The sequence below is a fragment of the Eutrigla gurnardus genome (assembly GCF_963514095.1).
Source record: "Eutrigla gurnardus genome assembly, chromosome: 11".
Taxonomy (NCBI): Eukaryota; Metazoa; Chordata; class Actinopteri; order Perciformes; family Triglidae; genus Eutrigla; species Eutrigla gurnardus.
The window spans coordinates 3,243,670-3,387,848 of NC_139925.1; the positions used below are offsets into that span (position 1 = coordinate 3,243,670).

The 144,179-nt window shown below is 43.5% G+C and overlaps 4 protein-coding genes across 10 annotated transcripts; 2 read left to right on the forward strand and 2 right to left on the reverse strand.

Moving 5' to 3' along the window:
• Positions 1–28,669: 28,669 nt before the first annotated feature.
• On the reverse strand, positions 28,670–96,315 carry dntt (deoxynucleotidyltransferase, terminal). Its single transcript, XM_084020581.1, has 11 exons — positions 96,067–96,315; positions 90,942–91,116; positions 87,325–87,435; positions 75,185–75,355; positions 71,983–72,054; positions 71,648–71,771; positions 69,106–69,238; positions 62,799–62,901; positions 54,309–54,557; positions 53,800–53,883; positions 28,670–28,948 (listed from the first exon to the last, which is right to left on the reverse strand). The coding sequence occupies exons 1-11, from the start codon at positions 96,258–96,260 to the stop codon at positions 28,862–28,864; spliced, it is 1,503 nt and encodes a 500-aa protein (XP_083876707.1). The 5' UTR covers positions 96,261–96,315; the 3' UTR covers positions 28,670–28,861.
• Positions 96,316–106,668: 10,353 nt separating this feature from the next.
• blnk (B cell linker) lies at positions 106,669–127,206 on the forward strand. Of its 5 annotated transcripts, none has more exons than XM_084021802.1 (24): positions 106,669–106,859; positions 107,047–107,109; positions 114,176–114,222; positions 117,738–117,803; positions 120,415–120,461; positions 121,317–121,354; positions 121,427–121,535; positions 121,703–121,809; positions 121,909–121,981; positions 122,086–122,169; positions 123,079–123,104; positions 123,193–123,221; positions 123,308–123,364; positions 123,450–123,477; positions 123,559–123,610; positions 123,715–123,775; positions 124,026–124,050; positions 124,202–124,232; positions 124,606–124,681; positions 124,799–124,827; positions 125,748–125,803; positions 125,888–125,965; positions 126,049–126,204; positions 126,917–127,206. In XM_084021802.1, the coding sequence occupies exons 1-24, from the start codon at positions 106,791–106,793 to the stop codon at positions 127,031–127,033; spliced, it is 1,524 nt and encodes a 507-aa protein (XP_083877928.1). In that variant the 5' UTR covers positions 106,669–106,790; the 3' UTR covers positions 127,034–127,206. The 5 variants fall into 5 exon arrangements, with proteins under 5 accessions (XP_083877928.1, XP_083877927.1, XP_083877931.1 ...); XM_084021801.1 differs by having other exon boundaries at positions 106,670–106,859; positions 124,023–124,050; XM_084021805.1 differs by lacking the exons at positions 106,669–106,859; positions 107,047–107,109; positions 114,176–114,222 and adding an exon at positions 114,334–114,350 and having other exon boundaries at positions 124,023–124,050.
• Positions 127,207–128,122: 916 nt separating this feature from the next.
• Positions 128,123–133,776, reverse strand: znf518a (zinc finger protein 518A). 2 transcript variants are annotated; one of them, XM_084021799.1, is made up of 3 exons: positions 133,508–133,776; positions 129,792–131,913; positions 128,123–129,426 (listed from the first exon to the last, which is right to left on the reverse strand). In XM_084021799.1, exons 2-3 carry the CDS (start codon positions 131,896–131,898, stop codon positions 128,801–128,803), a joined length of 2,733 nt encoding a protein of 910 aa, XP_083877925.1. In that variant the 5' UTR covers positions 131,899–131,913; positions 133,508–133,776; the 3' UTR covers positions 128,123–128,800. The 2 variants fall into 2 exon arrangements, with proteins under 2 accessions (XP_083877925.1, XP_083877926.1); XM_084021800.1 differs by lacking the exon at positions 133,508–133,776 and adding an exon at positions 132,982–133,158.
• Positions 133,777–137,286: 3,510 nt separating this feature from the next.
• ccnj (cyclin J) lies at positions 137,287–142,197 on the forward strand. 2 transcript variants are annotated; one of them, XM_084021163.1, is made up of 6 exons: positions 137,287–137,921; positions 138,081–138,179; positions 138,836–139,046; positions 139,131–139,430; positions 140,305–140,464; positions 141,238–142,197. In XM_084021163.1, the coding sequence occupies exons 2-6, from the start codon at positions 138,111–138,113 to the stop codon at positions 141,599–141,601; spliced, it is 1,104 nt and encodes a 367-aa protein (XP_083877289.1). In that variant the 5' UTR covers positions 137,287–137,921; positions 138,081–138,110; the 3' UTR covers positions 141,602–142,197. The 2 variants fall into 2 exon arrangements, with proteins under 2 accessions (XP_083877289.1, XP_083877288.1); XM_084021162.1 differs by lacking the exon at positions 137,287–137,921 and having other exon boundaries at positions 137,960–138,179.
• Positions 142,198–144,179: the final 1,982 nt, after the last annotated feature.

Consider the following 144,179-nt stretch of genomic DNA (forward strand, 5'->3'; position numbering starts at 1 on the left):
GGCGCTGAAAAGGCCTGATTGTGAGGATTGAGGGAGGATTCTTGTGCCGGCTCCCAGAGGAGATGTGTAGTTCACTGGAACAGTGTAAAAATATCTGATTGATAACGCTGACATTATACACAGCTCTTCTTCGACCAATCAAGTATGTATGGATTACTAACTGGGACCTATAGGGCCACACTGAGGGGCTCAGACTGACTCAGAGACACTCAAGTACTACTAAGAGACACAAAAACTACAAATACACATAAAACAACTACAAAGAGACAAAAACTACAAATACACATAAAACAACTACAAAGAGACAAAAACTACAAATACACATAAAACAACTACTAAGAGACACAAAAAAACAACAACAAAGACACATAAAACAACTACAAAGAGCCAAAAACTACAACTACACATAAAACAACTACAAAGAGACAAAAACTACAAATACACATAAAACAACTACAAAGAGACAAAAACTACAAATACACATAAAACAACTACGAAGATACACAAAAACTACAAAGTCACATAAAACAACTACAAAGAGACAAAAACCTACAAAGACACATAAGAGACAGCATGATAAGAGACACACAGCAGCTACAAAGACATACAAAAATACATTGAAACCAAATACCTACAAAGGAAATACAAACCAACTACAAAGACACACAAAATGACTACAAAGATACAAATAAAAACCTACAAAAACCTACAAAACAACAAGAAAGAGACATAAAGAAAGACATCAACAAGAATATGCACAAGTGAAATACAGACACGACAACAAAGACATGCAAGAAAGACAAAATGGGGCCATGTTTGTAGTCTTTTTGCGTCCCTTTCAGTCTGGGTGTCTAGCTCCTCTGCAGCAGGATGGGGGGCCGTTTGCAGGTCCATTGTTTTCTCATAACCCATCCATGCAAATGAGCTTTCTAAGGAAGTATGACTGCATGAAGCAATACTTGCTTTGTAATCTAATATATTAGCATACTGTAATGGAAGCGTAGGCTCCAAGGTTGGCAGCCACCCGGACAATACATCTATTTTTAAATGTGTTTTTTTTTCTATATTTGTATGTAAACACATGCTGTTAAAGTTATCTACTAACTATATAATATAATACCAGTAGCCGAGGTCTGAACCAGCACGTCTGTAGGTTATGAATACCCACAACTCAATGGTTTTTATTGGGAAACATCAAAAGAGCCGCCTGGCATTCATTCAGTTACATGAACATCTATGGAGCCTAATGGATCCGCCGTTTCACATGTGCTGATATTCAAGGCTAAGGCTTCATTGTAAAGGAGGAAAACATACACAAACAACATTATTCTTAACAATATCTACATTTCTTTGGACTAAATTCTTTCTCCGGGTCTCGACTAGCTTGTTGTTGTTAGAGAAGCTTCTTTGTTCAGGTTCAGAGTCGACTCCCGTCCTGTTGAGTTCAATCCCCGTAACAGTGACTCCCACAGATTATAATCCACTAAACGATTACACTGAAGGCCAAACATTCTGAAGTCTGTACAGATCGACCACATGCGTCCTCACTGGAATCCGTCTGGTTTTCTTTACAGTCTTGCTTCTTGTGCTCGAGCAATTTTTCCCACATGAGCAAAAAAAATCCATATTTTAAAATACCTTTACCTGATTGAAATGTTATCAGTGGAAAAGATGTGTGTGTATATACATATATAAACTTCCCCAAACTCATAATGTAATTTATTGACAGGGAAGCAGTAATAGAGTTTGAGAAACACATCATTAGTGCCTTCGTACATTTATCGCCATTAAGATTCCTTTGATTTAAACACTGCGTGCGTTGTCACGCGTCAGGCCAAGGAGGGATTAAATCATTTGTTCGTGTTCGTGAAACGCCAAATGTGTCAAAACACAGGAGAAGAGGCCGAGGTGCAACGACAGACAGGTCCTCACTTATGCCAATTATTATTCCTTTTAAAAGAACACATTTGTTAAAGCCCCATTAAAGCACACAGCCAGGACATCAAACGGGAGGATGGCAACATATTTAAAGCTCAGTGTTCTTCAGGCTCCTGATTAATATGAAAGAAGAGTAAAATTACATAAATGTTCCACTTATTTCCTTCTTAAACATGTTAATGAGAATCTACCACAGGAGAAGGGATGGTGAAAACAAATAACACGACAGGAGAAATGAAAAGAAACCATTCAGTCCATCTGGTGTTTTTGGAGCTCAGATCACAAAAAAATCCATTTGGGCTTCTGCCTGAAGCAGAAACCTGGTTGTAGCCTTGACTCCTGCTGGACGGTTTGATCAATGCACGGAGCAACATTTAAAATTCTACGTCCACGGCTTCAACTTCTTAAGAATTGATTCAGGAGGAGAGAAGAGGAGTCTGATGTGGAGCAAACGGTGAACAGAGAGGCCGAAAACCGGGAGAGAAAGCTGGATTATACGTTTATTCAGAAGAATTGCACTAAATGTTTGGGGAAAACAAACAACATACTGAGTTTTTTTAAGGTGCAAGAAGGCAGCTGGTGGCATTTATCGGATTGTTACTGTAAATAATAAAGTGATTGAACACGTTTTAACTCATAACTGCCTGGTTTTCCTTCCCAGTCTGCCTTTTGAAAATTCACATGAAAGTGAAAAAACCTTCAGGGTGAAGTTGGGTTTGTGCTTCAGAAACAAACGGCTGATTACGGTGATATTTTATACACGCGTGCAAGGTCGTCTTCTTTGAAAACGTTCGATTCAGTGTATTTACGATTCGTCGACACATTTTAAAACCAGATGTTTTTATAAGCAACGCACTATTTGAGCACTGAATGTTCTCGTCCTGGACAATGAATGCACATTCCTTTGGCTGAAACTTAATTTGCAGTTTTGCGTTCAGTCTGTTATCTGTGAGTTTTTTTTAAAGCTGACCCAGGTTCAAAATCTCCACGGGATCATCCCGGCTAATTAAAAGGTTAAACACAAATATGTAAAATTGAATTTTTAAAAAATCCACTGTGAATTCCTCATGCGGGAATGGCGGACCCGCCACGTACAGCACCATCTGTGATTCTGTAATTACAGAATGTATATATATTGCTGAACATTTTAATTTAATTATTAAGGACTCAACAACACTTTAGCATCTTTAATTCAACAGTATAAAAGCTCGTGTGTCTGTGCCTTTAAGAAATGCTCCTTCTTTTAGTCTGAAAGTAAAGTAATACGCTGGTGAATACATATTTTTCTTCTTTTAAACTAATCAAACAAAAGCAACAAAACCCTGAACTGCTCCTCAGTCAGATCCCCTTTAACAGGTCTGTGGGGGGTTTCAGAGTCCACCTGTGTGGAGCAGCGAGGTCGTGAACTCTCCGTGACACTGACAAGCCAACGCACCTCCGCATCCATCCCTGAATAATGTGTGTGTGTGTGTGTGTGTGTGTGTGTGTGTGTGTGCGTGTGGGGGTGTGGGGTGAACCGGTCTAAATGGTCTCCGAGCCCTTCGGAGGAGCACTCTGCTCTGCAATCTCAGCTGCTCCGCGTTTCATGCATCGCTGTGATGAAAGACTCGAACACAACGCGTTTCACAAGCATGTACGTGCTTAATAAATGATACGCCGCTCCACGGAGGTTCTCCCAGCGTGCAGCGTGCTCCACAAGTTTGGAAATACCAGCATTCGGGAATATTCCAGGTATCATCGCTACATGTAATATCTCTGTCATGGAAAGAGACGTAAGCTCTCCAGAGATTTCATACGGGAAGCTCTTAAATGTTGTCATGGTTGAGTGCCACAGGGTTTATCTATACGTTTTTATTTTCCTGAATCAAACCCTGCAGCTCCTCGAGACCCACGTTTGACTGCGGGGTGAAGTGAAGGTTGTTAGCATCGACTTCAGGCCTGAAGGCAAAAACAGAGTCTCCCCTGTTCCTCGACCACGAGAGCAGAAATACATCACAGCAGTAAATCATTTCTCTCCGTTGATGAAAAAAAAAACTGCAGTTCCTTAAATGGCCACTCGAGGGTGGCTCCATCGGGGAGTCAATCTCTATAGACCTCCATGTTAATGTGTCCAGTTTAACAGCCTGGTTTTTATACAACTCACCTGTTTAATTCATATTCAGGTTTAAAGTTAGTCATACTTGAAGGCTTGGCTACTTTGAGTGACAGCTAGGTGGCGTACCAACGTATTATTATTATCCATCCATCCATCCATTTTCTACCGCTTATCCTGTATTCAGGGTCGTGGGGGGGCTGGAGCCGATCCCAGCTATCGTTGGGCAAACGCAGGGTACACCTGGACAGGTCACTTTATTATTATTATTATTACTACTATTGTTTTTGTCCAAAGATGTAGGTGTCTGATGAGATCCTTGCTGGACTATAATCCCAGTCGGGAAAAAACAGCCGCTTTCCCCACTTTCTGACTCGTAACACATTCGTCGAGATTACCGACGCACGCTTAACCGAGCGGGAACAAAAGGGGGGATATCAATTAGAAGAGGGGGGCTCGCCCACCTGTCTGGGAGCCGGATCGGCCTGGACCATCTGCAGGCTTAAAGCACTTCTCACACATGGATCTTCTCAATGAGCCAAAGCTTTTGGGGGAAAAACGTTGAATTCACACCCCATTTAGCCGAATATTAACATAAATCATTCCTGGGGATAAACACTTCTACTAGCCAGCACAGCACTGGAGCTCAGCAGTCTATGTGTTCCCCACTTTACTACTTCCATATGTTTCACTTCCCCTTATTAATGATGCTTTTTTTTCCTAATCACCAGTTATCAGGTGTGAAATACCTACTTATAAGCTAATGCAGCACTTCTCGTGTCCTTTAAGGTGAATCTGAATATCCCGGCTGCTCCTTATTACACACTGAAGCTTGAAGAAGAATTTAATTGCCCATAAACATTCATAACGAACGCATTTGGCAAAAAGTGAAAAGAGATGTTGCTCATCTTTTATTTAACAAACAGGCATGTCAAGCCGACAACACATGGTATATTCTGCACCTTCAGGCTCCTATTTATCAAACCCAACGCTGCGTCTGACCTCCAGGAACGTTGCAGATAAACAAGCCATACATGATGCATATACTATAATATGACAGTACATATGTATTACAGAAGATGGACTCTATTATACATTTATTTATGCTGCACTGATCATATTTAGTCCTATCTTCATTTATAGATAAAATACTCAGTCTGACATAAAGTCCCACGTTATCTGTGCTGTTTTTTGAGATGTAGACATTAATGTTCACTCAAGTCTTTAATTATTCATGTCAAAAAAGGTCTAAATGACAAAGTCGTCTCTAAAAGCATGTATGCATGTATTGGTTTTCCCCGGAAGCAAGAACAGCCAAGGACAAACAGGTTTAAGGGCCGTTTGGGGCGGCTCGAGTCTCGGCTGTAGCGGCTACAATGACACAGGAAAAAAAGGCTTTATCATTAGCAGCCGCGCCGGCGACGCCGGTAATGTTCTCAGGCTGCGAGTCTTTGTGTGTGAATGTGGTCCTTGAGACACTTTACTGTTCTGGGAGCCAGCCCAGAAGAGGGTTTGAGTACTGTGTCCTCGTGAACCATTACGGTTGAGATCAGGACTAAGGCTGTTCCCTGGTGGTGGAGTTGTACAGATCACTTGTTACGCGATCAGGCACTTCGGTGCAACATCAGTCCATCCATCCATCCGTCCGTCCATCTATCCTCTATTCTCAAGGGTACTACCCTTAGGAGAGCGTTCCAGAACTCCCTCTCCCCAGCGAGGCTTACCAGCTCCTCCTGGGGGACCTCGAGGTATCCCAGGTTAAACGGGCTGTATAACCCCTCCAGAATCTTCTGGGTCTACCCCGGTGGCCTTTTCCCAGTTGGACGTGCCTTTTCTAAAAGAGAGACATCTGGGAGGATCCTGATCAACTTGACCCCTTTTCATCCGAGTTCCCTCCGGATGTCCTCACCCTCTTTCTGTCTCTCTCTCTAAGGATTCGTCACCTGACGAAGGAAGCCCATTTTGTCTTTTCTTGTATCTGTAATCTCATTCTTTCGGTGAGGGTCAGAACATGGTGGACTGGTCAATCCAGAGCTTTGCCTTCCAACAGAAACCGCAATCTCTCCCCCTGGCCGCCGATTGGCATCGCAGTTTGCGTGACCCTGCTGCAAGATTGTCACCTTTCCTCTGCAATCACAGAAGTGATTTCTGTTTCAGGAAATCCTGTTGTGATTGTGATGGAGAGAAATAAAGGTATGAATGTTTTCTTGTGTTGGGGGAGTTTTCTCGATGAGAGACGAGTGTAACTTCACTTTAAAACACTTCTGAAAAAGGACACACGGTTACATGGGTCAATATTTGTCGTCTTATAACACGCGGTTGCACAACGAAATGCACGTGTTGTTAAAGTGATTTACTTTTTGTGGCTTCATGGCGGACATGGCAGGACATCTCCTTTAATTCTTGTTTTGTTATTCATCACTTGGCATAAACGCAGTTGGAATGAATGAAAATGAGTGTTGAGTGCGGTCCAGATTTCCACTGTGGTTGAACCTCTTTTGCAAAAGGTCGAGAAGAATTTTCCCCGACCACTTAAAAGTGGCTCTTTTGCAATGTTCCCTACCTATTATATTTTCTTTGTGTATAAGAGATTGTGATTGGCATAACGTTTTTTTATATTACTATATGTCAGCTGTAGTAGAGTTATGAACAAGAAAGAAATGTATGCATGTAAAAAATATATCCCATTAACACACGACAGGAATCGAGCTGTGGCCGGTGTGGTTTTATGAAAAATAAAATATATGATATCAGACTGTGCTGTGTTGAAAGTGTAGCAACTACTCACACTTATTGTCTGAAAGTCACAAACAAAGTCACAGCTATGGGCATCAGAGTTTTACCGGATGCTTCTGTCGGCAGGGAATTAAATAGATTTATTGTTATAAACCTGAAAATGACCTCAGCGCTCCGCTGTAACAACACATTTAGTTTAATTCAAGACTTTGGCTGTTTTCACGTCTGCAGTCAGAGTTACAGCCTTTATCACAACCTCATCGATACACACACACACACACACACACACACACACACACACACACACAGTTGTTAAACTCTCGGAGCTTTTCAATCACGCTGGACGAAACACCGTTATTGTAAAACATAACGCAGCTCATCACATATTTCCTCATATCTGTGCCTGTCCTGCTCCTATAAACAAAACGGTGTACAATGCATTCAGCTTCTGCATAAACACTTTGCTTATTGCTCGACGCCGGAGAAAATCTAATCCCACCGCTAATTTATTCATATCTTTCAATTTCTCTGCGGCCTGGCAGAGAAAACCGAGGAGAAGGGAGGACAGGAAGAAGCTGTTTTTATTTTGCTTTTGAAGGCCTTCCATTAAAAATAAATGCTCCTCTGATTCGGGTAAAAAGGCGGCTGGGTTGGGGATCGTCTCCCAGACGGAGAACGGGTTTGAGTTAAATATCTATTTCTCTCCATTTCATTCTATTTCAGGTGTTTGTGGAAAAGAGCAAACGACCTCTACAAACCTTCCTGGTTTAAACTTTTTAAAAACATCGTTGCTTAGAGACGAGCGGCTCGCTTTCATTTCGATGATGAAATCTTTCGCCAGCAAAGTCAACTTAATGCCGTTCATATTAAAATTTGATTTTAATTTGGTTTTGCTCCAAGAGTTTTCACTCCATCCAAACACTTTTTTACAGTACAGGTCTAATAATCACACACTAAAACCTGGAGAACATCAACACCGGGGCCAAATAGTGCAATATTAAAGCATTCCGGGAGCAGGAGGGCTGGAAAATAACTACTACCTAAACTCATAAGACTTGGCGTTGGCATCTGCAGGTGAAGGATTCAGTGTATTTTCTTCCATGAGTCCAAATGAAATGGCAAAATATGTAACAACCAAATAACATTAACAATGATAACAGATCATTGACTTCCCAATGATTAAATCACTTCTTGTGTGTCGATTTGTCTTTTTCCCCATTTATTGTAGAGAAAAGAACACATCAACAACTTTCAGTAACTTCCTATTCTCATTTTAACATGGAATTCATTCTCAATAGATCTTAATTGACTTTTGACTCTTAGTTCTTCTGATTAATTTGTAGGTAAATTTGACCTTATTGTTGTTTAAAGGGTTAGGGTTAGGTTGGAGTGACGGTGTTGAGGTCTAGGGGCCGGTATTCTGCCCCAGAAGTACTTGTTGGACCTTCAGAAACTTTCCCTACACCTTTCCAATATGGTGTCTGATCATTTCTGGTACTTTTCAGAACTCACCGATGTGCCATTTACATCCATTTAACTCTGTGCTGGAGTTCATGGTTTAGTGAAAGGAGTCAGGGTTTGAACTTCTCTCTGGCTCCTTTTTCCCCCCATTTGTTACACAACTGACTTTTACGTACCATGAATAAATAACACGTATGTTTCAGGTCAGAACCTTAACGTTCATTTGTATGCAGATGATTCGATGTTTATGCCCGAGGTTCCACTTCCACCCAGACTTCCACTCAGACATCTGACGTTTTCCAGGAGTCACTTATTAACTGTCGACTTTACCCCCCCCCCCCCCCCACACAGATGAGACAAAGTACATTCTCTACATCAATGGTAAGAGCCCAGACTACTGTTGCTAGGAGACGCCATGCGAACCGCCGTGTCTTATGTCCAAGTCAGACCTTTTTTATGTCCAAGCCTCCACGCTGACCTCCTCTCTAAAACGTTTCAACAACATGCTTATTCCAGCTTCGCTCCTGAGAAAGAGAGAGCAGTTATTTGTTTGCACACAAATATTAAAGAATGGCCCTGGAAACCTATTTCCTCTATCGGCTTCTTTATAGCTGCAACATGAAGACAGAAATAATCCACCAAAGTTAGAACAGTTATTTAATATGCGAGATCTCTGTGTTTGTGTTTTTGTCTGTGCTCAGCACTTTCTTACGCTGCCAAGTGAAATGTGCTTAAACTACACGCCATCCTGACGGAGCAGATTGGCTGTGCTTTTGAGTGTTTCAATATTAATATATAATATGTAAAGTTGTTGTTTTGCCCAGATCTTTAACCTTGATTGCAGATTATTTAGTCATGAATATGCAATGGTGTTTTGTGTTCTTTTTGGAGTGGACAGTCTCAGCATGGTATTCTGCACCACATGCATTCAAATCCATGAGTGAAAATAAAAAACAACCTCTATTATTGTGAATGCATAAACACAGACGGCATATATAGATGTGCATAATAATGACTTGCAGTTATGAGGCATATTTGAAGCTGTAAATAATTAATCTATTTTGAAGGTTTAATGAAGTGGTCTTCATGGTGAACGGAGTTAGTCCTGGTCAGTCAAGGTCCCGGGTCCTGCCGGCATCAGGACTGCAGCAGAATGCCTAACCAGACTGGATCCCAGTGGTTTTTAGGAGTGTGTGTGTTTGTTTGTGTGTCTGTGTGTTGTGTGTTGTGTGTTGCGGAGTGGCGCTAAGATCACAGGGCAAAGGGCTGCGAGTAAAATGCATCTTTAATTCTGATGTTTATCTCTGTGCATAAGTCTGTATGAAGTAGAAAAACCTTGGTGATAAAAACACTCGACTTCACTCAAAACAAGGAGACGACTCGGCGTTAAAACCTGGAAACAATATTCAACCTTCATTGGAGAGTGTTTACATCAAAGCGGCGTCTGTAATTTCTTACAGGTTAACTCGTGTTTTTCTCACGTAAAGAGATCACAGAGAAGAACATCACGTCAAAGAGTTTGATGTTTTATACCGTTCTTCATCTGTTTGTCTAACGCTGTCTTTCCGGGAACTTCGGCTCTTTGCTTTAAATGCTGCTCCCTGTTCAGTGTGGAGCGAAAGATGGAAGGCATCTTTCGCTGGATTTACTTTACATCTGCATGAGACTTTTCCACACTACATTAGGCAGAGTGGAGATAGAGTTAATAACGCGAGCCCCTCCTTTTACGACGGTGATGAGATGAGTTCAGCCATTACCCTTGAGAAATATCTTCCTTTGTTACCTTTAGGGAGAGTTTGCTGAGCCGGCATGCCCTTTCTCCCTTCCTGCCACAGGAGTCAAAACACTCTGAGTCCTGGCAACTAACCAGCTGCTCCTGAGAAGTGAAGCCAAACCTGAAGTGCCTTAAAGCTGCAATCTCTCTACTGGCCACCAGGGGGCGACTCCTCTCTGGTTGTATAGAAGTCTATGAGAAAATGGTCCTACTTCTCTCTGCTGGCCACCAGGGGGCGACTCCTCTCTGGTTGTATAGAAGTCTATGAGAAAATGGTCCTACTTCTCTCTGCTGGCCACCAGGGGGCGACTCCTCTCTGCTTGTATAGAAGTCTATGAGAAAATGGTCCTACTTCTCTCTTGATGTATTATCTCAGTAAACATTGTAAACATGAGTTTATGGTCTCAATCTCTAGTTTCAAGTCTTCTTCAATCCAGCATGATGTTCATTTAGTACATTATGGTCCATTTAGAGTCGCTTTAGGGGGCGGGGCTTACCTGCTGATTGACAGGTCACTACCATGCTACCAATGCTAGTTAGCTACTAAGATGACTTTAACACTTAGCTGTAAAGTTGAACCTTGAATCATGAAGCTAATTTCGTTAGCAGCTTCAACACCAGAATCCACATGGATCCAGATCGAAATATGATCACTTCCAGTTCAGTGGTTGCAAAAAAACGAGATGGCGACGGCCATAATGTCAAACTCGTTGCTTCAAATGCTAACACACATGCTAACACATGTGAGGATGCTTTTGTGTCTAAAATTCACCCTTTGAACTTCATTGGCTCCAAAATAATGGCGGCAGCGTATCACCTGACAGACAGACTGCGTGATGATCTTTAGTCATCGACCTCGTTCACCCTTCGCTCCGTTCTTTCTGCTCACGTGATCCTTGTTCTCGCCGGTCGCCGCCGCTCCGATCAATGCTACTTCTTTTCAAAACAGACTTTTGCTCGACATGAAATCGACAGATTGAGCTAATCTCAAGCGCTGATTGAATATAATGGAAACTAATGAGATCCAGCGACGTGCTTATCTTTATGCGACGCGTGTAATCTTAACTTAATGTTTAATAATTGCATCATTACATGCCATCTGTTATTGCTAATAGAAATCATTTCTTTTATTATTCTTAGCTGAAATCATTCACAGTATAAACTAACTACCATGTAATTCCCCTCAGAAGCCCCTTCAGTCCACGCAGCGCTTCATTAGGATTGGTTGAGCAGGTGGAGGTGATGTCATCGTTACCGGAGCGTTGCTACAATCTCACTCACCTCTGGATCTCATCTTTATGGACCGCTCACACCCACGCCTGTTAAAACGTCCGGCCCCCTCTTTTTTTTTTACCTTCATCACCGTATCCGGTGGAAATAACCCGAGTCCAGCGCCGACGTCTCTGAGATTTATTGCCAGATATCGGCTCATTTAATTTGGGACGGTGCTCCTTGTGGTGCGCCGCTGGAACATTTACTTTAATTGCAATTAATAGCAGAGAGAGAGAGAGAGAGAGAGAGAGAGAGAGACCCAAAGGTGCATCTCAAGTCTCTTGAATCGACTTTCCTTCACTTGTGTCTTTTCCTTGCATTTTAGTCCCATCGGGGGCGGATGGAGAGACGCCAGGAAACCATGCGCTGAGAGGAAACGAGGAAATATTTGGTTTTAGAGAAATCAGCTGTCTGTATATATTTGCACTGCACTATTAATAATAAAGGCGTGATCATTCTCAGTGTCCACTCTGTGGTTCCTGTTTAACAAACATCTGCACATGAATAACAACCTGCCTTCTGGATTTCTACGTTTATGTTCTTTATTCAGAATTTCCGTCTGTATTTATTGATATTCTAAATTGCTAATTCAATATTTGATAACCAAGAATATGATCACAGAGTCTTTTGAATGCTTGAATTTATTCATTCGCGTTAATGTTTTGGGGAAACTTTAAATAACGCAACTCATATCGAAGCAGACGCTCAGGAACTTTAATTATGTCTATTTTAAAAGTTAACGGGGGAGCAGTTCATGTCAAGAGGAAACTTTCTCATAATTATAAAGATATTTTTGGTTGTTCGACAGTGAATCAGAAAACAAATCCAATATTAAACTTGTAGAGGTTCACTGGAGTCTCATCAGTTATCTCTCTTCACTCCGGTATGAAACTCCAGCGATGCTGAGATCCATCAGAAGCTCCGTTCATGTCTCCTCGGAGATCTCCCCTCATGTCTCCTCGAATATCTCCCCTCATGTCTCCTGGAATATCTGCCCTCATGTCTCCTCGGAGATCTCCCCTCATGTCTCCTCGGAGATCTCTCCTCATGTCTCCTCAGAGATCTCCCCTCATTTCTCCTCAGAGATGTCTCCTCGGAGATCTCTCCTCATGTCTCCTCAGAGATCTCCCCTCATTTCTCCTCAGAGATGTCTCCTCGGAGAGCTCCCCTCATGTCTCCTCGGAGATCTCCCCTCATGTCTCCTCTGAGATCTCCCCTCATGTCTCCTCGGAGATCTCCCCTCATATCTCCTCGGAGATCTCCCCTCATGTCTCCTCGGAGATCTCTCCTCATGTCTCCTGGAATATCTCCCCTCATGTCTCCTCGGAGATCTCTCCTCATGTCTCCTGGAATATCTCCCCTCATGTCTCCTCGGAGATCTCTCCTCATGTCTCCTGGAATATCTCCCCTCATGTCTCCTCTGAGATCTCCCCTCATGTCTCCTCGTAGATCTCTCCTCGGAGATCTCCCCTCATGTCTCCTCAGAGATGTCTCCTCGGAGATCTCCCCTCATGTCTCCTCGCTCCTCGGAGCAGAAATACGAGCTGTGGGACGGCCTCCTCGATGGCCATCCAGAGCGACTTCGGTTCAAGCGAGGAAATTATAAAACGAGAGACTTGGGAAGAACCAACGGTCTCGACTTCTTCTCTGCAAAGTGGATCACATTAGTGTCCAGACTATGAAACCCTTTAACAGCTGATAAAACCACGTATGTGTGCATATGTGACAAAGCAAATACAAAAGGATGGATTTAATGTGAGATAATAATTGCTTTTTTTAACGTGTGCCTTTCATGCTCCACGTTTGCCTGTCTTGCTCTCAGAAGAAGTTACTTTGGAGATGTTTAATGACTCCAGACAGCAATTTGATCGACATGAATTCAAAGCAAACGGGCGACTTTTACGATGTTTGAAGCCATTTAATGTCACAATGCTTTGCTGCACTACAAACTGAACATTCAGAACTGGAATGTGCTCGTCATTAAAAAATAAATATCATCTTGTACCGGCGAGAACTTCAGCTGCCAAGCAGAGACCCGGACTCATGGTGGTGGACGTTTTAATGCTGTCAGATTGAGGGACGAAGATGTAATTATTCCACTTACGTAGCAAACTGCTGTCATTATAATTGAAGTGGTAATAGAGCGACTGTCGGCCTTCCTGCATTAGGATCCACTAAATACAGTGAGCAGCTTTTAAGAGGTTGCCGTCAGTCTACGGTATCTCTTCTGGGAGTGATTCTGCTTATTTCTGTCCATTAAGTGTTCAGGATTATCAGAATACAACATGTACAGTTATTAATTTTCCTGTCATGTATGTATCTAAAGTAATAGTTGGGGATGCTTGCTGCCAATAAACAGACTCCATACAGCAATATAAATATCATTTCTTGTTTCCGAGCACCAGATTCCCTTTAGAGAACCTTTCATTTTACTGCAGCAAGGTCTGACAGTCTGTCCATTGTGAGTGAGTGAGTGAGTGAGTGAGTGAGTGAGTGAGTGAGTGAGTGAGTGAGTGAGTGAGTCTGTCTGTCCACGGCTGATCTCGCATTGTGCTGCAGCAAACTGCATAACATTTTGGGTGGCCCCTTCTGGCTGCATACTGGAGGACCTCTAGTGGTCGCAGTGACTCACGCTGTCTGTAAACAGCTTTAGAGCTAACCGCTAACGTGGCTAACCACACAGCTGTCGCGTTGCAGAGAACAGTCGCTGATCATAGGGCAGATATCTCGTTGAGTTTAATTTTGTTTTTGGTACGATTATTTGATGTGTCTTTAATATCAAACCAATTATCACATGACATTTTGGACCACAACGTAAATATAGTTTCACCTTCAAATCAGTTCTGACAGTTTTGGATTGCTCCTGTGACTTCATACCCATTTTTGTGTAATTTCCTTATACAAGTTTAATTAGTGAGCACTACAGCAGCAAAGCTACGCAGCTTTTAGACGGCAGAAAGATGTCGACTGGATCCCCACTGAGCCGTACTTTAATAGATATCACAGATATTAGGGGTGGGAATGCAGTTATTCCACAGTGATATTCCGTCCTGTGTTTTGTGCGTGGATTATTTTAAGACCCGGTTATGAAGTGACCTTTGTGTTATTAAACTTTATCCACGGCTCTCCCCGGTAATGAGGCCTTATACCTCCGGAGCAGTGTGCACACCGGGAGGTGTTCAGGGTAAATATTTGACTTTCTGAGTTTACACCGTTTGTGGAGGATTATGAGTCGTAGATGAGTGAGGTTCTGTCCGTCCGGCCCGGCTCCTCTCAGCTGACTCTGCTCAGCTCATAAACAAAGTAAACACATCATATTCACTGACTGTGTGTGTGTGTGTGTGTGTGTGTGTGTGTGTGTGTGTGTGTGTGTGTCTGCTGGACGTAATTTGAGTTTCACACTGTTGAAAATACTACGACTTTTAAACCCAAAAAGGTGCAATTCATTCAGAATTATTATCCTGAAAGTTTTCCTCAGCAGGACGTTTGAAAGGAAACCTCATATCTCTTGCTATGGATGTGCAGATATAAGATATTAAATGAGATCATTTTAGACTCTGAAGTCAAACTGTTTTTTCTCCTCATGCACCACTGAGCAACCGTCAAGGGAAGGAATGGAGGCCGTCACCTCCAACACTATTAATATTTATATAAGTTTATGTACTTATTTATTAATATAAGTTATTTCCTCTCCGTCTGTATTTGCAGCCGTGATGTAAAGTAAGTTGCAGTTACAAGCTACCTAAGTGACCCGAAGAGGTCAGGAGTTGCATGCATGTGTGAATATTAATAATTAATAATAATAATTCTCCTAATTACTGAGGCATTCCTGGACTCTCTCGCCCTCACTGCCCATTAACTTCTGACCCAAGTCGCAGGTCATTCATTTATTATGGAAGATTTGAAAAGTTGGAGTCTTTTTAAAAAGAAAAAAATCCTCAAAATTAAGGTAATTGGTGTCTGGTAACCCTGAAGGTTGCAACATTTGCAAAAGCAGCAGCGATGGATATATTGACTGTATTTGTGTGATGAGGACCGGAGCAGCTGGACATGAGGAACGTTGGAGATAAATGATTAATAAGTTTGATTGAGGGTTCGATGCAGCAACACAGAATGAAACCAGACTGAACGGGAAAACCAGGACTTTAGTGTGAACTGGCCTGATGAGCGGACGAGGTGCAGGTGTGGAGATCATACTGGGTGATTGGGCGGGACAAAATGCAGGGAGCTGATTGGCTGGGAGGGACTAACGAGGTTGAATCACAACAGGATGTGTAGCTGGACGGAGCTGCAGGAGCATGAAGCACTAACGAGGCCGATCCGGAGCCCTTTGGGAGGGAAACCGGCCGAACAGGAAGAAAAACACGGCGGAGACGAGTTAAAAGACAGAAAAGTCGACGACTCCGAGGGCGTCTGGACTCTGTCACAGTTAGCAAAGAGAAAACCCTCGAGGATTCACACAACGCTGCACACAAACATGTTTCCCTGCTTTTTTACTGCTTTTTGTAGCTCACAACTTTGCTGTTCTGGTTCAGTCTCACTTTTCTTATATAAACATCATAAACCAGTTTACAGCTTGTTATGCACCAATAAAAAACATGTCTTTAATATGTCAAATATGATTTGTTGTATACATCGATTAATACATGAATACTTTGTGGATTTCCAGTTAGACCTGGTGAAACGTTGATTGAAAACTCATTAGAGGCTGGAAGGAGATAAATGTTCCTTAAATGTTACGTTTTCTACGTTAAAAACCTGCGTAGCTAATGTTTATTAGCATTAGCACACATTTTTAATCGTAGAGAATAAAGACATCGTCATCTCTGAAATTGCTTTTTTTTTTAAATGTATTTCTTAAGGGAGTGCAGTTAGTGACCGTGTGGGCTCCATGATCGTTTAACAGGATCATTTTAGATCAGGAGAGTCAATTTAACCTGAAAATAAATCTAAAATATTGTATCACACATATTTCAGCATGAACGCCATTAAATAGATGCTTATTCATTTTAAACCGTTTGGCGATCTGTGTGTCTCCGCTGCCATCGCTGGATCCACTACAGGTTTTATTTAACACGGCGTTGGCAGAGGGACTGACCATTTGATAGAATGTGTTTTGCTTTTATAGTATTTATTTAACAGCGTTACAAGCATCAGATGGGAATAAACGAATAAAGTTGCCAAGAAACATAAAAACTTCAGCTCAGCTCAAAAAGTAATCGTAGAAAACCTGATGAAATGTTTGTTCCTCTCCACCTCTGATCAAATGTTCCTGATCTGAACATCTTGATAAAAAAGGAGGGCAAACTGCTTTTCTCTGCAGGAAACGGTCATAAAGAAACAACCATTTTTCATTGGATGTTGGGTATCGACTGTCTTCACACATGATCAATAGCGAACCATAATCTCTGCTCTTAATAATGAGCCTCAAACGGCCAAAATCCCGTTTTTTTTTGTTTGGCTTGGGAAGAAACAGCGAGGTTGTTAATTACAAAGGTTCCATTGATTAATATCCCTTCTGGCCCATCAATGGGCGAGTAATTCTGGGTAATGGAACATGCTCTGCTCCCTGAATCGATCGGGGTTCATGGAAGTGATGGGGAAAAAAATATATACGGTTGATATCGCAGAAATGAATTAGAGGACAATCACGAGGAGGGTAACGAGCTGCTGCCTTTTCCAGACATCTTAACTTGATGGAGTAGAAACGGAGATAACAGGAAGAGGGGAAAATGTTGCATCAACAGTTAGTATGTTTTTTTTTTTCTGTCTGCGGCTGAAAGCCCTCAGGAGACTCTTGACGTGCAGAACTCTACTGTATGTGGCAGCTTGCTTCCTGCCCACATCCTGCTTGTGGACACATTTTTAATGACTCATTTTTGATTTGTAGCCGGAGGTGATCATACATATGGCAGCTGTGTACTTTCAGATAAAAACCCTCGGCCACGCGTGCAAAAGTGAGGCATCATAATTTTTTGCATATTCAAAGGAGAAATTTTCCACTTTGGTGTTATTTTTAACAGCTAAAAAAAACAAAAGACATATGTTGATTTTTTTGATTCCATGTGGCTCCCGTCATCTAATCGCCCCTCTCGTCCTGCCTATCTGTGACGGAGGCTGACACCGGCGGAGGACCAGATGGTGCGTGTTACACTTGTTTTACTGTTATTTATACGCCACAGAGGCGGCGGCGGCGGCGGCTGGGACCCCTAGACCAAAGCTTTTCTTTTGGAGCTTGAAGAGGAGACACAAAACAAATGTCTCTATTAGATTATCACCGCGGCCCCAGTGGAAGGACTCTCGGTCCTGCTGGCGGCGTGGTATACGCCCCCCTTAACCCCCCAGAGCCAGAAAACAGCGGTCTGATATCTCAATATCACTGGTATTAGCACGGGAAAGAGGCCATGGATCATTTTAATGCCACCTCGTGTACAGGAAGCCCAGAGTCGTGGATCGATGATACATGTCCCCAAGCCACCCATGACACGTACCGGCCTCGCACACAAACTTCCCTCAGCCACACACTCACACACACACACACACACACACACACACACACACACACACTCACTATACTGTGAGAAAAAGCAATATCTCTCTTGAAGGCAGAGGAATATGATTAAAGCTTCCGCGCCGCCGTTATCATCCCACGAGCCGTTAGCAGCGGCAAAATGAGGCAAAGTGAATTACCTCCAGCTGTCAGCCTGTAGCCTGCAGACCTGGAGTCAAGGCCCCGTAATGTTCCAAGTATTGTTGAAGCTTATAATGAGAGGTGGGAGTCAAGAAAACTCACATTGTGCCATTAGTTTAAAAAAAAGGAGCGTTTTTCGTGGTGAGAAGTTTGCAGTGAAATAAAACAACTGCACGTTGTAATTCGTCAAACACTGGTTAGTGTTTCCATCCACCAAATCATTTCCAATCACTGTTTTGTCTTTTTTTGAGCGACTGTCAATACAACTCTTACCAATGTTTCAGATTAAAAGCCTTCCAGCTGCTCAAATGGCTCAGTCTCTCCGATTCTTGGTAAGCTTTTAATTTGAAGGTTACATCATGGAAAGCAAGGTAGTCTAGACGTCCTTCTCTCCAGCAACGTTTTTCTCCTGGTGGATCTAGAGGCGTTCCCCAGCCAGATGGGATATGAAGTCTCTCCGGCGGGTTCCCAGGAAGGTGCCAGGAGGCTTTCCAATCAGATACCTGAACCACCTCAATCAGCTTCTTTGGACGCAAAGGAGGAGTGGATCTATTCTGAGCTCCGTCAGGATCTCTGAGCTTCCTGAACCTTCTGGATCTCTGAGCCGCTGAACCTCCTGGATCTCTGAGCTCCCTGAACCTCCTGGATCTCTGTGCCCCCTGAACCTCCTGGATCTCTGAGCTCCCTGAACCTCCTGGATCTCTGTGCCCCCTGAACCTCCTGGATCTCTGAGCTCCCTGAACCTCCTGGATCTCTGTGCCCCCTGAACCTCCTGGATCTCTGAGCCCCCTGAACCTCCTGGATCTCTGAGCTCCCTGAACCTCCTTGACCTCTGAGCTCCCTGAACCTCCTGGATCTCTGAGCCCCCTGAACCTCCTGGATCTCTGAGCTCCCTGAACCTCCTTGACCTCTGAGCTCCCTGAACCTCCTGGATCTCTGAGCCCCCTGACCTCCTGGATCTCTGAGCCCCTGAACCTGATCTAAAAAACAGTTTGGGAAGATAAAGGTCTTGCCTTGGCAAGCCCAACACCTAGACCTGTTGGGGGTGGACCCTCAGGGCCCCATCTAGTTATTTTGGGCTGTGCCAGCCCCAATTGGCCAACGCCACTAAATATGGCAACATTTCTTAATTAAAACTGCGTCCCACTGACCTCATATACAACAAAATCTGACAGACAAAACCAGAGTCTTTTTTGTTTGACCATCTATTATTATCTGTCTATTCTAGTGCCGTTTTGCCAGGAAGAGTTTTAAACCACAGTGATTTTTCATCCCCTTTGCCTGACTGATCGTCGTCTTCCCGGGTATGGGGATAACAATAGTGTACAACAGCAGGAGGACGGATGGTGTAAATTATTATTCCTGTCATCACACTGAGGTATCTGTCTCTCTTCCTCCTGCGGTGTGTTGAGTTGTTAAAATCCAGGAGGAAGGGAAAACATTTGGCCTTTTTCAAACGTGTCATTTACTCTGTTAATCCCATCCCATCTCACTTCTATGTGGCGGGGGAGGGGGGTAATAAACACTGTCATCAGAAAATGTTCACTCTGTCCTCTTGAAAAGCCGAAAAAGGATTTTGCAATCCTTCAAAGATAACATTACGGCTCACCATCAAATGAAATCTCATCAGCTCTGGCTGCTACGCTAATCGCTACCAGCAAGGGGATGAGAGGAAGAGAACGAGATCGGAGGAACGGGAGGAGTAAAGTGTGAGCAGCAGACTGATTGCAGACTGTCTGATCCCCGTCGGCGAGCCTCAAACCTGCTTCTTTTTTTCCTCTTTTTAAGTCAACGGACAACATAATGGTTTGTTCCGTGATCCGTACTGAAATGTAGCAGGTTTTCTTGTCAAACCTCAGGAAGCATTAGCATTAAAAAAGTAACGCGTAGGCAGAAACCAAGACAGCGGTTATCACAGCGACTCCCGTGTGAATGGAAGAAATGATAAATTACGTCAAATAAATTAGGACAGGGACTCATTTTCATGCCAGACGAACAATCAAAGATGCCTCGGGACTCACCCAGTGATGACACCCATCTCCTCGTTTTACACCCATTAAACAGGAGCAATCATCCAGATTGACACAATGAGTGCTTATAAAAAAAACAACAACAGATTTATAGGACATCATTATCACTTGTTTGTGTTTCTCAATAGAAATGCCATAGGATTAACAAAAAGTATTCCCAACAGTAATTCTGAGCAGGATTTGACTAGTGATGTGTTTACAACAATTACAGATAAACTCAGATCTAGGAAAGATGATTATGTCTTGCAATAGCTTAAAAAGTAGTTAAGAAAAGATTCTTACTGGATCTGGATCCATGTGGATTCTGGTGTGAAGCTGCTAACAAAGTTAGTTTCTATAATTCAAGGTCAACTTTACAGATAAGTGTTAAAGTCATCTTAGTAGCTAACTAGCATTGGTAGCGTGGTAGCGACCTGTCAATCAGCAGGTAAGCCCCGCCCCCTAAAGCATCCCCTGCTTTCTGGTCTGGTGGACTCTAAATGGACCATAATGTACTAAATGAACATCATGCTGGATTGAAGAAGACTTGAAACTAGAGATTGAGACCATAAACTCATGTTTACAATGTTTACTGAGATAATACATCAAGAGAGAAGTAGGACCATTTTCTCATAGACTTCTATACAACCAGAGAGGAGTCGCCCCCTGGTGGCCAGCAGAGAGAAGTAGGACCATTTTCTCATAGACTTCTATACAACCAGAGAGGAGTCGCCTCCTGGTGGCCAGCAGAGAGAAGTAGGACCATTTTCTCATAGACTTCTATACAACCAGAGAGGAGTCGCCCCCTGGTGGCCAGCAGAGAGAAAGTTTATGGCACTTCAGTATTAGCTTTCAGAACCGCAGGTTGCCTCCTGAGTGTGTGTAACCATGACTTCTGTACAAATGGTTTAACAAAAAACATTTTATTTCCCATAAATCTTCACAGTAAACTTCCCCCATTATTTTTGTTGCTTTCTCCTCCTCCCTACAGTGTTTGTGGATTTGTTGTTATTGAAGAATAACTGCTTACAAAGCTCGACTAATTTGGTGATAAAAAAGTAACTCCTCCACAGCTCAAAGCCTTACACAGTCAAGCAGATATCTGAAGGTGCAAAGAGCGACGCAGGAGAGAAACTCAAACTTCAAACCACAGAGATTCAGTCAGAAGCTCCAACAGTACAGAGAGCTGAACACACACAGAGTCTCTCTTTAAAAGTCTCTTTAGAAACTCTTTAAAGGTTTCTCCCAGTGTTTTTCCTCCCTGGTCTCCTGCACAGACATGTTTGAGGGGAAAAAAGGAGGTCCGGCACAACCCTGGAGGCGTATCAGTGTTGGATGGTTTGACCAAAGGTCCAGTGGAGAAGCTTTATAGGAATACTGGTCTCGGCTGTGGGGGGATACAGGACCTACATCTTGTCCACACCTTGAATAGGATCAGTGCGAGCCAGGCCACCTCAGCATGTGGTCTTGCTGTTGGATCAGATCCAAGTGTAACGTTAGTACTACTAGACTGAAGCTGTCTGATATTTATGTGAATGATGTGACGAAGCCACCGAGGATCATCAATCAAAAGAGTCCTGCAGGAACGAGTCCTAAAAACCCACAAGTGAGTCAGCGTTTTTGCACTTCTGGTTCCCTTTGCCTCGAAGTCAGTGTGTATTTTTTTATTTGTAGGTGCCTGAAATGAATAAAATGTGACTAAATAATCCTCTGGTGAATTTTTAAAGCGTCTTTAAAATAAGGAGTTGCTAACAACAAAATGCCGTCAAGCTGCCTTTATGGTGATGTTTGATTCTTTTATTTCTGCAGATTCTTTTAAATTATTAAAGTGCATTATCTTACTGAACAAAATCTGTAGGATTAGTATTGTAAAGGCAATGTTAATTTTCTGCAAAAATCCAATGGAATTCCAGACAAAAATCACCCCTGCACTCTAGAGTTTAGTAGTATAGGTTCACTCTCACGGCTCTCATCAGCTCTGCTGTACTTTGTTTTTTCATGACTAATCTCCGAAGACACGCTGCTCCAGCCGTCTAGCACCAAGAAAGAGGGTTAACACTGCTGTGTGAAGGCCTTAGCATGTTTAGAAGAAACCGATGCTTACAGTTGGTGATGTATCAACCAACAGTAGTACAAAAATACACTGTGTTAAAGTGTTTTTACATACTGTTTTCCTTGGGTCTGGTGAGGACTCAACATTCGTTATGAAGAGGAGATGGAGCTCACACAGCGTTTCATAATGATCAATATGCAATTTTAAGCTTATGTAAAGTCGAAATGATGCAATTATAAAAGTGGAAATGAAACAGAGTTTTACGTTAAATTGAAAATCAAAGCGCTTGTAAGTCTTACAGCAGATTTCACACCTATACGTATTAAAGTGTTAAATGAAACTGCCTATCAGCTTTTTATTTACACGCCAGAGACGCCACATAGTAACGCCAGCGGTCATGTGACCGTCAGAAACGTGTGTGCTCGTTCAAAAAGGCCGAAGGCAACACGTCACTGTTCTCCTGTCTACCCAGCGATTTACATTTCCTTTTTTTTTTTGCTCAAGCTATCGGGGATGACATGTGACTCGTTCCTCGAGGGCGGCCAGACGTCGGTGTTTATTCAGCATGAAATGAGGTGAAGCCTAAAAATACAAAGGGGTCAAGAGGAGCGCTGGGCGGGGTTAAATGGTTAACCCCCCCCCCCCCCCCCCCATCAATTCAAAGGACCACAGAACGAACAGTGCTGCCTCATTAGCAGCCTGATATGGAAGAAGGTCCGTCTGGAATAACTGGAGGAAGAGAGAAAAAGAAATAGCAGACTGACTGCAGGACAGACAGACGGATGCATACACACACACACACACACACACACACACACTCAACACACACACACACACACACACACACACACACACACACACACACACACACACACACACACACACACACACACTCACACACACACACACACACACACACTCACACACACAGCAGACAAAGGAGGAGATATCGAGAAGCAAAGCACGCAGATGATTACCGTTAAAGTCAAAGTCATACAAAAGACAAACACACACAAGAGAGAGACGGAGAGAGAGAGAGAGAGAGAGAGAGAGACCATCTCTCACAGACAGACAGACTTTTAAATAGTCACTTTCCAAATTTGAACAACTTAATAACAACTTAAAATATCCTTAACTTGTGTTGTTGGGGAAGGTAACGGGGTTTCTGGTGGAACGGGACAGATGTGTTTGTGTTTCAATGAATATGAATAATAATAACTTAAATTTCTAGAAACCCAAGGATGCTTTACACAAATAGAAAACAAACAGACAAACTGGGACGGTGACAGGGTGAGGGTGGGTTGAAGGCTGTGGTGAATAGATGATGTAGGGAGGAGTTTTTTGAATGCATTCATATTTTAAATGCCCAGAGGATGCTGGAGTAAATAGTGTCTTTGCAGTATGTATGAGTGTTACTGAGTGGTCATGGTTGCACCAGTCTCTGCATGTAGACTGTAAAGCACCTTATAAAGTCGAAAAGACTAGAACAACGCTATAGGAATAAATTAAAGTCCATCAGAAAAACAAAGTAAACGTCTCTTATTGTGGAAGGTTTGGATGCCTCGTAACCCAAGCAATGTAACCTCCAGTTCACAGAAGTGAAGCCAAATCTGAAGTGCCTTAACCTATCATTGTCTTTGCTGGCCACCAGGGGGCGCCTCCTCTCTGGTTGTATAGAAGTCTATGAGAAAATGGTCCTACTTCTCTCTGCTGGCCACCAGGGGGCGACTCCTCTCTGGTTGTATAGAAGTCTATGAGAAAATGGTCCTACTCCTCTCTGCTGGCCACCAGGGGGCGACTCCTCTCTGGTTGTATAGAAGACTATGAGAAAATGGTCCTACTTCTCTCTGCTGGCCACCAGGGGGCGACTCCTCTCTGGTTGTATAGAAGTCTATGAGAAAATGGTCCTACTTCTCTCTGCTGGCCACCAGGGGGCGACTCCTCTCTGGTTGTATAGAAGTCTATGAGAAAATGGTCCTACTTCTCTCTTGATGTATTATCTCAGTAAACATTGTAAACATGAGTTTATGGTCTCAATCTCTAGTTTCAAGTCTTCTTCAATCCAGCATGATGTTCATTTAGTACATTATGGTCCATTTAGAGTCCACCAGACCAGAAAGCAGGGGATGCTTTAGGGGGCGGGGCTTACCTGCTGATTGACAGGTCACTACCTGCCAATGCTAGTTAGCTACTAAGATGATGTTAACACTCAAGTTGACCTGTAATTATGAAGCTAACGTTGTTAGCAACTTCACACCAGAATGCACATGGATCCAGATCCAGTAAGTGTTGCTGCCAGACGTTCGTCAGATCCACCCGTCGCTCCTCCACAGTTCAAATATGGTCACTTCCTTCACTGGTTGCAAAAAATACAAGTTGTCAAAGTCAAGGCTTAAAAACCGCCGTCAAACCAACGGGTGACGTCACCATGACAACCACATCTTGTGTACCGTCTGTTTGTTCATGGAGATCAGAGAGAGAGAACAAAGGTCAGGTGAAAGTGAAGAGAAAGAGGATGCTTGATTTTTGTTTGGAGGCATTATGATTCTGATTAATTGGGTCTCCTCAGACTCAGACTTGCAGATAAAGTACAACGAGGGTCTTTACCGAGTCGAACCAAAGCAACAGATCTGATCCTCTGCCTGTTTGCTACGAAGCAGAGAGCTGAGGGAGGAGTGGAGTGGTGGTGACACGTTACAGCAGATGGCTCATCTCCTCCTCCTCCTCCTCCTCCTCCTCCTCCTCCCTCTGACACCTGTGGAGGAGGACGCATGCTCTTCCAAACTGTCCGCCCCTCCCCCGAAACCAAGGACGCAGGTCGTTTATCACGAAGGGAGCGGGTCACCTCTGATTCAAGTTTGTTGTGCGATGGTTCCTGGTGGGCGTCGCTCCGTCCTCGTCAGAGTCTGAAAGTCACGGCGACACCGGCGGGAGTTTCATCTCCGAGATCAATTTGAAACATCTGCGCCCATCGCACAGATCTCAGGCTAATTAAAAATGGAAGAAACTCACACTGATATTTATTCACCATGGACGTGTTTGTCTTTTTTCGTCTGTTGGCTTTGAGAACGTGGTGACAGGGTCACGATGAATCCTCTCTTCCTGCTCACTCAATGCAAACACATCACAGCAGCGTCTCCTCTGTGTTTCAGCCCGGCGTCTCCTCCCCGGCTGAGTTGACGTGGTGACAGGCGTTGAGAGGCGAGGATACGCCGCGTCCTTATTCTGTCACCTTCCACCGGCGGCTCCGACCGGCCCCCAACGCCTGCCTTCGAGCCCCCCCACAGCACAGCCAATAAATCACTGTCTGCCCATACAATACGAAGGGAAAGTTTACGAAGGCGCTCCAACGTTATCAGAGTTCTGATCTATTTTCAGTGGGCCTTCTCCTTTTTCAGGCGCTGAATATTTGACATGAAAGGCGAGACATTCCGGCGGATCACACTGTGATGATAACTGTGATGTTCTGCTCTGCATTAATGGTTTCGGATGATAATCACGCCGATGCGTCAGCTTCCTTCCAGGCGTTTAATTCGCAGACGCTCGCTCGGGAAAAGCCTCCGCACAATTATTCACGTTACGCAGTTAGTCGCTCATTGTTCGCCGTGACCTTTTGTCACGTAACTTTGAGAGGAAAAAGTGCACTTCATATTCTATCTTCAGACCATCTCTGGAGAGGCATTATGGCTGATGCATGTTCCCCCGGGTACATGTGTCCTCCTCAAACAGCCGCCCATTAATCTCTGAGCACTTCCTATCAATGCAGAGCGTCCTCATATCATCGGCTCTCTCCATCAACCTCATAATATCCGCTGTGATGAATCGACAGAGCTGCGGGATGACCTTACGCCATTTTACATCACTATGTATCCATGGGTGAATGATGGAAGAAGTCTCTGGGAGTCTCTTCCTGGTAGTTTTCTATCTCTTTGTAGCCATTTTGCATCTCTTTGTAGCCATTTTGCATCTCTTTGCAGTTGTTTTGCATCTCTGTAGTTTTACATCTCTTTGTAGTTGTTTTGCATCTCTTTATGTCATTTTGCATCTCTTTGTAGCCGTTTTGCATCTCTGCAGATGTTTTGCATCTATTGGTAGTTGTTTTGCATCTCTTTGTAGTAGTTTTGCATCCCATTGCAGTCGTTTTGCATGTATTGTAGTTGTTTTGCATCTCTTTGCGGTCATTTTACATCCGTTTGTAGTCATTTTGCATCCCTTTTTAGTCCATTTGCATCTTTTTGCGGCCGTAGCTTCTCTGTCGTCGTAGCTTTCTGGTTAATTTTGTTTCTTTGTAGTCATTTTGTGGTTTATTTTGCATTTTTTTCAATTATAAATATCAATTCATATCTCTTGTGTGGTCAATTGTGTCTCTTTGCGGTCATGTTTGCATCTCTTCGTAAACATCTCTTGTCTTCGTGGTCATTTTTAGTCGGCTGGTGGACAAAAGAAATGTGGGAACAATTGTTAATCAGTTTAAAGCAGTCCTGGTCCGGGGCGTCCTTGCCCCTCCTCGGCCCCCCTGAGCCGGTGGCAGCAGGTGATCCATCCGTGACTGTATCCCGGTGCACATGCTTGTTAAAAGGTCAGCAGGGAGGCTGCGATGTTGCAGACACTGAATGAATGAGACCTTGCTGCCGTTCACCATCACGGTGTCGATAAAAGCTCCGGAGCCGTGATGGATCTGGCCGGGGTAAAAGAACGCCTGTCAGACTGCAGTGATGGACGGCTTCAGGTGCCGGGACGTCACGGAGAGAAAACCGGCGGACTGGAAATGATTGCATAGGTAAAAAAAAATACAAAATGAAAACTGATTGGACGGCCAAATAAAAACATTTTGTCAGCAAATCAAGTACTTTTATGCAAATTCCTGCAAAGCAATTTTTACATACATTCACACATCTGTCATCTGAGTCAGACCTCAGACATCAAACATGCAAAAAAAAGAAAAAAGAAAGCGCCAGTCTGCGAGGAGCCGACGGCGGTGATTTGCATAGAAAAAAAGGCCACACGTGATTGGCTGAAAGTGATGAATAAACAAGTGAGTTAGAAAACTATTTCTCAGAGTGACATTGGACTTTGGACAGTAGTGAGTTAATAGTATTTGTCAAGTAATTTCTCCCCCAAATATTTAGTCTGAGTACAGCAAAGTAGCACAGTGATGACTTGATGTTTGTGTGTCTGTTTGTTTGAAACATATCATAATAAAAGTCAATGGGCTGTTTTACTGGGAGAGAATAAAAATAGAGGAGGCGCTTTGCTGCGAGGGTGAAGGTTTGGTTTTAACTTTACACACACACACAATATATATATATGTGACGCTGAAAAGGAACCATTTCTCATTTCTATACGACAAATACATGCTCTAAAAGTAGGCAGCAGGAGCTGAAATACTCCAGAATGATGGGTTCGATCTCCTCCTGCTCCCTCAGATAAAGTTGCTTCCACTTAATAAAGCGTGATCTCATGCAAACGTATGCTCGGCGGGGGAACGAGGCTCGGCAGCAGCTTTGTTTTTACAGCTTAAACAGTTTAAGACTCTCTAAGACCTAAAACAACAACGTGTGAACTCTTAAATTGAGTGCGACAACCTTTTAATCCCCGTTGCTCTGGTGAATATTTAATGTGGAAGGAGGGGAAAAGATCCCATCCGTGCTTGAAAAACAATTAAAGGGGAAACGAGAGCAGGACAAATGTGAAATTATTGAGGTCAGTTTTTTTTGTTACTCTGGAGAGATTTCCCATTTTGTGGTAAGAATTCAACCGCGTCTATAAAGTGAAAACATTAGAATAACTCGGGAGACCGAGCTCGTTCCATCTGCTCGAAAAACCGCAACCGAGGTTTTGTTTTTGCGTCGGGAGAGAAAGAAAGCCAGAGCGGGAGGAGGACCGGGTCGAGTCCTCAAAGCGCCGGACTGTTCTACTTAAAGATCTTTAAATAGGGTGATTCACTAGAATGCCTGGCTCTCATCTGTCTCTGCTCTTGTTGAGGCACCGTGGGATAAAAGCAAGGGGCATTATGGGAAAGTGGGTTTAGGGGGGGTTGCAGACAGTACAGGGCAGATTTATCCAAATTGCCTACAGGGATCAATAAAGTTCCTTCATTAGTAGAATGGTTGTCCTACGGAGCCACCGAACGGGGAAAAAAAAGAAAATAAGGACACAAATCCTAATAAGCTGGCATCATACATAAAACATAAGCAATAAGATAATGGATGTTTTATGCACCGGAGTCCAACGCCAAGACCATCCGAGTGGTTAGCGGCCTCATTTACCTTCCGTCTGAATTCCTCAGGATTTCCCCGTGTGGCCGATTGCCTCTAATTTCAAGCCCAGCATCCGGTGGGGGGGGTTAGAGGCGGGGACCGCGGGTCCTCTGGATTGGCCGCCGAGCGCCAGCTAAATGATCTCCAGTGGACGCGAGGCTTTAAACGGAGGCTAAACGCCGTCGACGAACACTCCCTCTGTCTGAAGCTCATTACTCGCCTCGGCGTCCCCCAGGGACCCGGCTCAGCTTCACGCCGAGCACTTCCCTGCCAGGAGGAGGGTGATTACAACATTCTGCTCGACAAAAGCCCCCCCTCCCTCTTCGTCCTCGTCTCATCGTTTCCTGTCTTCTCCCTCCCTCTCTCCTACACCCTGGGCGAGTCACACTTCTCCTATAGGAGACCGATCACTTCTCCAACAGACCAGAATGAATAAGCAGAATTATCAACAACACAAATGTATGGAAAATCACAGGGATAGAGAGAGAGAGAGAGAGCGAGCAGATGGGACAAACAGTGAGGTACGCATCATCATTATCATCATCATCATCAGCCTAAACGGGAGGGGCGCCGGCCTACGCGTTCCTCTGCCAGGGCTCGATGTACTCGAGACCCAGATGGGCGAAGATGTCCTGCTCGGTCGTCGCTGCCAGGAAGTCTTTCTAGAAAGGGAGGACAAACAAACAGGAAGTCAGCGGATTCTGGACTCGCTTCTCTCGCTGCAAGCTGTCAATCAACGTAGCTGGAACAAGCCCCGCCTCCCCCGTCCACAGCCGTAAACACTCCACAACGTTGCTTTCTGCAGATGAGTATTCCTGGCTGGCAAACACGGCCGACGCCACGTGACGAGGGCCTGACTCACCTTGAGAGTGAGACAGCCCGGAGAGAGAGACAGGGATAGAGGGAGAGAGAGGGCTGTGATTCTGACACATCCTGCCTCCGAGTGTTAAACTGGACCTGACACGCTGGCGAGAAGACGAGGCAGAGAAACACGGAGCTGTCGTCTCCGGCTGGCAGCCGAGAGGCCGACGTGGCAGAGAGCGAGGAGTCGGCAGCCAGGAGAGCGAGACAGAGAGACAGAGAGAGAGAGGCTTGTCTCCCAACTTGCCGGCTTGTTATTCATAATGCAAATGACAGGTTAGCTGTGCGGCGGCGGCGGCGGCGAGGGTTCGGATGCACGCCACATTAAGCTCTGCACGTGTCACACATCTGCTTAACCGCCTTATTTGGAAGGAGAAGCGAGAAGACCAGGAGACAGTGAACTAACGAGGTGTGATGAGTCTACGTTGGACCGGAGAGCCGGGTCTAGAGTCCACGACACAAAGGGCCGGGCTCTAAGGCCACGTGGGTTTCTGAATGCATGCTAAATGCTAAAAGGGGCTAGCGTTCACGTAGCGACCAATCAAAGTGCATGAATGTACGTGTGACAACGCCTCGTTAAGGTCCTTAGGGTGATGATGTTGATGCTTATTGTTGCTTTTATTTATATGAGGACAAACTGTCATCTTATGGGTAAACTGGATCAATAAACATTGATCTGGGCGGTAGTTTCCACTTGTTGTCATAGCAACGGCAGTGTTAGCAGACCAAGCAACTTGTTGATAGTGGCTATATTTATAAAGTTGCAAATTCCCAACTTTTTTTCTCTGAATATTGCCCTCCTCTCACGGCTCCGTGATGTGTGTGTGTGTGTATATATATATATATATATATATATATATATACCGTCGTAATACAGTGACACAACATGAGGTCATTTTTATTGTTAACAATTTTGGACAAAAAAGCCCAATTTTTAGGTTTTATTCCGATAGAAATCTGAGAGACCAGAATCTCTGGAAAGAGTGAGTTTCATCCTCCAGGTGTGTTTATGCCAGGTTTGATGCAAATTGCCAAAATCAGGGTGATTCAGGGTACGTCTTTGTATTTTCACCCATCGGAGTCGTGATCCCTCGAGGATGATAGAAATCGTGACTGAAAAAAATAAATAAATGAAAACTGCAAAATAAGACCTCAGTTGTAATCATATCCTTTAAGGTGGACTTGTGAGAACGCGTGGACTCGGAGGTTAGCTCTGGTTTCTCATTTCCTCCGCACACAGGAACATTTCATCAGCGCTGTCCAGAGGAATATTATCACAAGCGTGGTATTGTTAAGAAACAGTGTTATGTTTGAGCATCCCGAGGCCCATTATTTGCTGTCTGTGTTTTTCTGTTTTCTCATAACCCTGAACCCATTTATTGCACTCGCCACTCAAAACACACATCGCTGCAATTCATGATGTTCGAGCTGCACTGCACCGACCTCACAGGCAATAAAAACAAAGAAGAAGAAGACAAAAGGAAGGAGGTGTTTTGGAGTAAATCCACATCTCCAGCAAACATTTCCCGGCTTACAGACGAGATCCAACTAAAGCAGGAACACGATGAGATTCTCAACGTTTACCGATGTGGCCGTTGTCCTGGATCAGCGGTAAAGCCACCTCCACGCCTCCGTGTCCACGCCGCTCACTTCCTGTGATCCTGACGGGCCCTCGGGGAGACGCTGCTTTATTTACTGAGCACAACAGAGTTGGCTCTCCGAGAGAGAAACACACCGGCATTATGAACCTGAGTTCTGCCTGCAAGGGAACGGCAGAAAGCTGCTTCCATGGCACCGATACCATGATGTACGATATGAGTATAATAATACCACTATAGCTTGAACAATAACTTTCAAAAACATTATTTTTTGTTGTAATGTATAGACGATTTTGTATTAGTATGAATATAATAAATATATATAATATAATAGACCAGAAAAGCATAGTACTTCTTCCTCTTCATTTATCTACAAATTGATGTTGTTTATTTATTTTCCGTTATTATGTGCTATCTTGTTTTTGTTGTTTTTAAATCTATCTTATTGATTATATATTTGATTTAAAAGTTTATTCTATTCCATTGTTTCCCTGATACAGAGTATGCAGTAGTTAATAATTAACCGTTAAATAAAACAGAGAACTCGAAGCTTCCCCACAAACCAATGGACGATATCACCATGACAACGCCCTCTTCTTTAAACAGTCTATGGGGGAAAACCTCCTTTAATTTAATCATCAGCTGGCTGACAACCAGACACGGGAACTATAGCCGTCAAATTAACTGTACCCACAATGCACTGCTGCATTCACAGCCGGCATGTTAGCGCTGACAGAACCACTGGTATCGGTGCATCCCTACTTTTTTATTTAGTACATCAAAGGGAGCTCAGAGTTCAAGACCCAGGCGGGGGCTAATTAGACGGGGAGGGCTATCGGCCTCGGCCTCGGAGCTTCTCTGTGACTGGCACGCCGTCAGCACCGGCGAGCCAGCCTGGGACGCCACGCGGCGTTTGTGTTACAGCGAGCCAGCGTCCTTGACTTAATAAGCCGTTAATCAGCTGCATGTTTCTCTGCCGGCCGTGGTAATGACATCCCTCGTGGAAGTGAACACATATCAGTTCCTGCAGAAACATCTGCCCCTCCTTTGCTGCCCATCAGCCTCGCTCGCTCGCTCGCCGCTCGGCGGATGATGGAGGCGGCGGACGTGGCCGCCAGCCCGGATCTGGCCCAACCGACAAAGAGACGGAGGGGAAAAAAGCCTGGATGTGAGCATGTGAAGGACAGAAGCTCAATATCAACCCAAACGAGCAGAACCACGGAAATTAGACCAGGAAAAAATCAGCTCATCTCTGGTCATTAGCTTGACATTGTTTTGCACTTATTGCTGCTTCTGATATGAAGTCTTGAGATGATGTCATTGAATGTCGTACTGAGTGAACATATTACCTTATTTCCCATGAATATCGGAGAACATTCACCTCAAACTCAATTTAGAAAAAAACTTTCCTTTCCTTTCCTCCTTTCCACGCTACCAATGCATGGAAGTCTACGAGAAAATCAGCCTAGAATCCACATGGATCCCGATCCAGTAAGGGTGCTGATCCACCCGTCGCTCCTCCACAGTCCAAACATGGTCACTTCCTTCACTGGTTGCAAAGATTCCAAATTTAAAACGAGCGTTTATTTAGTCTTCAGGTCCGTTCCTTCGACAATAGGCATGTAAATGTGAGGTTGATGCCTCATAAAAAAGGCCAAAAATATCCGGCACAATAAAATGTGTTTTGAGACTGTGTGAGTCACTGTTGGCTTCCAAAATAGTATTCAGTTAGGTGTGGACGGACACACACACACGCACACACACACACACACACACACACACACACACACACACACACACACACACGCACACACGCACACACGCACACACGCACACACACACACACGCACACGCACACGCACACATCTGACCGAACACGATTCTCCCGGCGGAGACAGTAACGTGTGAGGAGTTATCTTACATAAGCAGAGCAAACGCATTAAGACAGTATCAGACGGAGGGAGGTATTTTTAAGCAACGCAAAGAAAACAGAAGTCTGCTCCGAGGAGCCGAGCTAAAGGTCGCGTGGAGAAGTATGCAAACACAACCTGAACTCCATGCAAATCCACGGAAACAAGGGCCTCGGTTAAAGCGTGCAGTCGTCTCCGTGTCGGCGCTGACTCGAGTATTAAGGTCGACATCGGGTTTTATTTTCATGCATGTTTTATGTGTATTAGGCCCACTGTAGGAAAAAAAAAAAAAAAAAAAACAGAGCCAAGAGAGGAGGGCAGTATATAAATATATGACTTTATAAAGTCGCAAATTTGTGAGTTTGCACATTTTCAAGTTTTTTTTGTCATAGATGATGTAAACGAGTTGCTTGACCGGATGTTTGCCTTTGCTATGACAACAAGGGAAAGCTAACGCTAGCATCTTAGCCCAACCGCCCCCCGATCAACAAACACCCATAAGATAACAATAAGCATCAACATCATCACCCTAAGGACCTTAAGAGGCGTTGTTAGCATCGTAATTAACTCTAAACTAAACTTCATCAACTCGCAAATTTGCACCTTTTTTCTCTGAATATTGCCCCCCTCTCTCGGCTCCGTTATGTTTTCTTTCGTTTCTACAGTGGCCCTAATACGCCGCCGTAGAGGTGCACCTCCATCAGATAAATGTGATGGTTTGATCAAATCAGCTAATGTTCTCGGTCTTTGGACCGACTGTTAGAAACAGATTACTTTATCGCTCCAGAAGAAAAATCCTTTTGATTGCCTTTAAGTTGATTTGTCTTTATTGCAGCAAACAGGAAAAAGAGCTGACGGGCGCAGAGAGAAAAAAAGGTGGGTAAAAGTCGATTATGCCCCCGTGTCTTCCTCCTGCAATGGTCCGCCGCACGCCCACGCCCCCCCCCCCCCCTCCCCCCATGAGAGAGCTCAGCTCACAGGACAGTCGGAGGCGAGCGGCGAGGGCACAGACACCTCACTAATCACACAGGCAATTAGTGCAAGCGCCATAAAGCAGCGGCGCCTATAAAACAGCGATTGGGTTTAGTGTTATCGCCGTTACCTATCCGTCCCCCCAGCTTGCTAATGAGCCCCCCAGCACGCCGGGCCGAGAGGCAGCCGGGCAGCAAATAACCAACTCCCGGTCGCCGTCGCCCTCGCCGGTTATGACTCCCTGCTCCCGTGGAGGAGTAAACATTTGGAAATCAAAGTATTATTGAGTTGATTAGGACGCCCAAAGGTAATGAAGGGACAACGGCCAGGAGTGAGAGAGGGAAGTGCAATAAAAAAGCTTGTGTTTTTCCACCGTCCTTGTGATGTTGTTGTTCAACTAATAAATGCATATTTTCATCCTCGTTGTCATTGAATGAAGCAAACTCCACATATGTCCTCACCACGTCACAAAGCCTGGTTTTTACTCAGAGACATCGCTTGTTAGAGCTTTATAAGCTGACGCAATTCTCTTTGTTTGTGACACACACACACACACAGACACACACACACACACACACACACACACACACACACACACACACACACACACACACACACACACACATATAAATATTTATATTAATTCCAGTAGTTTTAGTGCTTTAATATCAGCCTTGAAATGTTCTCTAACGTATGTGATAGAAAGGCAATCTTTCTTTTCAACCCACGTTGAAGGAGTTCGACTTCTTCACATTGAAAACACGGCCGACAATGTAACACGCCGTGATCGACTTCACGCTAATGAGAACAAAGTTGTATATGAATTATTATATATGCATAAAAAGTATTATAAATCAAAATATTTGTTATATTTTCAGCTTTAAGAGCGACTTAACAGCGATTGCACTTTTTTGACCTTCCTACAGCGATGTGGAAGTGTACCCTGTGACATCACTATTGGGGGTGTGGTCAAAGAAGCTCACATGGGTTCGTGTTCTGCCATATGTCAATCGTGGACATTATGCACAGCCATAACTGCAACACATCACTTTAAATGACTTTACTTTTAATCCCAAAGAGGATTCAAACTAAAAAAACAGGTCATCATTTATTTATTTAAAGTCACCACGAGGAACTTTCATCTCCGTGGACATAAGCGGTTTACAAACACCAGATTCCCTTCAGAAAACCTCTAATTTTACCGAAGCGGGGTTTGGTGGTCTTTCCCCCCGTTCAGTCCTGGTTCTGGTTCTCCCGTGCCCCCCTTCCCTCCAGCGGGTCCAGCAATACGGCCTCAGTGTTTTTGAGGGGAGTCAGACCCGATGCTTTTAACAATAACTGTATGAACTTCTTCCTTGATCACCTTGCTGGCTTTTGCTTTTATCAGCTCGTCATCTTCCTGAAGTTTGGACGTGTTGTGAACTTCTGAAGTGTGAGATCTGCTGTCTGTCTGTCTGTCTGTCTGTCTGTCCGTCTGTCTCTCTGTCTCCCGTCATATTGAAGTCCTCCTCTAATCTGTGTGGCCTGTAATTGTAGCCCGGCTCTTCCTCACACGGACCCAAACACAACAGTCTTCTAATGATAACAATAAATTAAGTTTCTCTGCTCCACTGAAGCCCTTAAATAATTAATTGGTCCGTTGAAGAGGGTTCTGGTTTTGCATGACCAATCTGCTTCCTGCTCCAGACGGTGTGATCCGATGCCGCCGCCTCAGCTTTCCCTTTTTCATTCCGCTCAATTAAAAACGGCACGTTGGCAAAATATGAGCTTTTGTTTGGGGGTCTGGAAGACACGTTTTCCTCGCCGACGTGAGGCGGAATCGTCTGACCGCCGGAGACGTGGCGAGTCAAGGTCGAAGTTTAATCCCAAAGTAAGTTTCTGAGAGGCGTTTGATAATCAAGCATGCTATGGTTTGTAACCTGTTGCAGGTTGAAACATTTAAAGGAAGGCTCTTCACCAAACTGCACTGAAAAACATCCACGTTAAAGGTTGAGTAGGTGATTCTATTCAGAAACACTTTCTGTTATATTACTTGAAATCCTCGTAACATACCGATAGCAATGAAGACATTAAATGCTCTGATATAAAATAAATAAAATAAATGTCATCTGTGGCCGTGGCAGGACTGTAAAAACCCCCGTCCAATCAGAAATGTCGGCTCAGAGAAACTCATTGGCCTGTCAAGGCTTTACTTCCTGATTGCACTCGTTTGCGCAGAAAATCAAACCTGTTCCAAAAAAACGTTTTGGATGGACAAAACTTTGGGAGTCGGTGTGCAAACGTGATCGGCAAGGTTGTAATACTTCATTAACGTACGACAGTGTTGGACGAAAAAAATCATAGTCATATCGTCCTGCAGGAATTGAGTTTGATTCCTCCAACCATGCGTTTTGGCAGCGGTGAGAGGACATAACATGAATTGTGTTTTCCTGTACTGGCGGACTCTTTGCCAGATGAACACAGCTTTATTTTCTTGCCGGCAGTCATTTTTTGTAATTCAGTAACTGGTTGTGATGGTGAACAAGCCGCCGTGGAGCCAAAGGTGCAATATAATGTGTCAGTAATAATCATTTTGATTGCTGGGAGCTCACAGAGAGAGGAAGCAGACTTTTTTCTGTCATTTTTCACAGCTTCATATCACGAGATCCCAAAAGCATTTTTCATGCAAATCATTTTTTTTTTAATCCTTCCTGGCCGGCGCTTCTAATTATTATCATCTCGACACAGAACTGCCAACATGCGTCATGAGTTTAAAAAGGCTGGCGAGTATCATCCTCCTTCTTCTCCATCACTGAGCCACTTTCCTGCGTTTTGTTGGAAACGCTCCTCTAAAGAGCCAGCGATCACGTTGCCAAATGATGCTATCTCCTCCCACGCCAATTTAATTTAGGGTACCATATATTTACTTCCCCGCTGGGAGGAGGCTTTTGTGGCAGAGAATCTTTTGTGGTGGATTTTCTTCTTTCTTTTTTTTTAAGTATTTTCTCTCCTTCATGAATTTGTCAGTGTGAAAAATAAAAGAAGCGATGTGATTCGTGGTGACTCATGTCAGGGCCGGACGCTGGCTGATTAAAACAGCTCATAGACAACAACTCACGATATCCAACATGTACTGATTTACCTGAACCCGACCAGATGAGGTTTAAAGATTCTGCACGATGGACTCCTTCGTATTCGTGCACCTCGTGCAACGTGATGCCGTTTCCTGGCGTTTCCAGCCTATCAGACGACGGCATCACGGAGACCACAAGACGAGCCCGAACCAGCCCGACGACTGTTCAGCCGCGTGTTCCCCGTAAATAAATCATGGTGCAAACCTGAAACAAGAGCCCCGGTCTGAAGGGTGCCTGCACCACCGCAAGGGCAGCGGCGGTTAATATTACATGGAACGCGTCCGGGGGCCTGAAACCCGTTCACTTCCATCGGTAATGAAGTGGAATCTGTCTCCTGAGTGAGCCGACACCCCGGATCAGCCTGATCCATATGCATCCGCCACCTCCTCCCCAACACCCCTCATTATCCCCCCTCCATCCGCCAAGTTCACAGAGTCAACTCCTTTATTTTCTTTACACTGTTATTCCAGAAATAAAATAGATTGCAGGTGGCCGGATAAAAGCCCACCATTGAATTGCTGTTTTGTTTTTTTTGCGATGCAAAACGGCAGGCTCAATAGAATCTATAAATACTTCCTGTGTCTTCGCCCATTAAGCGCTGGTAACAGGCACTGTGTGGGTGGATGGGAGGCTGGAAGTACAGCGGGTGAGGCGGTGCAACGGGGTGACGGGGGTGTGGGGGGATTCAACTACAGTAAGTGAACAAATAATATTCACGCAATTATCCTGAATGCCTTTTCTCTTCTCTGGGAAACGAGGCCTCACCTAGATGTGTCCATCACTCTCTCTTTCGCCCCCTTAATTCCCTTTAATTCCTCCACAGCTCCACATCCCCCCCCCCTCGTCTGTCAGGCAATAGCTGTCAATATGATTTAGCATTGACGCTAACTGATGCAGTTGTCCCACTGTGAAGGCTGATTAGATGACCATCCTCGTCAGGGATAACGGAGCGGCGCCCGAACCTCGCCGTCTCTTCCTTTCTCTTCATGTGTCAATCTGTTTGCCTCTCCCTCCGTCTGCCTTCCATTAGCACATCCACACATCAAGCATGCACATGGCAGCCTGTTGAAGCTGCACCAGGCAACAATTTTATGGGAATATATATATATATATATATATATATATAAATATCACATAAATCACACGCTCCTCGTTCCCTGTGATGTTTTAGATTTCAGCCCCAGAAAAAAACATTGGCGTCGGCTTCTCCTACGACTCAAACTGATGAATTGAAACGTACGACAGAAGCTCTGCAAAGTGGAAGTCAGCGCTGGGTTGTTGTCTTTTTGCTTGTTTCATCACTTCGCCATCGTTTGGATGAAGCATCGTATGCTAGCAGGGTTTTTCCTGGAGGCGGGATCGTACCCATCATGTAGCTCAGGCTAAAATAATGATATGATGGAAGTAAATGACATTTCTTGGATAGTTATGGTGTCTATGGACAGGATGTTGTATGGTGTACAGATTTTAAAACCCTCTGAGGATTATTGTGTGAGATATGAATAAAATTCTAATTCATTCAATGTGTATTCCTGGATATTAAATGTTAATATTTGCTCTGTGCACAAACAAAGCATGACATGATTCATCTATGTTTGAGACTGAGAATATGAGAATACTGATATACTAAACAAATGTATTCTGCTGGCAAAATAGTATTTACATAAAAAGGTAGATTTTTTAAAATAATAAATAAATATTAAAAATGATTCATACCCTCTCAGTTATAAGACGGCCTATTATTTTAAAAATAGTATTTGTTTTGGCTAATTTTACAGATGTGTTTGATAAAGTGGAGCGTCCTCGGACCTGAAGGTGATTCTGCACTTTGTGAGGTCATCAGCAGACACGTGACTTCACAACCGCATGGGTTCTTTATTATTCTAGCTGGTGATTCTTTTTGCGGATGACACTGCCGTGTGCGATGAGAGGAAATCACCAATCTGACAGAGTGCCGTTCAGAGAAACAACCTCAGCAAAACCAAGGAGCTGATTGTTGAGTTAAGAAAGAGACACACAGGCCTGTCTGCATCGATGGAGCTGAACACTTTTACGTTTGTGCGAGTCAGCAACACAAGCAACCGGCCGCATTGCTATACACGGCAACATTCCCAAAAAAGTTCACTTTTACAGAGGAGCAATCGAAAGCATCCTGTTCAGAACGTCATTGATCTGAGCATCAGTGATATTGGTAACAAGGGGTGCCTGCGAAGAGCCCAAGGGATATTTACAGCCACAGTCTGTTCACCCTGCTGCATTCTGGGTAAGAATGGGAAGATAAAGGGTTTTATGGCGGATCTCATGGGTAAACTTATACGTACAAACTTTTGTTTTCTGGATATTTTTATGGGAACGTGGATCTTTCAGAGGAGTACCACATTTAAGTGTGTCGTGTACTGTGGGACCAGGTCTTGCCTGGTCCTGGTCCAGCTTCAGTTCAGCTGTAGCTGGATGGACGACCTTGAATTCTGGTGAATCGAAAGCAAAAGAAGCTGAATCCTTCGGTGAGTGCCTGACTTTTCATTTAGCGCCACCAACAGGTGAAAGTTGACACGCGGCGTGGCTCTGCTCCCGGTGTGAACACACACCTGCCATCAATGTGCTCATCAGGCCTTTCAGCCTGCTCACCTGCCTCTCATCAGGCCCCTAGCATCGCAGCATCTCACACATTCAGCTGCAGCAAGAGCCACTTAACAAATGAGACGCCTTTGCCTCGGGTCGGCATTTATAGCAACATCAATTAAATATCATCTGTGGCCCAGCTGTGCATTTATACATATATAGGCATAAATTATGTGTTAGTAGTAACACGTGAGGATAACTTCAAGGATCCACACGACTATCTTTATTTTTCCTCTCTGCTTTTGCATCATTTTGGATTTTGAATTTTTGAAAATGTGTCTCAAACACAAAGATAAGCAAAATATGTGTTTAACAATAACATGTTTGCACAATAATACTATACAATTAGAATATAATTATGCATGTGTTCATGCTGCTTACCAAATAATATGGTATCTGTGGTGATGATGATGGTTTGTTGAACAGAACCTTCTCTCACTACTTCTTTTCTTCTCTCAGTACTTCATATCCAAACATATTCAGTCACATTATTATATCTGAAAGTGAAACTTAGGGAACTTTCACACCAAAACAAATTCTGTTGGAAATTGTTGAATGAATGAATGCATTTGACTTCTGCCCAGCTCCTGTTCACACTAACTTTGATCAGACGATCCAGAGGAGGAAACAGGAAGTTATACAGTTACGCTTTAGAATTACACTACAATCACATATCTGCGATTATTCAATCTTGCAGTTGATTCATTTGCTATGACACCACAAACAAAGCACACCGGAGTTCGCTCGGCAGCGGGCCGAGACCCATTTTACAAGCTGTCCTGGGTTCGCTTGTTTGGTCTGCGAGGGGGTTCGACTGACTTTACACCGTCACAAAGGAACTGTACAAACAGAAGAAACGGACCCGAGTACATTTTAACCAAACCAAGCGGCTGAGGTGTGAAAGCAGTCGAAATGAACCGACTTCCATCCACCACACGGGGAGCTGTTGGTCAAATGACGTCATTCTGGGCTGAACTACAGGCAGTCCATTTGTAAAACTATCTGGTTCTAGCAATCACAGTGATCAAATGATGGAACATCTTTCAATATCTCTGACGCAGCAGCGAGGACGACCACGCCTTGATTTCCTGCCTGTCTGTCTGTCTCCTGTGTTTCAGGTCCCAGCCTGTCTGTCTGCTAACCCGCCAGCTCCCGTCATCTCGTCTCCTCCGTACATCACAATTAATCTGTTAGACGTTGGTGTCCCGTGTTTTGGGGTCCACTTACTACGCCACGACAACCGCCGCCGGTTGACATTTGTTGTTTCCCGGTGAAATGTCACAACAACAGCCGTTGATGGATTGCCATAAAAATGTGATGCAGACATTCTCGTTGCCCTCGGGAGGGTTTTTTAATAACACTGGTAAATCCCCTGACATTTAGTGCCATCTTTAGGTCAAAATGTGTGTGTGTTGGACAGTGAAGAGGTCAACACTTGCACTCACATCGTCTCACTGTTTCTACATTCTGCACTTTATCTCAAGGTTTTAAATTAAAGTGGTTTAGTGCCTGTGTCAACATAGCATATTTTATTATAATTGATGTTTCCATTATAACACAATATTTTGACAGTATATCACCACTCTTACCACCGATGATAGACTAGCGTTGCCTGTTTGATTTAATTATCTATTTGATTGATATATTTTTTTCCCGGAGGATGCTGGCTTATAATTTTACAATTATCCCAACCAAAATAATTGCAATATTATCCTGACAATCAATCAAAATATGCTTAAAAAGACACTAAAACACACTGGTATCAGTTGACGTTTTAGCCAATATTCTTTTTAGTGGAAATAAATCTGAACTAAGATGATCATAAATCATATGGCCTCTGCTGAAATAAAAGATATAAGAACTATTTGTGTATCCTGTGTTTTAAATCAGACTCTAGTTGTCACTTAGCAACCATGAAAGCCAGAGAGCTTCACAACAATATTCACGATGATAGAGTATTTTTTTATGGGGATAAAATCAAATATCGTCTGCAAACAATCGAACATTGGGAACAATCGAAAAAAGCACTTATCCGCTTTATGGACCGCGGTGGTCTAACTCACGCCCCCTATTGGATGCTCCCTTTGCCTCTCTGCCAATCTGGGACTTTGATTGGCCTGAATCCACATGACCCTGTATATATTATAGGTGAGCCACATTTGTGCTCATGAATATCTTGATTTTACGGGACTCTTCCAAGTCTTCTGGCGGCCAACTACAAGTCTTGCTTGAGATTAGTTGAAAATGTGACATTTCAGTTTTCCTACTATAATAAATGTAAAACGCTTTGTAGCTGTCATTTGCCAAAGCCGAATGTTTTTGGGGTTTCACGGAACACAAATGGAGACTAAAGATCGGTCAGACAACCAGTAGAATTACACATCACTGCAGCAAACACCTTCACATTACACTCAATGAATGCTGTCACTGTATAATCCATCACACACACACACAAACACACACTGATTTACCTGTCTGCCATCATTCCACCCGGCTTCCGTCTTACAGTTGACGCCTTTCAAGACCAATTCAGGGACACAGCAGAGAAAAAATGTCCAAACTGGCGCAATCAAAGCAAATCCCTGAAGTGAGAAATTCCTTGAACCCCTTTTTGAGTGGCAGAAGAAAAAGAAAAACGGAAATATGTGCAGGCTTTTTATGGTGAACCAGCAAACCCCCGGTCTTTGTAATGCTGAGTGGCAGCTCCCTGGGAGCAGAACACGGCTCCTTCATCAGAATAAATGCAAGAAGACGCTCAGACCTGTTGCTAGTCGCGGCATTAATGTGGACAGGAAACGACCTAAAAGGCTTTCCGGCCGCGTGGAGGAGATCCTGACCGGCTGCTAAATGATCAAACCACAAAGGTTTCCACTTCTGAGCCTGAATTAAAGAACAAGTAAAAGAGTTTTCTGTTCACATCCTTTGAACCCTGCATTTACATCGTCCCTGTGGAACTCCTTTCTGGATCTGTTTATACGATCCAGATCATTACTGATCGGATTTGTTGTGATCTGTATTCTGAATTGATTAAATGCTATGTTGAATGACACCTGTGCAGGTTAAAACAAGTACAAACTTTCTTTATGTTGAGCGGAGATGAAAAGTTGGAATCCTGCTATTTAATATATATATATATATGTCAAAGACATTTTTTTTTCCCCTCCAAAGATATGGCGCATGATTACATCAGCTATTACCTATCAATTTCAACCAATAACATAATGACTTCCATCAATCAATCTGTAAGTTGAGCGATAGAAGGCCGAGAGCTAATCTTCTCAACCATAAATCAAAATCTAAATCTGTTTATCCCGTTTCCCTCAGAAACGCGTCTCCATACAGAAGCAGCAGACTGGACTTTAACATTATTTCTTTGCCAAGAAAGTTATAGTTTATCAAGCAGAGTAATCAATAATACTTGCTACCTTCTTCTCCGAGTCCACTTCTACAGAAAGGATTACTGGGACTGGGTTTAAAGCCGGATCCACCAGATAAAGACTTGATCGCAATGCGTATCACAACACGGGCACGCTGTTCGTCTCTTTGAAGGTGGCAGTTAGAAAACATGGGTCATGTGGGTTTCCTCGACCTCGGAGGACTCGAGTCACGAGAAGCAAGATAACATGACAACACGTTGTTGTGGGATGCAACAACCAATTTGACCCCGGCGACCTCAATCCCCCGAGGCGGATCCCATTGCTCACCTCGGGGTAAACTCGATCTCTGAGTCACCGCCATGATGTGTGCCAGAGTCTGTCGAGGCTAAAGGCGGTCCGAACACAGGTTTCCTTTTACTCCTGGTCACTGAGTACTAGTCACTCCTCCTTATCTGGACCATGTGGAGGAACGGATCGTCTCACTTTAAACAGTGAAATCTCACCTTTTCCAGTTTTTTCGCAGGTTTGGTTTTCTTTTTTTTTAAGATGTGAGGCTCATTGAGCCAAATGCTAACATGTTCAATAAGACAACGCTCAGCAGATACAAAGTTCAACATTGTAGTTTAGCCTGCTAGCATGCTAACATTTGCTAGATAGATAGATAGATAGATAGATAGATAGATAGATAGATAGATAGATAGATAGATAGATAGATAGATAGATAGATAGATAGATAGATAGATAGATAGATTCTCAAATAAGTCGATCTGGATGAAAAAGCAGAGCTTCACCAAAGAATTCAGAGGCACAAAAGTGAAAAAACAAACCAGTGAACTCCTCCCTCCTCTATACATTTCTGATGTGGATATATGTCTCACAACAGTTTCATAAGGAGTGCCATGCAGCAATTAGCCCGTGGCTCGTTTAGCAAGCGATTTACAAGCATTGCTCACATTCCACAGATTGCAAATGGTGACGGCATCACGTTTCACAGATGATCGACGCCGGCCAATCTGAACCCTCATCTACGGTGGTAAATGGACGGCAGAGTAATGTGTTTGTTTTGATCCGTGTCACGCGAGGGGAGACTCGCCTCGCTGGGTGCAAACGGGCAAATTAGGTGAAACTAACTACGAGCTTCGCTAAAGTGTGAACTGTCAAAAGCGTGCGCAGTTTATCCCAATTTATACATTTGAAGGCGTCTCGCCTCTTAGACGGCGGCGGAAAGCGTTTTCTCTGGACATTTAGAAAAAACAGACAAGAGCACTTTTCCCATTTGGACACGGTTGAACAACAGTTTGTTTCAAGCAACCCGGAGAACAGCAACGGGAAGTAGCGAAGCAAAAACAAAAGTGAGGAGAAAAGGTCAGAGCAACACAAGCCGACGCCGGCTTTAGTAGAAGGCAATTGTCTCACCAGTAAACACTAAAAGCTGCAGAACCTAAAGCTGCTTTCTCCTGTCATCCACATTTTCTCACTTCCACTTTCCTTCCCACAAACTCTGACTGCAGAGATTTCCCCCGCTGGCCCGGCTCCATGAGACCAGATTGCCAGAATGCACACGTTCCGCAAACAGTCAAGACGGTCCAATTTTCCAAAATCCGGTTTTGCAAATCCGAGTGAATCTTGTAATCTTGTAATTTCCCGTTCCTTATCTTCGGCAGCTAGGTGGGAGCTTCTCCTGGAAACGTAAGACGGCCTGTAAATATGAGATATGTTGAGATTCTCTTTAAATCCCGGAGTCTGATCCCGGCTTAAGGGGCGACTCCTCATCCGGCTCCGCTCTGCGCCGGGACGTCTTCATGCAGTTTGTATCACTCACACTTTTATTAACCAGGTTTCTTTCCTGGACGTCACGTGGCCGTCCAATGTTTCCCTCGGCGTCCGTGTGAGATTCTGGGGCGATAATGTCTTCACCCGCAGCGATAACTATTCTACCCACGGCGGCGATGCTTCCAGCTGTGATGATGACATTTTTCATCACATTACCATGGCGATGACTTTTTTTTTCTTCTCTCCAAACAGCAGTGACAATTTAAATCGCAGCGTTACGTTCCCTCTAACAGTGTCCATTAAATCACTTTTTTGGAGATTTGCTTTAAATCGGAGGTCTCCCCCCTTTGGCTGATGGCGACACAGTGGAGGGACCCCTCATTGTGTTGCTTATTAAACCAGACCATAATAATGTAGTGCAGCCTGTAGTACCAAGTGATTTATTTATGTAAAGAGTCTTTGAGAACTTTTAAAAGCACTATACAAATAATATGTATTATTATTGTTATTATTTTGATTATGTTTACAAGTACTTTGTAATGATATATGTTTACAATAGAAGACTTTAAACATTTTTTGTTGACAGATTCATATCTTTTAATTCTATATTGGCATTTCATTTCTACGTCACAATTTCACCTCATAACATTTAATATATGGGAAGATGTATATTTTCGGATCATAGAACCCCCCTGTTGAAGATCTCTGCTTTAAATGATTTTTTTATTATTTATTATTTTGATTAAATTGCATGATATGAGTGAATAAATGAGTTATGAGAGCTTCAGCTACAAGTTGACCTGCAGTTGAAGTGACATCATCATCCCTGCGAACGCCTTCAGCATCGATGTGTGAAGTATCTGAACAACTGTTAGATGGATATTGTGATAAATAGTACAGACATTAAAAATGGCTTCAAACCTGTAGCCCATGTCGTCATGACAACGTCCTCTTCTTCTATACAGACGAGTCGGCTTCGTTAGTCCTGTAAACTATTTCAGGTTTCCTATAAAAGAAGCGGGTGGACATACGGATAATTTTAATATTGAGAGACGGGATAACGGCTGTTTTAAATGGTATAATATGCTTTTTGGTGATCTTGGTGATGAGATAAACCGTGTCCCCCTTTAAAAACGCGTCCTTCTGGCAGATATCAGATCACACTCACCTCTAACATGCTCTTTCTGACAGACTGACAGTCCTTAGAAAAGTGAACCAGAGCTAGAGACGGAAGCTTCGCCTCCTTCATCGTCTAACTGAGCTCAGTTCTTGACCCATTTATGTGCTAAATGTGGGTTGAAAGCAAAACAAGAGCACGATCCGATAAATCTAACAAAAGGCAGAAACGGACCATCGACAGACGAAAAGGAAGTCTGGAGAAGTGAAGGAAAAAACAATTTGATTTCTGCTCCTGAAAATAGATCCGCGCCGCGTAGCCATTACAAGTAATGAACCTGGAATTTGTAAATCCACTTTGGGTGCTTAATGAAATGCTACATATTGTTCGTGTCCTTGTAAGACAAAGGGAGAAAATAAAAGTTTCCCTCCGGCGTTTCCTGGCAGCACTCGGCCCTGCTCCGTTAGATTTCATATGAACATCATAAAGCCACAGATAGAAACAGCTGCATGCCTTATTTTAGCAGTTTGATTATTTTGCTTGAGACGTGTGCAACAAATAGGAGGTTTAAATAGCTTATTATGAGCAGAGCTGGATTAAAAGCGTCAGTGAAAGGTTAACTAATGGAAACAGAAACGGTCAAATGAAGTAGCGTGAAATTGCTGCATGTTTGGAATGAGTATACGATCATATTTGTCCTTTTATCCGCCTGTGTGTATTTGCTTCCTTTCCCCAGGATTAACTTTCTTGGCTTTCTTGGCTTGTCATCATAAAGCCCTTCTTCATATAATCACCAGCTAGAATAACTACAAACATGTCTGTCCAAAATGTCATCACTTCATCATTTCATCCTATTAGACGTGTGTGAAAATGCCATCATTAGCATATGTACGCTTGAATTACAGCCAAAAACCACACACTGTTTAGAAGAAGCGGACGTAGTCATGGTGATGTCACCCGTTGGTTTATGGACTACAGTTTTGAAACAACGGGTGGATCTGATCAACACAAAGCAGCAGAGCGGCACCTGGATCCTTACTGGATCTGGATCCATGTGGATTCTGGTGTGAAGCTGCTTCGATAATTCAAAGTCAACTTGACGGCTAAGTGTTAAAGTCATCTTAGTAGCTAACTAGCAACTCCCATTTCTGGTCTGTTGGGAAGTAGGACCATTTTCTCATAGACTTCTATACAACCAGAGAGGAGTCGCCCCCTGGTGGCCAGCAGAGAGAAGTAGGACCATTTTCTCATAGACTTCTATACAACCAGAGAGGAGTCGCCCCCTGGTGGCCAGCAGAGAGAAGTAGGACCATTTTCTCATAGACTTCTATACAACCAGAGAGGAGTCGCCCTCTGGTGGCCAGCAGAGAGAAGTAGGACCATTTTCTCATAGACTTCTATACAACCAGAGAGGAGTCGCCCCCTGGTGGCCAGCAGAGAGAAGTAGGACCATTTTCTCATAGACTTCTATACAACCAGAGAGGAGTCGCCCCCTGGTGGCCAGCAGAGAGAAGTAGGACCATTTTCTCATAGACTTCTATACAACCAGAGAGGAGTCGCCCCCTGATGGTCAGCAGAGGGAATGATAGTTTAAGGCACTTCAGCCTTGGCTTTACTTTTCAGGACTGGAGGTTGCCAAAAATGTGTTTTGTGAGGTCACATTGACCTCTGACATTAATCGGTTCATCTTTGGATCCAAATGGACGTTTATTTGAATAACAGAAGAAGAAACCCCCTCATTTCATCTGACCTGAAGTCCTTCGATGCATCTAATCCTCACTCTCTCAACTTTCCAACCAATCTTAAATAAAAAAGAATGCGGATCAGATACAGAAGGCATAAAAAGGCCCAGAAACTAAGAAACATGAAGTCAATATTCCTGTGAATGATACGTTGATCTACAGGTTTCTCAAATAAAAACTGTGACAAATACGTTCATCTGTGAAACGAGAGAAAACGAACCACCGCTTTAAAAATCTGCCGATCTTCAAGAATCTCAAACGAAACCAACAACCATCGCCATTTTTACTATTCTTATGAAAACACTTCTCCGCTCGCTGACTTCCTGCTCATCTGGACGGCGACTTCCAATCAAAGTGTGAGGAAGTGAACTTCCCCTCGGCGCCGAGATGTCCATTCATCTCGCTGCGTTAATTAGAATTCACACTGTAAGAACGGACGCGGTGCCAAGGTCGAGAAGAAAACGTCCCCCCCCCACTCAGATAATTTCCCAGTGCTCCCAGCTCGCCACCAGGATGTTTGGAGGACAGGTGGGGGGGCGCCTTCCTCGGCCCACTTGTCCGTCACAACGTACACTCAGGTACGGGTGTCTAACAGTGTGTGACGCCCTCAGGGTCCTCGTGCACCAAATTAAACCTCTCGCCCCCTCGGAGGGGGAGGGGGGTCGAGGGGGGCGGGGCCTCCTTCCCATCTGTGTGAGCAGCAGCCAGTCAGCCGGCCGGGGGAGCGTTCGACACCGCCGCTCCCCAAAGCCCAGTGCAATTGCCCCGTTATTGTCCACTCATCCACTGCTCAGAGGTTGTAGGGGGGGGGGGGGGGGGGTCTACATCCCAGATATCGTAATGTGACAGTGAGCTTCGTATTAAACTGCTGGTGGACACACACACACACACACACACACACACACACACACACACACACACACACACACACACACACACACACACACACACACACACAGAGGGAACAGTTCACACTGTGAACGGTTTTAAATGAAGCATGCTTGTCGGGGAACATCATGAGAACACTCTGCAGAATGAAGTTCATTTATGGATTTTTAAAATGTTTAAAAGGGAATCTCCTCATTGCTGCTGTCGAAAATATGAGCTATTAATAAAAAAAAACATCTAACAAGATTGGCCCGTTATTTAACAAGCAGCGGGAAATATTGTTACAATGAAAAATCAACTATTATAATATCACACTTTAGATTAGAGAACACATTAACCATGAACTAGTTTCTTATTATTCTTATTAAGTGGTTTACAACAACTCCCTAACTCACTATCAATAAGCAGTGATTAGGTAATTATTGATGGAAAACTCTCACAGTAGTTAATGGCCTAGTATTTGCAGAATAAGGCATTAGTAAGTGATGTAACGGCTTAAAAACAACCAATATGCTACTAATATGCATGCTAATAAGAAACTAGTTCATGGTTAATATGTGTTCCCTAATCTAAAGTGTTATTTCTTTTACTATTTGATTCCTGATGCCATGTATTTGTGATATAAACCCAGTGAAAACATGACGTGCTGCTTTCAGCTCATTGAACATGTAGCTTTAACTGCTAGAATTAACAAAATCATTTAGATCTGATCATCTTTTTAAAATATGTCCAGAAATGCAACTAAGAAATCTTACAATTTTCATTTTAGCATTTAATAACATTATGAGGTTGTTAGATCAGAACGAGAAGAAATTAAATTAAATACTGCATTAAATCAGCTTTTCTCTGGGCTTAAATTAAATGTGAAATAATATTAAAAAAATATATAATCCTTAAGTTTAACTCTTACTGGAAAATTTAACAATTAAAGACATTTATATGAGATTTCTCGTGACTTGAAAACAACTTTACAGACGTCTCTTCCGCCAGAGCAAATATTGACTCACGATGACGCGTTTTCTGTTACTCGCGTTCTTTTTTAACTCATTGTAATGAAGATTATCTTTATTGTCTGCATATGTCATCAGGCCAATAAATCCTCCTCCCTGAGATGATACATCTCCTCGGTGGTCATTACGTGGGCATGTTGGCCAACATCTGTCTACCTGAACTCCACATTGAGAGAATCATATCAGTAAGTGTGCTTCAGGACCGGAGCCAGGACATCTACGCTGCCGCTTCTGACCACAACCTCATTAATCACACTCCTACAGCCGACGTGGAGTAATTACCCTCGGAGAGAAAAAAAGACACGCACACTTTACGTGCACGGTACGCCAGCGTGCATGTAAATTAATTGCATTTACATGAATGCATTTTTTTTGTTTTTTGCAGCCTGGGAACGCCGGAACGCCGGAGCTCCGTCGGCGAGCGCCAAAAAGAGTGAATTTCAAGGGTAGAACCTGAGTGAGTTTTTTTTTTTTTTTTCTGGAGGTGTTGGGCAGGTCATGGATCCCTCCTTCCCAGGGAGGGAGTCAGTCTGTCTGGGCATGATGAAATCCTCCACCTGTCCTCATTCATCAAGCTCGCTACACGTATTAATTATCACAAACCTTCAGACTTACAGCAGAGGACACACACACACACACACACACACACACACTCGGACAGTTAAAATTCAACCGTGGAGGCCAGATAGCGGCGCTCGGCTGTAAGTGCCCGTGGCACTACAAGTCAGCAGAGTGTTTTCAGAGGACACCCAGATGTCAGTTATCGCTAGCAGGGCGCCGCGACCCGGACCTGACAGCGGCGGTGCAGCCGTATCGATCACACCGCGGCGTGAAGGATTGCCTGCTTCACAACCACCAATTACAAGAGAGTGGCTTTTTTTTTTTTAAAGTCCTCTTTTCCCCACAGCAGGAAAACCACAGGAAACAAGATCTGAATCTGGACCCACAAAAAGTCTCTGCATCAGCGTTTCTGGAACTGTGGAGGGTCGAGGACATTTGAACGTCTGCAGAGTTCATTCATGTGGTGAATATTCATGTTTCCAGTGTGATGAAATGTGAAAATGTGTCGAATGACAACATGAAAACAACGTGAATTATCATCTGAACCTGCAGCTCGGCTTTTACACCGTTCAGCTGTCGTGGTTGACTCTCACCGCTCTCATCGCTTTTCGCCAAAATAAAAAATAAAAAGTTTTCAAAAAAGTTTCATGTCGAGCTGAAATGGAAAAGGCTTTTTTAAACCTATAATATCATGACATCCATCAATCAATCTGCAAGTACAGCTGTGGGCGGAGCTTGAGAAAGTCGTTAGTTAATCTTTAACATTTCACTATCAATGCGTTTCAGCTTCAACACAGCAGGTGGGCGGAGAAAGTGGCTAATTAGTTTAGATATTTCCCTCGGGGGTTGGTGGAGACCAAAACGGAGCTAAAAAAGGAGAGTGAATATCGGAAACATGACTCTTGCTAACCAGTTTGTCAAATTGTGAAAAATGACCGGCACAATTTCCCAAAGAAATCTTTAAAATTTGCTTGTTTTGTCTGAACAACAATCTGAACCTGTTTGGCCTTTTTGTTTAACAAATAATCAATGAAAGAAAATTGAGATCTTTGTCTAATGAATGAACAAATTATCTCACCACTAAGTGAAAATCCTTCGTTCAAATACCAAAGCAGAAATCTACATTTTCTTTAGAAGACGTTTTTTTCATTCATCGACTGTCAAATAACTACAGAGAACAAAATGATGTGAAAACTGCCTTTTCGGCAGTCATTGTGTAATCACAGTTGTTCTGCAGATGCAGTGAAAACCGAAGATTTTCAGTGATTTAGTTCCTTCATGTGCGTCTTATTTCCTTGGACTGAAAAATAAAAACAGTATTGGTAACCCGTCATCCTGTCAGGTTGGAGGATTCGGCATCAGGAGGAGAAAATAAGAGGAACAAACATCTCAATACGAGTGTTTTCTTTCTCCTCAGCGCTGATTACCTCCTGTTGGTTTTCTAAATGGAGGCTTTACGAGCGCGAGGAACTCCAGCTGTCAACAAACCGCCGTCTCCCGTTACCCATAAAGCCTCCGCGTTGTGCGGTCATTCCCCCCGTAATTGGTTTGGATAATGTTCCGCCGCGGACCGGAACCGGCACTTCCAGCCGTTTTGGCTGCTGTTCCTCCATCAAACCTGTTGCTCGGCGATCTGAACGGACGGAAACCGGAAACCCGTCTGAGCCTGAAGTGATGGTGTCTTTGTGTGACAGCTGTCCAGCCTGCTCTTAATTGGGAGGAGGTGATGAGCTGGAGTATTAGCCCTGTAATCTTTTTTTAAGCATTTTATAATAACACGGAGAGCAGCGAGTCTCCGCTGAGAGTCTGAGAAGATGAAAGTCCTCCAAATGACCGCCTTCAGCTTTTAAATCAGACATCAGTCCCCTTCCCAGAAGAGCAGATCTCTCCAAAAAGAAGCGCCGGCCAATCAGGAGGGGGCACGAAAAACGATGAAAGCGCCATAACGAACCAATTAGATGAAAAAAAAAAACGGGACTCCTCCTCTGCTGCCCACGGCGAAGCGGAGAGACGGCGTCGTGAGGACGGCGGGACACGGCGGGACGCTTAATTGCTCTTCATTACGTTAATTAGGACGGCGATGTGGAAACGCTCCCCGCTAAGCTTCCTGCCGACCTTGAAACGGAGCCTGGCGAGCGACGGCGGCGCTTAATTGAGCGACCGTGAGGCCTTAAACACATTTTCCCGCCAACAGGCCGACGTGCCGTAAATCTCCCGCCGTTCCCACGTGTGAGGAACACGGTGTCACTTTTAAAGCATCGACTTCTTCTCCGAAGTGTTCGACGGCCTCTGATGGATGGCGTGCGTGCGTGTGTGCGTGCGTCCGTCCGTCCTCTATACCGGTTGCACGGTCGGCTGCACCGTCAGCAGGCGCCGTCTCTCTGCCTGCTTGCATTTGAATAAACGCCATCTGAGGCGGCCGGTTTGTGTATAATATCTGTCAGGGAGCTGCCACTCGGCGATCCCGGCGACGCTGACCTCTGTTCCCCCCGGGAGGAGGAGGGGGGGAGGGCTTCTCAGTCTCTCTCTCGCCGTTCTGCCCTTTGCATTGGAAATGAGCTGCGTCCCGTGAAGTGGCCGTCACAAAGACGGATACTTCCCTGGAAATGTTTCTGTTGAATCTTGTCAGAACTGTAAACTTCCTCCCTGCTAACGAACCTGCAGCTGCAGAGTCACACGTCCTTTTTTAACGTTCAAACCTTCCAGAGTTCATCTCGCTGTCAGAGAGGCTGAATGTTTGGACAAGAAGAACGTTGTGGCTTCAACGATCAACACGTTTCAATCATTTCATTGGCTTTCAAACCGTATATCTTATTTATTATTATACATTTAGGGCATTTAGCAGACGCTAAAGTAATCTAAGGAATCTCATCACACCTGTCTTCACTCTGAAAAACAGATTTTCACGTGTCGGATAATAAAACGTTGGCGAATCATTTTAGTCGGTTCAGTTTTGTTTGACATTAACGATGAACGAGAGCAGAAATAAATCCACGATTGTCTTCACTTCCTGAGTAAATCACACGTGTTGCTCTCCTCATGCTGAACTGATTTCCCCGCTTGGCTGAAACATCTCAGGTGACGTTAACGATTATGAAAGCTGGATGTTTTATCTCCCTCCCGGAGCCGGGCGAAGCCGAAGGCGTTTCCCAAACAATAAAACGAATTAGCACGTTGCTGAGTTATTAAATAACATGAGTTATGGTGTACACTGGTACCTTTTATATCTGCGTGTGTGTGTGTGTGTGTGTGTGGTAAGATGTGCTTTATTTCATTTGGAAACGTGTAAATGAACCTCCGACTCCCCGACGCAATTACCTCTGCATTAACGAGCTCACACTTCCATCGAAGCGTCTAAATGGATTTTAACTGCCCTGATGTCATCATGTATACGTTAGTTGGCGTGTGTGTGTGTGTGTGTGTGTGTGTGTGTGTGTGTGTGTGTGTGTGTGTGTGTGTGTGTGTGTTAACCCGCTGTGCTGTAATTCAAAAATGTTGAGACAAGCCGGTTCTAATATTTCCCAAAAAACCTTGGAGGACCGGAGCCTCGGCAGTGATTCACGATCCAGATTCATAAATGCTCTCAGAGGGGAGACGGTCTCGCAAATCCCACCTGAGAGGTTAGACTCTGTGGAAAACACTGATGCTCTCTCTCTCTCTCTCTCTCTCTCTCTACAGAACAAAGCGTAACCTGGTTTAAGACCTCTGATCTACTCTGAAGTCGTTCAGCAGTTCAAATATCTCGTGTCCATCGGCCGTTCGGAGAAACAACAATCAGCAAATATTAAGAATGAAGATGTTGAGAGTTTTTGTTTGTGGCCATTTGACTCTTAATATTGTGACATTTTGCAGCTAGAAATAGTAAAAATGGTGGAAGTAATTCTGGGTCTGCTCTTGTTTAAGCCGTTAGTATTAATCTTGCACATGATGAGCTGGACTCAGGGGTCCGGTGCTGCTGTGTGTCTGTACCTTGGTCTTGTCGTAGAGGCAGTGGTTGTCCAGCGTCATCCCTCGCTTGGTTTGGGCGAACCTCCTCAGGTCTCTCTCAAACTGCTGTGGAAGGAAGGAATCAACAGTCTGAAATCAAATATCTGATTTATGGATCTGGTTTATGTTTTTAATGGATCATCCCAACGTGTGACGACGCCTCGTTCAGGTCCTTAGGGTGATGATGATGCTTATTCATTTATATGAGGCCCAATTGTCATCTTATGGGTGTTTATTGATCGGGGAGGTTGGGCTAAGATGCTAGTGGTAGCTTTCACACGTCGTCATAGCAACGGCAAACATCTATTCTTTTTTTCTCTGAATGTTGCCCCCCTCTCTCGGCCACGATTTGTCTTTTTCTTTCCTACAGTGGCCCTGATACTCTTTAAGGTGTTTTAGTCTCCTTGGACCCAGACTACAGGACCAGAGACCACCTGGACCTGGACCTCGTCCACCTGCAGCTGCACTGATCCCTGTCGTCGCATCCGTACCCGGGATCCGGTCCAGCCCAGGAGGGCGAAGGCGTAGCGATCCATCGGTGGCGAGACCAGGTCCACGCGCACCGCCCTCCAGCCCCGGGTGTCCCCCTCGGCACAGTGCAGACCCCCGTCCACCAGGCGGCCCTCCAGACGCAGGATCAGGAAGCACTTTGCGAAGTGGTCCATGGCCTCGAAGCGTTTACAGGGAAGGCTGTCCTCGTCGAAGGTGGACGGGTGGTAATCAGAGTACAGCAGGAGGCCCTGAGGAACAGACGGGGGTTATAGGATACAAGCATGTTGGTTATAGATCTTCATCTTTATAAAAACCATTACTTCCTCTTCCTGTCCAAAACACACGTCAAGTTTCAAGATGTTCATTTCCATGCATCTGTTACCAGGAAGTCAATTCTTAGTCTCAATGCTAACTCAAGGTTTGAAAAGCAGAAGTAAAAGTGTCACAAATAGAATAAAGAAAAAGAATATTAAATAAGGTTAAAATAAAATAAAATAGTTAGAAATACTTTCAGTGCAAAATGTAAACAGAGTTGAGAAGTAATCCATAACCAGTCAGTCCATCATTTATTCTATACAATCATTAATAATAATATAATAATAATTAAGTGGCCAACTTAACGATTTAACACATTAAGATCACGGTCATATTGTACAGCTGTTTAACAAAAAATAATACATTTTTTATATTTTAAGAACAAAAGCAAATTCCTGGAGAAAATGTGACACGAGCCAATTTCAACCAATAATATGATCCATCCATCAACCAATCAAAGTTTAACAAATTCCTGCCAACATTATGTCCCGCCTCCTCAGAAACACGTCACCAGATGGAAGATCGATGCTCTTGAAATGTGGTTTCAGCTGGACTTTAAGAGGCCGGTCTGTCTAAGAAGCGAGCACCCCTCTGTGCTGTTGATCAGCCTTCATGGCATCAAACTCCTCACAGTAAAGTGAGGAGCCACGTTGGGAGCCACGGGGTCCTCGAGTCCTGAACAGAAGCCCTGAGGGTTCATGCAGCAGCTTGTTTCAGCGTGAAGGTAATTAAGATGAGAGGATACAGAAGCCTGCGTGATTATCTCCATGCCGCTGACTGGAAGCTACCATTTAAAGTTTAAGTCACTGGAAGGTTTAAACTTTGCAATCAAAAACTTTCAAAGTGCATAATTATAGTAGAATGATATATAAATTTTGTCTCTTGTACCCTCCTCGGGCATTTCTGTCCATTTGGGTTGTATTTGTTTCCACCATTTTGGGCTGAGATTATTGCTTTAGCCTTGATATTTGGTCACGGTTTGTATTTTTGGACAAACTTGAATTGTTTTTTATTATTTCCCAGCTTCATTTTTCATTTTTGAGCAACCATACTCTTATTTAATTTTCCCTTTTTTTGTTACTTTGGAGAAATGACATATTTTCCTGTTTTCTCTTCCTGTTACTGAAGGCCAATGGAATCCATTCATTCAACTGAAATGGTGTTGACTTGTTGTCGTGGATGTAGAGTGGTGTGAGTCTGTGTATTGAGAAATTAGTCAGTAAAGTAAACATTTTATATATATATATATATATATATATATACACACACACAGTTTTTATGGTAATATTTCACGAGGACACTTTTGTCTATGAGGGGTCTTTGTGTAACTTTCTTTGAGGAGCTTACATGGTTAAAAACATTTTGTCAATTAGAAAAAAATTCAATAAAAATAGCTTCTCCGTTGTTGCAGATGAGCTGCACGAAGTTTGATGGCGTCCGGTCCGTCACGTCTGCTGAAAGTTAAGTTTTTGAGCCATAAAACTCACCAAAGCTGCCTTTTCTGCTTCTTAATGTCGAAGAGGCATATTTGAAACCCAGTAACAAAGAAGACCTCGGGACCATTTGAGCCTAATGTATTCCAAGAACAACCTCCCAGCTTGTGGAGTCATCGTGAGATCATTTAATAGCTAGAAGAAACCGATGTTTTCCGTGAAAGCTGCAACTTTCCTGAGAAGCAGATTCTCTGGAGATCCGGGAGGTTTAGACGTGGAGATGAGTTGAGGTTACGCTGCTTCCAGGGAGACTCTCCGCAGGCTAATCATTGCTTTTTAATGCACTCCTCAAGTCTGACATTTTGGACTATTTTGCTTCTGTCTCTTTTTTTCAGACTGATGGAAAGAAAGCATCTTTTATTGTACACCATTTGTCTATTTGCATCTGTAGATTTCTCATGAATACCTCATTTGCATATTTAAACAGATAATTGGGGATGGCTTTAATGTGAGTAATCACCTGGAGGTTTCATGGTTTTACGTCCAAACGGGATATTTGCTTTAAACCCTGAGTGGAGGATTTTAATGGGGAGGACGTCGTGGTCTGATTAGACATTTGTGTTCTTTTGTTATTGGTTAAAAGTCCAATAGAAAAGTAATTATATTATTTAGTCATTTATTTAAATAAATAAACACCTCATAATGAAACAAAGTTTACATTTAAACTAATGAGAAAGGAAGAAACCTCAGGTCTACTGACTCGGATTTGAGGTTTTCATTCACACAAAGTTTAGAAAAAAGTCAATGTTCATCTTTGAGATGTTTCGTAAACGTCGCTGGTAGGCGTGAGTGGAATCTGCTGTGTGATGAAGTGGAGAGCGACGTCGTCTTGATGGTTAAATGAAGCCGTGACTCCTGTGTGAGATCCGGACCGGATCCGAAGGACACGGACCGTCAGGTGAACATCCGCTCCGACTCCTCATCGGACTAATTTGAGCCGAGAGAAACGTGGGACGGGGATGGCTGAGCATCCAACAGAGAGTCATAGTGGATGACTGAAGAAACGCTTCCACTGCTTCAGATAATGGAAACGTCTGCCAAGTAAGACGTCAGGATGAGAGTCGGAGAGAGAGGGTCACTGATGAGAGACAAAGCTCTATAAAGGAGGGAAATGGAGCGAGTCCACGAGAGTCGGAGGATTCGGAGGAAACTAGGTGGACGAGCAGACAGAAGGAAAGAGAGGCTGTGGATTGATTCCCTCTGAGCCTCCTCTCTGGATGTGTGAAGCGATTAAGATTACAAATTGTCAATTTAATTCTAGCTGCCCCGGTGTAATTTGTTGGGATCCTCCTCCTCCTCCGCTCGCTGGCCGTAAATCAGCCTGCACTCTCCTTAAAGAGCAATAATTGGGAGAAGGGAGCGCAGCGAGCGGCCGGCCCGGCCGGAGCAGCCGATGGCCGAGGTTAATCACGGGGCATTAAACGCCGAGTCGGCGTCCGAGGGCCCCGAAGGAGGAAGTAGGAAGACAAAAACCACCTTTGATCGACGCTACGGGAAGCAGATCTCTAAGAAACCCTTCACTGCTTCTCCACCTCTGATTATCTCCAGCAGGCGGATTCGTTTTGTCCAAGAAGATTCTCCATGTCGGCTTCACCTCCGCAATTAGCGATAAACCATTCACCTCCCGATAATAGGCGAGGAGAGAGAGAGAGAGAGAGAGAGAGAGAGAGAGGGCTTCACGTCCACTAATGGCGGCGCTTTAAAAAAGGCTCCCGCTTTCCATAATGAGGCCAGAAAGACGGCGTTTAAAAAAAAAAAAAAAGAAGCTACCGGCTATAATATGAAATTAAAATCCCCCCTCCCCCCCGAGCCACACTCGAGACGAGTCACCGGAGAAGGAGAAGGTCTTCAACCTCGCCTCGCATTGCATTATGGGCCGCGAATGTAGGTCACGTCTCATTTTGGCAGATGTGATTTCTTTAAGCCTCCAATCTGTTTGATGCCTTTAGAAGAGGAAGTTAATGAGTTACGGTGACAGTCGCGCACATCGGTAAGTACCTCAATGTGGACGCCCTTTGTTACACACACACACACACACACACACACACACACACACACACACACACACACACACATAAATCCAGCATAAAAAGAGGATGTCATGAGTTCCCGTCTCGGCGTCGCCGGAGGCCGTTTAGCCTCGCGGTGCTCTGTAATCATCTCCCACGCAGCAGGTAATGTCAGCGAGCATCTGAGAGTAAGCTTATTCCAGCAGAACTGTTTACAGAGGGAATTACAGAGGAGGACAGCGGGGAGATAATCTCCCCCCAAAGCTTCGCCTCAGAGCGCCAAAAAAAAAGAAAAGAGTCAAGTGAACATGCCTTTTTTTGAAATTGTGATATTTTTTTGTGCATTTGATTATTTAGTCGGGGTTCTAGTTTCTTGATAAGCGGTCTCCACCTGCATCATGTTTTTACAATCTGGGAATCTCAGAGAGAGACTTCAAAAACTGTCCCTCCGTGTCGCAGATTAGCACGCGTTAGCCACGGCCGTTTGAACTGCGACTTCCGCCTTTGATACGCAGCGTCGGCGGGAATGAAAGGGACGTGTTTCTTTTTTCAAAAGTCAAAAGTTAGCCTTTTTAACCGCTCAGGTTTTTATTCAAATCTCGGCGTGGATGCAGAAAAAACTCAACCCAAAAAAAAAAAAACGGGATCGGGCTCCGATCCCCGGCCCACGCCGAACAATCGAGCCTCAGCTCAATGGCGGTAATTTACTCCCTACTCGCTATCCAGGAAGTGTAGAGGATTATATAGTGAACTCATCTGTAAAATAAAATAAAACACTTCAGATCAGAGCTGGTAGAGCATCCACGACCAAATACCCACATATTTCCTTTGTAATAAATCACGGTGGAATATATATATATATATATATAAACTTGGCATCACTGTTTACCAGAGGAACTTAAACTACTTATACTGTATATGTCTCAGGCTTTTATTGTGAAAGATAAGAAAGGAGTCTGTATGCGTGCCAGAAAATTTGGCCTTTTTAAACATTTAGGTTTTTATTAAAATCTCAGTAGAATAAACTCAGCTGTTCTGAAATCAGCTCAATTATAACCAAATACAAAAACAAAACAAAGGGAAGAGCCTCCGACCTCGGCCACGGCGAACACTCTGAGCTGAATGGCGTTATAATGGCGGCGGCCTTCAGAAAAGCAGCACTTATACAGTATTTAGAGACAGAGAGACGATAGATGGACGCCCCCCATCCTTCTTTACCGGGGGCCACGCCGGTTCTCATCCGTCTGCCACAGAAGCTGGTGCTGACCTTGCCTCTGCCCCCCAAGTTATGCTTTCATCAGGAGGGGGGGTAAAAAAAATGATGAACCCGTTTTCACAAGGACGTTTTCTAGATGGATGTATTTTTAACTCCCTGCAGGCGGAGGTTCGGGTGCTGAAGGGGTTGGGAGGGGGGGCGCCCTGTGATATTAGGCCTGAGTGGAGACACGTGGGGGGGGTCCTCGGGGGACTTGATTGCAGATGACAAGGTTACACGACTTAGAGTCAACCTCTGCTACCGCCGCTTAATCGCTGTCTCTTGTGTCCTCGTCCCACATCGTCCCTCTTCCCTCCCGGCCCGCCGACAAGAAAATGGACTCCCTTTTTCTAACACCTGCCCCCCCAACAGCCTAATTCACTGTCCCACCTCCTTATCCTCACACATTCACACATGCGTTGGCGTCCTCGCCTTGTTCCCTCCACCTACAGTGAAAGTGTGCTGCGGGAGGTGAGAGCTCCCGGCGGCGGCGGCAGCCAGTAGGTCGTTAGCGTCGGACTGAGTAGATCGGAGAGAGAGAGAGATTTATTTTTAAACCGAAGAAGCCGACAGCCATCAGACACTCGTCTCCTCTCGTGACCCTCTGCAGCTTCACATTTATCTGAGGGGAAAAGCAGCTCTGATGGCTCTTACAGGAGATCATGCACCTTCTTCTCTGAGTCATATCGTCCATAATGGATCTGCATCGGCCTTTAGGGATCCGGTCTTCACTGATACAGACGTGTTACTGAGGTAATTCTCTCCCCACTCACTATCCAGGAAGTGTAGAGGATTATCTAGTGAGCTCATCTGAAAATCAAATACCTTCAGACACTTGGATCACCTGTAGCTGGTTGAGCTTCCTTAACAAAATAACCACATATTTCCTATGTAAATAATCAACATTGTGAGTTAATTTGTTGTAGTTTAAGTTCCCCTGGTAAACAGTGAGACCACGTAGATGTCTCGGGCTTTTATTGTGAAAGGTAAGAAGAAAAGTATGCTCTCATACAGGACTCAAATTAATATATCTGTGTATGTCTGTGTTATGGTGATCTCCTCACATTAAAGATATTATTTTTGTAGATTTGTTTCAATCTCTCTACTCTCATCGTTTGTCAGTTTTACTTCAGTGCAATGCATGATGGGATACTTTAGAGCACTAACATAATTGAACAACATGAAGTAACATTGAGAACAGCAACACAGAGAACTATATAGTGCTTTGAGACACGGCCTTCGTCTCATACATATCAATGAATACACTGTAAGAAGTTTGTGTTCTGTGCAAGTTTCTTTCTAACGTCTACATGAGGAGCGTTTCAGTATTTATCATCCGTCCATCCGAGCGAACAGCGACGCTTCTAATCAATACGTCTAGACGGCTCACATTGAATGCAGCGAGACGCAACAGCGCTACGGGTCAGGGCCGATCAAATACGATCCACAAAGTCCAGTCAGACTCTCATTAGACGCCCAAAACTCTGCCCAGCGGGTTATTCTACTACCAGATTACATATTTACTACTCTTTGTGTTAAGTCAAGAACAGCCTTGGTTTCAGACAACACATTATTAATGTATTAATACAGAATGAAGCCACGGATATTCATCATTATATTGTACATAATGTTGTATTTAAACTGTTTAGTTCACATTGTTCACTCAGTTTGTGGAGTTAATTAATTTTTTTTTTGTCTTTTTGAGTCTGCTGCAGTCCTCCAGGTGGCTACTTATATAAAGTAGAAAGGCCCATTTAGTGGACCAAACCATTGATGGTGGGGGGGGGGGGGGGGGGGGGGTCTCTTTGTATTGATGTCTCTCACTTAGGTCAGTTCATTGAGTTAATGTCTCATCAGTTGTGGTGACTTTCAGCTTTACACCAGAATCCAGATCCACCCGTCGCTCCTCCACAGTCCAAATATGGTCACTTCCTTCACTGGTTGCAACAAAATGCAAGATGGCGACGACCAAAATGCCAAAATCAAATTTATATATATAGTCTACGGAGTTAATGTTCTCGTTAAAAACAACAAATTTTCTATTTTAATGAAAATATTTACTTCTGATTCTCGCCAGCGACTCGGCTATTTCCTCTTTTTCAACGCATTCTTTGTTTACATGCAAAAGGTGCTCTTATTGAAATCCCCCGTCTCGTATAATCTCGTAAAGCCAGAAAGGACGAGGGTGTTAAAAAATAAAAAAAGAACATGCTGGACGTGTTTGCACCATTGTGATTAAGACCTCAGTTTAATGTAATTAGGTGAACGTGTTTCCATAATTGGACACTTCTGGAGCTCGTTAATATTTGTCACATTGCTGTTAATATTAGCTGCAAATAAAAGTGGTAATGTTGAGCAGCCAATAATTAAATCATTATGCGTATGTAAACATAGGCTGTCATTAACATCGTTTACCGCTGAGTTTTTATCTGACGCTCACACATTTCTCTCACCGCTGTCTCTCTCTCTCTTAAATCAAACGCCATCTGTCTGTCTCTCCTTCTCTGTCTCTCCATTAAGGCGACTTTCTACTTTACCTGATTCACTCACATTTTCCCAATTTCTTTCCACTAAATTAAATCAGAACTCCGGAGCAGCTTTTCCTTTATAAGCCATATAAAAAAGGCTGCTGTAAAGTTTCCAAGGACGGTTCTGAATGATGGAAAAAGCAACCGACTCTATTCAAAATCTAAACACAGCATCAGAGACATGTCCTTAAAGTTAAGGTGGAATTAAAAAATAATCACATCCTCCAGATTGTATGACGGCGTATTAGGGCCACTGTAGGAGAGAGAGAGAGGGGGGCAATATTCTGAGAAATAAAGTGGCAAATTTGTGAATTTATAAAGTTGCAGATTTGTTACTTTATACGATGCCAACTTCCACATGAATGTACGTTCATTTATGTTTGTAATGAATCATCCCAATGTGTGACATCACCTCGTTAAGGTCCTTAGGGTGATGATGTGGATGCTTAGTGTTGCTTTTATTCATATGAGGCCAAACTGTCATCTTATGTGTGTTTATTGATCGGGGCGGTCGGGCTAAGATGCTAGCGGTAGCTTTCACTTGTTGTCATAGCAACGGCAAACATCCGGTCAAGTAACTTGTTTAAGTCACTTATGACAAAAAAAAACTCACAAATCGGTGACTTTATAAACTCACAAATTTCTCTGAATATTGCCCCCCTCTCTCAGCTCTATAATGTACTTCTTGTTTACATTATATATAATAATATAATAAATATATGCTGCAGTTTTTCAAATGAACTTCGAAGTATATCTAAATTCATGGATTTTGGATTCAAACCAATCCTGCCGTCTTGTGTTTTTTAATCAGTTTTATTCACAAATGATGACCAACGAGGCCTCTCCTAGCTTCCCCTTAATTACAAATAAAAGGAAACGGCGTACTTACTTGCTCCCTCAGTCGATCGATGACGTCGTTGAGCAGACTCTGCTCCTTCCCCAGCTCGGGCGTGGTCACGATGAAGTCCACGTCGTGACCGAACTCCTTCCCCCTAAAGAGAATGAACGTAAAAACGTGACTCTGAGTCCAGGAAGTCATGAAAATAATCAGCCGCAGCACTTAACTGATGAAGGTGGCAGAAGGAGATTCTTTTTTTATTCCAACAAGCCATTTGTCTTAAGTCGTTAAGTGTAAAAGCCCCCCCCACCCTTTGTTTTGTTGCCTCAGCTGTCAGACTAACTTTTATGTGAATCATCATTTCCTGCTTGGATCGGTGTCGTAAAGTCGACCCATACGGAGCCTCGACTGCTGCTCACGCAACGCGTTTCCTCCCTCAGCACGACTCGCACCGCGGTGGAAGTGATTATTAAGCGATTATCAGGCGGGAAACAGAAACACTCAGCAGAGAACCCCTCCGTCTGCACAACATCGTACGCAAAAAGGCGTATCAGAGCTTCTTCTGTCTGCAGCCCAATCAGTTACAGGACGTGGTTATCACAGCAGCTGTTTATTCCAGGAGCCTCCTCCTGGGTCCCGGTGGACTCACTGAAGCAGGTTTTTTATGGCATCAGGGTGCAGATTTGTTGATCTGTAGTCTCCTTTGGATTCATGTCGTGTCTTCGCTGATCAAAATCTTACGCTGAATGTCTAATGAGAACGTTAAACGCTGGGGTGACTTTGCAGCAACAATCAAATTAGGAGGCTGTAAGTTTCTAAGACCTAGAGGTTTACATAGAGTGAGTGTGTGTGTATGTGTGTGTGTGTGTGTGTGTGTGTGTGTGTGTGTGTGTGTGTGTGTGTGTGTGTGTGTGTGTGTATGAAGGTGCTTTACTTCAAGTGGAAGGTTCATAGACGAATCATAACATCATTTTGTTTAGCTTCCAAGTCTTCTTCAATCCAGCATGATGTTCATTTAGTACATTATGGTCCATTTAGAGTCCACCAGACCAGAAAGCAGGGGATGCTTTAGGGGGCGGGGCTTACTTTACTTTAACACTTAGCTGTAACTTTGTTAGCAGCTTCACACCAGAATCCACATGGATCCAGATCCAGTAAGGGTGCCGCTCTGCTGCTTTGTGTTTCGTCAGATCCACCCGTCGCTCCTCCACAGTCCAAATATGGTCACTTCCTGCTACTGGTTGCAAACAATCAACCTGAACCAACTGGTGACGTCACCATGACAACGTCCACTTCTTATAGACAGTCTAAGCTCACAAGTCTCAAGTCGCTAGTCTACGTCACTCGACTGACCAATGGTTGCAATTACTCACTCACTCACTCACTCACTCACTCACTCACTCACTCACTCACTCACTCACTCACTCACAGAGTCAGTTATAGTTCTGGTCCAGCCCCAAAAAAAAGTGACACACTCAAAATATGCAATTTCCTGCCTTTCACTCGCTGCATCCGGAGTGACTCTGCAGCGGTCAGATGGAAAGATGAAAAAGACACGCTGGGTCCCTTTGATGTGAGAAAACCGGCTCAAACAACCTCGTTGAGCAACTTTTTCAGCAACGCAGACAACAAACAAACACGCTGCAAACACGCTGAAAACAACACCAGCTTCCCCCTCTGTGATCTGCTGACGTTGGCCAGACAGCATTTAAAAATGTATCATTACCCATCATCCACTGCTCACACACACACACAGCTTTGGGTAAACAACAGGCGAGATATGCGAATGCCGTAAAAAAATCTGTGTCTGATCTCTCCTCGCCGCCACTACCGTTTGAGTGATAGCAGCGAGGGCGAGGGACAGTAAGAGGAGGCCGTGGAAGGCTCGTGGGAGAGCTTCAAAAGGTCGCAGTGGCTAATTCAGGGAGCAAGGAAGTATTAGAAAGCAGCCATTAGGGCTCCGCGAGGCGTCGTAACGTTAATGGTTAGCGTCGGTGGCATCTCCCGCGGCATTAACCCGACGGGTGGTCACGCATTTAATCTGTACGTCATTTATTCTCTTACATCGAATAATAGAAGGTGTGGGATCGCTCTCTTTATACGCTTGTGTTTACGCAGGCCGTCGTGTGAAAAGTTGACTCTCCTTTAATGAGTCGAACGGTCGGACGCAAGCTATTTGAGGCCGCATCACAAATTTGCCATCTGCTGAACGAGCAACTTCCCCCCCGAAAACCTTCCCCGGCGCTTTAATTGGCGAGGCTGAGATTCCAACAACACTCTCCAGCTTTGTGCAGCGGCGCTCAGGTTGTTAAGTGAATCTCACTGCCGAAGCCGCTCTGCTGCGCCGGCAAAACTCACTCAGCTGCATGAACGTGGTGCCATGAATAGCAAAGAAAAACAACCAACGATAGAGAGAGAGGGAGGGAGATCATCAGCATAAATGAGTTTACTTCCAATCAGAAAAAACAACCTGATTTTATCGAAGCGGAGGAGATCGGGGTTTTACTGGGGGAGCATTAGTATGTGTCGGGTCTGTGCAGAGAAACCTGCCGTCAGCAGGAAAAGTGCAGTCGATGACTACACATCAAGCAAAGAGGTTGCCTCTAATGGTGCACCTTCAGACCAGCGGTCTGATTATTTAGCATCAGGGCGTCCACTCGCCGCTCAGCGGGAGATATCGGGAAGGTTCAGCTGGAAGTATGAGCCTTCACACCCCCACGCTGCTTCCTTGAAATGAAGTGCAAATAAAGAGCAGAGCATTTTTTAAATTCAAGCCGCTCTACTATTTTATTGCGTGAGGGAAAATTCTAAATTATTAATTTCCTTCCAGCACAAAGCTCCATAAAATATACATCGTTATGTACAAATTTGTGTGGACGAGACGGCGACACGTATGAATAATACAGATGTGTGAAGTGTTGCTGCTGCTGCTGGAAATGTCACAGAATGCATTTGTCGGCAGTCAGAAGTGACTGCTCAGGGAAACGCCGATGCATCGTTTTTTACCCGGATCCCACTTACTACCTTAAAGGGACAGTTCACCCCCCAAAATCAAAAACCTGTTCATCAGTCTGGATCAGTTTTTGTAGTCGTGGAGATATCACCCATAGAAATGTCTGTCTTCCCTCCAGAACTACACCCTCCACCAACGGTCTACCGGGTCTATGATAGAGACCAGACCAGACTATGTGGAGGAACCAGAGACTGTCTGTGGTCCAAACAACAAGGTCTCTGCTGTATTTATGTCTAGATGACCTTATTTGGAGTGTTGATGGAGCAGCTACAATGTTAGCGTAGCCTAGCATCATCAACCAGACTCCATTCAGAAAACCAGCGTTTTAACAGTAGTTATCTTGTGGTCTTGCAGACAGACCTAACAAAGCATGACTCAGCACTTTTTACTGATCACCATCATGATGGAGTTATTTCAGCATCCTTTTCATCTGGTTATTGAATCACAGATCAATATTGTATTTTGGCTAGATAGAGCTCAGGGAAATTCACCGAGCCCCTCTGGATGATGTCATGAACCCAAATCAAGGCACAACAATCTAGATTGATAAACAGCAGTACATGTGAGAGTAAAAATCCGTAGGCATATCTGGGGGTTTAATGGGTGAACTGTCCCTTTAGGCTTCTTGCCGGTGCAGAAAAACAACAATCAGGAAGAGGTGGCATAAAAACAAGAAAAGGCAGTAAGTACAAAGCGTGTGTGGGCTGTAGCTCACGATCAGACAGCTTGTTTGGCTCTTTCACCTGCGAGCCGATAATAGAGTTGGTTTTAAAGAAGTGTGGCACCCTGAACTCGACTGATAAGGATTACTTATCTCGGGCTGTTGTTGGAGGGGGGAAGACAATGCAGCGGTGACTCTGCCGCCGCCGTCGTACCCCCTCATCAGTGTCACTCTGATGTCGTCCTCCCAGACAATCTCATGTTAAATAAGATCCGCTCGCCGGCTTCACGCCCCGTATAAATACACCCTCCGCTGACACCGCGCGAGCCTTTCACCGTGCAGCCGTGGTGGAAGCTGTATTTTCAAGCCCTAATCTATTTTTAATCCCCCCCACCCTCAACAAAACTGCTTTAATACTTGTCACCCGCCTTCCACAGCTGTCCTTTCAATAAGGCTAATGTCAGTGGCATCAACAAATCCTCGCCGTGCCGTTTCCCTGTGAAGTGGCTGACAGCTTGAGTTTACTGGAGCACGCCACGCTTATTTCCTGAAACTCTTTTTTTTTTTTCCGGGAGCCGAGTTGTTTCCCTTTTGTGTACGTTATCCTGAGATGAAAGTGGAGTGGGTCTATTTAAAGAGAGGTATATAGTACATGTTCCTCTCCCAGTCTTTGACGAAAGGCTATCGGCTGGAAAAAAGATGAAGCCGATAAGAGACTCTTACATCACGCCGGAAATTATAGGTAATTAAATCGAGCTTTGACAGGACTTTAGAAGGGGAACGTTTTCAAATGTGTCACACGGGGGAGAATTAGTGGGTTATTAGCTGTTGCTGCTGGCATCACGGAGAACATCCAAACAGTTTTTTTGGTTTAATAGGCCTTATAGCGCCTCACGCTGCGTTTTAAAACCACGTCTGGAGAATCTGCTTTTCAGTGAGATAAAGGTAAATTACTTAGTTACCGGCTAATAATGTACACGTCATCGTTCTTCAATTATAGCTCCGCATGATTCCAATTAGAGCCTCACGTAATACCCCCCCCCCCCCCCCCCCTTCACGCCGGCACCCAAATATGAGCTGAAGTTAATTCATCTCCCCGAGTTTGAAGCCATAAAAAGCTCCCTTACAGGCCCCTTTAGGCTTTGCAGTCATAAATCACACGTTCCTCCCCTTCATCCTCCATGTTAACTATGCACGATGCTCTAATCACTCTCCTCATCTCTTTTTACCACATTATCCCCTCGAGGAGCGCTTATTTACATAATCAGATATCATTCCAGCTGTCATTTAGCCTTTTGAAGATAAGAGATGCTGGATGTATTTTTTATTTTTTGTTTTATCACTGTGCTGTTTTGATTATATCTTTACACGGGAAAGTTCTGGACCTTTAACCACCGAGACAAATTTAATATACACAGTGGTTACAAACAAAAAGTTGAATTTGTAAGCAGTAAAATGCACCTTCTTAACTCAATACACTTTGGTATGAGCAGTAGTTTATGGTGGCTAAATCAAACTGAATCTAACTTCATGCAAAATTGCAATACAAGGATAACAGATAAGTACATACATACATAACATGCATGAAAACAATAAAATATAAATCAATGTATAACATAAAAACATGTCATATATAAAGTATAAGTAAGTAAAATGAGAAAAAACAATTACGTAAACTGAACTTAATATCGTTGTATAATGAGTCAGAATGGTGCAACCAGTAGGAGGAAGTGACCGTATTTGGACTGTGGAGGAGCGACGGGTGGATCTGATTAACCCTGAGCAGCACCCTTACTGGATCTGGATCCATGTGGATTCTGGTGTGAAGCTGCTAACAAAGTTAGCAGCAGGTAAGCCCCGCCCCCTATAGCATCCCCTGCTTTCTGGTCTGTTGGACTCTAAATGGTGGTTCAACTTTATATTAATTCATATGTAGCATGGAATGGGACACAGCTTATGCATCATCTCCACTTGTGCTCAGGCTACGATAGCTTAGCATTTTAGCTTTGTTGCTGATTTCATAGAGGTTGTCTTTGTTTATCTGGAGTTACAACTCCTAAAAAACATCAGATAGAGAAGAAAAAAGGAATTAAGTCTCCGTGGTAACCTGTCATGTCTGTAGCCGGTGCTGTTGAAGCCCATCAGCTCGGCTTTGGCAGCTTTGTCACCCCTGTTGAGAGGCGAGCGCCTGTCCTTACTGCCAGACTGCTTTTGAATTATTTACCGCACACGCCACCGGTTATGGCCGGATTTTTACAACACCACCGAGCAGAGTGCTCCGCGCTTACTCGGGCACAAAGCGCTGCATATAAAAAAACGAAAAGAGCAACACAAAGAGGTGGTGATGGAGGGAGGCGGCTGTGCGGTAATAGTTTCTCTCAGTAGGAGCCTTTAGAAGGCTCACGGTATATAATGCATTTCAACATCCGGATGTAAATGCAGAACTATGCTGGGAATGACCTGGGGATTGTGTGCTGCGTTGTCATGCCGACACATTGGATCTACTAATTAATATCATCAGTAGGTTCTCGACCCACTCACTGTGTGTGACAGCAGTAAGAACTAAGAACAAGTACCTCTGCAGACTAATAACTTTGCCTCCCCCGTGCATAACCAATAAGGAATATATGCATGGCTAGGACGTGCCGTTCCAAATGACAAGAGGGAGGAGACGAGTCGTGTACCTGCGAAAGCCACCTGTCAGCGCCAGGACGGCGTTCGCCGTGATGGCACGGACAGCTTCGTCAATAATACTCCTCAGGGATCGGGCCTCGGCTCTGCTGACAGCCCTGGAGATGTCTCCATAATGCAGAAAACCTGTAGGGGGAAAGACCACGTGGTTGTTAAGTCTGGGAGCCCGGCACATCAATCATCGCTACTCGGAAAGTAAAGTGGAGAGTCAGGGTGAATTAAAACTAAAAAGTGAAACTAAAAGGACTGATGTGTTCTGATGGCTGACACGAGAGGATTCCAGCCAGTTCAGATTCGTGGAGATTGATGGACGGACGTCCTGTTGATCTCATCAGGGGCTCCAACACCTCCTCCATTCAGTCACATTCAAGCATTTCAAGGTGCATTTCCATGCTTTTCCAGCCCCTTCCAGCTGTGGTAAACTCCATTTTTGTATCAATCCAATGGTCAGTATTCAGTACTTATTATGTCACTTGTTCATCACATTAAATGAGATGTTATTGTCCTCTAAACAACCAACATGATGTTTGGAGACAGCTTTTTACAGAAGGACCACAAATGAAAGGAAAACTAATTCCACTAACAGATCCACAGAAATATAATCACCAACTATTTTCATCATCTGTTCATCATCAAAAGTCATTTTTCATAAAGAAATGTCAGAAAATGCTGTTTTCAGTCCCTCAGATATGGAGATCTTCTTTTCTCTGTTCTATCATAGATGTCAACACATACAACACACATTTCAAGACCTTTAGTCTAAATCCAAGCACTTTCCAAACCTTGAAAACACCATAATAAAATTAAATCTCCCTTTGTGTTCTATCTTTTTTTTGCGTTACATCTTCCTGGAGAACAGACGCAACTTCACCATTAAATCACAAAATCGTTCATGATATTGCCGTCTCGCTCTGCTGCAATAAAATAAATTGGATAATTCATGTTTCTGCTCTTTTTTATGCACAGAAGATTTACAGAATACAGTGTTGAGATCAGGGTTCAAACACATTCTGCTTGTCAGAAAAACGCCATTATTTCTCTGCGTGGCGCGGAGAGACCGCAGTGTTTCCGGATGATGGATTACGATCCGGTTTTGATGAAGATGTCTGTCGGCGTAATACATCACCAGACGGAGTCCCAGACTGAATGGGAACCTGCGAGCGGTGTAATGTTTTTGTGAATAACGCAGGGAATGAAAAGCCACATATCAGTACTTCCCCCCTTTAAGGCATTTAACCTCGTACAATTTTTAAAAAGCGCCGTGCGATTTCGATCACCGACGGCAACGGAGGTGGTGCTATCTGCACGTCTGGATGCTGCTGGATTTCCTGTTCAATCAGACATTTTCTTTCTTTCACATTTGAGCATTGCAGCACCGCGGAGAATAACCACTGAAATTCCTGCGCTTCCTGTTTTGATTTTGGATGCCGATGACGCTCAGCTGTTTACGTATTAGGGCCACTGTAGGGGGAAAAAAACAGAGCTGAGAGAGGAGGGCAGTATTCCCAGAAAAAAGTCACAAATTTGCGAGTTTATAAAGTCGCAGATTTGCTACTTTATTACGATGCTAGCTAACCTCCCATGAATGTACGTTCATTTATGTTTCTAATGAATCATCGCAACGTGTGACAACGCCTCGTTAAGGTCCTTAGGGTGATGATGTTGATGCTTATTGTTGCTTTTATTCATATGAGGACAAACTGTCATCTTATGGGTGTTTATTGATCGGGATGCTAGCGGTAGCTTTCTCTTGTTGTCATAGCAACGGCAAACATCCAGTCAAGCAACTAGTTTACTTCCTCTATGACAAGTGAAAGCTACCGCTAGCATCTTAGCCCAACCGTCTAAGTCAATAAACACACATTCATGGTTTCCAGAGGATTATAGTCTTTGTAAACTTCATCATAGCTCTCAATATTATAATCATATATACTCATCATTGCCTTCGCTGTTTGTGCTAATGAGCAAATGTTAACCTAGGATGGCAGCAGTCGTTAGCATTGATGAAAAACGCTGATGCTGATGCAGGTTGAGGTCAGGGGGTCATCAATGTCACATGATGCCCTTTCTGCTCACCATCTCTTAACTCTTCTTTCCTAAATCCTAAATCTTCCTTTTTAACAAATACCTCTAACATTTGAAAGCCATCATAACTCTCCGGCTGTAAGTCGGCGACCTCTCCGCCCGGCTGATTGACGAGACCTCATGGGATTCCCACAGCAAGCGTTCCCCCTTCACAGTCACCGTCCATTGATTTTTATTAAAAACACCCCTGCTGCCTTTTTCCATTGTGTTTTCACTGTAAACTCCCCGCTGGTCACATCTCATCTCACTTTAGAGGAGAAAAAAACACATTACGGCTACAGCGCCTCACACGAGGAGGGCCTCCGCTGGGATGGGGGGAGAAAAAGGACAACAAAAAAATTGCAAATTACTTGCACCCCCCCACCCCCACACCCCCCGTCTGCTGGAAGCAAACTTGAGTGTGTAATTTGTCGGAGTGGCAGAGTGGAAAACGGAGAGATGTTGATGTACCGTTTTGCTGCATCTGGTTGAGGCGAACGCCGCGGTCGGCGAGCACGTCGCTGAAGGAGCGCAGCCCGCCACGGTGCCACTTCTCCGCCGTCTTCGGTCCGACCCCAAACACACTCGTGAACAGCTGGCAGGAAACGAAAGGCAAGGACACAATCAAGAAGACATGCTCTGAAATCACAAGCTCTTCTAAGGGAGGGGGGAGGTATGGGGAGGGGGGGCATTCAAACTTTTGAAGAGCTCTACATCCTTAAGAAATAGCAAATCATCTTCGCATGCAATTTCAAAAGGCACAACAGCAGCGAAGGCGAGGCGCTGGGTTTTTTCCGTCTACTGACCTTAAGTGTTTGATACCTTTCATCAGAGAGTATTTTCTCCACTTCAAACGAACGGCCACATTGAAGAACCTCCTGCAAAAATATAAAAGGAGATGATATTATTAAGGAAAAGTGCTCTCGGTGTCAGCCCCGGCATGCCCCCCCCCCTGTTTCTGTTCTATCAGCAGTTAACAAATGGCCTCAAATTGCTTCTCGTTTGAAAACAGTTTCCACTTTAATCAGGTGCTCCTCGTGTCCTCATTTCCTTTTCTTTTTCAAGAAATAACGACTTTGTTGTTGTGAAACGTGGGATTAATACCGATTTTATGGTGTTTGTGAAAAAAGCTCACGGTAATGGTCCCCCCCCCCCCCCCCCCCCTCCGCTTCTATTGTTTGCTTTCCGAAACAACTTTGCTCCACGTTTTTTAATTGTCTGCCGCTCTCAGCCAAGCGTGGCTAATTCATGTTTCAAGTTTTTAACCGCAAACACATAAAAAACCAAGCAGCATTTATCCGGTTAGCATCGGCCAAATCGTTAAAAGTTGTTGTGTATGTGTACGAATGGACCAGTATTTTAACAGACATTCGTGGTCTCCAGAGGATTATAGTCTTTGGAAACTTGCCAATATTAGCTGTACTTTGTGCTCATTAGCTAATACTAGCATGCTAACGTAGGATGACAGCAGTGTTGATGAAAAACACTGATGCAGGTGCAGGTCGAGGTCAAGGGGTCAACAAAGTCAGTAGGATTCATCCTCTGGGGACCATGAATGTCTGTACATATGTATATATATTTGGACAATCCAATCCAATACATTTTATTTGATCTTTATTTTCCTTGATATTAAATATTACATCAATATTTACATGACATAAAATCATCGTCATAAAATAAAATTATACATAAGATCGAGGGACAGGAGGAAGCTAATCATTCCTCTTCTTTACATGATCACGGTTAATTTAACTGGACCAAAGTGGTGGACAAATGAAAAAGAAAAGGAAGCAGCAGTTATCCAGTGAAAGTAGTTTGGTGTGAAACCCTCTCTGTGTGGGGCATCTACATGTGTGTGCACGTTGAGCTCGTGCACGGGGGGGGGGGGGGGGGGGCATCCAGCAGGAATGCACCAGTGAACCTGAGATCCTCACCGCCAGTCCAGAGCCGGTTTACAGCAGCCTTCACTGCTCAATGATGCATCCGGCCGTCCACCTCTGCTCTGCAGCCCTGGAGCTAAGGCCAAACCCTCAAACACAAGGATAATGCTCCAACACACTCGCTGCTCCGGGGGGAGGACACACACTTTACCACACACACACACACACACACACACGCACACACGCACACACTCTGCCTCAGTGCTCCCAGACTTTCACGTCAGTAGGTTCAGATCTTTTCCCCACTTCGGAGCGGTTCAGTCGCACGCTGACATGACGCGTCACTTCGATGTTCACGGCCACATCAAGCGTTTTGTTTTTACTCTGTTTGGTTTCACTTTGTTTTTCGTGTCATGTAATTTTTTTTTGTTTTTAGCCGCAATCTTTTCAAAGAGACAAAGCGAGCAGAAGATATATATATATATATATATATATAAATAAAAGCCCTCCCAGCTGGTTGTAACGTATGAATCATGTAAGAACAACAGCGGAGGAAAGGTCAGAGGCGAGGCAGTCTAATTCCATCTCCTGGGACGTTTATGTTGTGTTTTTTTGTTGTTTAATGAGTCCGCCTCGCCGGCTGACAGGTTTGACAGATTTGGGAGACTTTTCTTCACCATGTGTCTGTTTGGGTTTAATGTGTCAGAGACAGTCGGACTAGAGATCTGCACCTCGAGCTCCTGCAGGGACTCGGCGTCTCTCTCAGAGAACATTTCTCGATACTTTCCCTGACAACTCACCACGATTCCTGCCCCGAGCACGACTGTAGGTGGGGGGATGATTGCCAAGTGACCCAATAAGACAGGTTTTCTTCCCCAAAGATGAGATAAACCGCTGTGATGCCTGTCAGAGTCTCTGTGTGTGTGTGTGTGTGTGTGTGTGTGTGTGTGTGTGTGTGTGTGTGTGTGTGTGTGTGTGTGTGTGTGTGTGTGTGTGTGTGTGTGTGTGTGTGTTTTGCTAGCGTGACTGATGTCTAGGAATTTCAAAACCAGTTTTTGATATCTTTTTTCACCACTCGGGTGTCACCTGAAGGCGTACATGTATCTGTGCAGATTGGTTTTGTTGGAAGAAGAAAGACACATTCTTCTCGACAGTTCACATAAACAAGCTGCACACAAGTTATACTGCAAAAAACGTACAAAATACTCAGAGAAAAGCTTGGATCTTGTTGCCTTTTATGTGTTTTTTATCGGCATGTGAAATGCTCACGAAGAGTCAGCTGATGATGAGTCGTATTAGATTGGTGATGATGTTTCAGCCGTAATGCACTGCAGATTATATGTATTAGAGCCGATATGTTCTGGGGTCAACACGTTTTTTGGCCATTACTAAAAAAAAAAATGAATAAGCTGATTATGACAATTTCCCACAAAATGTCTAATAGGATTAAGCGATTGGAAGTGTTGACATTTTTGGACGGATGTGGATGTGAAACTGCGACTTGAGGAATGCAAGCGTGAATGTTTTAAAGTTGCAGTCAGAATGGATTGGTCACAACATAAACATCTAACTTCACCATATGGAGCTAAATACGGAGGTATTGCATTAATCCATCATCCATCCGCCCTGAAATATGTTTCTACGAATGCTTTAATATGTTCTGTTTGGTTGCCATGGTAACACGTTGTGAATTCCTTCCCACAAGCTTCCTGCAAAATGTGTAAACGATTTGTACTCAAATGACATTTATCGTCCCATGAAAGTTGTCTGTGTTACCATTTTATACTGGACTCACTCAGTGTCGCTGCTTAGAAATAAAATGCTTTGCTGCTACATTTAAGGACCAGCCTGGTGGTTTTAACTCATTAATCACAACACATACATTGCTACTGACCATTTTTCAAAGTAGCATTCAAACTGTCTTGACTTTCTCCCATCAAGGCAGATTTTAGATCATCTCACCACCCACATTTCAAGAGACTTGAGATGATGCATTATTTATTGTCCGTCTGAAAACTCTCTCTTGTTTGGAGATTTGAGTGTCTGCTTCAGAAAGCTTTGCATCGCTAGTCTCAACACATGATATTGTCTGTCAGCTGGACTCTGCATGCGGACTCTGGGACCTTACCTCCATGACCGCCCTGGCGTGCTCCCCCAGGCAGGGCAGGTCCTGGATCGCCCCCAGGCTCTGCACCGCCCACGGCAGACTCTTCAGGACCGACGCAGATCTCCTGAAGGCCAGGCATGGACCCTCACACTCATTGAATTCATATCTCTCTGCCAGCACTTCAAAGGCGTCCTATGGGGAGATGTGGGCAAGGACGGGTGGAGGGAGAGGGAGGAATAACTTACACTTGGAAAATCAGGGGTCTTCTACCCAGAAACATTTGCTTCAGAACAAACTCTTTTTAAATATTTGATTTTATTTGTTGTTAGAACCCAAATAACCCTTTTTTATGACAGAATCTTTCCAAGGATCATTGAAAGCGTCCAACGCCCCCAAAAACTATTATCGTGAACCATGATTGTTGTAGGTTTCACTGCACAACATCAACAGGAACCTCAACTTTAAGGGTTCTAGATGAAACATTTAAAGGTTCTTCATAAAATAATACCCTGGGTGGGTTCTAGAAATAACCTTTGGATTTAAAAAAGATTCTCAGTAGACCCACCTGAGAGTGTGCTAGATGGCATCTTTGGAATATGAACAGGTTCTCAGTAGAACCCCTCAGGTGGGTTTTTGTTAGTGCCCTTAGATGCTGGAAAGGTTTTGGACAGATCCTCTAGAGAGGGTCCTAGGTGGAACATTTTACAGATGGATTTAAGTATATGCCTTTATGTTGGGTTCCACACGTAGAACTCCCTTAAAGGGTTTCAACTGGAACCATAGAAGTTTCCAGGAACCAAAAAGGGTACTCCTATGAGGACAAGCCAAAGAACCCGACATGGTTCCAGTTAGCACCTTTATTTCTAAGAGTGTAAGAGAGAAGATAAGGTGGAAAATATATTGTTTAATAATATTTTTATATAATAATGTGGCAGGTTTGTTGCAAGAACAATCAATTCTTTCTGTCTGGGTGAAAGGAAGGAAAGTGAGACCAGCCACAGATGTGTCAGGTGTGCACTCGCATGTGAGACGCACTGACCTGAGCAGGAAACCAGACAGGAACTCCCTCCAGTTCCTTCCCCCCTCCATCAGTCCTCTCTTTGTCCCTGTCACTGTCACTTTGCAGCAGGACGAGCTGCATGTTGGCTTTTCTTCCGGGTGACCGGACGGAGACATTAGAGGCTGGTGAACACCAGACAGGAACCTGTTATTTTCCACTTGTTCACAACAGGCTCCACAGAGGGGGGTGGTGCCACGGGCTTCCCATTCACAAGGGCCACGCATTCAAACAAATTCGGCAAAAAGACGGCAGTCGGTATCACCGTAGGAACGGATCTGCTAGAGAGTAAACAACTCACACAGTCCACACGCGTTTTAATCCTAAAGCTGTTGTAATCAATGTTTCTATTAGTGATGGATCAAATGTCGATGTGTGGGTGAGGCGGGTTGCTCGTATCAACAAACCAACACATGACCCAACAAGCACCAAATGACAGACCGTCAACAAAAAGCAGTGTTCCGATTCGGCAGCCAAAGGTCCTTCGAAGGCCAAACCGAGCGATCTCTGAAATTAGAAGTTCTACAGAGGATTTCCTGTTTATGTCACCTTTGGCACTCCCGTCACCTAGCAACCAGCTGTGTTTGACAAGAAAGAGCAAAGAAGCATTATATATCTCAGGCGAGAGAATAATTTATATTATCAGCTTCTAATGTGCTCTTAATGACAGTTATAATATGCTGATGGTGTAACTTTCACCATATGTTTTGCATCATGTGCACTATCGTTTGCTAATTAGCACTAAATGCTAAGAACACCTGAGGCTGATGGGAATCTATCTCTATCTCATCAGTTTTGCAGGTATTTGGTCTTAAACCGAAGTACTGGGCAGACCGACTGACCATTTGGAGAACCGAGGGTTTCCCCAATAGGCTGCTTGACAATTAGGGGCCAATGAAATGTAAAAAAGACATATTTCTGAATAAGCCCGGCCCAGTGTTGTGTGGCTGCAGTATTACATCTGTCAGCCTCAGTCCCAGTCCATTAACTTTACCTGGGCCCCTCCCCCTTTCCTGTGACATTTGGAAAAATAGTGGAGTGGAGCAAGATGATAAAAAAAAAGACCCTCGAGGCTGAGGCAGCCAATTTTAAAATAACAAATTATTAATTTGGCGCTGTTACCAGTCAATCATCCCAGTGTAGTGAGCCTGAAGGCGGCGGTGGCAGAGAGCAGGGAGAGCTCGCACAGTTACAACTAATAGTCACGGTTCTGCAGCTGAAGTGGTAAAAGGCAGCATGAGAAGGATAAGATAAGGAAGGTTTGGGTTTCCCTTGCTGGTTATTTAGCTGAATATCCAATGCTTTTTGTTGAACTTGTCATAAAGTCAATGACCGATCACATCCTGAATGGGAACATTGAGAAGGTTCACCGTCACACTGAACATTTGTGCTGCTGAGTGGAGGGAAACCCGTCGCCGCAGTCAGATCATCACTATCAGCCCTTCGTTAGCTAAAACAGGTAATCAGCTTAGGAGGGGCTCTGACAAACAGGTGGAATGAGACGGCCGTGTGATTGTCTGAGATGGAGGAGGTTGGTGCAGTGAGGAATAAAGAGCTGCAGGTGGGCTTTGTGCCTGCAGTCAAATGAGAAACCCCATTATTTCTAATAGGAGGCACTTTCCTGAAAAGGAACGGAGCAAGTTGTTACCGAATTCTCTGAAATAAAGTCCCAGGTACAGAACATTCTTTCTATTCAGCCAGCTGCTTAAAAGTAACCCCGCCTAATAAGAGTCTGGAAACTACGTGAACCTCTCCTCTGACTGCTCGCAGATTATACTTAACAGAAAAGTCATTTGATACAATTATGACACTTCACTCATTTATAGAAGCACATAACAGGAAATGCTAATGTGTCGCTGCATGAAACCCCTCCGGGTATTCTTCCTGCCAAAACCCCCCAAAGCATTTTCTGTTCCGCCATTCTTTACACGAATGAAATGTGATAATTGCACGACATTTGTCGTTTTTTTTTCTCCTTCAAATTGCCGATGCGCTATCTCATTGTGTCTTTTTAATTTGGCACGTTATTACACCGTACACGTCACTCAAAAAAAAAAAAAACAGTCCAGAAATGTTATTAGCTGCAAAGGAGAAACTTTGAGAAAAAAAATTTGTTGTTAATCAGCTCCATTAATTCATGTGTACTGGCGCTTTAATAGTCTCCTGCATTTTAGCATTTTATTCCAGGTTTGTTCCAAAAACTTTAGAGAAATTAGTGAATTCTAACATTTCACTTCCAGTTGTTTACCTCATCGACTACCTTTCATGCCAGTTGGGTTTTTTACAATAGTTTCACAGCGGACATCTTGACTTGTCATTGTCTGGAAAGGGCAGGTGTTACTAACATGAATGGCTCTGCTCTATTCAGGTGTCCCAGAAAGCCCTGACAGAGTGACAATGAGCCAGCATGCACCTGAATGCCGTCGTTCATCAGGAGAGAGAACGTTGGCAGCGTTCCTTTCTGCAAACCACTGATAGTTTAAATATAGAGTTTATGGTCTCAATCTCTAGTTTCAAGTTTTCTTCAATCCAGCATGATGTTCATTTAGTACATTATGGTCCATTTAGAGTCCACCAGACCAGAAAGCAGGGGATGCTTTAGGGGGCGGGGCTTACCTGCTGATCGACAGGTCACTACCACGCTACCAATGCTAGTTAGCTACTAAGATGACTTTAACACTTAGCTTCAATAATTCAAGGTCAACTTTACAGCTAACTTTGTTAGCAGCTTCACACCAGAATCCACATGGATCCAGATCTAGTAAGGGTGCTGTTCGGTGTTCATCAGATCCACTCGTCGCTCCTCCACAGTCCAAATATGGTCACTTCCTTCACTGGATGCTAAAAACCAAGGTGGTGATGGCAAAACCCCCGAACCGTAGTCCACAAACCAACACGTGACCATTTCATATTACAGGGATTCATTTTAGTCAACATCAGGGACACAAAGTTGCTTAGTCAAGCTTCATGAACACAGGCAACTGCAGAGTCTCTTCTCTACAACCTCAGATAGCACAAGGAGTTTAGAAATTATCCGGTAATCGTTCATGACATTTGGATCAGTTTTTTCTATATTATGCTAACTCTAGCATGCTGCGTTATGTAATGCATGAATGGGTCTTACTTAAGAAGAAGATAAGAGGAAATACATATCAGCGAAATAATCAGTGAGAGCACAGGATAAATACAGAAATAACTATGATAAAGCATCTACATGGGGGCTTAAGATGAGGAATACCAAATCCTGGACCTGGACTTGATGAGGCCCCCCCCCCTTAAAAAACAAGGCGGCGATCTGAGGACACGTGGCACCACCCGCTGTCCTGTGCAGACATGCAGCCTCAGGTCAGTGAGCAGCAGACTCGGGGCCGGCTCGCCCAGCGGACGCACCGACCCGTTATAACTGCAGCACATGGGAAAGGGAATGACCCTTCACATCCCAGCACACACACACACACACACACACACACACACACACACACACACACACACACACACACACACACACACACACACACACACACACACACACACACACACACACACACACACGGCTGGGCTCTCCTCACAGCATGCGACAAATAGGACAAGCAAGTTTTGTAATTGGAGAGGTGACGGGGGACGCTGATGGTTTGCAAAGTGTGCAGGGGCGGCTCGCTAATAATAAGCAGAAGGAAAACTTTAAATTATCAAAAACTGATAATAACGGGTCGTCCTTTAAACGACAAGGATATGAGTTTGATGCCATTTGTGTTGTTTGAAATGTGTTAATTTAGGATTATTAATTAGCTCTTCAGATGTATCATCCCGTTTTCAAGGGGGGGGGGGTCCCAACATATAACACAATCACTACATGATAACAGAGAAATAACAGAAATAACAAAATAATAATACATTCAAAGAAAAAAGAAAAAAAACAATACAACAACGTACATACACAAACAAAATAAAAGAAACCATTTACATGTGTGTGTGTGTTTGTGTGTGTGTGTGTGTGTGTGTGTGTGTGTGTGTGTGTGTGTGTATGTGTGTGTGTGAATGGGTGAACTAAAGTGGCGAATTGTAAAGCAAGTGCTCTTTGTCTGGTGAGGTGATAATGCGCTATATAAATGCAGTCCATTTACCGCTGCAAACATAAAAGTGCAAGAATGTTTTGGACCAACATGAGCTTCCCTGCGGGGACAATGAGCTATTTCAAAAGCCAATCAGAAATAATGCAAACTGATTAGGTTCTTACGCCGTTCCGTTCCAAGCCTCTGCTCTCGAGCTATTTCACCTGATAACTCGTGGAGACGACGGCGGCGACAACACGAGGGCGGCTAAAACCCCCGACACGGCATGCTAATGTTCTTAATTTGGAGTCGCAGAAAAACAACGGAGGTGCATTATATCAACGGTTAAACAATCTAACGGCAGACTAAACAACACATTGCATCTTTTCCGTTCAGTCTAACCAAATGAAATCACTGCAATTACAATTATGTTGGCCTTCTTATTTAAAGCTGCAAATGTATATGTTTTAAGTCCCGCCCTCAAACCCAGACAGGCCAATCATAGAAGAGTGTTTTGGGCTGGTTTTGTGGATTCTGATCAAGTCCCGGTTGAAACATGTACTAGTGATACATTATGTTTCTACATAAAAATCTGTAGAGCTACCATTAGCAGATTATGTTAGCACATCATTAACGACGGTACTATGCTACGCTAGCTACTAAAGGTATACCGAATGTCTGCACATTAACGATTCTAACAGTGAAGAAAGACTTGTGACCAGATTTACAGGAACAGTGTTGTTTCTTCTCTTTGACTTTGACTTGTCGGCTCCATGACAGCTTGATGGAGTAGCAGTGGGGGGGCGGAGCTTAGCAAAGGGTCAATTGGTCAGATGACCATGTATAATGGGTCGCATCCGGAGAAAAACTTCACTCAACTTTGCAGATCTCCTCAGTTCGACAAGGAGTTTTACCGTCCTTTAGTAACTGTTTTGAAACTATTCTGTTTTGCTTCAGTCTCATCGGCATTATTTTCAACCGTACGCAGTAACTAGCTGTTTCAGAAGAAAAAAAGCTCTACTAGACCGATTACTACCTGTTTCCCTCAGGAGTAAGTGAAGACCAAAAAAGAGCTAAAAGGCTCTATATACGACTCCAAATTAATACTAATGTAATAACCAACAACAGCCACCAAAAAATGTTAATTAATGCAGGTTTAACTCCTGGGAACAAATAAGGGAACTTCCCCAAATGATGATGTATTACTTCCATCGGATCACGATGCTAGTGCAGATCTACTTCTTATTGCAAAAATCACACCCAATTATCTCACCTGTATGAATAGACACACTCTCTCTGCAGCCGTTCTGTCAACTGTCATTTTGTCTTCACAGCTCTATGGAGTTCGGGCGCCGCGGGCTCCAAAAACCCCACCTTGCATACGCATTCTTCTAATTAATGAGGAGTTAAGGCTGGTGGCGGTGCGCAGGGGGACGTTGATATAACGCGCCGATTTACCCCCCGCCACCAGATAGCACGGACATGCCTGCGAGTCGTGTTCGCACAGCGGCCGCCTCGCCGCACGCCCGAAAAGAAAGCATCAAAAGGAGGTCAGAGGACCCGCTGAGAAGAGTTTTAACAAGATTAGCAGCTGAGAGATGGATATCATCTCTCCTCTATCTGATGAATAACTAGCCTCGTGGACATTATTCAGCTTTTTTTTCTCCTCCGTCTAAATGAAACGATTAGGAATAGAAGTCTAAATTAGGAAAATAAGTTTTTAAAAGCGAGTATTTCAGCGTGAAAACCAACAAGACGTTGTGAAAATATTTTTTGAAACCTTTTTTATAGCTTTCCAAAACACTTAAACCAAACATATACAGAGTTAAGTTAACGCTCGACACATTTCAGACCCTCGTGGATTTTTCTGTGTTAGCTCTTTAGATTTGAGAATGTTAACTCGGCTGGAGAGCGGGAGGGAATCAATGTGATGCGTTTAAGGTTCAGTGCTCCCGTATCCCCTCACCCGACCCCCGCCGGCCTCCTCGTCCATGCTGTTTGCTCATATCAATACATTAAAGGGCTTTTTTTTGCTGGAAAGGAAACAAATTCAGGATGTTTAGCCATTTTCTCTCTGGACCACATTCTCTCTCTCGTTCTTTCCCTTGCCCTTAGTCTGTGTGTGCACAGTGTGTGTGTGTGTGTGTGTGCACAGTGTGTGTGTGTGTGTGTGTGTGTGTGTGTGTGTGTGTGTGTGTGTGTGTGTGTGCATGTGATATACGTGCATTCGATGCCGCACGTCAATCAGCCAAGACATAAACGTCAATTTTTGTGTCAGCGTACGTCAGGCTTACGGTGGAATTATGACAGCAGAGGACTCATGGCTAAGCAGATAAAGAATAAATAAATAAATAATAAAAAGATGGTGCATGTCGACGGTGTGGATTCCCCCGTCGCAGCAGGAGACAACAAGGGGGGGGGGGGCATAACAAGAGAGCGAGGCAGGGAGACGGTGGAGGGATAAAGAGGGAGCCGGGGATGAATAAATCAATAACGTCTGTGGAATGAAGGGCCGCTTGCTACCGCCGCGTGATTGACACCTCGCTGGGGTGCTGTTGCCGGGACGATGCTCATCCCCTCTCTCTCTCTCCGATTCCGACGACTCGACGCACCACCTACTTCCTCCTGCTTTGCCAGCGAGCCCCCCCGCTGGCCCACGGAGGTTCCTTTCCTTCCGACACTTCCTCTTGTCTGTTGTTGAAATCTAAGACGTGCACCGAAATAACCCACGAATACGCAGGAAGTCATTTAGAAGGCCTCCCCTGTCAAACTAGTTCATATGTTTAGTTAAAAAAATGTTTCTTTAGCAGTTTATTCGTTGTCCTGCAACCAAAACAAGCAATGGTTTCCATTTAAAATGTTGCTTCTTAATCAATATAAATATTTAAAGTTTTCTTAGTATGTAATTATGCAATTTTGTGATTCAGAGTTTTGGGAGAGATATTTCTGAACTGCTGTTTCCCCCTGCTTTCAGTCTTTATGCTAAGCTAAGCTAATGGCCTCCTACTACAGCATATTAGCGTCACTTCTTTGTCCCTGAATATTGGAACAGCTAGCACTGACTCCGTCCAGAGTTCAGAAATATCTCTACCAACACAAATTGTATAATTACATACTGAGAAAGTCCTTTTTTAGGCACAAGTGGTTTTCCCCAGTCAATTTAAGATCCCCCGTTGTGGAAGTTATGCAGATTTGCATTCACTCTGCACTCTGCCCTAAATTCATAAAGGGCTTAGGGGGGTCACCCAAGTCCTCCAGTTGTAATTGTACAGGCAGAAATCTTTAAGGAGCCGGTGTGAAGCATTCTAGGGAATCTGTTAGTTAGCAGATTTTTATTTCTGTTTTCATTGGAATATAAACGATGTCACAATCCTACACACCGTTTACAGCTACAGAACTCTTTATTTAAAGTCTGTTATATACATATACATATATATATATATATACATATATATATATATACATATATATATATATATATATATATATATATATATATACATATACATATATATATATATATATATATATATATATATATACATATACATATATATATATATATATATACATATACATATATATATATATATGTATATATACGAATAATCGTGGATATAATTCCATAGTGAAGTCCATATTTTGAGTGAAGTAAAACAGGGCTTTCTTAATATAAAGATAGCCAAATAATTAATGAAAAGGATGTGACTCCAAGACAAAAGCTGGTATCGTTGTGGTTGCTAGGTGACAGTGTGTGTGTGTGCGCGTGTGTGTGCGTGTGTGTGTGTGTGTGTGTGAGGAGCCTGAAAGGAGTCCGAGAATAATGAGCTCACGCGGCAGGATTCCGTCCAACGAGGTGAAGGTATTTATCAATGTGCTGCATATAAGCGTCTCTTATTGTGCTGATAAAATTTGCATAGTGAAGAATCAACCGCTGCTTTTAGACGAGCATCTTCTCTGACAGTGAACTTTCTCGAGCATACGTTATCGACGACGTTCAAGGAGGCGATCGATATCCGGCCACTTTACCACATGATTCAACGGCTCGTAATAATAACTAAGAACCAGAACACAAAACTAATGAGTCAAAGTGATAATATTTTGTTCGTATCACTGTCTCACAAAGATCACTGAGACTGAGGAGGTCATTATCAACCTTTTCATTTCCCACGACATCACAAAGAAACACAAGCCGCGCTGTAAACCGACGAAAAGACACGAGAAAACAAACTCACACGAGAAAAGGCTTTTTCATCGTGTTATTATGGGGATTTGCATCATTACTGTGCGTTGCAATCAAGCAGAGAGCAGCACAGATCAAGGATAGCTTCACCATGGTGGATCAATGGCTGGCTCCTCGTTAGCACACCACAACAGTAGATCATATCCTGTGTATTATTGGCTGGCTGGTAATTACATCCAAACAGAGACTTTACAGGCAGAAGGGCAAAAGGCAAAACACCGGACTTAAATACCTCAAGTTATTGCATTTAATCTGCTTCAGTGGCAAAAAGAAATACCTTTCTGTACAGAACTGCATCGTCGACTAGGATTCAGGGGGAAACATATTTCTATAGTTTGTTTTTGACACAAGGTCAAGGAGGTTAGGATGGCTCTTTGAGTCAAAACAGGACTCTGTGACTTTTAACCATATCGTGAAGATAAGACGACCTGTCAATCCCCAGGTAAGCCCGCCCCCTAAAGCATCCCCTGCTTTCTGGTCTGGTGGACTCTAAATGGACCATAATGTACTAAATGAACATCATGCTGGATTGAAGAAGACTTGAAACTAGAGATTGAGACCATAAACTCATGTTTACAATGTTTACTGAGATAATACATCAAGAGAGAAGTAGGACCATTTTCTCATAGACTTCTATACAACCAGAGAGGAGTCGCCCCCTGGTGGCCAGCAGAGAGAAGTAGGACCATTTTCTAATAGACTTCTATACAACCAGAGAGGAGTCGCCCCCTGGTGGCCAGCAGAGAGAAGTAGGACCATTTTCTAATAGACTTCTATACAACCAGAGAGGAGTCGCCCCCTGGTGGCCAGCAGAGAGAAGTAGGACCATTTTCTAATAGACTTCTATACAACCAGAGAGGAGTCGCCCCCTGGTGGCCAGCAGAGAGAAGTAGGACCATTTTCTCATAGACTTCTATACAACCAGAGAGGAGTCGCCCCCTGGTGGCCAGCAGAGAGAAGTAGGACCATTTTCTCATAGACTTCTATACAACCAGAGAGGAGTCGCCCCCTGGTGGCCAGCAGAGAGAAGTAGGACCATTTTCTCATAGACTTCTATACAACCAGAGAGGAGTCGCCCCCTGGTGGCCAGCAGAGAGAAGTAGGACCATTTTCTCATAGACTTCTATACAAGCAGAGAGGAGTCGCCCCCTGGTGGCCAGCAGAGAGAATGCAGCTTTAAGGTCTTGGCTTTACTTTTTAGACCTGAAGGTTGACACCTGTTTTTTTTGTAAACCTTATGAAGTACTGTCATAAAATGTTTGATGTTTAAAACTGTATTTTTGCATGTTTTACCTGTGGCTTCCTCAAGACCACATCACAAACAACCTTCCTCCCTCATCCGAGCGTCCTCTTTGAAGCTGAGTAGGATCGCTCATTATGGAGTTATGCTGTGAAAAGGAACCGGGGGGGTTGGGGGGATTGGGGGGATTGGGGGGAGTAATTGAACATTAGCCTCCCCCCAGGTGAGGCGAGCGTGTGCGTGCACATCCGTACGGTCCGTGTGGATAACACGTGAGCACGTGTGGGTGAACACGTGTGTGCATCTATTATGTACGTTCACTGGAAAGTCATTGTGTCAGATCCTCCAGACTCCCACACAAACACACACACCTGGGGTTTCTCACTCTCACGCTGATATTGCAGATCTCAGACCTGCGATTTCATATCCTGTGTGGCGTTCGAGGCGGCGCCTCCGAGCAGAAGTCAGGACGAACAAAACACAAAGTTATATTCTCCGTTTTTCTTCTTTTTGGGGGGCAGAGATTGTGAATGTTCCTTTAGGTGACGGCGGTGCGATTAAACTCATTACCGTTTTAATAATGGTCAATTATTTCTACGATTCATTCTTTCTCTGATTTAATTTAAGTCTATAAAATGTCAGACAATAACTGAATAATGTCCGTCATAACTTCACACAGCCCAAAGAGACGTTTTCTAAATCACTGCTTTCTTTCTTTCCAGCTAACGGACCGAAAGATAGTCAGAGAAGTTTCACCTTCATGAAAGTGGAAACAGCAACAGGAAAATGCTTTTTGTGATTCATTAATTTACCAAAAAAATGTTGTTTAATTTAACACGTGTGATTTGATCGGTGGTTTATTGTTTAAGTATCTTTTCTCTTTTTTTCTTTCAAGCTCATCAACACCTGAGCCAATCAGCCAATAAACCCCCCCACCCCACCTCACCACCACCACCACCACACTGCCCCACCAGATGGCAGGAGGACAGATTCATCATCGCCGTCCATCTTGGCGCCTCAGGGCGTGCTAGCCCCCGGCGTGTGCACAGGGATCGTGGGCATGTCAGCCGTTGTGCCTCCAAACGCTCATTTGCAGGTTAATGTAATTTCGGAGAGAGTCGTGTCGGTGAAGCGGGCCAGCCGTCCAATTAGAGCAGAACAGATTAGGAGCCTTTTTTTTTTTTACATCCGTAAGTCAGAGCGACTGCTTTTAGTGGGCGAAGATGTCAACGTCGTCATGGTGACGTGTGTGGACTACGGTTCAGAAATCTCTTGTTTAGCATTTTGGCCGTCACTGTATTGGAAATGTTGCAACAAGTGGAGGAAGTGACCATATTTGGACTGTGAGGAGCGATGGGTGGATCTGATGTATTATTAATATTTATTAAATATTTGTTAACATTGTCATATGGTCCCATAGTCCACATAGACCAACCGGTTGTGGGAACATGTTGAGGTTTGATTGACATTCCTACACTATCATCTGTCACCTAAAGGTGAAAATGTCACATAAATAAAAAAGTTCAGGTGTCCAGTGTGAGGTCAGGTAACAGGCCGTGAAAACCTTACTGTGAAAATCTCGTTTTTGTTTTCTATGGTCGTCCGTCTCTGGCAGGCGTACTGAGACACGGTCGCCACGGCGGCGGGAGTCAAACGTTCTGGCAAAGAGGGCTGGATGTCCTGCGTAACAAAAAAACAAAACAGAGTCACACATACAGTCATAAACATATACAGTCATACAGTCATACACACGTACAGTCATACACACATACAGTCATACACACGTACTGTCATACACACATACAGTCATACACACGTACAGTCATACACACATACACACAGTCATACAGTCATACACACATACAGTCATACACACAGTCATACAGTCATACACACATACAGTCATACACACGTACAGTCATACACACATACAGTCATACACACATACACACATACAGTCATACACACATACAGTCATACACACATACAGTCATACACACAGTCATACAGTCATACACACATACAGTCATACACACGTACAGTCATACACACATACACACAGTCATACAGTCATACACACATACAGTCATACACACAGTCATACAGTCATACACACATACAGTCATACACACGTACAGTCATACACACATACAGTCATACACACATACACACATACAGTCATACACACATACAGTCATACACACATACAGTCATACACACAGTCATACAGTCATACACACATACAGTCATACACACAGTCATACAGTCATACACACATACAGTCATACACACGTACAGTCATACACACATACAGTCATACACACATACAGTCATACACACGTACAGTCATACACACGTACAGTCATACACACAGTCATACAGTCATACACACATACAGTCATACACACATACAGTCATACAGTCATACACACATACAGTCATACACACGTACAGTCATACACACGTACAGTCATACACACATACACACATACAGTCATACACACATACAGTCATACACACATACAGTCATACACACAGTCATACAGTCATACACAGTCATACAGTCATACACACATACAGTCATACACACATACACACATACAGTCATACACACATACAGTCATACACACATACAGTCATACACACATACAGTCATGTCACTGGATTTCATTTCTGAGCTCTTGGGGAAATTGTTGACAGGCTAAATGTGTAAATATGTGTACGGCTAATCCCGACTAACACAGAGCCAAGAGTTCAAAATTGAATTACATTAAAAAAAACTAAATAAATAAAAAAAAATGTAGCCATTTGCCTCGGAGAAGTTATTTTTATGACTCTGTGTCTCCAGGGCAACAGGCTAATGACTCTCATCTCACAGTCTGGTGGCATCCAAATCCATTACGCTACCTAACCCGTGGCATTACAGATCTGCTTGCCATCATCCAATTTGCCTCCTGTAAATTGCCTTTTTTTCCCCCCCATTCTATGAAGAAACGGGTCCCCATTTGTAATATATGTGTCAAAAGGATTACCAATGTAATATTAATATTCCTGCAGACAATTAGACATCACAAAAGGGAACATTGTGTCCATAAAATTACCCGTGGATTGGGGTGGGAGGGGGGGAGGAAGAGATTGTCACCGCTCAGTGTTGACTGGCGTCGACGTCGCAGACGAAAAGAGGTGGTGTCTTGAAAAAAGATCATGAAAAGGAGCTCGCACTTCTCTCACACTGCTGGGCTGAATCAATCAGCGAGGGATTCAAAACAAAATGTGTTCATCAGTTATCATCTGCCAGGAGCCTTTTTCCTGTACTTTGAATATATTTCACGGGAAGATTTTTCTGCCAATCAAAAGTAAAACTGTCTTATAAATGTTCTTACTGGGCTGCTTCCAAATACAACAAGGGAAGGAGGGGGGGGTTCTCCATCTCCATCACTTTTCTACCTGAGCTGCAGTTTGTTTAATCCAGTATGGGGTTGTGGGTCCAAGGAGACAAAACTGTCTGTGCATCAGCATTCAGAGGATGCTTTTCCAGATTATTATCCAGGCCCGTAACTCTGTGGAAGTTAAAGCTTTCAGATCTATCCCCCACCTGGTGTCCTTTTCCACCTTTGGAGATGTAACTGAACTAAATCTGTGCCGAGATGAGGCGATACGGCGAGCAGGAAACTCGCCCATTCCTGCAAACTTGCCTTGAGTTAATGAAATCCACTCTGGCTGCCGAATGGAGGGGGGGGTCAAAAGGTCGCAGAGGTTCACAGAGGGAGATGCACCTACGCACCAAACCCCAAATATGGAAGGCGAGCACATGTTCACGAGGAGCCAGATGCAAAACTCTAAAGCCCCGGCAATCATTTCCATTTTCCTTCCTTTCAAGCAGCACATCTTACCTCCCTCTCCACTTAGCTGAACGGGCCTCTTTGGCAAGGCAGCGCGTAATGGAAAATATTACATTTCAATGGGTTTAATACTTTAAAAAATCCTCCTTGACTTGGTGTGGAATATTTCTAATATAAATATAAAACACGTTGCATCTCCAGACTGAGAAAGAGCTGCCGGGGGGGAATGTTCCCAAGAAGAAGAAGAAGTGGTACCGGTTTGGAGAATATTTTATCTCTACATGGGAGAGTCCTTAAGTGGATTTATGACTCATAAAAAACAATCTACTGGAAGCGTCGTGCACATAAATGCCACCGTGCGTTACCTCATTGGCAAAAAAAAAAAAAAAAAAACGAGAAGAGGAAGTGAGACGGCTCCTGGTTTACCTGGGGAGAACGGTCAATAAACGTCAGCCGTGGCATCGCTATCCTCGCCACTTAACGCAGAAAGTGTCACACCGATGAGCCCAACTCCAACGAGACCCAAAGCACTTTTCGGGGGGGGGGGGGGGGGGGGGTATTCTAACACGACGGCAGATGTCATGCCGACGGTTCGACACCGTCACAGGCGGTTAGGAGAACACACTGATGGCGCTTGGCATGAAAAAACGGGACTCTGGGAGTTGGAGTGCGGGAGGAACAGGAGACAACATATTTCTTTATCTTGGATCCCTATGCTGCCAGCTTCTGGTCGTCGGAGGCGTCCACAAGGGGAGGTATGTGTGAGTTTCAGTTAGTTCGGGGGGAGGGGGGCCAGCTGATGGGTTTGTTTGACTCCCCCCTCCTTATTGCAATATGTCCTTCAAAAATATGAATCTGTCAACAGTTATTATTTTAATGGCTTAGCTTTGTATGCATACATCATCACAAAGTACTGTTATACATGACTGTTACACATTATTATTGACCGCTTTAATAAGGAACATTATATGATATGTAATAGGGGGTGCCTCCACCGGGTCTCTATAGGCCCTGGGGGTCCCTCCGTCGGGTCTCTATAGGCCCTGGGGGTTCCTCCACCGGGTCTCTATAGGCCCTGGGGGTCCCTCCCCCGGGTTTCTATAGGCCCTGGGGGTCCCTCCACCGGGTCTCTATAGGCCCTGGGGGTCCCTCCACCGGGTCTCTATAGGCCCTGGGGGTTCCTCCCCTGGGTCTCTATAGGCCCTGGGGGTCCCTCCACCGGGTCTCTATAGGCCCTGGGGGTTCCTCCCCCGGGTCTCTATAGGCCCTTGGGGTCCTTGGCCTGAAAACATTGAAGACCTCTGGTCTAGAGACGTCTGTCTGGTTGGTGACATGACTACCAACCTGAATGAGGTGTCTGGTCTCCACGGCGACAGGCCTCCCCTCTCTCATGCTGTCGGTGAACCAGCTGATGTCCAACACGTGCATGCTATGTAGATTCTTCGGGGCGCGCTCCTTCAGCCACGCCCACAGGGACGCGGCCTGGCGGTCCTCCGACACCACGTGAGTGACCTCGTCGCTACGGAGACGGGAGACAAAAAGCTGTCAGAAAGGCTCATTTTTGCATCGGTTTGATTCTGTTAGAGCTGTTAAATTATTATTATTATAAGAAAAAATTTAATTCCTGTTTCAAGTCCCTCTCGCTTTAAAAGCACAAAAACTGGCGATGGACATGAGGAAAATTATCTATTTTTTATTTGATACATTTTTGTTAAACAAAGTCAGAGCAAGTTTAAAGTCATGTTGCCTTACAGATAAAAGAATGATCCAGTCACTTCCACACAGTGAGGCATACATGTATTAATTAAACGCTGGTCTCAGATCGCTCTTTTTTGCTCTGTTTTTGGTCTCTTCCAACAACTTTAGCTACCAAATTCTCCACTTTGTTCACCAGCTAGTCGCTACCTTTGTCTGTCTGCTCTTTGGAGCTCGGCTGGTAGAGTACAAGGAGTTTATCGGAGATTCTTTGCTGAAAACGACAACATGAGAGCCGTGAGAATCAATCAAAATATTGAAGCTACCAAAAAAAGAAAAAAAAACAACAAGCTGAAAGACCCTAAAAAGCTCCGAACAGCAGATGGGAACTTTTTCGTTGGTTGATTTGAACATTTTGTGATTCATTGTTACTATTAAGTATTGATTATAACTGCTTTAAAGCTCCCAAAAACTTGAAGTATTCATGTATTTACTCTATAACGTTAAATATAGATGATAAATAAAAGGAATAACAATAAAAGGACATTTTTACACAAATAAGTAACTTCACTAATTTACTTTTATTATGACTAAAAAGTATCTTCTGATTGGTGGACAGAAGCACGTCACATGTCCTATTACTAGCGAGGCCAGAAGTACATAAATCTCTGATGTGAATTTAATAACATGTTGACGTTTGACAAAATCGCTCGCAGTGAGAATCTGATGGAGAAAACGTGTTTTTGTTAAGTTATTCAGTTTTTATTAATGACAAAGGGCCTTGATACTGTGTTCAGAGATTACGTTTCCCGGGATACCTTGAACTGTTCGACTGAAAGATTTCCTTCGCTGCTTGATTTTTTATTATTTTCTTTTATTTAACAAAAACAACTTTTCCTGTCTTTGTCTCGGCAGCCTTTCAAGAGGTCCAGAGGTCCAAGTGAGGCTTTTGAAATGCAGCTCAGGTCTCAGTATCATGGTCTCGTTCGTGCTGTTTGGGGGATCAACACAGGGCGAACAACAATCAGCACGGACCCGCTGTGCCTCCCTACACTGTTTGATGGCTGAAAACCATCGAAGCGTTTTTTTTTTCACTCCTCCAGCTCTGCCAAGACTTTCTCCACAGACCTTCTTTTCCTCCATCGCCGCCTCCTCCCCCTTCTACTTCCTTCCACTGGGGCTAACTACCATGGCCAATCAGGGCGCCCAGCCGTGCATAATTACCCTCCGCTCGCTCCTCCTCTTCCTCTCTCCTGCCGTGGTTAAATCAGTGGGAAGACTCTTTAAGAGTCGTCCCTGCAGAGCTCAGGCTGGGGCCTAATTGGCCAAATCACTGGCGAAACTAATCCTCTATCTGCTTCGACATAGCAGTCCAGCCACCATGTTTTTTTTTACATTTAGGGCATTTAGCAGACGCTTTTGTCCAAAGCCACTTACAATAAGTACATTTGTCAAAAGAAAGAAACCACAACATATTGCCGATAAAGTAAGAGCGAAAAAACAGAAACAAGTGTTAGGTCCTCGTCTGAGTAAAGTATTTTTTGTTTTTTTAAAACCTTCCTCACCGTTTATTCTCTCGTGTCGTTATTTTGAGCTACATATACAACGGCGTATTAGGGCCACTGTAGGGGAAAAAATGCAGCCGAGCGAGGGGGGCATTATTCAGAGAAAAAAAGTCGCAAATTTGGGAAGTTAGCTAGCATAAACGCCAGTTGTTAACATCATAATAAACTTTTTCGTGAGTTAAGAAATTGGCAAATCTGCAACTTTCTTTTCTCTGAATATTGCCCCCCTTTCTCGGCTCTGTTTTTTTTTTTTTTTTTTTTTTTACAGTGGCCTTAATATGCTGTCGTTTACATCCACCGTATGAAAGGTACGACACAAATCCAGGGTTTGTTATCATTATTACTACATTTGTAGGTATCCAAGGGGACACTATTCTCTCCAAAAAGCTTGAATCCACTTGCCTTGAACAAGTTGAGTCAAACCTCAGTGATGAGAGATTTTGGCGCTCAGGGGCTGATTTCCCTCTAAAATTCACAAGGGAGGTTGAGTTGCTATGGTGGAACAAGATTAAGATAAAAAATAAAGCACTCTCTCCTCTCGCCATGTTTATCTATTCAGCCCCCTGAATTTGGATCATTATCTTATGCGTTCGCGGCACAGAATGTAAAAAGAACGGTCGATTGCCAGATAGCACTTCCCAGAATCTGTGGGACTGCGAGCCCAGACACAAGGACGGGCTAAAGTCAACGGGCTTTGATGGGGTGGAGAGACGGCCCTCCCTGGTTCGGCTCATGGCAGCAGCTTGGTTGGCGGATCAAACATTCAGTGTGTCGGTAACAGATTTTTACCCCGATCTGTTCGCCTTTTACAGCCGCTCCCACGGGACGACTTCACTGAGATAAACGCGATCATCGTCGGCGTAATGAATGCACATCTGACCGAAACGATAATTAAACTCATTCAAGAAGCTGCCGACGCCTAATCAACAGAGATGTACGGAGGAACAACATGAGGGAGAGGCAATTGACCGTTTTAAATCTTTTTCCCTCAAACGCATCTTGACTCGCACAACAGATTCGCTCACATTTTAATTCATGCAGCTGTCGGGACCAAGAGGAACCACGATCTGAGGCGTTTTACCCATTTTACCATGACTTTACTACATTACGTTTTATCATTTTAATTATTAAACTTGTGTAAGAACTTAACGTTCTTTGGTTTGATTGTATCTGGTGGCATGTTTTCTTGCTGAAGTGCCTTAAACTTGCATTCTCTCTGCTGGCCATTAGGGGGCGACTCCTCTGGTTGTAAAAACAAGTCCAATTGTAAGCAGCTTCACACCAGAATCCAAATGGATCCAGATCCAGTAACGGTGCCGCTCTGCTGCTTGTGTTCATCAGATCCTCCAAGTCCAAATATGGTCACTTCCTTCACTGGTTGTAAAATATCCAAGGTGGTGACGGCCAAAATTCGGGTGAGACACATGCCAAACGCGGGCTTAAAGACGCTTGTCGAACATCCAACGTAAAAAAAAACAAGCTAAACTAGCATCACAGCGTTCAATTGCAATCTCATCAATCAGCCGGGACAAGCATGTCGATATCTGGATCCAGCCTGCTTCACACTTGAAATTAGACCGAGGGGAGAGGGAGTGTGTGTGTGTGTGTGTGTGTGTGTGTGTGTGTGTGTGTGTGTGTGTGTGTGTGTGTGTGTGTGTATTATGCACACAGGAATGCATCCCAGTGTGTCTGACCATATGCTGGAGGCAACGTGCCTATAACTTGTGTAAAAACTAGACCAGATACGAGGAGAGAGAGAGGTGGTGCCATCAAAACCACAGCTGATATCAGTTTTGTCGGCTTGCAGAATTAATGTCAGTTTGAGGCGGGCACGCTCCACTTCCTGTCGTTGGTTTCAAACAATTGTATCAAGCCGAGTGTAACCGAAGGAGCGCTCAAGCTGTGTTTCTGGGAATGCTGCCACGGCCAAGCTGGCGAACGGCTGGCAAACACACACACACACACACACACACACACACACACACACACACACACACACAGAAGCGTGAGTTAACTATACCCATGAAGACCCTTTGTTAACCTAAATCACATGATAACATTGTTTTGTTTTTTAAAACCCTTAACAGGAACATAAATTTGGAAGAAAAAAAAATGCCTTTATTGGGATTTTTTCTATTTTTTTACGTCAAATTGCAAAGTGGACTCCTTCAACAGCCTCGCTGACCTCACAGCGCTGCGAGAGGTTCGTTCTGCTGTGTTCGCTGTGGGATTTAAAAGATGCTCTCAATCAGAGACAGAAGAGAAACGAAGAAGGCCCGCTGCTTCCATAATTACCGCAACGCACACAATAGATGATTCATCACGGCGAAGGAACGAGCTCACGATACGCTTGTGTAACTTCACATAAAAAAACTTCTACCCAACATTCATTAAAAAAGTTTTCGTGGGCTCTGTTACCTTTCTTTTCTACAAGATGTAGCTGGAGTAGCCAACTTCTTCTCCTTCATGTAGAAGTTGTGAGGTACGGCTTAGAGAGGAGTGGGGTGGGGGGGTAGGCCCTAACCCTCCCTAATTAACTATTCATGAGACAATAGTGGCTCTCTAATTAGCTAATTGGCTCTTTCTAAAAAATATATATTTTTTAAGAAATTAACCCCAGGAGAGAGCTGCTCTTTTCATCTCAATTCAATCATGACATTATTCACATCATTTTAACTACTTCTACAGACATTAAATTCATATTTTATACATGAAAATAGTGCATTTATTGCTCAAAACAAGGCTTTATGCCTTAAGAAGTCACGGTGATGCAGTTCAACACTTTGAATCTCCCTGGAAAAGTTCCTTCCACGACTTCGTCCTCGACTTTAGCTCATAAAGTCTCTAAGTGACACAAACATGCACAGCTTACAGAACAAAAACCTTTTTTTGTTACTGAAGGTAAGTTTATACCCATTTAACAAGAGCTGCTCAATGAATTTATCCGATTCTATTGTTGTTGATTTAACATTTTTTCTGTTATGAGAATAATTTCAAATTATGAATCAATAAAATGTATTTTGCTTCAAGGAAAACAGGTTTGTTATGAGTTGATGTCTTTTGTGACGTCGTGAGTTACAGTAAAAGGCCTTGAAAGCCGAACGACGAGGTCATCAGCATGTTCTCTCCCGCATTCAGAAAAGCTTTTAAGGACTCTTTCCTCTTTTCAGTCACGGACAAAAACAATAAATTGGCGAGCATTTCCCAACCTGAGGACGCGGTCAACGGCGAAGCCCTTCGACATGGCCAGCTGTGTCAGAAAGCTCCTCCTGCTGTGACCCATTTTCCTCTCCACCAGGTAAACCCTGACATCCTGAAACTTCACCTCGGAGCGCCTCGGATCGCCGGCCTCGGCTGGCCTCGACCTTTTCCTGGCACGGAGCGCGACGGGAGTGTGGAACATCGCTTCTGAAGGCGAGAGCTGTCCACCCCTGATGCTGCAGCTCTAGGAATGTCTGCTTTTTGTTGATGTTTTTGTCATCGTATGCCAATTGACTTCCATCCAGGAAAAAAAAAAACACGCCTCCCTACTTTGGTGATGCCACAGTTGTTTATTTCATTACGTACACAACTGTGCGACAGCGTGTCAGTTGGAGCGGCGTCGGTGAGAGTTGGCAGACAGGAAAAAGCGTCTGGCAACAGGTGTTGAGGATTTTGGTGTTTACCAAAAAAAAACAAAAAAAAAACACCTGCCAAGATCAAATGATTGAGGACAGTGGAAAAGGAAGAGAATAAAAAACACACACCCTGGTGGCACTTCCAGTAAAAAGTTGTTCTTGCAAACAACACGTTTTTGGAGGAAGTAAACAGTTGCCTTTTAAAAAAGTTTTTCCTGCAGGTGTGAGACTCGGCTCTCTTGGCCGGAGTGAAGCTCCTGGGAGAGAGACTCCTGGACCTGGTCACCACACAACCCCCCTCACAGCTGTCCTGCCATGTCCGGTACCGTCTCGCCACTCACCAGCTCATTATGTTCTGGGCCGAGTTGGCGCCATCTGCTCCCACCGCTTTAATTAGCTCACTAGCCGAGAAACGAGGAACCTTTAGTGGGCATCTCACGAGCTTTTATATATGTGGCCTTAAAGGCATACTTCACCGGAGGAACATGAATCTGTATTAAAGTGGGTCATATATGTGATCAAAATGTAAAATACATTTAGAATTTGGTGCCTTCTTGACCGAAGAAAAGGCAGACGGTGACTTTTTGGAGCATGTGGATGGAAAACAACAACTCCCACAATGCACAGCTCTGCGGATGGAGGATGTTGCTTTTAGTTTCTGCAAGTGAGGTCCCACCACTGGTCTGTAACAGGTCTGTAGTCTCAGTGGGTCCCACCTCTGGTCTGTAACAGGTCTGTAGTCTCAGTGGGTCCACCACTGGTCTGTAACAGGTCTGTAGTCTCAGTGGGTCCCACCACTGGTCTGTAACAGGTCTGTAGTCTCAGTGGGTCCCACCTCTGGTCTGTAACAGGTCTGTAGTCTCAGTGGGTCCCACCACTGGTCTGTAACAGGTCTGTAGTCTCAGTGGGTCCCACCACTGGTCTGTAACAGGTCTGTAGTCTCAGTGGGTCCCACCACTGGTCTGTAACAGGTCTGTAGTCTCAGTGGGTCCACCACTGGTCTGTAACAGGTCTGTAGTCTCAGTGGGTGCTGCCCCCTACAGGCAGGTTGAAGACATGAGGAACTTGTAGTCTCACCCCCTCTAACCTTGTTCTATTTTTAGCTCTTACTGCATCGGCAATGATACGTCGTGGTTTCTTTGTTTCCTTCTTTTGACAAATGTACTTATTGTAAGTCGCTTTGGACAAAAGCGTCTGCTAAATGACCTAAATGTAAATGTAAATGTAACCAAAGAGCCTCCGATGATGCAACATGAGGATATTTGCGTCATCGGAGGCTCTTTTCCAGAACAGAAACACGGAGATCTGCGTCTGAAATGAGGGAACGATGACGACATTCAAACATACTACCGGGTTTTTAACACACAAAGCTTCATGCAGATGGTGAAGTATCCCTTTAACGCCAAAAACTGACAATGGATTTAAACTCTTAAAACATCATCAGAGAGAGAAAAGGGGGTTTAAATGTCACCTCGTTGTAATTATCGATAATGCATCTGCCTCCGTCAGCCAAACGGGAGTGATTTGTTGATTTAGGCCTTGATTCCACTCTAATTGTGAAAAGCTCCTGTTCGTTTCTTCACTTTAATGAGCGCACCTTTCCTCTGTCAGCAAGGCAGAATTGATCACGTTGCTCGTTAGCGCTGCGCTCTGAAGGGTTAACGGGGGTGTCACAGGGCAGACGGGACTAATTGCTGCTGTGTGCGAGGGTACCGGCCTCCTTGTTCACACCGAGACGGATGCAGTTCTACCATCACTAAGACAAACGACTCCTTAACTGCCAGCAGCAATCACTGCAAACAGCAGCAGCCGATCCCAAATCTAACTCTCTAGCTCTGTGATGCAATCGTCACGATGGGCCTGAACAGGTCGATGTGGTTTAGGAAAGGACAATGTGACAGCGTTGTTTGAAACCCACAGGGGTTTTTATTTCACTCCAAAAAACTGTCCAAAGATATGAAATATGTCAGGTTGAATTATTTGTCGAAATGTGTGTTAAACAAAAAGACAAACAGTGGAGGATTATGAGCTACTTTACTTGAATATTTCCATTTTACGCGACTTGACTCTCCACTTATTTCAGAGACAAATAGAATAGAATAAAGTATCCTCAACCGGATGCAGCGCTACCTCAACATTATTTCGTCATTAATAGTCCACTAGTATATCACGTAACACCTCGCATGAGTGGGCCTTTTTTACTTTTATCAAAATAAAGTGCCTAAAGCAGACTGCAAATTCCAGTTCTGAAAAGTGAAGCCAACCCTTCAGTGACTTAAAGCTGTATTCTCCCTGCTGGCCACCAGGGGGCGACTCCTCTCTGGTTGTATAGAAGTCTATGAGAAAATGGTCCTACTTCTCTCTGCTGGCCACCAGGGGGCGACTCCTCTCTGGTTGTATAGAAGTCTATGAGAAAATGGTCCTACTTCTCTCTGCTGGCCACCAGGGGGCGACTCCTCTCTGGTTGTATAGAAATCTATGAGAAAATGGTCCTACTACTCTCTGCTGGCCACCAGGGGGCGACTCCTCTCTGGTTGTATAGAAGTCTATGAGAAAATGGTCCTACTTCTCTCTGCTGGCCACCAGGGGGCGACTCCTCTCTGGTTGTATAGAAGTCTATCAGAAAATGGTCCTACTTCTCTCTGCTGGCCACCAGGGGGCGACTCCTCTCTGGTTGTATAGAAGTCTATGAGAAAATGGTCCTACTTCTCTCTGCTGGCCACCAGGGGGCAACTCCTCTCTGGTTGTATAGAAATCTATGAGAAAATGGTCCTACTACTCTCTGCTGGCCACCAGGGGGCGACTCCTCTCTGGTTGTATAGAAGTCTATGAGAAAATGGTCCTACTTCTCTCTGCTGGCCACCAGGGGGCGACTCCTCTCTGGTTGTATAGAAGTCTATGAGAAAATGGTCCTACTTCTCTCTTGATGTATTATCTCAGTAAACATTGTAAACATGAGCTTATGGTCTCAATCTCTAGTTTCAAGTCTTCTTCAATCCAGCATGATGTTCATTTAGTACATTATGGTCCATTTAGAGTCCACCAGACCAGAAAGCAGGGGATGCTTTAGGGGGCGGGGCGTACCTGCTGATTGACAGGTCGCTACCAGGATGTTGCTCAGCCAAGGGCGTAGAATTGGGTAGGGACGCTAGGGACACATCCCTACCAATATTCAGCCGCTACTGTGTAGTCACTATCAATACAACCGCTGTCCGTAGTGTTTAGTCAATGATTATGGCGCACAAAGGGTTATCTCTGTCTCTGCTAGAAGTCCCGCCTCTAACCTAAATACCGCTCCCTGATCGGCTGCCGGTTTCCCGCTAACTTACATGTGATTGGCTGTCCCCACTGCCACTCCTTCTGCTTGTTAAAACGACCTGCAACCTGCTAGTTGGACCAGAGGAGAGGCAGTGCATGTTATCTGCAACTGCGAGTGTAAGTTGTCAACATGTTCGGCATTTGTTCTTCCTGGGTCACGTCAGCTAGATGGATTTTAATATCAGTGGTGTCATTACATTTGCGTTTGTCTGTTTGCGTGTTGTACGTGTGTGCGTGCGTGTGCGCTGTACAGGATTTGAAGGATGTCAAAGAAAAGTGGATATAAGAGACTTCTTTAGGAGTCAAAGTGGCTCAACAATACAGATATTGAATAAAAGAGAATATTAAAATGACAAAGAGATACACTTTTTTAAAGTTATTTTTAATTCTTATTTTCATGTTTTTGTGTAGAAGAGAGCAATGGTTTAAAAACACAAATAAAGAAAATGTGTGGTGGAAATACAATAAAACCTCAGATTCTAGATGATCATGTGGTTTTATAATTATAAAATGCAATTAATTAATATTAAGTAATCTAACCTATAACATCTTCATGACGTGAAATTATGATTGCTAATGCAAAAAAACATCAACTTTCAGGAGTGCTGCCTTGGAGCACTTTTGTGTCCCCACCAATCTCAAAATCAAACCTACTCTGTGCTCAGCAATTTAACTATGACAACGTCCACTTCTTATATACAGCCTACGGTCTAAATACTTCTTCCACCTCTGTATAATATTTGCATTTGATGGGCAAGCTCATCAATTATTTTGAGTTATTTACTTTGTAAAAGTATCAACATAAAAATAAATACACTTACTGAAGCTAAAGTACAGAAGTAGATGCAACAACATAAAAAGTATTAAAGTTAATCTAGGGATATGCATTATGCAGAATGGCCCGTCAGTACTTGAGTGAATGCACTTAGTTATGTACTTAGCCATATATATGTGGAGGCAGCAGAACAAGCTGCAAACGAAGCAAGTGTATCGCCTGATAACGTTGCTATAACGCGTTAGCATTTTCAAACCCAGCGGACACGGAGCCTCAACGGCGTTCATTCAGAGTCGTGTTTGTGGCATCTTGATAAATGCATATACATATATTATCAGCATCATAATATCTGGCTCTTGTTGTTGTCCTGAGCTAACGAGCTACACATTAACATACACAGTGTTTTAAATTACTGAGTGCTGTTTTAAAACTACTTAAAGGGAAACCCAAGTTAAAAACTGGATGACAAGGGGTTAAAAAGTCAACTCATTTATTGATCCATCCATATATTAACAAACACGCCAGGTCCATTAGGCCTACTGCATTAAATATTTTCAAATCATTACTCACCAGAGCATCAAAAGGAGAAAAAAACTCCACACAGCCTGGAGGTAACGTTATGTCTTATTATCCAGTTTTCTTGCTGAATAGTTGCTGTTCTTTCATCAATATTTCAGGTGGGGAATGTTTCCTAACAAGGCCGCATCCAAGAAATAAACCCAGCTAACAAATAAGCGGCATAAAAAAAGAAGTAATACTTTCCTTTTGTTTTATTGGGCGTTCTTCTTCATTAATTTGCATGTGTTAAGGAAGCGTGGGGCTGTGTTTTAAAGTTGTATTCATTATCTGGGGAGGATTCAATTTGCGGTTGGGTAATGAGAGGATCAAACACACGCACGCTATTACTGGAAATAATTGGACAACGTCGAAAATAAAGTAATTGCAATCTTCCATCTAGAAAATGGGAGATTCTGTAGTTTAAGATTTAAAAAAAGATTTACACAAACACTGTTTCGGGCCACAAAGGCTCCTATTCATTATAATCATCCTCAGATCTTTTCAAAAGCAACTAAAAGGTATCGCTCTGGAAATTAAAGAAATATTCCTTCCAGCGCCTCTAAGGTACAGAAATACCTTGTATTTTCTTTATGTGTATAACAAATATGTACAAAAACTTGTGGTTTTATGGAGAAGTTGCTCAAATTGGTGAACCTTCTTGCTTCAAAGGACAAACTTCATGTAAATATATTGATAATACCGGCAGCCAGTTAGCTTAAAGCACAAATAATAATCTAGCATTCAGCAGTTTAAAAGGCTAATTTATTCACACTTTAACTCGTTCGTTGTTTTTTTTAAAGTGTGAAATAAACAGTGTCTTGTTATTTTAGGACAGAGCCAGGTTAGCTGTTTAGCCTGTACCTCCATCGTCTTTATGCTAGCGTTAGCCCCCAAATAGCCAGGGGTTAGCAGCTAGCTGGTGAACATAGTAGCTGTGTCCCAATTCAGGGTCTGCAGCTTTCGGAGGCTGCATTTGAAGGCCGCTTACGTCACAGAGCTGCGCGAAGGCTGTCCCAATTCGTCTAAATTCGAAGGCTCCTCCAAATGCGGCCGACAAATGTGTCCTCCTTTCCCCCGTATTCGGAGGATGCATCGCTACTATCCTTCGCGGCCTCCCATATCCCAAGATGCTTTGCGCGCCGCTGTTCAACCAACAATGGCGGCGAAAGACGGCAGCAGCTCCGGCACCGGCAGCAGTGCCAAATACACATTTAAATGTAAGTAACAGGTTTTTGCTTAACGTCGGACGTTCAAGGGGCCTTAAAACACATTTGAGTGTTAAAATGCGTGAAGTTAAAAATGCTAATACGTGTAGCCACAGGAGTGTAGGGCCAGCTACGTGATGTAGCTTAAGGCTGTTGATAGAGGAGCTCAGTTAACGTTAGCCTTTAAACGTAACGTAAGCCTAAAACTCTTCACTTTTAAATGCTACAAGCTCCGATGGTAACTTATATCTTATTGTAACCGTGGAGCTGTTAAGTTAATTTGTTCTCGTTGTAAGTTGTGTAGGCTACAGTCCGCTCCTCTCGCAGCTAAATATATAACGTTAATGATGGGTTGTGAGCCCCGCTGTATTTCTAGGCTGTAAAACTGTAAACGTTTGGATTGAATACAGAGCTAACTTTTGGATCATTATTACTGTTGATATCGTTATTATATCGTACAATGATTTTGCATGTTGACATAACAGGAAATGTGCTTCACATGTCCTTTTGTTGTAGAGAGCAAGGAGCAGACTGAGGATTTGATCAAACTCCGGGTCCGGGATGAGAACGACCACCTGTTGAGGCCAAGAACACAGGGCCACCGACAGCAGCAAGAAAGAGGAAAACAGATGACTTGCTGGATTTGATCAGGGAGGACATGAAGTTACAGAGGGAGAGCGAGGAAAGGAGAGAGAGAGAGAGAGGATGGAGAGACTTTTTAGTTTATTGGAGAGAGTGGTTGAGACGGCATTGAATTTTTTGGGGGGTGGTGGATGTTTTTTTTCTGTTCGATTAAGTTCTGTGTTGATTTGTAATTTAAATTGTTAATTAAAAATATTGTATTGTTCCATTTTCTTTTCCAAATATTGTATATAGTTAAATTAAAATATTATAACCTGTAACATTATCTGTTCCATTTCTTATTTACAACTAAAGTCAACTTTTGAACTGCTTTTCAGTGACAAAATAATTTATTTTTTGTGTAATTAACAAATATTTACAAAGTTACAATAACTATTGACAAGTGGGTGTTCTTAACATGTAGAACTATTTACAAAAGATCAGCAGAAATAACTATTTACAGAGAACATACAGTATATACAGTATTGACTGAGCAGGAGTCCCTGGTGGTGCTGCTGGACTGGATGGGATGCTAAGGACCCTGGACTCTTCTGGCTCTGAGTGGGACATCATCTGGAAGGTGGGGGCTGTGGGATGCATGTCTCCACTGTCCACCACATCGTCCATCATCGGGGTTTGCAGGGCTGATGCAATCGACGGATGCCATGTCACTAAAATGTTTAAAAGAGGCAAGAATAAAATATTGAATTAAGTCGGGGTTATTTACAGGGCTCGTACACATTTTACTATTCAATTCAATCACTTTATAAGCCAAGCATTTAAACTAAGATTCAAGCACTTTTCAGACCTTGAAAAACAGCATTAAAATTACAGCATTTTCAAAGATTTTACATTTTAAGCACCTGTACGAACCCTGTATTAAGTATTATGGTTAAATGACATTATCCATGTCAATCTATACTTGATATGGCTCGTCACTTAGCGTATCATTTATTAACGGGTATATTAATTACGTACTACGCTAACTATGTATGAACATTAATATGGGTTAAAATAACGGCTTTAACGTTACCTCCCCACGGCTCTCCCAGCCGGAGATAAACAAGCCGCCGGTGTCGTCGCAGCCGCCTCTCCTCTTGCTCAAAAAAATAAAAATTAAATTAAATTAAAAGAAATTTTTTTTTTTATATATATATATATATATATATATATATATATATATATATATATATTAGGGCTGTCAAAGTTAACGCGTTAATAACGCGTTGACGCAACATCCTCTTAACGGCGTTAATTTTTTTAACGCGCGATTAACGCTCGGTATTAAAAAAAAAAAAAAAAACGCGCATTGTATGATTTATGGCCGTCGGTGGCACCTGTAGTCTTGATCCAGAGGGAAGGTGCGCGTCCACAGGCAGCGGTGTTTCCCCGCGTCCCATTCATTGTATTCTGGTAGCGTTGCGGCGAATGTCGAGAGACGGCGCGCGAGTTGGCCGCTCCTCAAGTATAAGTCGAATCTACTTTATGCTAATCAGAGGCGCCGGGCTCGACTCGCCGCCTCGGGAACGCTCGCGAACGCTCGCAAAAATATGTTGTTTGAAGGAGAGCGCCTGTCAATCATCCTCTAGTGGCAGCCCACCAAGCGTGCAATACTGGGAAGCGGCGCGTCCACACGCGTTTAAAATCGATTTGTGAACGGCAAATTCACCTTCAAAAGACTGCCAGATGGTTCAGTCGATAAGACCAAAGTCATCTGCGCGTACTGTGGGTATGAAATGAGCTACCATAGAAGCACGTCCAGTCTGAGATATCACTTGCAAGCCAATGCACTTATATCCTAACTGTACTTATCTCCTGTTACACTCTCTCCTGTGACATGTTCACTTTAATTGTTTGTGATATATTCTTATAACCATGTTTTGATCCCATGTTTTGGTAAGGGGATATTTGAAGTGTTAAATAAACATTTTCATAAATCAAGTATATTTGCCCTTATGTTGTTAAAAGTATTAAGAATATGAAAAAAATTCATTAAAGTACATTTAGAAGAAAAAAAAATGTGCTAAAAAAAATGCGATTAATTTGCGATTAATCGCGAGTTAACTATGGACAAAATGCGATTAATCGCGATTAAAAAAATCCATCTTTTGACAGCCCTAATATATATATTAAAAACTCTCCATCATGTTCGTCTGTCGTATTTTTGTTTTGACCTGTGTTTTTCCTGGGCTTGGCCGGCAGAAGTGATGACGTCGCGACGCAATCAGGAAATGCTCCGTAGGTTAGACCGTCCCATTTACCGACGGTTGACCCAGCCTTCGGAGGAGTCTCCGAAGGTGTCGCCTCCGTAGACCGCGAAGGCTGGGTCCTCCGAAGGCTGCAGACCCTGAATTGGGACACAGCTAGTGGCATGTTTAGCAACCGGCTAACCTGCTAACCAGCTGCTAGTAGCAACTTAGCTTCTAACTTACCATACAAACAGTATTATTATTTTCATTTAAATCCCAGCAAGTAAGTATTTACATATTTGCTAGATGCTATATTCAATACTCAGAGCAAAAACAATTATTTGCAATATAAAGATATGGTGGAGTCACGTTTACCTGAGAACGAAGACGCTCTTCCTCTTTGTGTTGTAATCCGAGCTTCTCCATGCTTTTGTTGTTGTAGCGTGTGCTAGTTACAGCTCTGCCAGCGCCGTTAGCACCGTTAGCTTCCCGTGGCTAAGCCGTCGTCTTGTTGAGAGCTGTCGAGAGGTCCTTTTCACAGCAGCTATCTTGACTTTTAATTGCAGGAGGACAGGTGTAGTTGATCAACTTAATTAAAGGCAGCACAATACCAGGGCCACGGCTCAACTAAATGGAACGGGCCCTAATCAGTGTTATTAATCACACCTGTGTTACAGTGACACTACAACAGCTCTCACGCCTTCTCTCTCTCTGGCTGATAAAAAAGAGACGCAGGATGAAACACATCAGATAAGATAACGTTACGTTTGTGATGGAAGCTAACAGCAATTTTGGCTAAATGATACTACGACAAACCTACGTCAAACTGAGACTCTCTAAATGTATTAAATTATCTATATATGTTGACTACCGTAGCCTACATATTTATTTACGAAATAAGGTCCCTTAAACTTAGCCTCTCTGTAGTACCTTTTAAATCACAAATTAGACTTTACTGTCCAGTTTTTCTAACCCTGATCATCAATTTTTTCATCAATTTTTTTCCTGACCTTTGACTGCAGTCATATTTCTGATATCAGAGATTCTTGTCAACAACAGCAAAAAAAAAAGCTTTTCCTGGCTTGATGAAAATTTTCCCAAAGGTTGATTGAACTGCACCATCTGCATGACTTTCATTAAAGATAGTGCCGCCGTTATCACCACCTCAGCATCCCCCCCCCTCCCTCAGAATTATCCTGCGCCATAAACAAGATTACACCTTGAAATGAAAATAAGCGTTACGATAAATGCACTCTTGCTTGACTGTAAATGAGGCGTGTGCTCCTGGAAGGTGAAAGTCAAGTCACCCACCCTGTGATGAAACTTTGGGTTTTTTCGTATATACTACGACTTTGAGGAAGTTCCCCTCCTCTCCGCTTCCCATTTTGCGGATGCAATCTGAGAGGACAAATTTAGATGTTTTTTTTTTTTTTCAGAAAAATACCACAAATTGCCACATTTCTTATTGAGGGAAGGAGAGAGAGAGTATGTGTTGGTTTAAATGAGGTGACCTCCGTCTGTGTACTCCCAGTTGAAGGTGGCTGGTGCATGACGGGTCAGTCTATTACCATACGTCCAAAAAAAAAAAAAAAAAGCAGAGCCTGCTTCAGCTCAGAGGTTCCCTGTTGAGATAAAGAAGGAAAGAAAAAGATGAACCTGCCATCCAGAGAGGAGTGTGAAGGCTGGGACTCGACGCAAGTAGCCTTCTTTATGTGCAGGGTGAGTAGAAAAGACGCTAATGGACCTTTTTCTCATCATTGTTTTACGAGTTCAGCAGTTCATGTGGATCACGTTTAGAGTATTTCCTCATCAGTGTGAGGAACAGAGATAAGCATGACACGAAGATGTATTGTAGAATTAAACTGTGTAATTAAATGTAAATCCAATATGTGTTTACTGCCCTCAGAACAAAATGCAAGAATGCGCCGCCACCGTTAAAAGACTGAAAATTAACGGACAACGACTTCTGGTGAGTTTTTTTCCTTCTTTCACCTGATTTTATTATATTTATTATTTTTCTCCCCAAGAAAATATTACTTCTGCAGTTACATAATCTGCTAATCCATTCAGGATCACATCTGGGTTGTGGTTTTTCTATACTTGCATTAAAAAATGGACAAATCCCCCCGAGCAATTATTATTATTATGGTATTAAAAACAGCAGCATGATTACATTTCCTCCAGCTATGTGTGTCTGTTGTGCTATTTTAAAAACAAACAATGGCAAACATTCATAACATCCTCGTAATTCTTTTCACGGAGTTCATTGTTGTTGTTGTTTTTCCTTAAGATACATAATCCGTAACCTTTTGAATTTGCTATTTTGAATATATGAATACGTTGAATAAAAATGAAGAGTAAACTTTGGCCGTGAATGTTAAATGTCTAAACGTTTTTTTTTAAAACGAGTAGAGGATATGAAACGTGAGCGGTGAGCATTCACCCACGCATGATGAGTCCATCGGTCGTAACTTCTGCTTTGAAATTCCCTCCCCGCGTCGTCATCCGCCCTCCGCGAGGCCGCTTCCCATGATCCTCGGAGGCACGGCGGTGACACGTTGAGTGTAGGTTGTGTGTATGTGTGTGTGTGTATGTGTGTGTGTGTGTCAGAGAGTGAGAGCTGTGAAATGAGACTCGGGGATAATGAAGCCATGATCCCTACTTATTAGGTAAGTATCATTAAATCGGCCTCGTCGTGAGGGGAGGAAGGAGAACGCCGTCTAACGAGGGTTTTATGCAACGAGCGTCGGGGGTTTATAACTTCCTAAAATGTAGCATTTTGAGGATCCGTAATTAAACCTCAGTGACGCCTCCCACATTTGTTCTTAGTCGTCTTCTTAGTGGCCACATTTCATAATTAACCAACTCTACATTAATGGGAAGTTAGCTAGCATAGATGCTGGTTGTTAGCATTGTAATAAAATAGCAAATCTGCGATTTTATAAATTTGCCACTTTTTTTCTCTGAACATATTGCCCCCCTCTCTCGGCTCCGTTTTTCCAACAGTGGCCATAATACCCCCCCCCCCCCCCCCTCAATATGACTGACCTCACTGTGGATTTATGGTCCAAAAAAGAAGATGAATGTTTCAGAGCAGAGGCTTTGATGAGCGAGTGCACCGGTGCAGATCTGAAAAATACATATATACATCCAGTGTGTATGTATTGACTGATAGATCCCAGACCTGCAGACCAGACCGGCCCGGTACACACCGCGCCCCATTAGGCTGCAGGTAAAGCCGGGCTCGTATTGACAGGAAGGTTTCTGCATGGCCGGCTACACACACACACACACACACACACACACACACACACACACACACACACACACACACACACACACACACTTTTGAATTTAACCAGCTTGGCTGCAGTCAAACGCTCACAGAGAACCTCGTTATGTGGACTTTTTGTTGGCTGGGTCCCAACCATTGGATGGATTGCCATTGGATGGATTCATGGTCCCCAGAGGATTTTTCCCTCTGGCGCCACCATGAGGTTGGCATATGTGGTTGAGAGTGAAATATACACTGTTGCCCATAAAGTTAGAATATTGAGTTTCAGTCACAATCCTTTGTGTATTCCTATTTAAATGAATCAGGTGATTACTTTGTGTCCCAATTACTCAGGTGGAATGAATCCATGCAGAACATTTGATTTGAGCTATAAAAGACATTTGGAAAATTATTCCAACTCCATGGGCAACCCTATCAACCACTGTTGAATGGATTGGCTGATAGCAGATATTCAAGGTCCCCAGAGGATACATTCTAATGACTTTGAGCCCATATGAATTGGCCTTATACTCCTTTGATTCAGTACTACAGACATGATGGAGGTCTACATTGGTAGCTTATCAATAATTGGATGGATTGCCATGAAATATACAAATCAATTGACATGAATTGAAAAGATGAGGACTCCTTTAGTTCCTATCTACTGAATGAATCGGCTCAAATTCTGCATTCTACGTTCACGGCTCCCCCATGTGGATCCCATTGGTCACTTAACGTTTACTCTAGCGCCACCATGAGGTGGCACTTACTGTGGTTCATAGTCAAAGACCCACAAAAACTCACAACATTAATCAGCCTCCGCGATACTTTGTTTATTGTTAATTAGCGAACTTAAGTGTGTCAACAGTCTGAGACGGAGAATCTGTGAACGTTACCAATTAATTGCCGGCATATTAGCAATGTTGCTCGTTAGCGTTTAGCATGCTAATTGAGCTCCAAAGCACCAGCCATGTTTAGGAGTGTGTGTGTGTGTGTGTGTGTGTGTGTGTGTGTGTGTGTGTGTGTGTGTGTGTGAGAGATAACTTGTTTGATTGAATGAGGTGTCAAAGTGACACATTAAGTGAAGATTAATTGAACAACATTTGCAGTTATTAACAGATAATTATGAATATGAAACCATGCAGTGTCGTTTACCAACAAATAAAATAATCTTTAGGGAATATTTTTATTTATTTAAATCAAATTGTGTGATCGTGTTAGTTTGAGTGCTTGTGTTCCTGATTGATGAAGGTGAAACTGGGTGGCATGGATTTTTTATTTATTTATTTATTTATTTTTGCAGCTTCCGAAGGGCGATATTACAGAAAAAGTTTGCGAGCCAGTGAGTTAGCTGATGGATTACCTGACCGGTATACTGTAAAGAGAGAGAGAGAGAGAGTCATTGTGTGTAAAGGGTGATTTGTCTCTTCGTCCTTGTACATCGTCCTCGCCACATAACTCACCACGTGAGTCAGACGGAGCAGTGTTAATATTTAATCTGCCGTCTGCATCCTAGTAGATTATTGTCTCGACATCCTTAATTCTAACAAAGTCAATATTTGTCAGCTTTGTCTCAGGGTTCAGTAGGCGGCGCTCTCCGTGTATCCGCTGTTGTGACTTTTATCCACTTCCTCTTCTGTCTCTGACAAACAGCCCGCTGTTGCCTCTGGCAGTCAACTTCCTGTTGCGAGAGGATTTTTTTTTTTTTACAACAGCAACCGTTGTTGCATCAGCGTAGGTTCAGACTGTGAAAACAGATGTTTTCTTTCCACTTTTTTTTTTTTTTTACTTCAATCAAAAAAGTTCAATTTTTAACTGTTCTTGCCAGCATGCCATCCAACGGAGCTGTAACTTTAATCCTTCCATAAAGGCAAGAAAACAGTTCCCATCCCATAATGAGGACATTGTAATTATACAGTATATGAGAGCTAGAGGTGTAACGATTAATTCGATTAATCGATTGTCAGTCCTACCGATTCAACTAAATCGATCTGCTAAAATAAATAAATAGAATGAATCGTTTTGGCTTCATCAATAATTGATATAAATGTGTTTAATCGTATAAATTGTGATTCTTAATTATGATTGTTTTAATAAGTTTAAGACACTCTCTCCCCTGCCAGCATGTAGTCTACTGAATAATGTTCAAAATAACTGAGCATTACATTTTTGTATTCAGCATAAAATATTATGCAGGATTACTTTTTTATAGAATAAATATGTTAAATAAGCAATTCTGTGGTCTGTTTATGTTTTCGTCTTTCAGAAGTATACAGACTTGCATTATTGCATGTTTATTTCATGGATATAGAATTTTGGTTACAAGTTACTGAATCGAATCGTTACAAAAAAGATAGTCCTTGAATCGAATCGCCAACTATTGTATCGTTAATCCAATCAAATCGCTGTGAAGCCAAAGATTCACACCCCTAGGACATTGTAATGATATATGAGAGCACTTTTAAAAGAACTGCCATCCCTATGAGTTGAAAGATTCAGCCAATTTTTTGTTCATCAGAAATAATCTGAGCGAGAACGCAGGTTTGGTGAAAAAAATCCATCAACAAATTCAAAGTTTGCTCACCTTAAATCGAAGTTTACGTCATGTACGTACAGGCATTGTTTTATTACACCACATCTAGTTTAAGAGCCTCAATCATGGTCCAGTTTGCAATTAACACAGCTATGATTTATTTAAACAGGCAGCAACCAAAAAATCCAAGATGGCGACGGCCCAAAGACTTCACAACTGTAGTCCACAACGGGTGACGTCACCATGACGACGTCCACTTCTTCTTATATTGAGTCTATGAACTGAACCCTTTTTTATTGGGGAAAAATATAGAACATTTTTATGTGTCTTAAAATCATCACATATTCTACAGGGAACCAGTCTGCAATTAGTACGGCTGGAAATCAAGCGAGAGAAGGAAGCATAGTTATTTATGATAAGTTCTGCTTGACTCATCAGTAACTCGGCATGAGTCTCGGGGGCAGAGGTCCCGGACCGGGGGGGGGATCTGAATGCGATCCAGCGAGCGTGCTGCTGCCGAGCATCGCCTTTGGCTTCTACTTTGCATATTCATGTGATGTTTATACAGTAGAGCTGGAGCAAAGGTCATAAACAATCCTCAAGTAAAGAGGCAAAACATGAAATAAGTAAGGCAATGCAGATGTAAAACGCAGCCTCTTCACATTCCTTCCACCCACGTCTCATCATTTCAACAATGAAGACAAAAAGAGGACAGAAGATAGAAACAAGAAGACAATGTAACTCCAGTGTGAGTGGTGGGTGGCTGCACGCCGCCGCCGCGTGGCCGGGAACCACATGAAGGTACATGAAGGTATCCTCCGTCACTTTGATGCCGGCGTTCGCTCGTACAGGTAGACGGGTTAAAAGAGATATGTAGTCGATCAAAAGAGCTGTCAGCCTCCATCGCCGTGACGACGACGACGACATGAAGGACGAGCACACGTGTTTTGGCAAAAACAGATCAAACGACTGCTTTGTTGTTCCATCAGATGGCTACGAATGCTTTGTGACATGTACGTCGGCTGGAGTTAGAAAAAACAGAGAGAACAGATGTAATGTTGGGGATCAGCAGAGTTTTGACCCGTTGTGATGGAAAATAGAGGAAACGGCGTCGTCTTCGGGCGGGAAAATGGAGGAAAACGAGGAAAGTCTCACGTGAATGAGATGGAGATTTCTTAATTTCAATGTTTGGGCTTCTGGTCAGCTGATCGGACGTCTTTGAACCTCAAGGACAGAACTGTACACTGAGATTATGTTAATGCAGCAGACAGTGTATGACAGTAGGTCGCTTCCAGTCCTGTGATTTAAAGGTGCTATGTGTAGGATTTTTAAAGCCTTTCACATGCAGTTGTTTTCATCCGTCGTCTGATCAAATTCGTTACACACAGAAACCTTGCACGTTGAGTCTGATGCATTCTATATATATGAATATATAAATTAGTTGCGATAAATGTGCAAAAAACAAAAATAAACGGTGAGAGAGATGTGCAGTTATCCTGATCTGGTTCCAGGTGGACTTCAGGGTGTGGGTGGTCCAGGTCAGAACGCAGACCACCAGTCTGTTGATATGTTGGATGTTTGGAGCGCTACGGAGGCTCTGAGGGGTACGGAATGCGGAAAATGCCGAAAGTCAAACCTTTTCCGAAAACTTTTTAAACGGACGGAGGTTTTGGAGTCGGTGTTCAAACGTGATCGACACAATGTGAGGTCGGAATTGTTTTTTAACATCTCGACCTTTAGGACTTAGGATAATTAGACGCAGCAACATGCATTCCTGTGGCATTTTTTTTTTTTTTTTGCATCATAAACAATATAAGCAGCGACAAAATCAATTATCTGATCAGATAACATGACCGGCATCATTGGATATCATAGAAACAGATGCCAGATATTCAAATACCGTAAATCTGGTGGCTTTACAGGAAATAGGAGAAAATATCTATAAGAACCATAAAGAATTTATTCAAATGATCTTCAGCTCAAACGCTAACACACACACACACACACACACACACACACACAAAGCACATGACTGCAGGCCAGAATTACAGCTTGAAGAACGGCGGTTTCTCTTCACACATGCTAACCGGGTTTGTATGGACGTTATAGAAAGTTGAAGACGTGGTTGAGGGGCTGCGTGGAGTCCGGGGGGTTCCTGGTCGATAGCACAAAAGGGGGAAGAGGCTGCAGCTTGTGGAGCTGTTGTGTCTCATTTGGACGAGGCACAGACACCCCTATAAATAATTCAACATAGGAGGGTGTTTGTGAGGATCCACCGGGGCGGACTATTTGATATTTTATTCGGTGTCAAAAGGCTAAGTCTGATTTTATAGCGATATTCTCTCTGTAAGCCGGTGGGATGATCAAGTGTGTCTCGGCGAGGGCCAAGGTTCACTTCTTTGAAGGAGGTAAAGCCTTTCATATTAAGTGATCCGGCTCTCTGATTTACAAATGATTAAATCACAAGCTCTGCTTTTAAAAGGGGGCTTTTCGCTCCGCTCGCTGCTGCCGGCTATTTCCTGGAGGTTATTCAGCCTCTCGTTGATGATCAGATCCTAAACATACCGTATATTTTAGACTCACACATCTCTTTTTTTGTTCATTTGACACCTCGACGCAACTTTTCACAAACATTAGTCGTCGCGTCACGGCAAACACGGAAGCGAGGAGAGAGAGTAGCGACACCAGAGAGCCGTGAATTATGAATGAAGAGGGGAAAATACATAATTTAGCGGGATTTTGTTGCATATTTTATGTTAATCATTTCCTTTCATTTTGCGGAATCACAATTGCCTCTGTTGCAATGCAGACATTTAAATGCAACAGAAGAATAAAATCCCAATTTTTTATTTGTTTATTATCTTAAAACACTTGATTTGATTCTAATGAAGAGATCGGTCGTGTTTTGCCTCCGTGAGTATCATGAAGTCACTGAGGTCAGAGGTCAGAGTGTGAGAGAGCTTCTAGGTGTCATACCCATGGTGATGTGAAGCTGTATGCACTAATATAGTGGTAGTTATTAAAATAACATGAGGGTTTCATGAGGAAAACAAAGTGGCCCTTAGTGAGGTGCTGCCATCTGCTGGTGGCTGAGAGGTGATGCACGCAGCAGCCTCACACACACTGACACATTTGTGATGAAAGGCTGTGCGTTGTATGTTTTTAATCCTCCGCGGTCTCTCGTTTGCCACTGTGGTGTTTAGCAATGATCCTGTGATGTTTCCACAGAGTCTGTCTGACAGCGACATCAGCAAGTTTAGTCTCATCCAACGACCGTAAGTAACGCTATCAAGCCGCCGCCGCCATCGCACCTCCACCTCACACCTTCCCCGTCTTCTCACCTTCACCTCCCTGCTGCTCTTACCTCACTGTCGTCATGGGGATAAACCTGCACGCCCTTCATGTGCAATTATTACAGGAGAGTTTATAAAAACATACAAAAATTACAATAGGAGGACATCTTCAGACATAAAAATACCAAGTGTTCAGTGTGTGTGTGTGTGTGTGTGTGTGTGTGTGTGTGTGTGTGTGTGTGTGTGTGTGTGTGTGTCACCAAAACTCCTCTGATGATATTTGTGATTAAGTTAAATCAACTGTAACTTAATTTGCAATATGTGTGCATCAATTTGATTTATCTTTTTTATTTAATATTTATAATTGATCTATATTTCATAAATTATACATCTTAAAAATGTATTCCCTATTTTTAAATAATTTAAATGCGATAAATTGAAGTTTTTTTTGCTTTTTTGTTCTCGACCAAATTAAAAATAAAAAAAATATAGAAATCCATTTCATATTCACTTTAATTGAATATGGATTCTACTTTCAAGCTTTTAGAAACACACCCAATAACATGCAAGTGAAATGTTGTTGCAAATTAAATGTGAGCTAAAGTGAGTTGTCGGTTCTGGGCTTCCGTAGTTTCTCTTTGACTTCCTGTTTTGATGCAGTTCTTCACACATGTTGAACCAGGAAGTGATCTATTATTGCTGTAGCATGGACACTGTGTTCCAAATCACTTACAGCTCTCTCTGAAAGCACACCATGTTGCTTTAATTACATCTTGAACTTTGACCCCATTGCTCATATACTCTCCTGCACAGAGGATTGTGGGTCAGAATCGGCCAGAAAAGCATTCTGGTATTTTTGCATATTTTATAAAGTTATCATAAAGTCTTTTATCTGACATAATAAATAGTATTGTAGTACAACCCGGAATAAACCAAATGTTTGAAGAACATAGTTAACAAACTAAAACCCCTGATGACGGGACGGGAGTTTAGATTTCCCTATAAGTGTCCCAAGATGGTTTCACATCATCTCCAGATCAAATGATGACTCAAGACTTTTTCTCATCTTGAATCACATGCAGCTGAAAAAAAAGCAAACACTGGCGTTCAGATGACGGAGTGGTTAGAGCACATGCCATGTACGCACGTACGCATACGCAGCCAACCCCGGTTTGAATCCCGCCGGAGGTCCTTTGCTGCATGTCACGCCCCCCTATCTCTACTGTCTTTCCTATCTGTCTACTGCTAATAAAAGGCGTCTATGCCTGAAAAAAAAAAAAAAAAAAAAAAACACTGACATATTTCTCACAACAGACACCTCCCTCCCTCCGCCTCGGTCGTCTGTGATCAGAGGTAGAACAGACGTATATTTAGTATACAAACAAAAATCCCCATGGTAACCCCAGACAAACACACACACACACACACACACACACACACAATAATAGCAAAGATTATGTTTAACTGTGATGTATAGAAAACTTTCCATGACACGCCTGTGTGACCTTACACCTGTTTTAAAGCTAAAAATAGTGATTGATTAACACGCAGCCACCTCACTTTCACACCCAACAAGACGTGTTGATTAAAGGTCCCCTATGTAAAAAAAAAAAAGTGAGATTTTCATGCCTGTTTTTGTATTTAAAAGTAGGTCTAGTTGTTTTATAGATACTGTAAAAGTGTAATAACACTTGATCCATGCAGACGTACACACAGTCCATGTTTAGACACTTTAAATCAGATGTCAGGATTTTTGTGTGATGTCACAACTATAAAATATAACGTTTTTAACATAAACTTCCCAAATTTGTCGCAGTTTATTTCCTGGTTGCAGTGTTTGTAAATAAGAAGTGGACATGAATATCATTACATTAACCAACCTGTCAATCCCCAGGTAAGCCCCACCCCCTAAAGCATCCCCTGCTTTCTGGTCTGGTGGACTCTAAATGGACCATAATGTACTAAATGAACATCATGCTGGATTGAAGAAGACTTGAAACTAGAGATTGAGACCATAAACTCATGTTTACAATGTTTACTGAGATAATACATCAAGAGAGAAGTAGGACCATTTTCTCATAGACTTCTATACAACTAGAGAGGAGTCGCCCCCTGGTGGCCAGCAGAGAGAAGTAGGACCATTTTCTCATAGACTTCTATACAACCAGAGAGGAGTCGCCCCCTGGTGGCCAGCAGAGAGAAGTAGGACCATTTTCTCATAGACTTCTATACAACCAGAGAGGAGTCGCCCCCTGGTGGCCAGCAGAGAGAAGTAGGACCATTTTCTCATAGACTTCTATACAACCAGAGAGGAGTCGCCCCCTGGTGGCCAGCAGGGAGAATGCAGGTTGAAGGCACTTCAGCGTTTGGCGTCACCTTTCCAGAACCGGATGTTGCCGCCTGGTATGTGAATGACAATTAGATGACAGGAAGTAAACATGAACCCAAGCTGTTGCCTAGCAACATAATTCCATTTGAAACACACTTAAACAATCTAAAAATTCAGATTCGGAAAGACAGTAAAAGAGAAAACAAAGGAGTTGTTTGAACATTAAAGCATGTGAAGATTTCAACAATGATTCTATTTATAGAATTCTATCTTGGGAGGAAGTTTTTTTTTTTTTAAATGTTTCGGTTCTTGACATCCTGACATAATGGAAAGTGACGTGTATATACTGTAGATCTACAGCAGGAGTTATTAGCAGCAGTTGAGATGTCTTGTAGGAAGTGGTAAAACGAAGAGGGTCAGTGAGAGAGACGTGATGCAAGTGATTTGTTCACTCAAATCTGTTTTTGCCTGAGAGAGACGTGGGAGTCGAAAAGAGAAGTGGCTTTTTTTCCTACGGAGGCTGGTTAGAACGAAATCCATCCTCCTGCCGGTGACAAAGACGTTGAGTCGTAGCCGAAACGATCATTTACATTTTGGACTAAAACCCTCCGGTAGCACACGCACACACACACACACAGACACCTGATGCAGGAACGAGGCCTGAAAATGTTGAACGCAAACATGGACGCGTTGGGGAAACTCGCTACGGAAAAGACCCGGTGAGAAAGTTCACTCGATGACACAATATCAATTTTTTTGCTTTTTTGAAGAAATATCTATCGTATGTGTGGTGATTTGGACAAAAAACACAATTCCTTACTGTTCTGCAGCGTTGCGTCACCTTCTCTCCTCTTGCAAAACAAAGGGTTCAAACTTGGGCAAAGCACACACAAAGACGTTTTCGAATGGTTTCTCTCATTGTTGCATAAATTATAACTTAAATATGAAAACGTATACGAAAAGTGATGGAACTGACAATTCAAGAGAAAATGAGTCATTTGAGAGAGTGACTAATCAACGTTAACACTGCGGCTGTCTTTCTGAAGAGCCCTTTAAAGCGGGAGAAATAACAATAACTACTTTTCTTACGCTTCTTTCACTCATAAACTCATTTTCGGGAGATTTTTGTTTCTGATCGTAATAAAACTAAATTATGTTTTTGTTGCAGGCAACTTCAGAAGATCGTTCAAGACATCAAGAAAAACGACGGCAGCTTACTGAACAAACTGAGAAGGTCGGTGCCTAAAAGATCTCAAGAAACTTTTACTGAACTTTTTTTGTTTTTCTACACGCTGATATGAATACGAATGATCTTAACTTCACATGTTTCGTTAAGGGAGGAGTTTTTGTGTGTTTGGGTGGCATTTCTATGCATCATTAGAGAATGTCAATTCCTCTTTCACAACCGTTGGAATAAGTCTAAAAGCCACAAACCCCCAAAATAAACTTAAACAGATGGCTGTTTCAATTTCCTTTCCTGAGCAGAGTCTCCTTAAACTCACACGAGGAGAGAAACTGCACTTAGACAGGACTCTTTCATTCCCATCCTGCATGCTAAACATGCTTTTATGTTAAAGATATATAAGCATAATATCCGCCTTGCCCTCAAGCAAACATAGTCAGAGAGGAACGTTAATGTCCTTCATCTGGACTTCTCGAGGAAGAGGAGCTGATGAACACGAGGTCTTGAGATGTGAACATTTCCTGTCATGATTATCTGGCCCACAATAATTGTGATCATCCAAATATGCGTAACCTTCTGAGGCCGATCGACACGGATGTTTCTTCGATGTTTCTGTTATAATGCAAGATGGCACCGAAACAATCTCTTCACCATTACATACACATTGTTTTGAGGTATCACAGATTCAACACTGTTCTTCAGTGACAAACAGGAAGACAAATCCTAGATAAGGTCTTCATAAATCGTAAGGCCCCCCTTCATAATTAAAGGATAAATAAATGCTGTAAAAACATGATTAAACCTATTTATATTTCCTGTCTTTTGAAAATGAGCCTATGGTTTTCGCTTCTCCACAACGACAGTGAGCTAGACAGCTTTTTTCACTCGTGATATTTACGATTATCCCGATAATTCACTGCGATCAACTTATTGTGAGTGTTTTTGTATTGTGATACACGGTTAAAACCTGTCTTCTTGTCAGGCCCGCCGACGGGCCGTTTTGCACTAGTTTTCCCATTCATTCTGTTTACTCGCATATTATTTTTTTGTGTCTGAGTCATATTACACATCATTTGAAAGCTACGAGTCTCGCGAATCGAAAAAGTACGCCGTTTTATGCTCACGGAAAACACATCAAAAGCAAACACAGCATGTGTGCAAGGAGTGCACAGGAAAATAACAACAATATGACAGGAGTTCCCTACCTTTCGAGCTGTCTCGAAGTCCATAAAGAACATGTTGCATGCTAATCCTTATATCCAGAGAACGGTAAGAGTCCAACGAACAAAAGTAGCTACTTCGTTTAGTCCCACGAGCACGCGATCTCCGGTCATCATCCATAACACGCCATGTGTTGACGTTGTGAGTTTCTGAACAAAAGATTGTTTATAGCTGTTTATCGCTAGTTATCGCTCTTCGATGACGGACTTTGCTAACTCCGTGTAGCGCTACTTCCTGGCGACAAAACAAGCCCCCTTCCACGATCCTACGATCCGGATTGGCCGAAAAATCTGTCCATCAAGAGAGCCAGTGCGTCACTGCCTCTCGGCTGACCAACCACGAGAATCCCCAGGCAGAGAGCCAATAGGCAGAGGAGTACATTTTTGACTGACAGGTCTTATAGCCAATGAGCTTACGATTCCAGCGGTATGTTACATGAGGGGAGGGGGCTTGAGGCTGAGAGCGCAGCAGCTCAGAAAGGTCAGACTGTGACCTGCAGATATGATAGTTATGCAGCGTCTCATTACAGAAGGCTGTTATGTAAAGAAACATTAACAAAATGTTGGTTTTATTAGTAGTAGTTGTAGAACTGGTGAAATAAACAACAACAAAAAGTAGAATTATATACCTAAAAATACCCATAATCTCATTTGGAACACTTTGTTCCAGATGCAGCTCCGTCTGACATTGCCCTACAACACTGCACTTGCAAAGCTCATTTTTGGGTGTCTTTTTATCTACTTTCTACCAGTTGTTGGTCAGGCTTGTGGCTGTGGCTTCATTCAACTTTTAGGCCTATCTATAACAGCCACAGCTAACTTGTTTCATTCAAAAAGAAAAATAATTTAGGCGAGGCAAAAAAAATGCAATTTCCACTATGTTTGAGCTGCAGTAACTCAGTGTCAGTAACACTTAGAGTAAATCTGACACCTGCAGAAGAAAATTCAAAGGGTTATCTTTCAGGAATGCTCAGCTTTGTGCCTGTAGTCATAAGGGTTCAAAAACAGTAACCATTTTACTTTGGGTATGTCGTTTTCAGCCTTTTCTTCAAAAATAGGACGGCAAAGCAAGAGGTTTCCTATATCATCATGACTCCCTCTCATCTGCATATGGAGTAGAGACCCTTGCTGACAAACACACTAAGCTCGTTGACCAATCAGAACAGAGCGGGCCAGCTGACCAATCAGAGCAGACTGTGTGTTTTTCAGGGGGGAGGAAGGGGCAGAAGGTCAAACAGAGCAGAAAAATAAATGAAAGCATTTAAACATGTTCTAGTAGGAACCTGAAACATTTAGGAACCAGAGAAGGAGCAGAACAGGTCCACGTTAAAAAGGACCTGAGATGTTTCTACGCAGATGATGTGTGTCTCTTGCACCAAAATAAAGTGTTTTTTCTGGTATTTATGACCGATGACGTCAGTGTTTTTCTCTCTGCGCTGCAGACTGAAGAGCAAACCGGTTCCAAAAGTACCTGCGAGAGATTACAGAGGTGAGAAGTGAGTCAGTATCACTGTTTCCACAGGAGGAACATTTGGTACAACATGAGCTGTTATTAAAACTTCTTATGATAACTGAAACAGAAAACACAGGTGAGTACAGTACAAGTACGAAATGTAGTTAAAGGACCCAAAGTGAAATTATATATAATATATATTATAATGTATACCCATAGACTTTATATTAAACGGGAAAGTTATTGCTGATTGAATTTTAACTTATAGCAGTTTTATATGTACTTTTAGGTAGTTTTAATCCACATCTTTGCATTATATTTGACATGTGCGATATGTACAAGCACTGAATGAATATTTTAATTAAATGTCAACAAACACATTTTTTTTTCTCCAAAAATGGTAACTAAAGAGTATAAAAAAAACTACTGAAAAGTACTTCAGTGCAGTAATTTTCCACCCGTGTATATGAAGATGTTGTGGTTATGACACAGAGGTAATAATAATGTGCAATAATACGATGGGTACTCGTTTCATATGAGCACATGTTGTCGTGTATCTGAACTCACCCGTGACAATTAGTGTTTCCTGTCCAAACACGCCCTGTTAGTAAAATATATCGAAATAAAAAAAGTTTTTAAAAAAACACATTACAACAGTCAGACATCGCTGCACATGTTTCCACGAAAACACACTGCACTTAATTATGTAACACTTCTGTTGAACACTGCATCATAAAAAAACACATTTTCCTCTCACCTCTATACTATAATCCAACAGCTGGGAGGTGAGGAGACGCGCTCGGCTGCCGCTCAACACCGGGCCTCCTTCTGAAATAGAAGAAGTATAAAATCCATAATTTTGTAATGAAATGTTTTTGTTTTTTTTTACAGAAAGCAGGGAAGAGGATGAATTCTCTGAACCTGATTACGTAAGTACATGATTTTTAGGTAATGTTGTTTTTGCCAGATATATTGATGTTAATGTCACATGTCGTTTCCAGGATAATGACACGTATGAGGATCCACAAGAGGACCAGGACGACAGCTACGAGCCCCCTCCCAGCCACAGAGCCTTCACCAAGACCCCCCTCCCACGGGGGGACTATCTGGGTCCGTGCTGCACAAGCTAAAATTAGATGATGAAATTTCCAAAACCTGATTTCAATCACAGTTTCTATTCGTGGATAGCTTCTCCTTTACAGCCAGCTGGAGGTGAACCGGTCCGTCATGCAAATGCTGACGTCCTGTTTTCACTGCTTCTGCTTCTTCGTTTCCAGACGGCGGACGCAACCAGCGGCCGGGTCATCCGCCCAGGAAGCCCCTCCGCCCGGGGAAAGCCTCCAAGCAGCTGCCCCCAGAACCCTCCCAACCGGGCAGCGATGAAGTAAAGCAGCTTCACCTACACCAATACTTTATCATGCAGGCCTGCTTCATTCGGATACTTCATGCTGAGTCATTTTTACCCATATGTTGTCTTTTGCAGGAAGACTACATCAATCCAGACTGCAACGACGACGAAGATAACTACGTGGAGCCTGCAGGGAATCCTCCTTCCAGTGAGAACCATATCTGAATAGAGAGGAGACAAAAAAACAGCTATATGGATATTACTACTACAATAATAATAACAATAATATCTAATATAATAGTATCTCCCCAGATCCTATGATGCACGGTGGGAGCGGAGCGAGGAGGGTACATCCCATGTTGCCTACACCTTTACGAGAGTGTCCAGCTAGTCCTGGTAGGTACAACAATAACCACAATGCACCTCAACACGACTAGCATTGTCATTAGCATCAGAGCGAAATTCGATATTTTGTAAATATATAGTGGTGAAGTGTTAAAATCATCTTAGTAGCTGCAATCAGCATAATGTACTAAATGAACATCATGCTGGATTGAAGAAGACTTGAAACTAGAGATTGAGACCATAAACTCATGTTTACAATGTTTACTGAGATAATACATCAAGAGAGAAGTAGGACCATTTTCTCATAGACTTCTATACAACCAGAGAGGAGTCGCCCCCTGGTGGCCAGCAGAGAGAAGTAGGACCATTTTCTCATAGACTTCTATACAACCAGAGAGGAGTCGCCCCCTGGTGGCCAGCAGAGAGAAGTAGGACCATTTTCTCATAGACTTCTATACAACCAGAGAGGAGTCGCCCCCTGGTGGCCAGCAGAGAGAAGTAGGACCATTTTCTCATAGACTTCTATACAACCAGAGAGGAGTCGCCCCCTCTTGGCCAGCAGAGAGAAGTAGGACCATTTTCTCATAGACTTCTATACAACCAGAGAGTAGTCGCCCCCTCTTGGCCAGCAGAGAGAATGAAATTTTAAGGCACTACAGCGTTGGCTTCAGTTTGGAGGTTGCTTCCTCCCCCCATTGTGTCTACAATACTGAATGAGCAGATTACAGGCACGAAAAGTAAATACTCTACAATCAGACACAGTCAGTTGGTCCAACACACACACACACACACACACACACACACACACACACACACACACACACACACACACACACACACACACACACACAAGTGCTGCATTCTGAAAACATGTTTTGAACCAGCACCAAAGCATGTTTTTTTTTTGTTTTTTTTTGTGGTTCTACAGTTTGTCTAAATTTAGCTTTGGTTGTTTTTCAGACTTTTATGAAGTTCCTGACAAAGAGGTAGGGTAACTCCATGTTTGTTGGTTTTTAAGTTTATAATTCACATGTGGAATTCATTGCAGTTGCATTTATATGGCGTCTTTTACAGGGACACTCATTATCTCTTCCTGCCAGCAGGTCAGTGTCTGAATAAGATCTAACCGAACACACAATATACAATAACATTATTCCAGTTGCAGTCTGACACTAATGGTTTCCTTCAGAATGTGTCCGATCCCCACGACACAGTTCCATTCCTTACCCCCGAAGCCGAGCCCCAGGTAGGACTCGCTCCATCCAGAGCCTGAATGAACTCTCTGTTACTGTTTCCACTATTACTGCGCTACTAATGAGTTCTTCTTTCAGAGGGAATATGAGGCGATCTCCTGCTGCTGTAAGTGATGGCAACGTGTGCATTTAAATAGGTGTTTGCATAGATTTGTTAAGAGAACGCTGACTTGATGCCTGTTTCCAGGTTCAGGAGCCCGAAGACCACGATGAATATGAAGTTTGTGATCCGGGCGACAGTGAGTGTGAAATGACTTCATTTTTATCAAGAAATCTCTTTTTAGCATGTTACGCCATCTAGAGGACGGCCAGCAGGACAATAACATGTTGCAACCTCCTCCAGGTTCCCATGATAAACCTGCAGAGCATCTGTCTCCACTCCTACCCAAACCTTTACCCAGAGAGTAAGCATCACTTACTATTATATCATATTAACCATATTATTATATTAATATGGAATGAAATCTGAATATATGGAATGAAATCTTCTCAGGATTTCACATATATTCAGGTTTCATTGCATATTCTCACAATTTAATTCCTAAACTGCATGCCATTTTATACATATATATATATATATATGTGTGTGTGCATGTCAATTATAACCTGCTTAAAGAAGAAAATAACTGATATTGTCTGATCATCCTTCAGCAGGTCACCAAAACCGCCTCTAAAGCCGGTAGGAATTTGAATCTGAATAGTCATATATTATCAATATCGTCATGGTTACACTGTGTTTTACGTACTTTTTTTTTATGTGATGAGTCATCATTACAGTTTGTATTTTTTTTTTTTATGATGCTGAAGACCTTTTTTTGTTGTTGTTGCAGAGGCCAGATTCAAAAACTCGGGAGTTTGAAAGTGAGTTTAAACATTAATTCACATAATAAATGTTCACGTTGTAAAAATCAGTCACAGCAACATTATTAAACCTTCCAGTCACTTCTATTAAATAATGTGGCCCTAGTTGCAAACTGGTAGAAACATTTTAGTGTCTAACAGTCCAATTCCACACACACACACACACTGAAGTAAAGCTTATTATAGATGTTTTCCACATTAAAACCACTCCAGTAAAAAGGGAATGTGGATACCGATGCACAGCGTGAGCGCTGAAACAACTCAAAAACCTATTTACACGTTCCACTCTTGGAATGCGTCTGCACATTTTTATGCTCAATGCTGAAGCTGCAAAAAAAAAACCTCACTTTCATTAACCGGCGCGTCTCTGCAGGCCGAACGCTGCCCGTGATTCAAATGGACCAGAAGCCTCCGCCGAAAGCTTTTACGCTGGACTTGAAACGACCAAAGTATGAAGGGCATCCAGTGTGTTGTTTCTTTGCGTTTTAATGTACACGGACGCTGAAGGAAAATGGGCCCTTTAATCACAGCTTGTGTGTTTACTCTGTTTGTGGTCTCTCCGGCAGAATTCCTGTCGCACAGTTGACGTCCCCCAGTAAGTACAGCTTCTGCTCCGGGCTTTACTTTCACATGAAGAGGAAGAAATAGAACCAAAATGTCTACATCAATGTTTTTCAGGCCGAGGAACCCCAATTACATATCGTATAAGATTGTGTTCCTTTATAAAGCGGTCAATAATAATGTGTAGTGCAGCCTATAGTGCCATGTTTAAGGTACTTTGTAATGATGTATGTATACAATGCTGAGACATTAAAATAATGATTGTTGACAGATTCATATGTTTATATACAACAGCGTTTTAGGGTGAAGGGGAAAAAACGGAGCCGAGAGAGGGAGGCAATATTCCAAGAAGAAAAAGTTGCATATTTGCTATTTTATAGAGTTGCAGATTTGCTACTTTATTTGAGAAGAAGTAAAGCTAGCATCTTAGAAGAAGCTACCATTAGCATCTTAGCCCAACCGTCCCGATCAATAAACACCCACAAGATGACAGTTTGACCTCATATGAATAAAACCAACAATAAGCATCAACGTCATCACCCTAAGGACCTAACGAGGTGTTGTCACATGTTGGGATGATGCATTAGAAACATAAATGTACATTCATGGGAAGTTAGCTAGCATAGATGCCAGGTGTTAGCATCGTAGCAAAGTAGCAAATTTGCCACCTTTTTTTTCTCTGAATATCGCCCCCTCTATCGACTCCATTTTGTTTTTTTCCTACAGTGGCCCTGATACGCCGTCGTATTTATAGAACATATTGTAATTCTATATCTGCATTTCTTCATCACAATTTCACAGTAACACAACCATTAACATTTAGAATTGTTTATTAGATCTTGTATTCCTGTCAATGTGTATTTTGGACATATATCCCGGACCCTGTTGAAGGTCTCTGGTCTACATCATCAAACAAACAGCGTTATTCTAACGTCTGTGTGTCTGTCCTCCTAGAACCGTCCAACAGAGGAAGTGTCTCTGCTGAAGACGAGCTACCAGACCGAGACAAGGTGTGTTCAGACAAAGTCTTATTGTTAAAATACATACAGTTGATCCAGATCAATGGTTCGATCCTCTATTTGACTTGATTTTAGGACGTCGATAAGAAACTCTGGTATGCCGGCTCGTGTGACCGCCGGACTGCCGACGACGCCTTGTGTCGCTCCAACAAAGTTAGTGTTTTGAGGAGAGAAAGAGAGCGTTGAAATGAGTCGGTATTTCCAACCCACAATGCTTTGTGTTTGTGTTTTTTCAGGACGGGGCGTTCATGGTGAGAAAGAGCTCGGGTCAGGACGCCCAGCAGCCGTACACGTTGGTGGTGTTTTACCGGGGCCGAGTGTACAACATCCCCATCCGCTTCATAGCAGCAACGCAGCAGTTCGCCCTGGGACGAGAGAAGAAAGGGGAGGAGGTACGTCGCACTGTGGTCTACACGGATGTCTGTAGGGTTTAACCAGTAGAAGGAAGTGACCATATATGGACTGGATCTGACGAACACAAGCAACACCCCCGTTTGTGTTCGTCAGATCCACCGGGCTTTAATCAGGCAGCAACCTCCAGTTCTGAAAAGTAAAACCAAAGCCTTAACCTCATTCTCTCTGCTGGCCACCAGGGGGCGACTCCTCTCTGGTTGTATAGAAGTCTATGAGAAAATGGTCCTACTTCTCTCTGCTGGCCACCAGGGGGCGACTCCTCTCTGGTTGTATAGAAGTCTATGAGAAAATGGTCCTACTTCTCTCTGCTGGCCACCAGGGGGCGACTCCTCTCTGGCTGTATAGAAGTCTATGAGAAAATGGTCCTACTTCTCTCTGCTGGCCACCAGGGGGCGACTCCTCTCTGGTTGTATAGAAGTCTATGAGAAAATGGTCCTACTTCTCTCTGCTGGCCACCAGGGGGCGACTCCTCTCTGGCTGTATAGAAGTCTATGAGAAAATGGTCCTACTTCTTTGTTGGCAGCTTCAACACCAGAATCCACATGGATCCAGGTCTAGTAAAGGTGGCGCTCTGCTGCTTTATGTTCATCAGATCCACCCGTCGCTCCTCCGCAGACTAAATATGGTCACTTCCTTCTACTGGTTGGAAAAGGAAAAACATGTAATCCTAACATCCCTTCTGCTTTGCAGCACTTCAGCAGCATCTCCCACATCATCGAGAACCACCAGCGGCTCCCTCTGGTTCTGATCGACGGCCAGAGCAACACCAAGGACGCCACCAAGCTCTGCCACCCGGTCAGCTCCTGAACCGGCCTTTGCCAGGCCGCTGGACTTGTGCATCCACACCCGAACTTTACTGACCACGCAGAGCCAAAGAAGCACTGACACAAAAGACTTTTTAAACTCGTGTTTTTATTAAATTGTTGTTTTTTTGTAATGCTCAGTCAGTAAACAGTGTATTAAAAATAAATGCAAAGGAAGGAGACAGTGTCGCTGCAGCTGAAGGAGACGGGGAGACAAATTATTTTTGCTCACAACAGCAAAACTACGGGCAGCCGAAAATACAAGGTTGTATATTTAAAGGTTTTTTTCTTGTGTCGTATCACATCTTCAGTCACAGAAACTGCACCGAGGGACCGACGTAAATAATGATCATATCAATGCGCATTTGTTGCATAACAAAGAATTTGTAGGCACTTGGTGAATACTCTCTGGGGTAAAATTTTACAGTACCTCTATCTGGACTTTATACACAATTATAAATCTTTATTTAAATTGAAAAAAAGTAGAAACTGTGCATTCCAGAAACAGGGACAAATGCACAATATCAGTATACGGGACAGGTGTGTCTGTCCGATGGTCGGTCGGTCACGCACGCACGCACGCACGCACGCACGCACGCACGCACGCACGCACGCACGCACGCACGCACGCACGCACGCACGCACGCACGCACGCACGCACGCACGCACGCACGCACGCACGCACGCACACACACACACACACACACACACACACACACACACACACACACACACACACACACACACACACACACACACACACACACACACACACACACACACACACACACACACACACACACACACACACACACAGGAAATGTTGAGCCACAGTCGGACGCTGGTTGAGATTGTCAGAAGCTCAGGCCTGATAAAGGTGAGGTAATGGGAAATATAAATCCTCCTTTTATAGTGCAATTAAAAGATAAGATTATCATTTCAAGTCAAAAGAGGAAAAAAAATAACAATATCAAATCAATCTCGGCCTCTTGAATCCAGATTTTAAACCCTTTTGCTAGTATATCTATGACATCACAAAACACAGGTTTACGTCTCGTTAACTTAATCGTGTCTTCAGGGACATCTGCTGGAAAATATACCTCTTACAGATAATACTATTATTTGAACATAATTTGGAGTTCATACAAAAGATCTTTACAAATACACTGATTCTTCCGATGGCCAAAAAAAATAAAATCATTATTTTTTTTAAAAAGCATAAAGAAAAAGCATATAAAGACTAAACCTAAGAGTCATAAATAAATGTTGAATAAAACAGCTTATTGATTGTTTTTTTGTTTGTTTTTGTTGAAACACAGTTTTGGTGTATCTGAAAAAAACAAATATGATAGCTACCACACTGTAGAGCCTACCCGTACATCATGAATTCAGATGGTATGGCAAATATACATATTACAGTGTTCTATAAAATATTCCATGACAGTGTACTTAAATCCCCTTAAATAAAGCTATCGCGTACAAACAATACAAAGAACTAAATTATCCTTGTGGATTTACAAATAATTGATGTACAGAGTTTGTGTCGCGCCGCCGACGGGAGAGAGAGACGACGGGTAAATGTTTCCCCTGAGAACTTGAACCCTCCGGGAGGCGCGACGGTGACAACGGTTCGATTCTCCTCGAACCAACAAAGAATTAAGACTTTTAAAAAAGAAAAAGAACGGAGAAGACGTTTCCATGATTGTTTAGTTCTATTGCAAAGTCGTGTTTCCAGACTTTTCATCCAGTGTGCGCGACGTTTTAAGAGTTATCACAGTGGCTTCTCCCACTCCATCAGATGTCGCTGCCGATGGAGCATCCACGCCTCCTGGCACGCAAACGCCCGGCCGCAGAACCAGCAGCGGAAGGTTGTGGCGGCGGCGGCAGTGGCGGCCACGCTGGGAGGGAGCGCGTCAACCACCTCGTACTTTTTCCTGCTCAGCCTCCGGAGCTTCAGCTTCAACAGGAATCGCTCCTGCACGGCGTTCTCGGCGGCGCGTCTCGTCGGGTTGGTGTCGGCGTCCTCAGCCGAGAGAGCGCTCGCCGTCCTCCGCGACAGCACGACCTTCTGCACCTCCCCGCGGTACCTGTTGACCACCTCCATGATCCGGGCGACCTCGGGGATGTCGGCGTCCGGGTGGTTCAGCACCACGACGGGCTGGTCACCCGCTGGACGCTTCACCAGCTGAGACGGGTTGATGGCGATGAGCTTTAGGGTCCTCTCCAGGTGCTTAGGGAGCAGCGGGCGCTGATGTGAGGCCGGCGAGGCTTCCTGTTTGGTGCTGCCGAGGAGATCTGGGTAGAAGTCGGAGGCAGCTCCTCCGTCTCCCACCACCTCAACACTCGGCTCGCTGGGCTCGGAGGAGGGAGTCAGACTCAGGTCAGAGGTCACCGGACCTGCAAGGCAGAAGGTGGAAACACTAATTTTAAAACAAAACGTACGACGGCAGATTTGGGCCATTGTAGGGTGAAAATATTTTATCGTCATAGATTTGTGTGAGATTAAAGTGGGAAATTTACGAGAATGTACAAGATTCTAAAGTCATACATTTACAGCAACAAAAAACTTGGATATTCTCCGATATTAAAGTGGTAAATATACAAGAAGAAACTCACAAATGTGCGAGATTATAAATCGGAATTTTGTTTACGTTCAATGTGGGTTTGTTACTGCTCTTTTATTGTGAAATGCAGAATTCAACGTCAAGAAAATACCCTAACCACGCCCATGTCTCTGTTGGCTCTATAATTTGCCGTCTCACCTTCTGCTGTAATTACAGGTTGTGGAACGGGTGAAGACGTGATGTCACCGCTCCGAGGAGTCGCTCCGTCAGCATTCTGGTCCGAGCTACCCGACGTTTGGAGCTTATCGGAGCTCATCTCTACTTCGGTTTCAGCGGCTGCCGCCGTCTCACAAGCGGATTTTCTCTCGTCAACTTCTGCTTCCGAACGCCGCGGCGACTTCTCAACGTCATCGGGCATTTCTGGAAGCGTCTGCAGCTCGATAGGTGTGTTCCCGTCCAGATCTTTAGACCCCGTTGGCTTCTCAGCAACACCGGGGGTTAGCTCTCCCCGCGGCTTCGACTGCGGACTCGAAGCGACGGCTTCAGACGGGTCGATCTCGGAAGCTTTGGTCCATTTCTTCTGGGGTTCCTCCACCGCGTCCTCCAGCATTGTATGAGGACTCAGCGGGGTGTGGTGGTCCTCCGGTAGACCTCTTTCCGACGGCGACAAAGAGCTTTGTGACACCCACTGCCTCTCCTTCACCGGATTCTTCTTCAACACGATCTTCAGGGCCGATTCCGACGCCCGTTTAAACGCTCTTCTAGACCTCCCCCGTCTTTTCCAGCGACGTCTCCTCCGTTTTGGTGCAACCGTTTGAACGGATGTCTGCGCTTCGCTCTCGTTCGTCAACTTCAGCTCACTGGACTTGTTGATCCCGTCCTCGTGTGTGGGCTCCTCAGGTTTTTTGCCGTGTTCCTCAAATTCCTGATCACTCTTTAGTTCCTGATTCTCCCGGTTTTCTTGGGTTTGAGGGCACTGGGACGGCTCGCTCTGGGCCGGCACCGAGCCGTCCCTGTGTAGTTTGGTTTCAGTCTGCAGACAAGGCGCCCGATCGCTCGAATGCGACTGAGGACCGTTTCGGTCGACACTTTCGGGGGGAACGGTTTCCCTGTCGGATGACAACGTCGTCATTTTCAACCTTTTGCCGTAGGTGGCGCCGTTCTGAGCCACGGTTATCTTGTTCTTGACGGTCAGGACAGTGAGATCCGACGCGTTTGACACAACGCCGTTCTCCGACTTCGGGTGGAGGTTCATATCTTGAGGGACGTTCGACAAAACAGTCTTGAGGGCCTTGGTCCATTTCCGGTCGCCGGTTTCCCTGGCAACAGACTTCATCAGAAACTGCTGGGTCTCCTCCAGTGTCGTCTGCGGGTCGGAGAGGTGGCAGTACTTGTCCAGGAACTCTCTGCCCGGCAGAGAGAGGCAGTCCTGCGTCAGCCAGCACATTTCCCGCACGGCGCTTCTCGTTAACCTGGACTTCATTTTTGGGATCGTGTCATTTGGTTTCACTGCCAGCGAATTAAGCTCCTCCTTCTTTTTCTTCCCGCGATTACCGTTCTGGCAAACGTGCACCGCTTTAACGTGCTTCGTAATCAGCCACTTCTGAGCCGCCTCGTAGCCGCAGTGCTGACAGCGTAGAGTCTGAGGAGCGCTCGCCTTTGGCTCGAACTTATTCTTGCCCTTAGTGTGCAGCGACGGCTCCTCGGCTCCCAGATTATGAACGTGCATGTGCTCCAGAAAAACCCTGACGTCGGCCGCAGAGAATTCTCGACACGTTCCACACGAGTATTTGCCGTTCTGGCGGTGGCGTGACGCCAGGTGCGCGCTGAACTCTGGCCACGTGCGCTGAACGTTGTCGTTGCAGATGCCGCAACCGGAAAAAGTGTCCTTGTGGGTCAACAGGTGGACCTGAAGTTGGGAGAACTCGTGGGAGGTGAAAGCACACGTGTGACAGGAGAACACCGGCGGGCTCCCTCGGTGGTTTTCCTCAAAGTGTCTCACCAGTTCTTTGGGAACGTAGTCCGAGTCGTCGTGGCAACGTGAGCACGGGAACCTGAGTGCGTCGGCGCTCCCCTGCTGCGCCTCCTCAGGGGGCTTCCTCTTCGACGAGGGCCACACGGCGCTCGGCTCCCACGCCGCTGCTGCTATCTTCTTTGGTCCGTGCTTATCTTCGCTTTGCATAGTTGGAGGCCGAACGGCGGTCTTCCTGAGGCAGAGCGGTTTGTGCCAATCTCTGTTCTTCTTGTTGACACGCCGTTTATTATCTCCCCTGGAGGTAGCTGCACAGATATCCACCGACTCCATGTTTGTTCCAGGTTTCTAAAAAAAAAAAAAAAAAAGGCGGGAAAAAGGTTATGTCTTTTGCTTCGTTTTGTTTTGCAGCTTTACAGAAAAAAACTACTTGAAACTCTAAAAATGGCACTAAAAACATATGGGAATCAGTACACATAGGACTTGTCTTTGAGGTGAAGATCGTAAAGGAAAAGTTTAAAAAGGATCTATAAATAAATTGTTAAAAAGTAGCAACATTGTGCGAGTCTGTTCTTTCTGATAATTCCTGCAGCCTCATTGTTTTCGTTTATTTAAATCAGGATCAATTTTTCACGTCTCTGCCATGATGGCGAGCTAAAAAAGCTTTTTCCATTTCACTCGTGGCGATATTCACGATTATCTCGACAACGGAAATTCACTGTGTTCATCCTGTTGTGTAATATTACGACTACTGCTAATATTACTACTACTGTTAATAATACTACCAACACCATACTGGTCTGCTGCTGATTTCTGCCTGAATTTAAATCTGTTCAGGCAGTTTTTTCTCGCCGTTGTCATTCTGTAATGCTTCCAACTGGGCAGATACAAATACTTTGTTACTGTACTTCAGTAGTATTTGCAGGTATCATTTACTTAACTTGAGTATTTATTTTTCCGGACAACTTTTACTCCCTATATACATTTTAAAACAAAAATCTGTACATTCTCCTCTTCACATTTTCGAAAACAGACTTGTTACATTAGATTTAATGCATTTTCTCTTTATTAATATGATGCAAGCTGGTAGGGATACTTTTTACTTTAAACTTTTCTATTTTTTCCACTTTTACTTGGGTAAAGAAGTTGAATCCATACTGTTTCAACACAAGTATGTGTACTTTTGACAACTGTGGATTTTGAAATCATCGACTATTGTACGTGAAAAGTGTCCCTTGATACCTTTTTGTTATACAACACTTACAAAAAAAAGAGGAAGAAGCTGTCATTAATGTTAAGTCCACCTGTTGCTATGGTTAAAATGTCTCTGCTTGGATATTAATCATCAGACTGGGATCAGATATTAAACAAAGACTCTTATTGGAAGAAAAAAAGAACTCAACCCCTTTAACTCACCTGTCCCACACAACAGCTAGCTTTGGTGGGATTATATAGCACATATAGCACGAAGGCACCAATAAAAGAAGAGTCGAGCAGCCGCCGTTTAAACGGTGAACCGGGCGGCCATTGTGTTCAGTTTGACTTGACCACAACAAAGTGATGAGGCTGCTCTTGTATAACGTAAAAAAGAAAACTACCACCAACTACTACCGTCGGAGCCGGTGTAACCTTCCGCGCGTTGTTCTTTTGTTGTTGTTTGCTTGTTTGTTATCTAACGAGGAGACGAAACCGTTTGAAATAAAACGCGACGACAGAGAGAGAGAGATAGAGAGAGATAGAGAGCGAGAGAGCTTACAAAGACGAAACAACTTGGGTGGAATAAATAGCGTGCCGACAAAAGTTACGCCACGTCGGTTGTTTTTTTGTTTGTTTGTTTAAAAAAAACAAGCTAGCGTCGATTTGTTAAAGTAGTGTAGCTGAATGTAAAAGCGTTAGCTGTGTGCGTGTGTGTGTAGTTGTGTGTGTTTTTTGTTGTTGTTACCTTTTCTTTTGTGGAGAGCTTGACAGCTCAGCGAGTGGCAGCCATGATGGTTTCATACGGGGATTACAGCCTCTCTCTCTCCCTCTCTCTCTCTACGTCTCTCTGTCTCTCTCTCTCTCTGAGCCGCTTTGAGCCCCGGAGAGAGCCGCGCCGTCCCGGGCCTAGCAGCAGCAGACCCCGAACCCGAACCCCCGGAACCCGGCTCTCTCTCTCGTTGCTTTCATGTAGTGGTTTTATTCACGTCTCGTCAACACGAGGTCAAGCCCCCCCCCCCCCCCCCCTCCACTCCCCCGGGGCGGCGCGAGACACAACAGAACTGCTATCGACCGGCTCGCGCGCTGCTCGGTCTCGAGAAGTTTGCACCCACAATCCCCCCGCGCTGCTGCTGCTTAGTGAGCGTGTTATTACAGTGTAGTGGATGAAAAGCGACAAAAAAGATGCTTCAATATTATTAATTTACATTAAAAAACATTTACAAAAACATGCTTCAATATTATTAATTTACATTAAAAAACATTTACAAAAAGATGCTTCAATATTATTAATTTACATTAAATAAAAACATTTACAAAAAGATGCTTCAATATTATTAATTTACATTAAAAAAACATTTACAAAAAGATGCTTCAATATTATGAATTTACATTTAAAAAAACTTTATTTACTACTACAGAGTAGTTGTGCAAGCATGGCCACCCCCAAATAAAAACACATTAAGATGATATACACATGACAGATAATCTATAAACTATATATAATCTTTAAATACAGCAGATATATAGTAGTAATAATAATATATTATTAGTAGTATATATTATATTATTATTATGACTTATTATTTTTACTATAATAAGTAATGTATTATTATTAATTTTCTATTAGCATATATAGTACACAGTATATATGTCTCTCGAGATATATTCTATATATACTTATATTTATATATGTACATAGTAGTTCTTATGTTTATGTTGAATGCTTGTTTTCGTTATAATAGGTGATACTCACAAAAAACTATGTGATTATTCCGATTATGTGTGTAGCTGGTTTGCAGTTAAATCTCGCGTAAGTGAGTCACAGTGGGCCGAGTGACCTTTGTGCTGCCAACAACTTGCAACCCTTAAAGCTGAGATAAGGTAAAGATGGACATTTATGTTACAGAAAGAAAAGAAAAAAACAATGGTTCAGAGATCTTTGGCGTCATCAGAATATTTCAGTGAGCTGATGTTGATGCACACAGCCAGTCCTCCCTTTCAGGGTGATATCAATGAGTGGCAGACCCGCTTACATCCTCGACTTCATGTCTGAGAAAGAACATTCACATTCCTGGGCAGGTCAATGGCTGTCAGCTGGCCTCCATCTAGGCGCTGCGTGACACCGGCTGGATAGAAAAGCAACGCGCAGGGACACCATTTGTTTCCTCCGGGAGACATTTCCAGCCCTTTAAGAACTAGACTCCCCACGAACTCGACAGCTTCTACCACACAGCAGCTAGTATTACCAATCCTCTTAAGACCCCCCCTCCCTACAGGCAGCCACAATCCCTGGACTGCTCTACTTTATTACTGAGCACAACATGATGTCTCTGCACTGGTGTTTCTTACTTGACATCAAATTAGGATAAATATAAGACATTCAGAACAAAATGGTCCTACTTCTCTCTGCTGGCCACCAGGGGGCGACTCCTCTCTGGTTGTATAGAAGTCTATGAGAAAATGGTCCTACTTCTCTCTGCTGACCACCAGGGGGCGACTCCTCTCTGGTTGTATAGAAGTCTATGAGAAAATGGTCCTACTTCTCTCTGCTGGCCACCAGGGGGCGACTCCTCTCTGGTTGTATCGAAGTATAAGAAAATGGTCTTAATTCTCTCTGCTGGCCACCAGGGGGCGACTCCTCTCTGGTTGTATAGAAGTCTATGAGAAAATGGTCCTACTTCTCTCTGCTGGCCACCAGGGGGCGACTCCTCTCTGGTTGTATAGAAGTCTATGAGAAAATGGTCCTACTTCTCTCTTGATGTATTATCTCAGTAAACATTGTAAACATGAGTTTATGGTCTCAATCTCTAGTTTCAACTCTTCTTCAATCCAGCATGACGTTCATTTAGTACATTATGGTCCATTTAGAGTCCACCAGACCAGAAAGCAGGGGATGCTTTAGGGGGCGGGGCTTACCTGCTGATTGACAGGTCACTACCATGCTACCAATGCTAGTTAGCTACTAATATGACTTTAACACTTAGCTGTAAAGTTGACCTTGAATCATGAAGCTAACTTTGTTAGCAGCTTCACACCAGAATCCACATGGATCCAGTAAGGGTGCTGATCCACCCATCGCTCCTCCTCAATCCAAATATGGTCACTTCCTTCTCTGGTTGCAAATAATACAAGAGGGCAAGAAAGTTTGGGTGTTTCTCTCAACGTTATGTAACGCAGTATGATAAAAAAATAAATAGGATATCTAGAACCCAAACCTTGTCTTGGTTCATTCTTATCATTATTTAACAATCCTGGAATGCAACATTATTAAAGAAGATATACTGCAATTTCATTTCAAGCATAATCTCTCTTTGGGTAAATCAATAATTAATTAACTATGAATATCATTCATTACTTCAACACATGACTGGAAATCAAATTAAAGGAGAAATTCAGGGCATTCAGAACATTAAAAAACAAATGTAACATTTGCTTCTGACAAAATGCAATTAGCAGATAACAATATAATCACATGTTCAATCCTTCATCTCTTTATGGGAATCTTGTGACTTATTGCGAAATATGTTTCCTGGCAATAAAAGCCCAGAAAGGCGGCGTATGTGCCGGTGTCTTTCCTGACTACACGATCACACACTGAGGTGTTCGGTAACCCGGGACGATGCATCAGATTAGTCCGTTTGCTCTCGATAGACGGGGGAAGTCATTATAACATCGATGTCGCTCCAACCTTATTTGGGTCAGATTGAACTGTGCTGCTGCTGCTGCTGCCGGGGCAAACTGACCCACTTTGTACCACAAAAAAAAGGACTGGATGAGTCGTATCATCACCATGAAATTCTATTGATGCAAATATGTGATGTATGTATAGCTCTCGCAGCAGTGTGACCCAAAGTTCAAAGTTGACGGTCAGAGGGTTGAGCAACAGAATGAGAGTCGTTGTCTCATTCTGTGACGAGGAAAAACACAAGCAGGACTATATTATATACGAGAGTCTCACATGTACACTAACAAGTACACAAATGTGTTTTGCATCTCACATGAATGACACAACGCTTCTGTTGTGAATTTCATTTCCTTTCACACCGTTTTGCACTTTGTGAGAAACGGGAGATGAAAACCTGATGTGTTCTCCACCAGCATCACGATGAGGGACGCCTACTGGGAGAGAACAGGGCAAACTGGGACGGTGACAGATGGGGGTTTCTCTGAATGTTACTGAAATATCAGGATAAATAGGATATTGTCGAGGTTTATTTCTAGGGTAATTTAACAATCCTGGAATACACACTTTACACCGTTATCAAGGAATTTCAAGTACAACGGCGGCAACCTCTGGAAAGTGAAAAACCTTAAACCTGCTTTCACTTTGCTGGCCATCAGGGGGCGACTGGAGATTGCATGGAAGTCTATGAGGAAAATGACCATACTTCTCACTTGAATCTCTAGTTTGAAGTCTTCTTCAATACAGCGTGATGTTAATTAAGTAAATGATGGTCCATTTAGAGTGAAATAGATGATAAATGTATAAGATGTAAAGTGTGTGATGCATGTGATAGATAGATAGATAGATAGATAGATAGATAGATAGATAGATAGATAGATAGATAGATAGATAGATAGATAAATAGATAGATAGATAGATAGATAGATAGATAGATAGATAGATAGATAGATAGATAGATAGATAGATATTGCGTGTGGTGCATATCTAGCTGTGGAAAACTGGATCCTTACAAACGCAAATTTTATAATCCCCCCATGTGTTGGGTATGGGCTGCATCAGAGGCCAGCGATTGGCTATCGACAGTTACTATTCTTACTTCTAATTGGCTGCGTCCTGCCAAACTCGGACTAAGAGGGCGATGCTTTCAGGTGTTAATCGGAAACTTTGCAATCAACGAAAAAAATACAAAAAAAAAAGAAAGGAAACGAAAATCTTGAAAGAATCTTGCGCGTGCGCATTGACATAACGCCTTGTGACACACACATACACACACGCACGTGGTGTAGCGCACGTTGCGTGTTTTCACACCCGCTTAAAAACAACGACTCTCCGCATGAAGCTGCCGTCTCCGAGCAGCGCTTGAACGCAGCAGCAAGCGTTTGCTGAGCGAGCGTGTGTGTGTGCGGCTAGCTTGAATTGGAAGTAGTTTTCTGCGGTGAAACCGCCCGGAATATCCGCTCCATGTGCTCCTCGGGTGAGTTTACACCTTTAATGCACCGTCAACATAAATAATAATATTTATTTTCTTATTTTAGACAACCGAGTGATCGCAGCTAACAGTTGACATAGTTTGTTATTGTCCTCCTCCATGTGTGCGGAGCATCTCAGGCTCAGCGTGTTGTCGTGTTTTCAGCCTGCAGGTGTTTCCTGTTTCCTGACTTCAATGGAGCTCGAGGACCAATGGTGGAAAGGACAGCTGCCTGCAGACATCTACCAGGCGCTCCGATACAAGGTGAGGCGATGTCTGCCTCCATACAGGGACGGACACGCACACGCACACGCACACACACACACACACACACACACACACACACACACACACACACACACACACACACACACACACACACACACACACCAGCAACCTGTTGCTTTTTAAAGTGTAGTTTTTAAAGTTTTTAAATCTGTGCATAACTTCTTGTCTTTGTTTCAGGCTTAATTGTTATTAATAATTGCCTTTTATACACAGATGCTTATTATTCCGTTTTATTTTGCATTGGATTGTTGTTGTTTTTAGGCAGATAAATCCTCATCAAGCCAATTTAGAGAAATAATAAAAAATAATGTGATGTATTGGTAGTATTAATAATCTAGGAGAACGATAACTGATATTTGCCTACAGTTTAAAAACAAAAGTGTGTCAAAATTCCTGAAAGCATATTTTATTTAAAGCATATTTTATTTAAAGCATATTAATGTTATTATGAAGTTGAAAAAAAAACACAAATAAATGCAATAATTCCCTGAAGTTTTATAAAGTTAAAATAAATCCAATAAAGACCAGAGAGTAAAGGTAGAGCATTTTAAAAATTAAATAATCTGATCTGAATATGTGTTCAGAATATAAATATGAAACCTGAAGTAAAATTCGTCACCATGTTGCTTTAGGAGCTCAAGTTGCCGTCCTACAAAGGCCAGTCCCCCCAGATCAACCTGAGACGGTACTTCGCCGACCTCATCGCCATCGTCAGCAACCGCTTCAGGCTGTGTCCCGCCGCCCGCCACCTGGCCGTCTACCTGCTGGACCTCTTCATGGACCGCTACGACGTCACGGTGCAGCAGCTCCACATGGTCTCGCTCTCCTGCCTTCTTCTGGCCAGTGAGTCTGCATCCGACCCGGGACCAGGTTCTGGTCTCTCTGCGTGGCGTGATGGGGTTTTTCTTTTCTTTTTTTTTTTTTCAGGTAAGTTCGAGGAGAGGGAGGACCGCGTGCCCAAGCTGGAGACCCTGAACAGCCTCAGCTGCATGAGCTCCATGAACCTGGTCCTCACCAAGCAGGGTCTACTTCACATGGAGCTGCTGCTGCTGGAGACCTTCCAGTGGAACCTGTACCTCCCCACGGCCGCCCACTTCATCGAGTACTACCTGTCCATCGCGGTCCACGAGGGAGACCTGCACGACGGCTGGCCCATGACCTGCCTGGAGAAGACCAAGCTGTACATGGCCAAGTATGCCGACTACTTCCTGGAGGTCTCCTTGCAAGGTGAGTTGAGTTATCTCTCTGCTGGCCACCAGGGGGCGACTCCTCTCTGGTTGTATAGAAGTCTATGAGAAAATGGTCCTACTTCTCTCTGCTGGCCACCAGGGGGCGACTCCTCTCTGGTTGTATAGAAGTCTATGAGAAAATGGTCCTACTTCTCTCTGCTGGCCACCAGGGGGCGACTCCTCTCTGGTTGTATAGAAGTCTATGAGAAAATGGTCCTACTTCTCTCTGCTGGCCACCAGGGGGCGACTCCTCTCTGGTTGTATAGAAGTCTATGAGAAAATGGTCCTACTTCTCTCTGCTGGCCACCAGGTGGCGACTCCTCTCTGGTTGTATAGAAGTCTATGAGAAAATGGTCCTACTTCTCTCTGCTGGCCACCAGGGGGCGACTCCTCTCTGGTTGTATAGAAGTCTATGAGAAAATGGTCCGACTTCTCTCTGCTGGCCACCAGGGGGCGACTCCTCTCTGGTTGTATAGAAGTCTATGAGAAAATGGTCCTACTTCTCTCTGCTGGCCACCAGGGGGCGACTCCTCTCTGGTTGTATAGAAGTCTATGAGAAAATGGTCCTACTTAATAAGTCATAAATCATAACTACTCCATGCATAAATAAAGGCAAAGCAAGGCAATTTGAATTATATAGCACCTTTCAACAACAAAGCAATTCAAAATGCTTTACATAAAACAATAAAAGCATTGAAGAAAGAAAACATTAAAACAAGCAAATAAAAACAAGAATATCAAATGAATAGAAATGACAGTATAAGCAGTTAATCTATTGTATTGTTTACTGAAACAAAGTATAAAGGTTTTGTCTTGTCGTCCAGTCTATTTTTGGTTGTTGCTGTGTTAACGGTTCCCCTTCCTCCCCTCAGATCACGTGTTTTTGTGCTTCGCCCCGTCGCTGGTGTCGGCGGCGTGCGTGGTCACCTCCCGCCTCATCCTCCACCTGTCGCCGACGTGGCCGCCCCGGCTGCAGCGTCTCACCGGATACACCTGGGAGAACCTGGTCCCGTGTGCTGAGAAACTGCTCATGTGCGTGACAAAAAAAAAACCGGGTATAGTTGTTTGATGCAGGAGGAATTTAAGAGTCTCACAGGCTGAAGGAAAGAATCTGCTCTGAAATCTGCTGACGCGTCTGTGGCTCTGCCAGACGGCAGCAGGGTGAACTGGGGTTTGCTTGTCTGTTAATATCCTTCAGGCTCTTCGCAGGCACCTCTCGTCACCAATATCATGCAAGTGTGTTTCCAGTCAGGATGCTTTCCTCTTCCTCGTCTCTAAACGTTTACAAGAACTTGGTTGACAAGTTTCTTCTCCTTCTGGTTCATACTTGTATTTCAGGTTACAACTAGAACATGCTCAAAAAACTATTTTTGGGATATTTTTGGAATTTTTTCATTTCCATCCTGGTTGCAGCTGTTAGACCCCCCCCCCCCTGTCCCCTGTCCCCACTCTGTTGTGATTGGGACAGCTGATCACACACACATATACCAGCTGTTGTTCTGCTGAGGACTAGTGATGAAAATTAATCCAGACAAAGGATATTTAGTTTAGTCTTTTCCACAAATTAGCGTCTGGATGGATATTATGCAAATGAGCTCCTTGGTGACATCACCACTTTACAGAAGACAACGTTAGAATGGAGGATCTGGACTGCCTGGGGTCTGTTTATGAACATATATGATCTCACTCACAGTGGGAGGAAGCAGTAGTTTATACGTTTCACGCTCCACATTCAACACTAGGTAATTGCTTGAATCGTAAATCACTAAGCAGCAATGCAACTCTTTGTTCCTGTGTTTTTCTAGAGCACATGACAGCGACGTCAAAGAGGCCAACAAGCAGAAGTGCCAGCCGCCGGGTCAGCAGCAGCAGCAGGGCCAGACGGCGTTCCACGGCTCGGGCCAGACGGCCACCGTGGCCCAGTACCTGCACCGGTCTGGCGTGCAGTACCCCCAGCAGGCCCCTAACCTGGGTCTGGGCCCCCCCAACCACAGGTCCGCCCCCTCCTCCTCCTACCTCGGCCACTCCGCCGCCGCCGCCGGGCTGCAGCCTCCCAACGGCGGCACGCAGGCCATCGCCACCCAGCAGGATCCCAAGCCGGGCATTCCCGGCCGAGCCTACCAGGTGAACATGCACTACAGCTGCGCCGCCCCGTGCTTCGACAGGTGATGGGAGTCACGTGTGTGTGTGTGTGTGTGTGTGACGGGTGTTTCTCTTACACACTGGAGGGTTTTTAATTTGGAGAGACTGGATGAGATCGGTACAGCACTTTGACCCACTTTGAAGGTGTACGCAGTGTGCAACACGCATTAGGATTTCTTTTTTTCTTTTGGTTTGTTCGAGATATCGGGTATGAATGTTGTTGAGATGGCTAGAGGCGGAGTTTGCACCACTACTTTTTTTTCCCCACGAGTGTCACTGTTTAATTTAGGCTACAGACCAAAAGAAAAAGTCTTGTATTTATTTGACAAATTACCTCAGAAGTATTGAATGTACGAATACCTCCGCCCTGTTACGCTGAAAGGGACTTGGGTTGGTTTGTAGTTGAGATTAGAGAGCACAGTTTATTCTGTACCTCGGACTTTATTTTACTTTCGTTTTCTTTTCTTTGCTAAGATTGTTGTTTGTTAAACTGAGAAGAAAAAAAATCTCTTTGTCACAATTTATTTTCAGAGGAATTGTTTCTCTTCTGTACACGGAGGATTTCAGTCAGTGCTGTGCACTCCTATGATGATAGTTTTAAATAAAATGCAAATCTGTGTTTGTGGAAGTGAGATTTTTGTTTCCCATTGATTCATTTCTTGGATTAGTTTCAGGCCGGTGACGTTGCAGACCACGGCCTGCAGAGGGCAGTGTGGGCCACATTTCTGTTGATGCTTTTCATCCCTGTGGATTCACAGATCAGACGTGTTCTTCTCTGAGAAGAAGAATTTAAAAGTGGACTGAAGCCGAAAACAGGCCTCCTTTTAAATCCCCCCAAATAAGCAGAGGTGTCAAAATTATACGTTCTTATACTCAAGTAGAAGTACAGATACTTGTGTTCAAAAAGACTCTGCTAAAAGTAGAATTCTACTTCTTTACTCAAAAGTAAAGTGCAGGATCTGAAAAATAAAAGTATCACTATGAAGGACATTTCTACTGGCTGTTCTTTTGCAAGGCCAAGTGAATCCCGCTTTATAATAATAATTATAATAAAACAAATAATCAATAATTCCTCTCAAAGGCATTAAAATTAAAGTAACATGTCTGTTTTGAAAGTGTGAGGAGTAGAAAGTACAGAAAATTGTTTTAAAATATGAGGAAAAGTAAAAAGTAGTCAGAAAAATATATATTCAAGTAAAATTCTACTAACGGTACAATCAGGAAGTATTTGTACTTTGTTGCTTCCCTCCTCTCAGAAATATAAATACTCAAGTAAAGTACAAGATACCGTTGAAATGCTACTTACGGTACAGTAAGGAAGTATTTGTACTTTGATAGAGGAAAGATCAGCTGTCGTGTACGAGGAATAAAACTAATTCACAGTTCATGATGATATATTCATGATATATGAGTTAATTGAGCTTTAACCTCGGACTCCCCCTCTTGTCTCTCGGCATCTGAGCTGAAGGAAGAGTAATAATCTAAATGCTGGTTCTAGCAGGTCTACGTTAAACCTCTGAGGTGGACCACATGCCTCCACACTCACTCTGGACGTCAAATACAAATGTTTAGTTGTATAACATGAAAATCAGTTTTTCCCAGGTAACCGTGGCAACACTCTTAAAGAACCCCCCAAGGTGGTCTTGATGGAGTTCTAATTAAAGTCGCATCCTCCCATTAAACAATGCGGTCGGGTCTGAAGGAAACGACCACTTCGGAGTAAACCTCTAATGCACTCTCCGTTCTCATCCATGTCACGATGTGACCCCGGCTACTGAAATAGCGTTTCCTCCTCCGCGAGGCTTCCTGTGGAGGAGGAAGCAGATTGATGATGAACCCATGGCGACGGTGAGGAAGTCTCCTCGTGTGTTCAGGGCTCAGCCAAAAAGCGCCGCCGTCGCGGACACCAGTTCAGGAGCCAAAACCAGTAGGTGGACCAGGATTTCTGAAGTGGTCCAGGAAGTTTTATATGTTTAAATATATATATATATATATATATATATATATATATATATATATATATATATAATAATGTATATGCATACATTATTAGAATTTTGTCTTAAGCTTACTAACCTTGTTTTACTTTTCCCCTTTTTTTGTTCTACTTTAGTTTATTTTACTGTTTTTTGTATTCATTTCTGTAGTCTTGTCACATTGTTCGAGTCTTGTCTTGCGGGGGGGAAAAATCCTAAAGAATCCCACAATGAACAAGTCTTTGCTCAGTTCGACTAAAGCATGAAATCTATTTACCATATGAACCTATAAAAAAAGTGCAAAACAGTAAAAGAAATGAGAGAAATGACTTTCACATACTTTCCTGTGGTTGCATCTGAAAAAACCCTGAACCGCCCACCGATCCATCTGTTACTCCGTGAATACCAAACTTTGTGTTTTCAATATTCAGAATGTGTATTTATGAATGTAATAAACAGGGTGAGATACTCCTCTGATAAATGAGGGTGACCTTGGAAAGAACTAGTGCAGGCTGTCTGGTCTGTCACCAGCAATTAAACATCCATTAAACATTTAAAAAAGCAGTATGTTTTCAGCTCAGCATCTTATAAACTGTGACCTTGGAAAAGAGAAAAAGAAAAAAAATCTT

Bases quoted from the DNA above. Each gene is read 5' to 3' on its own strand.
- dntt (XM_084020581.1), bottom strand. From the start codon at position 96,260: ATGTTCCACACTCCCGTCGCGCTCCGTGCCAGGAAAAGGTCGAGGCCA. The intron at 54,558-62,798 runs GTAAGTACGCCG...TCTGTTCCTCAG, and splicing joins TCGATCGACTGAGGGAGCAA to GGCCTCCTGCTGTACTCTGA. The intron at 53,884-54,308 runs GTACGGATGCGA...TTCCTTCCACAG, and splicing joins TGGGCTGGACCGGATCCCGG to CAGTTTGAGAGAGACCTGAG.
- blnk (XM_084021801.1), top strand. From the start codon at position 106,791: ATGAACCTGCCATCCAGAGAGGAGTGTGAAGGCTGGGACTCGACGCAA. The intron at 124,682-124,798 runs GTATGAAGGGCA...TCTCTCCGGCAG, and splicing joins CTGGACTTGAAACGACCAAA to AATTCCTGTCGCACAGTTGA. The intron at 126,205-126,916 runs GTACGTCGCACT...TCTGCTTTGCAG, and splicing joins GAGAGAAGAAAGGGGAGGAG to CACTTCAGCAGCATCTCCCA.
- znf518a (XM_084021799.1), bottom strand. From the start codon at position 131,898: ATGGAGTCGGTGGATATCTGTGCAGCTACCTCCAGGGGAGATAATAAA. The intron at 129,427-129,791 runs GTGAGACGGCAA...TCTGCCTTGCAG, and splicing joins ACCTGTAATTACAGCAGAAG to GTCCGGTGACCTCTGACCTG.
- ccnj (XM_084021162.1), top strand. From the start codon at position 138,036: ATGTGTGCGGAGCATCTCAGGCTCAGCGTGTTGTCGTGTTTTCAGCCT. The intron at 139,047-139,130 runs GTGAGTCTGCAT...TTTTTTTTTCAG, and splicing joins CTCCTGCCTTCTTCTGGCCA to GTAAGTTCGAGGAGAGGGAG. The intron at 139,431-140,304 runs GTGAGTTGAGTT...TCCTCCCCTCAG, and splicing joins CCTGGAGGTCTCCTTGCAAG to ATCACGTGTTTTTGTGCTTC.